At 46.5% G+C, this 117,684-nt stretch overlaps 1 protein-coding gene and 1 long non-coding RNA gene across 3 annotated transcripts; one reads left to right on the forward strand and one right to left on the reverse strand.

Moving 5' to 3' along the window:
• Nucleotides 1–5,889: 5,889 nt before the first annotated feature.
• On the reverse strand, nt 5,890–25,217 carry LOC144168176 (uncharacterized). Its single transcript, XR_013322166.1, has 5 exons — nt 24,972–25,217; nt 12,381–12,420; nt 12,103–12,157; nt 10,974–11,213; nt 5,890–6,378 (listed from the first exon to the last, which is right to left on the reverse strand). It is a non-coding gene; the product is annotated as an uncharacterized LOC144168176 (long non-coding RNA).
• Nucleotides 25,218–44,251: 19,034 nt separating this feature from the next.
• Nucleotides 44,252–105,859, forward strand: LOC144168185 (uncharacterized). 2 transcript variants are annotated; one of them, XM_077697222.1, is made up of 4 exons: nt 44,252–45,103; nt 60,884–61,101; nt 100,927–101,108; nt 103,339–105,859. In XM_077697222.1, exons 1-2 carry the CDS (start codon nt 44,815–44,817, stop codon nt 60,901–60,903), a joined length of 309 nt encoding a protein of 102 aa, XP_077553348.1. In that variant the 5' UTR covers nt 44,252–44,814; the 3' UTR covers nt 60,904–61,101; nt 100,927–101,108; nt 103,339–105,859. Both variants share the same exon structure in this region, with proteins under 2 accessions (XP_077553348.1, XP_077553356.1).
• The last annotated feature ends 11,825 nt before the right edge of the window (nt 105,860–117,684 follow it).

Raw genomic sequence — 117,684 nt, forward strand, 5'->3', positions numbered from 1 at the left:
CAGCTGCAAGCTTCGCTCGGACAGTCAGCCATGATTCGACGATACAAAGCTGCGTGAGGGCGATGTGCTAACCACTTCACGTATTTAAAAACACAGGGGCAAAGAACTTGGTTCATCGGAAGCAAAAGATCTTTCCTCCATTATTGTGCCTGAAATATACTGGCTAGTGTTGCTAGTGTGCCGAGGGCGAGCCCCAGGCGGGCGCCGGGAGCGATGTACGCGGCCGGCTGCCGCTTGGGGCGCTGCCGTGCGGGAGTGTGCGCGTTCGTCCGGCCCGAGCAGATCGCGCGGTTGTCTCCGCGCTGCGTAGCAGACGGCAGGGGCAGAACTTTCCAATCCCGCTTGCGACGAAAGCGAGCGAAAGCGACGGGAATTCTGTCGCGCGAAGAAAATTTCTCCCGACAGTTCGACAAACACGATCGTCGCGCGACAAAGCGACGAAATTCCCATCGCTTTCGCTCGCTTTCGTCGCAAGTGCGAACGGGCCTTTATGCGCAATCTCCGTCCCACATAAAATAAGCTCTTGCTTGTCGCGTGAGCATACGGTTGATATGTGACTACGTTACACTGTGCTTGCGAGTGTATTTAAACGATGTCACTAGTTTGAAACGTAAGCGCTCGGCGTGCAGCTTTGTAAACGCAAGCAGCCTCACGTACGCGCGCTATTTTGCTGCTAATAGAGAGTTTTAGTACAGCGTTTGTGCCTTTGCATACGCTAAACGCTAAATTTTTGCGTCCCGCTACGTAAACATCGCGAGGGGAGTTTTAGTAGAACGTCTCATCAGTTTTGCGTTGCGACATGCTAATGCATACGGCGCCATCTGTTAAATGTTTTCCGAAATGACTCGGCGGCTGTTCTGCTAGCGGAGTGCCGGAGTGCCTGAACATTTTACGACTATCAGAACACGGATGCGCTCGAGTGCGGCGTTGGTTTGCTCTGCGCCTTCCCGTTCATCGCCACTGATAAAGCAATCCGATCCGGCGCGTTTTGTGCACGGGTTCTGTGTCGGTTTAAAATGTCTTTTTTTCACATGCCGCTGGTAGTAGGAATTACAACCGCCGCAAAATAAGACCCGGCACCAGCGGGCCCACATCTGAGACCGCGCTTTTTGGATAAACAGTGCGCGGTGCACCAAAGGGAACGAGCGCACGATTCTCCCTGCGCTGCTGCGAGTTCGCCGCGAAAGGGCAAGGCCAGGCCGCACACATGCGGCCAGGTCTTTCGTTCACTTTTCCAGCCTTTAGAGGAGTGTCCATGGTGTCAACAAAGATGAAAAAGCCGAAAGAGCTGGCCCGTAGCAGACGGCAGTCTGTGGGAGCGCAATAGCGGATGTACGTCACCGCTGAGGAGCGAAGCATCATGGGAGGGGAGGCCAACAAAGAAGAAACAGTTGAAAGGAGGAGGAAATACGGCGCGACGATAATGCGCGGTTTTCGATTTACGATTTCTCAGCTAATACTCATCGCTTTAACAAAATTCTTGCAGGAGGAGATTGCTAATACATTGCTTTATTTGGTTACATGTACATCCATGCATCGGCGGAAGGCATTTCAGGACCCCTTTAAGTAAACGATCCCCGGTGACTGTAGTGAGATCATTTCTGTGAAATTAAACACGTTTCAGCCGTGGTTAATGAAGTTACAGAAGCGTAGTCCATCACAATTTCTGTTTTGAGGTAAATCTTAGATGGCATCCCCCAAATTTGTCTTTCGCTTGTTTACGACGCCATTTAGTCATCAACTGCCAAAGGCCAGCGCCGCAGCAATCCTGGATCGGTTGCACACACCGGCTTTGTGGGAGCATTAAGCTGAAATATACTCCTTGATACGCAAAAGTGCATGCAGGAATGAAAAAAATTGCATGAAGGAACGGACTTTCATTTCCAGCTTGACTTCCATCTTGGCTCATTGAGCATCGTCTGCTATTTGTAAATACTCAGTATGGGCGTACATCCCACACATGGCAAGCCTCGTAAAGGTCACATCCATGCTCAAGATTTACCGATTTCAAAAAGGTCCTTGTGTTTATGTACGATTTACAAGGCGCACCACAGAAAAACGACAGAAAGCCATGCACAATAACGCTGCGCTGACAGCCACCGGCATTCCACTGACGAGCGGTTCGCCACTGGCGGCGCTGTTCGCTGAAGCGACGGTGGTGCCATACAACGGCCGCCCGGTCCCTATAGGGAAATTAGGGAACGTCCAAGCTTGAGAGGCCTGGCGTCCTCTCGTCATGCGACAACCCACCAGACCTCGCCATTTGGTGGCGCTAGTGCCGAGGAACTGGTTCTCGGGTAAGGCAGAGGGGAAAAGGGTCAACGCCTCCACCCTGGCGACAACGAACGCTCCGGTCACTGGCGCCCTCCCGTATGGTTCCCGTCGCGCGAGCGAGGCGCATTGTGCAACGCCAGCCGTAATGGGAAGCTAGCCAGAAAGGGGTTCGCGTGAAAGTCGCGATCCCCCACATCCCTCCCTCCTAAATTTCTTGCGTACGCCGGCGGGAGCCGACTACACGACTAGAGGCGACGGAAAGTTCGTTCGTCGATTAAACCGTTAGTCACGGCATAGCGTTGCCTACGCCGGCTTCCGCTTGTCCAATGCCACCGCCGGTAGTGTACCAGCAGGCGCGGTCATCACCCGCTGATGTCTGCAGGCAGGTAGATCCGTGAAGAATCGCACCAGCCAGCCCAAGCAAGCGTTGCTCAGGTGGCGGTGCATCCGTGATGGCCCGTGGCCGCAAAGTGGCCAGAGACTGCAGACTCCCTCGGCCAGGCTGGCGGCGGCATGCTGCACCACGCCGCTTCCGTAGCAGTAGTCAGCAGCATAAACACGCTCCATCATGTGGTCCAAGCCTGGGTGGCTCAGCTGCACAAAGAAACTCCCCGCACCTTCAGTGTAGGGCAGAATAGCTCTCCGAACGCACCGCCTTTGCGGCGCGATCCTAATGACAACCGCCAGGTTGTCAGCATTGTCATCGCTCTGTTAATGTCAACAAAGCCGAATAAATTGTCCACACCCTACAATGTATAGGGCGGAAAACAGGACCGCGTAGCCCCGTAGGAGAAGGGCGCGTGCGCAGGTCGCTATTTATAAAGCCGGTCGTGCTCCGGCACACCGCGCACTCCGGCGCCGCTCTTATTGGCCGGCGAGTCCAATGACGTGCGTGCAATGCTTTCACTTTTTTTTTATTAATGCGGGCTCGATTCGAAGACGTTTGTTGTGTACTTTCAGCGTTGAGAGGCCGCGATATGGATTTACGCGAACTTCAGTAGTGCGAGAGTAGTCTGGAAAAACTAACCTGACCCGGGCAATGGTCGTGCTTGCGCGAGAAACGCGCAAGTGTTTGTCGCGAGTGTGTCGAACGGCGCGAGTGTTTGTCGAACATGGCCAAACTTCAAATGCAGTTCTCAGTTTCATACTTTTGGTCCTTTACGTCAGCCTTATGCATCTTTTAGGGACCTTGTTGCTTCATAAGGTTAATCTTGGTACTGTTTTTTTCAGTACAACCTGAGGTACCCGATGACATTCTTCGTTTCTATTTAGGCCGTGCATAAATAATGACTTGCAGTTATTTTGATGAGCCAATATATCGAATACTGCCATGTTTTATACTTGATATTTTTTTTGGATGCCATGACTTTAGAGAAAAACGAAGAATGTCATCGGGTACGGGAACTCTGGCTATCGATTCATGTAATAAAAAGCTACAAAATGCAATGCGAAAGTTCATTAAAGCTGCGTAAGAAATTGGATAATTTTGGTTTAGACTTTGCATGATATCTTTGAAACAAACAGCAGCAGCTCAAATATAATTGCAGATTTGAAATCTACAGAGAAAAATACATTTGTGCAAATTTTCATAAGTTTCTACCCATAAATAAAAAAGTTAGTTTTAAGACCCTCGTGCCCCCTTAAGGAACAAATTAAACAAAAAAAAGCAGTATTCTATAGCACTGGCTCAAGGTTGTATTATGTATAAACTTCGGCTGATAAATTCTGAATACACCCAACTAAATAGCAGGTGAAAATTTAAATTAACCCTAAAATTGCATCAAACTATCATAAAACTACTCAAAATGGTTTCACTTGTTCATGGCACCCGGCATTTCCTCCAGAGCTTGGCCAATAGATCAAGGTTTTATTAGCAAGTTACTTGATCTGTTATCTTCGGCTGCATTATAAAATTGAACCCGACAGATTCACCTGTATCCCTTTAAGTTATAGCACTGTTCTAGACATGAGCATCGTCCTAGTTCCTTTACGCTGAACATTTGACAAGGCCGTGGATCGAACCTGCTAACTTGCTCAGACGCCCACAAGACTTGAAGGTTCGTGCGGCGAGAAGTCCGTACCTGTCCGGTTTGACCAGGCGAGCCATGGAGGTGCTGGTCAGCCTGGAGAATACGTTGTTCTCGCGCACTTTTCGGCCAACGGGAGGCGACGAAGGCGGCGTGGCGTCGATGCCGGCATCCCCGAGGGAAATTGCAGCGAGGCAGTTAGCCGGCTCACCCATTCACAATCCAACCTTGTCCTCCTTGCGTGGGCCGGCAGAAAGGTTCACTCACTCCTCGACGTAGCTTCCCGAACCGGCTGTCTTGAACAAGTGGGTCGGAGTTGACATATCCTTCGCCAATGGTAGACACTGTTTCTCAGCACGATAAATTTGAGTCTTGTGCGCACCAGCAGAATGCTTCAAGGTACGCAAAACCACGTGTCTTGGGCAAAGAAGTGCCGATAAAAGTGGTGCTAGAAAGTTTTGAGACTACCGTAGATACTTCACTGGAGATGCGTTCATGGCTTGAAACAAGCACATCGAAATAGTGCAATACACACAATTTTGCGCAGAAATAATGACCAATACGCAATAAGGCTTACATTGAGATATACTCAAATAAGCAGCAGTTAGCGGGAAAAAAATGCTAGAAAATGTAAACCAACATGCCATTTAATTCAAATATCCATGACAACTTGACACAGGAACTAGACAAGATGAACTGCATGCACTACACAATCTTTTAAATTATTTTCTTTAATACGGATCGATCTAAAATACAAGTAAAACAAGGAAACTTGACTAGCACCAAGTAAAAGCCGGCAGTATATAATCTATGTGTATAAACAAGGTATAAAAAACAAAGGCCGACTTTTTTTGCAGAACAAAAAGACAGCCCACGAACTGCCACAACAGCCTTGGAAACCGTAAGCAGAGACTGGCACACCCAAGAAAGACATGTCAGTTTGGGACTGGGATTGGCACTGCAGCAAAAACACAGAAACGCTCCAAAATTGTTAATTAGCACCCCCTATCCTGCACAACTCCACACCGAAACACTGTTTGTTAAACATGCCTTTTAAATCAGTGGTGGATCCCAAAGAGCACCTTCCACCAAATTTTAAATGCTGATGTTTTACATTGAGGCTCTTCGAATATCAGTACAAGACTTCGCACGGACGGTCAGACTCAATCCAGTAACCCTTGTACACAAGCCTTCCTATGGCAAGGAGCATTCTTGAACTGCCCATGGACTCTCTATGGCAAGACAGATGAATAATCGAATCCCCACCTGTTCAGTTTTCTCAAAGGTCAATACGTGTGTGCCACTGTTTCAAGCATGTAATAGGTGCACACAAAAGAGCTGAAAAATGTTACTGCCCCAACTGTGCAGGCAAAGGCTATTTGCATTACTGTATTTATTCGAATCTAGGCTGGCCCCGATTCTTAGCCGACCGGTGGCGGGTGTTTCAAAATCCTCGAATCCAAGCCGACCCTGGAGTTTGATATATTAGTATGTAAAAAAAAAACTATCGGCTTATATTCGAATAAATACGGTATTCACTCCAAATAAATAAACCAAATTATGGCGTAACAAATGCATGGTACAGATATTAATATTTTACAATAACTGTGCAGCTAGCACGCATGCACAACATTTCAACGTTGTGCATCACATGGAACAACACAACATCGTCAACCCTAAAAATAGTCAACAGAAAAAATAGGCAATCGATAAAAAATGCATGGGCAAAAAAGAATGGGCAAGTCGCATTTTAAAAACACTTCCCTCGCAAAACGGGAGGTTGTCGAATAAATAAAGACAAATGTCTTCCGCAAGACGCGCGGTATTCCGCACGCCACGCACACTTGCGGCGCCATGCACAGTCATGCCAGGGGGTTGCGCAAGAGGAGAGTTCGGCCCGCAGATCACGTGTGCCGTAGGCGCCACCTACTTTCGGAGCTGGTTAGTGTTCGACATTATCCTCCTAAACAGGGGTGAGGACACAAGGGGGTGGTTGCGCTTGGCGGCGGCGGCAGGCTTGTGGCGCAGGCCCGGCGGGCGCCCCGGAGGCGGCATCAGGGAATCATCGCCCACTTCTCTGCAGTCAAAGAAGGCCGCAGGTGCCACAACAACCACGTCACGGACGCCCTCCTCCACCCCACCGTCTATTCTACGTGACACTCACTACTGCGGCACTTGGCAGACTGTCTGAAATGGGTCCATTTTCTATTTACTAAAATCCCTTCGCAAGCAAAGCAATAAGACAATTGGGAATACTTTCAGGGACACTGATGTCGCCGATTGCGAAGCCAAGCTCTAGTGCACTAGCATTTAAAGGGACACTGAAGTGATCTGTAAACACTGCAGGATTTACTATACTCGGCGTATAGTGCCTAGAATATCTCGGTGACAACTTAGAACGGCACCGGAAGTTGCCGCTGTGCCTTATCACCGTAGCCGGATGTTTCTCCGCGCGGCGCAACTAGGGCGTTACTGGGAATATTTTGAACATGGCGTGAGCCGTTCCCGTGATTTCATTAACTTAATATGCTTATAAACGACTCCAGTGACGACAAACAAACTGCGCGAGACAAGGCAGACGATATCATGCATTCATAGCAAACCCCTTTCAAAACGCGCGCGCACTGACGTCACGGGTCCGGCGCTTTGGCGGAGTGATACACTACATGAGGTGGTGCCGTTCTTGAGTTGTAACCGAGTATAGCGCAAATTGTCTTGAGTCTCTATCCCACGTTTCGACCGCTATCGCTGCGTTTACGCACTTTATTCAGTAGAAAAATCAATTCGGAAATGCTGTCCTGCTCTCTGCATCCTCCTTGCAGATTTCCAGTGACGTTTCCTATGACGTCAAAACAAGATGGCTTCGCTTGACTGCTCAACTGGCACGTCTCGCAGACAATCCAACAGAATCAGTCGGCCCAGCGTTTAGTCGGCCGGTCGCAGGCGGGTCGTCGCAATTCATTCGCTCAGTTGAAACTAAGCCACGCCACGTTGTGCCTCGAAGAATGTGCCTTTTATAGTTAGTTTGTAGACTGAATCAAGCGCCAAGTCCAAGTCACTCCACACTAGCGCACATGCGACACTTCGCTGGCTGGTACGCTAGCAGAAAAATCCAAGGCAAATTGAAGACAGAAGAGTCAGCGAAACAGCATAATACCAAGGTATGGGAAGCACTTTTTGCGCTGGGTGAACTACCGCCGCGGTCAGCAGCACTACCACACATCTGCGAACACTTTTCCGCCTAAGGAATGCAGAACGCTGGCAACACTAACGCGCTGGCGAGTTCTCGGTGTGGTGTTGGTCTGCTTGCAGGCACAGTTCAGAATCGGCCGATCCTTGGCCTGGTGCGAACACGCCTCTTACGATAAAAGCATGAGCCAGGCAATCTCCAAACGAGGGGGAAATGAGGGGGGGGGGGGAGGAGGGGGGAAAAGCGCATTGCATTTGAGCATCTGCAGTGACGCAGAGGGCGCTCATCCACTGCGTACGCCTTGGCTAGTGATTGTTTCATTTCAAAGTCTTGCTGTTTGGCTTATCCGACACATTTTACAGCCGACAACAAGGCAGAAATGCGGTATGCCAATTACTGAAATATCGAGAATGCCCCGCTAACGATAACTTCGGATGCCAAGCACGTTGTGTCCCAGAACCGAAACTGGTTTGAATTCTAATCTTGGACATCGCCCAATTGCGTAGCATCTCGTATGGGCGTCACTGCTGTAGTTGGTGCGGCTGCCGCAGGCCGCGCACGGTAGGTCTTTCGGGATTTACAAAATAAATCCCGCCTTATCGATTCGATAAACAATGAAACGCGTGTTTATTTGAGCCAGTCTTTGCAGTGCAAGCAAAAACAATAGCTTGACAAATTCACTTCAGTGTCCCTTTAAATGTCAAATTGCACTGCGATAACCTACGTTAAATTTTTAATACAAAAATTTAGCAGGTCTTTCCCAAAAGTGAACCTTTATTTCACGTTAGCTTGAGGCATCAATCGAGGAGCCGGAAGAGAATAATGCTAACAGTCTAACAGAGCAGTACAAGGCCAGACTAACTTACGAATTAAATTTTCTTCAGCACCAATTCAGTCTCGGAAAAAGCTAACGACTCGAAGGAATTTCATACACACTAAATCGGCCTGGAGCGAAAACAAGCTCTGGGAACTAACAATTAGAACCTTCAAATCAGTAAGGTGCAAACGACGAACTCCACCGTGTTGTTAAGGCCACTAGGTCAACTACACCTGTTGCTAAATTAGCAACTCCATTCTTGATTTGACCAGATTTATTTTACAAGGCTGCCCAAGCGCACAGGAACTTCAACTGGAGGCACTGCCTTAAAAGCTGCAGAATATTTCACCCAAGCGCCCATTTTTTAGAGAATGCCCTGATCTTTAAAGATCAGGGCCTGCATTTAAAACAGTAATTTTAAAGTAAACTGTGCTAAACTTGTCTGTCTTGCTGCTGTTTTCCCACTGAATTCAAATATGACATTTTTTGAGCAAGTCAATTAGTTACCAAAATAATTAGAGATAATTAGCCATTTTTCATCACAAAATTGACAAAGCAGTGTTGGACATAAAACTAATCTTTATATTATGCAAGACTATGGACCCTGGTGAGTGCAGTAAGCGAATCAGTTTTTTTGATACACCGCTTGGAACTAATTTTACAGCTCATTGAACTTGGGTGGCACTAGTGGGAATCATTTCCAATGCCCATTTGAAACACCAAAGTTTAATCACTGTACTTACCCGATTCTAACACGCCCCAGATTCTAACACGCACTTGATTTTCTTGGCAAAAAAAAAAACCTAAAAAACTTACACCTCCGATTCTAACGAACTCGGAACTTTGTGACCCAGAAAAACGAATGCGAGAGAAACGGTCGATTTATTTCCTGAAGTAATCTCTTATCTTACTTTTTGTCGCTTTCTGCTGAGTACAACATCTCGTCCTTTGTGCCGCCAAGTGCGTTCGCGATGCCACACTACTGAACGAACTTTCAACCATGGTCGATGGGATCGTGGCCCACACCTCGCACGCCCATCCCGCGAGCTTCTCCAGAGGGGCACGCCTCAGCAGACCGCTCGTTTTAAACGCACGGGAGCCGCTCGTAAGCCACTCGGGGAAGCGGCGCACCTTCGTTGCTGCTGCTGCCATTGCTGCATAAAGCGCGCAAGTGAAACAATTTGACGATTTGTGTGAACGCCGATAGAAAAGCCTAGGTTTCTTGCGTCCGAAACATGGGTGGTCCGAAAGTCGTTGCTTAAAGTGTCTAAAAGCATCTCTATGCTAAAAGCTTTGGCGCCATCTTGAGATGGCGATGACGATGTGTAGGACAAAATGTTCGCTGTTTCGGCAGTTTCGGTTTCGTATCCGATTATAACGCGCATGAGACTTTTCCGCCCATTTTTTCGGAAAAAAGTGTGCGTTAGAATCGGGGTAAGTACGGTAGCTGTAAAATTAGTTCCAAGAGGTGCACCAACAAACCTATTTTCTTATTGCACTCACCAGGGTTCATAGTATTGGAAAATATAAAGATTACAGTTTTATGGCCAACACTGTTTTGCCTATTGTTCCTCCAAAAATGGCTAATTGTCTCCAATTATCTTGGCAACTAATTGACTTAGTCAAAAAATAATGGCTTATTCGAAATCAGTGGGAAAAAAGCAGCAAGACTGACAAGTTTCACAGAGTTTGTGACAATTAAAGGAAGCTGTTTTAAGAGCCATGTCCCCCCTTAAAGGGATTGTGAAGGCAACATACAGCTTCGCTAGATTCGAAAGACTGCCGTGCAACAGTGCAACATGTACGGCTATGCTGTTCTGTGGTATGGGCTTTATTAGTCAAGCTTTCCGGAGCACACTGCAATGGTTGTCACTACTCCAAATAAGTCATGGGGCTTTTGACGGGACGTAATGGCACAGTAAGCGGGCTACTTGAAATTTACCCCTGCAAACACTTACTCCCCAGCAATGCTGGCAACGTTTCCCATCAAAACTGCAGCAAGGTACAAGCTGTACAACCTCTTGACTAAAGCAAAGTTGTACGTTATCATTCGGGCTTCTCCCAGTTAGTTTGCCAACGTAATTTGAGTACTCCAAATAAGAATAAATATGTAATCTGCTTCTGTCTACATTGCATGGCTGCAAAGTTATGCAATTTATAATGTCACTGGACCCTTTTTTCTTTTTTTTTTGACTCGTCATGGATGCAATATTTTAGTTAAATAAAGTAATTTTTTTACTTACACTGACAAGTGCTTTCTTTTCGAGCGTTTTACGGCACTAGCCAAAAGTGATAATCTCCAAAGTGTATGATATTAAGAAAACAAAGACAGGACTTATACCCTTCCACTACCTCCATTTAACTACAAAATTAGTAACTGAAATGCTAAAATTTTTGGTACCGTGTAAGCACGTGACACGGCGTGTACCTGCCAGCACTAGCGCCACATAGCCAAAAGTACCAGCACCAAAGCGAAGTGCAAAAAGCTTTCAGAGGGCAAGTAGTAATCGCCAAACCCAGGGTGAAGGTGGCGAAGCCGCTACTTGCAACGGCAAAGCCATTAGCAAGGCCCACAGCCAGAAATCAAAAGCACTGGTAAGTAGACCAGCAAGGAATTGAAGGAAACCCCATTCTGGAAAAGGAGCAAATAGAAAGAAAGACTCACTTGAGCGATCCTGGGGCACTGAGCACTCGCTAGAGGTTTCCATCCAAGCCAAGGTTAGAAACAGGCCCCTTCACGGTGTGACATTATCATGGTGTCCGGGATGTCGCCGCCAAAGACAGAGGACGCCATGTCGCGGCTGGCGTCGTCAGCAATGACCTCGGAGAGGGACGGAAGAGAGGCGTCCATGGGCGCAACGGGCGCATACAGAAGTTCGTGGGGGGTGGCCGTTTTCCGTCGGGCCTGCAAGCACAAGATGACGACAACGGGCATTTTAGACGTGCCTCAGTTTATTACCAAGACCAAGAATAGAGCTTCATGCACCCTCAACACAGCTCGCACATATTGTTTACAAGTTTTACAGATTACCAAAGAGAGAGGCAGTTACTACACGCACACTGTCTTAAAAACAAAACTGTGGTTGATTCCTCTTTCATACGAATCGGTAAACCACGAAAGTTAAATGTCCAGCGAAATCTGCAGCTGAGCATGATTTGCGGATCGGCAGCTGTCTTGTGGGTGTGCTTGGCGAGATATGTCCTGCTGGTGGGTCACTTCGGCAGAGATGTACTGGCGTTGTTTTCGTGACGTGACGGATATGACGTCAGCGAAATCTTGGTGCAATATAAAACCCGAAAACGAACCCGAACTATAACGTAATCTTAGTACTAACGGTTGATTCCCCGCAAGACCCTATGTGCAGGGGTGCACCCTTTGCAGGCGGCTTGCTCCGTTGTACTGGCGTCACTTCCGTGACGGATATGACGTCAGTGAAATCTTGGTGTATCCCGGAATAAAACACTTTCACGTTAAAAAAAATATTGACAAAATAACCGATGGCCATGCCTGCAGCCTTGTACTGAGTAGGTGAGAATGGATTGCTTGCATCTGGTCATTTTAGCCCATTTAAGAACCACGGACACTGCACAAGTTCCCCCAGATTTAACCCAATGAGTGACAACACAAGCCTTTCTAATGACTGGAAGTTCTCCCACCCTGTAGGATGCAATTCTGGGGCTTCCATGGAGCAACAGCATTCATGTCCATCGCACATTAAGTGCTAACAGTGCCCTGTACATTGCAAGCGTACAAAAAAAAACAAGCTTTGAAACAGCGTGTGACAAGCGCTCACCTTGTTCTTGGAAAAGGTCGCTGTTGTACTCTGCCACATTGCGTCAGATGTGGACCTGCAAAAGAAGAGCGTTGCTCTGATTTCACTCTCAATTCCAATTTCATTATTTACAAGAATGAGGAAAGCATGCAAAATGTTTCTTCTTACACAAATCTGCATCTTCGTACACTAGAACTTGAAAGAGCCAATTTCCTTTTGAATAAGTTATTTCAAAATATTTCTAGATTACAAAGGGCTCTCTGTTTAGAAGGGCAAAAACTATTTGAAATGACACTCACAAGTTTGTTGGTGAACTGGACCTCGAACTCTGAACACTACCTGCAAAGGAGGACAGGAAACAAGCGAATACAAGTTAACACCAGTATTAACTCGCTTTGCGATCGTACTAGGAGATATTGCACACCAGTTTGCACTCACTTTCCAATCGTATTACGGGATATTTCACACCAGTTTGCACTCACTTTCCAATTATACCACGGGATATTGCGCGCAGTGGAGACCATTTACGATGTAACCGTTTGCAGTGCAAAACCGCATATAATGCAGGTATTTTTCTTGCCATGGCAGCTGGCTCCAGGGTCACATGGTTCCAGGTTCACAAAGAAACAGACAAAACATGACGAGGAAGAATGTCACTAAGTGCAGGGGTGAGGCAGCTAGAATGACATTTATTATGTCACCTTAGGAGCCTAAAATTTTTTTCGGCCACTCGGGGGGGGGGGGGTGCACTTTTTAATTGGTTTTGAATGCATACACACTGAAACATCCTTTCAATAGTTTTTTCTACCAGAGTATCACAAGGTACGAACTGCACTACCTTTTTACAAACCACTGCTAAATTATTAGCATCTAGGCATAGAGTGGAGGGGGGGCATTGTAAATTTCGAATTGAAAAACTAAGCAACCGTAAGGCACTTTTATTATCATGTGAATGCCGAAATTATTTTTGTAGTCCCGGAATCGCCTTTACGCACAGGTGTAGACTCGCCACGGCAAGTTGCGCAAAACGAGGTGACAGTCGTCGCACCCACGGAGCAAGAGCACTCTACATGGTCGCAGCCCACAGGAGCAATAACTCGGCGTTTTATAACACCACAGTGAGTCCGAAATTTCACTTCAAGCGGGCACCGCGCCTCAGACCCAAGGCCGAAACACGGCAAATTCACAGGCATCACGTTGCTCAAATCAAATCAAGTTTTATTTTTCGACATTGGTACAGTGGACAATGTTTACAGTCACTCTGGCAAAAAGCTGTAGAGACAGCTTGACGGGGCCAGAGTGACGGTGCAGCTGCGGCAACTTTGGTAGGAAACAACACATTAAATAGAAACATTACTATACACTGAAAAATCATAGAAAATCATCTTTGGGAAATATAAAACATATTGCGGAAAACGTTACTAAGAAGAGCAAAAAAAAAGAACAAAAAGAACAAAAAACATTGTAATAAGAACATCACTACAATTTATCGTTAAAAATTAGAGACTGCAATTCTTTAAATGACGCCACCACGAAAGAAGAAGAAGAAAGCTGCATTGTCTGGCAGCCAGCTGCTCGAGCTCGTTTGCAGGGTTTCGCATACTTTGATTTCGGCCCTCGGAAGCGGAATGCCTAGGCGGTTGAAGCTCTCTGCATTTAGATGGTTGTGTTGTGATCGTATAGATGCATTACAGGACAGATAGCAATAAAATTTGTCGTTTCGGTACCCTACTGTAGAAACGTCAAATAAAGGGTTTGGCGGAAGCCCGTCTGGTCGGGATGCATTTTGATAAGAAAGACCAGGACGCCGACCACAAGTTGGTGCGAGCTTAAAAGCAAACTTACGGTCACAATGATTGTGACCAAGGCTTCCGCGCGGAAGCCTAAACGTCAATTTCCTTTTAAACTCGAACTAACTTGTGACCGGCGTCCTGGCTTTCTTCATCGAGAAACCAAAAAAAAGCTTCCGCTTACCTCGTTCAATTATTTTATAGCTACCATGCTTTCAGCTGCCTATAGACTATTCCGTCACACACCAAAACACGGAAACGCTCATCTCTCATCCTGCGAATAGGTTATTGCAGCACAAGGTAGTGCAATGGCTGCCAGGATATGCGAAGGCGTGCTTTGCCTTCCACGAGCTTTCGAGCAAAGTAGCGCGAACGTCGCGACTGAGAGTTCAGCGACGTTGCGACCCCGACACGCACTTTTTGTGGTCGCCACCGCAGCCAAAAAGTACTCGGGCAGAGCTCGCATAGCGCCATGGAGCACCGAGATTTCGCCACGGATCCCACGCATTCACGCCTGCTGTTCCCTCGCCCCTCTTTACCGCATAACGCTCGTTCATTAGCGTCCACTTTCACAGAAAAAAAAAAGAAGGTCCCAAATGAAAAGCCGCGTCTGCATGCAAGCGACTAAAAGCACCCCCGCCGCTTTTTACGCACATTGAAATCGCGAAAGATGGGAGACGGTCCTCACGATCAGGATAGCTGTTCTAACAATAACGTAATTGGCAGGGCGCGATAATTGTAATTGACAGGCGTACAGGGCGCGGGTCTTTATAGAAGCTTGCAGCACTTTCTCTCGCGATAATACGTCCTTTTTCGCCAGACAAAAACACCTCATACGTTAAGCACCTCGCTCCAGTTTTTCTACACTGGTTACTAGTAATGTACACCAAAGAGCATAAGTTGAGAACCACGAAAGCAGCAATTTTGAGTTATTTCTCTGTGGCACGGCAGCCTGGAGTACTATGTGCAGTAGTTTATTAGTTCAGTACTTACGACATCTCGCATGCATTCGACAGTTTGTCGGGCTGCTATAGGAAAAGAAATACCTAAAATTGCCATTTTCCTGGTCCGTAAACTTTTGATCGTGGCTGTACGCACAATGACCTAGCTACCCCGTGGAGAACGATGTTATTTTAGCATCTCTGAGGCGAATATGGAATTGTGACCTCCAACATATTGCCGAGAACCATGAATATGGTTTGTTTGTTTATGCTTTTGCCGAACGGCTGCGCTATCTGTGTTATCCGTGGGCCAAGTGAAGCGCGCGTTCCATTCTTTATGCCGCACGTGTTCTCTCTTTCGATAGGGAGAGTGCATCGAACTAACTTCATCTTCTCTGATCTGCAATGTTCTGGATGTAAATCGACTGTTCGACAAACACTCGCGCCGAAAGATAAAAGCCTGCAGAGCAGCCGCCGCGGTATTCGACCAACCGACGCTCGGCTACCACATCACTTTGTTGATCGCTGCTTCGCCGCCTGTGTATTCTTCGAGTTGTTAGGGGAGCACAAGTTCGCTCCAATAAGCGTGTTTTCCTTGAAGACAACGGCGTCGTCTTTGGCTTCGTGACAACATCCTCAATGCCAGGGTAGCGAAAGTACACCGTTAAGCCGTCTTTGGAGCCGCCTCCACCCCCCTCTCATGGCAGCTAGCTTACTCAGTAACTCCGCGATAGTTCCCTGGGGTTGTCGACGGCTAAAGAAAATTGTATCCTACAGCAAGCAAGACTGTAAAGCACGAGCGGGAAACTTGCTTCCAGAAGACAGTGTTTCCCCTTTTCTTTTCCTGCATAATAAACAGAACATTTCAGAACGACCTAAAACTCTCAAGTCGGAGCTCATCTCATGACACTAATACGAACACTAGAACCGAACGTCCGTGTAACCATACCCACGAGTTTCTTGCTACACAGTCAAACCCGGTTATAACGAACGCGGATGGAGCGAATTATGATATGTATCGAACAAACCCAAATCCGTTGCGAAAATGCATGTAAACATATCCCTTATAACGAAGTTGACATCTGATATATCGAACTCTGCGCGCCTACAATTGCCATCGAAACGCATGGGGTCTCGGAGCAGCGATTGAGATGGTGACACTCGCATGGAGCGACGTGATGCCCGACACCTTCCGTAACTGGTTTCCGACGCACGGGATTCACGATGGAGCCCATCCAGTCAGCCAATAGTGCTTCGATATTGAAGGACGTGGACTTGAAGTGGTGCTAACGATGCCTCCGCCAAAGAGTGAAAACGAAAACCAACGCTCTTTTGCGAAGTAGGCAGTTAAGGCGGAAAGTAGCTTTATTGCATGCAATAAATGCATTGTTTTGTGTAAGGTAATGACATACTTTATGTGTCCGTTTCTCTATGAGAGATTGGCAGCGGGGGCCCATGTATTGCGAACTCGTAACAACAACAACAACAAAAAAATCGTTATAGACGGGTTCGGCTATGTCGAACTATTGAATATTTCGAACTAATCGCGGCGCATATTAGAGTTCGCTATAACAGGGTTTGACTGAAAACACTAAGCAACTGTAGTGTAACCGACTGACGAGGGTTTACCCCACACAGTAAATGCGATTCATTGATTTGATTGTAGAGGTTCCAGCGCCGACGCAACGCAGGCGATGAGGCGCGCCGTAGTGGACGGCTCCAGATTAATTTTTGACCACCTGGGGATCTTTCACGTGCGCCGAAATCTCGTACACATGGCCGTTGCCGCTAAAGTTATCATAAATGCAGACACCCCGGCTGGGAACCGAACCCGCTTCCTCGTGCTCAGCAGCGCAACGCCCAGGCAGTGCTACTCACAAACGCCGCCCCGGAACGGGCTAACTATCTGGACCCGCAAATGCATGATCATCATCGCAAAATTAACTTCTAATTTTGTGGGTGTAATGCGCCAAAGCTAAAATGAGGTGGGCCGTAATAGGCCTCCGGATTATACGCCCAAATTTCGACCCGGCCGTTTCCGCTAAAGTTGTCCTCTATCATAAATGCAGACACCATGGCCGGAATCGAACCCGCGTCCTTGGTCTCAACAGCACAACGCCACTGGCCACCGAATGTCACATGACAGCTCGAAGTCTGCGTAACTTATAACGCCGGTAGGGTGGCTAGAATGGTAGGGTGGCCTAGCGTCACTAAATAAAGGCTTTTAGAGTATCGGCACTCTTTTCTCTCATTGTTATGTGCCGCCAGGATTTTCATTGGTCGGTTGGCACCACGTGATATTTGTTTACATATGGGCGCAGCCATTTTGTTTCTGGGCGCCTCTCCTCTCTCTCTGCTGCGCGGACGCTAGAGCAGCCGATCACACTCTGCCCGTCACAACCGGCGGCGGTTTCGTTGGGACAGATGGCAACACTGCAAGCCAGAAACAAAATGGCCCCCAGACGCTTCCGGGTGCATGAAGTGGCGGTACTCTTTAGCGTAGCTTATTTAGTGACGCTAGGGTGGCCCATTCTAGCCACCCTAACGCCGGCGGAAACTAGAGGCGACGTGGATGGTCAAAATTAAACCACCGGTAAAAGGATCGCCTTGAGTTTACCGCAGGCTGAGTCGAGAGAATGCCAGAAATTGAGGAGCCTGCAGCTCTTAAGCGCTCAGCCAGCATACATTTACACGGGCTGCCCTTGCGTAACAAGGCGCTTCGGCATCTTCGTCAGCGTTTAAATGTTTCCGCGCTCCTTTCAGTTCTTTCCTCGTAGCAAGCATTGCGAAGGCCGCTGGGGCCGTGCAATCTGGGTCGACCCCTGAGCGTCATGCAACAGCTGCGGACGCGCGGCCAGATGGACTAGTTCAGATCAGAAGTGCGCCAGATCAGAAGTGTGCACAAAGCAGACAGTGACGCAATAATTACAGCCGTCACACGAGCACCCGTCATCGAGTTGAGGATAAATTGGCCGAGGAAACAATACGCTTGTGTAGAAGAGCTTAAGTTAACTAAAATAATGATGGAAGGAATATCGCTTCTAACAATTTCTCTTGCTCGCGCAAACACCGTCTCCTCTAGCTTCTTGTTCTTTCAGTTTAAGCTGACTACACTAGCGTAAGCCAGACGTGTCTCAAGCTCTAGCCTCGCCATAGAGTTTCTCACTGTTACTAAGAAACTCTATGGGCCTCACCTTGCCGGGCATACATCGATTGTAGCGCGTGATTGGATTGGAGAAACGTTTATTGTGCCTGCAGAAAGCGCGCACGCGCGCTTAGGACGTGGCCTACGTCGTCGTCTTGGCGGGTGCTCTGCGAGGATCATCGCTCGCCGTTGCCGGCTCGCGAGGTTCCTGCCTAGCAAGCGCCTCGATGACCTGCTGGACGGCCTGGAGCTGCGTTTCTTGGTGGTCACTCCGCATTGCTTCCTCAAGCTGCGGCGGTATACGTCCTGAATTTGCTTCGCTTGGATGTTTGGAGCAGTCCCAGAGCATGTGCTCGAATGTGGCCGTCTCCCTGCGGCACACTCTGCACTTGTCGTCGGGGTGTGATTCCGGGTACATCCGATGCAGTAGCGCCGGGCTCGGAAGCGTCCTCGTTTGCAACTGCCTGAACAGCACGGCCTGTGACCTGCTCAGCCCTTTGCAGGGCGGCGGGAGAAGTCTACGGGCCAGCCGAAAGGCCTTGGTCAACTCGTTGTAGCTGGTCATTCGGTCTTTGGCGCTGAACCACAGCGGGAGGCCGTTGCCCTGGGCGCGGTCAGTTAGTCCTCGCGCTCGAGCGTGTGCCGTTTCGTTGTGGTTGGCATTCTCCGACGCTGCGCCTGCGTGCGCCGGGAACCACTTGATACGAATCCTCTTGTCGCGGTCTGCCTGTCGGCTCAAAATGTCTGCCGCCGTTGAGGCAATTCTTCCTTTCGCGTAGTTTCTTACCGCCTGTCTGGAATCGGTGAGGATCGTGTGGCATTCTTGGTCTACGATGGCCAGGGCGATGGCTATTTCTTCCGCTTCCTCGACTTGCTTGCTTGACGTGCTGGCGGATGCCCGCAAGTTGCCTTCGCAGTCGACCACAGCAATCGCGAAGCCGTTGCGGCCAGCATATTCGGCTGCGTCCACGTATCTGGCGCCGGGGTCTTTCGCGTGCACGTCCGTTAGTGTTTTGGCTCTAGCGCGTCTTCTGCCTTCGTTGAAGTCCGGGTGCATGTTCCTCGGCAAGGGGTCTACCCGTACGTTCCGCCGTACGTGGTCGGGAACAGGGCACGCTTTTACAAAGGCTGTGGCTAGCGTTCCATCCAGACGGAACGATATTCAAGTGCTAAAGTTCCGTCCAGACGGAACAGAGCGCTGCGGGTTATCCTTCCGTACAGACGGAATACAACTGAGAGCTTAGAATTCCGTCCAGATAGACGAAGCCGGCGTGAAATTTGTACAGTTCCGTCCAGACGAAAGCAAAACCGGCTGATTACGCCATTTTCGCTCTTCAGATTTGGTGTAGAGGTTGCGCCTCGCATAATGACGCCATTGTACCGGGTTCTGTTCCCCCCGGAACACTTTTTAGGGACAAAGCTCCCAAAGCCGTGGGTCTGTCCATCCCTTGTGTCTCGTGGTACGTGACCGCCTAGTTCGATGACTCACTCGCAGGTGGCGCTACGTGACCGCCTAGTTCGATGACACTCGCAGGTGGCGCTGGTGTGAGTGACGTCCTGATGACGTCACTCGCACGTGACTGACACTATAAAAGGCAATCGCTGTTGACGCGCTTCCTCTTTCGCAACGAGTCACCGGATGGAAGAGGTGGTTGTTGACAAGGCTGCGGAGCGGAGGGCGCGCAGGGCGGCGGCAGCGCGCGCTCGCCGACAGGATCCCGCCGTGCGCGAAAGAGGCCGAAGCATGAAAGTCGCGCTTAAACCGCGCGTCGGCAGCTTCGGGCTGAGCTCGCTTGATGCGTTTTGCAGCCGCCTCGCGAGCTGTCACTGCATCGGGGTTTGCCTGCCGATACGAGCGCTTGCTTGCAGCCTCACGAACCCTACAACAACAAACGAACGAACGAACAAACAAGAACAAAATAAAAGTTTATTTGTACAATGTACGCACACAGTCTTACGTCTTTCTTAATGATGTAATGGGAGAACTTTCACGGGAGAGTTACGGTTACCGATGATCTCCCCCTCCCGAGGTTCGCCCCACTTATTCATTCCGTGGATATGGCGCGATTTTTTTTTTTTTCGTGGTTGTGCCAGCGTTTTGTAACGGCTAACTTGTTGCCCACTTCACAATTGACGCGGTGAGAGCAGTCGCCCTTGATTTTGCACTCAACCGGCCGCTCCGCTACCACTCACTAGAGCTAAGTCCGAAGTATCCATCGCCAGAGTTCCGATCATCTGTAGTTCGTAATGGTGATCACTAATTAACGGTTATTCTGGCTGGTCAATGAGAGGAAGTGGTTTACACGGGCACAGTTTAGCACGGTGCGTTGCGTTTGGGTCAGAAGCGACTATTTTAACGATATTTCCTTGTGTCTACACTGCGTCTCTTGTTTTTTTATCGTGAAGTTAAAAGTGTGTTAATTTATTTTTGTTACGCTCACAACCAAGTGACCGCGGTCACCCCATTTAAAATTTCGCGTGTAACAGCCGAAACCGCAGTTTGCGATAACCGCGGTTAAACTTCACTACGGTTACTTCCGCCGAGTACTAACTTCAACAAACTAACTAACTCCGTCACGGAACTCCAAGCAGCTACCTCGACCACGCCCGCTTCACAACAAGCAGCGAAAGCAGTCTTTCTTGATATTTACCCAGCCGAACCAACCGCTTCCGCTCACTGACTAGCCAGAATCACCGTTAATTAGTGATCACTATTACGAACTACAGGTGATCGGAACTCTGGCGATGGATACGTCGGCCTTGGCTCTAGTGGGCGGTAGCGGACGGTAGTGGGCGGTAGCAAACTCAAGGCCTACTGCTCTCACCGCGTCACTTGTAAAGTGGGCGCGAAGTTATCGGTTACAAAACACTGGTGCAACCACGCAAAAAAATAAAAATAAAGCGTGTCCGTTGGAATCGAACCCGGAACAATAGTGCAATTATCCGAGGCGCAACCTCTACACCAAATCTGAAGACTGAAACATGCCGTCTAATTAGCCGGTTTTGCTTCCGTCTGGACGGAACGCTAAGCTCTCAATTGTATTCCGTCTGGACGGAAGGATAACCCGCAGCACTCCGTTCCGTCTGGACGGAACGCTAGCCACAGCCTTTTACAAAACCAGAAGGTTCTACCGTCTCGTGCGCGATTTCATCTAACGTTCATCATACTCGGATGCGCTCTCTGACTCTCAGAAAGATTTCTCTTCGTGGGATAAATTCTGAGCAAAGTGGAGGGAGTGAGAATGCTTTTAATAACAGCAGCTCTACTGGCTTTCGCGGCAACACAATTCCGTCTTCACCACTTGAGCTTACGTACACAAACTTGCGCGCCTTCCTTTCAACCAGACCGCAGATGGAAACACGTGGACACCGTGTCGGGGGACGATATGTGCATCTCACCGTAGACTAAAATACACGCAAATTAAATTCAGCTAATTTTACCCCTGCTATATTTCAGCGACAACGCAGAGGATTAAATTCCGTTCTCAATTCTTCCACGCTTACTCTTCGCTTTTTTTTTTTTTTAATCTGGCTCCTTTTAGTGGCCTCCATGGCATAGTCATTAACTTTCCATCTACCCCCGTTGGGCCTACGGGAAGGGGATAATTCTCGTAGATATGGATAGACTATCACGCTCTATCAAAATGTCTCGAATATTTGCTACAGGCCACGCATGTGTCATTGTGGGTAAACTTCCTTACGAAGCTCTCGTTCTCAATCAATCTGTTAGAGCTTCAAAAATCAATGCACTATACCTCCACATGTAAAACCTACACACGGCATTAGGATTTTTTTATGTTCCAATTTAATTCGCGGTGTCCTGCCTGTCGTAGGAAAGCGTCGAAGAAAAAATTCTTGGTGCAGCGAAAGTAGGCGCGCTGTTTCGCAAACATAGGGTTCCTCCTATCTGGCACAGCTATTATTTGTATGCGAAACCACAAAGGACCGACGCGGCGATTCCCCTGCGCGCAATCGGCGTTCACAGCACGCTCGCGCGCTCCAATTATGGGATCAATGTCAGCAGCGGCACACGCGCGCCGTGGGCAAAGCCACGAAAGAAAAGCAAAAAAAGTAAAAGCTCGAAAAATGAAGCCGACCGTCAAAATGAAGCCGGGCGGCAAAAACCTGCCCGCCGCGAGTTGCAACCAGAACTACGTCAAATGATCAAGCTCTGATGTCAGCCCCACACGAACGTCGTCTGCTCACGACGCCGCGTACAGTTCGCGTCGTCTGCAAGCACGATCAACTCCGTTATAACAGCAGGTGCCAATGGCGCCAATCCACCCCGTGAATGTGGTTGGAAAGCAAAGCTGTAAACGGCACCCATAACGATTACTCATGCGACGTCACTTAAAATCCCTCACATCGCTCTACAAATAGTAAAACCAGAGAGAAGTGAAAGGCACTTAACCACACCATTTATTACTTCAAAGAGATATTCTTGGTAAGGTTAAGTCAATGCATGCTGCATGAACGGTGTTTGGTTGAGTTGTATGGGTGTAGCACAAGAGTGGAAACTTTATAAAATCAAAGTAAGCTCCAACCCAGTGTTAGACGATCTGACTTCTCCGTCTGTGCGGCGCGGACGGAGGTGACGAGACTTGCGGCGGAAAAGGAGGAGGAAGAAATACTCTTCAGATTTCTGAACGGCCCAGAGTGCAGCCCTGGGGAGTGATTCCTTCTGTGGGGCCCATATGCAGTCCGCGCGGCCTGTGTTCTGTCCACCCGCTGAAGCTGGGTAGGTAGAGAGGGCCTGGACAGCAGCATCTCCCATTGCTCTTGTTGGGTAATTGACGGAAAGAGAGGAGGGTGCTCAGGACTAAAGTCGCACACCCCGATTACGGGGCAAAATTTACATTCAGCGGCGTAGCGATTCGGATGCATTAAGTGAAGACGCGTAGGCTGTTGGAAGGAGACCGAATTGTATGATCCGTAGGGTAGTTTGTTGTTCTCTGGAAAGGTCAGGGTAAGGCGAAGGTACGGTCTGTCTCAGAAGGCGATAATGCTGGGCTACCTCCCTGAACGTGACAAGCGGGTCACTGTCCTCGTGCAGCTCCATAGCACGGGAGTAAAAGCGCAGGCTTGTTGGGTGGGCGTATTTGTTGCCCTCCATTGAAGCGCGAGGGGCTGTCCAGATGAGCTGAATGGAACCGCTTGGGGAGTGGTTTTTTATTACGCGCAGTGCAGGTCAGGACACACAAGCCGACTGGTATTTCCAGTAGGCTTGCTGGAAATTGGTGACTACCCTCCGAACCCCTGGTTGAGTGAGAGCCAAAGTGATGTCTGCCTCTTCTGCTGCCGTCATTTATTGGGTCCTAAGCGAGGTACACGCAAGGAGGTTGGTTCTGGAGGTAGCCACGATGATGGCGTATTGCTGCTCTCAATGTTTGGAGGCGTCTGTGTAGATAACTGCATGATCCCCACTGAGGGTTAGAAAGATGGCCTTCTATCACCTCTTCCACCGTGTTGTGGAGCCCCGTGCTAAGCAGCCTCTGTGTGGATGCACTCATGAGAAGACCAATGCCCTGCTCGACCGCAGGCCATAAAGCACCTCTATGTCTTCCTTGTTGAGAATAAGACAGGGGTTTGACGTAAGTGACTCTGGAGAGGACAAACGCTTCAATTAATCGAAAGGTACCGGATTCCTTTAGGCCTCGCTTCTTGGTGGCAACTCGCCTGATCATGTGTATGATTTGATTAATGCTGCTTTTGAGGCGCTGCAACGAAACGTCACTCTTGGTGTTAGCCTCGAGATGCAACTCAAGGATCTTGATGCTGGGGCTTGGAGTGATAGCATGGCCATCAAGGAGTATTTGAATGTATTCCTTGATTTGGCGTGAGGGCGGACGACGAGGAGCTGTGATTTTTTACGTGAACACTGGAGGCCACAGGCTTTAGCACATTGGCGTACTAGAAGTGAGATGCTATGCATTGGTGTAGGCTTCTTTTAACTTTTGTAACTCTTAGCACATCAGCAAGGTGCGCAAAGAGCCGCTAGACGGGCGTGAGTTGTCGCGTTAAGCTTTCACGTGGCATTCAGCGAGAACGCAGGGGGTAAACCCGTCGATGTGCTTGGTGAGTACACCACCTGTCTTCCCCTTCTCACGTGGGCTCGTAGCTAAATCGGTAAGACAACGGGCTCTCGCATTGTATAGTTTATTAGTTCCAGGTTCGATTCCCGGCGATGCCAGTAAATTATTTTATTTGTTCGCTGGAGTTTTCTGGTGACACCAACGGTCGCGAAAGAACCCTTGGGGGGTAGAGGTAAAAAGCTTTGCTTTAAAAACTGTATGGAACGAATCTTCCCCCCGTCTTCTCCGCACATGCACGGACGCCCCCCACCACCGAAACAAAACGCCTGCGCCCGGCCGGCAGCATGCGATCAATGGTGACGGCTTTTCTTTCGCCTGGCAGCAACACAGCGCACACTATAGAGCCGTTTTGCGATTAGACCTTGTCGCTTTCAACGGCGTGGGTTGATTTCGGCAGAACACATGCCTACAAGCGCCAACCTACGCGGAAAACCGCTATATTAGAGAGTAGGCAGTTTTAGCATATCGTTGCGGTGTTTGCGTTACCGTTTACCGGAAGCCGCTGGCGACGGTGAAGCCTGTGCCGGTAAGTTACCGTTCGCGGTAACTCTCGCGCTGTGCACTCATACGGTAAACGGTAACGCAAACACGGTGCCGTTATGCTAAAACTGCCTAGTTTTAGCAGTCCGTCCGTTCCGTCACGTACGTTGCTACCGGATTTACCGGGACCCGCGTGCGCCTGCGCGCGCGGAAGGGCGAGGAGGCGCGGACATGGCGAAGGCAGGCCAGCGGAACTAATCCCCCTACCGTGACGAATGCCCGAGTGCCCAGACGGGCCCCGGTCATAGGTGGAGCTTTAACGCGTCCACGCCGAATAGTACGGGTCACGAATTATGCGCTGACCAGGTTGAGCTTGCGGGCCAGGAACACCGCGACGCACCCGCAGCACGCGAAGCCATGTGCAAACACCAGTCGTACTCACCGGACGGCCACCCGAACGCTTGTGTCGTCGCCCATTTTGACGCACGAACCCAAGCCACTGCGGTCAAGCGGCGTTGTTCGCGCAGTGCTATCTTTGCGGCATCCTTTGAAGTCCAAGGGTAAAGTGGCGCTGGGCTGGGACCGAACGAGAGCGCGAGCACTGCACGAGCAAGCAACGGCGGCTGGAGTGATGCTGCCGCTTGTCACTGTCTTCGGCGCACAAGATAACAAGCCACCAGCCACAAAGCCACGCGCAAACTGAAAACTACCGGACGCCTTGCGCCTTCCCACTTATATAGTTTTATTTGTACCGTTTGGAGCAGCAGCGACACCTGACGTTCAGGAACGGTGGATGAGCCTTACTGCGCATGCGCCAACTAGACATAAAAAAACAAAGAAAGAGACCTTTTTTTTTGCCGGATGTGACGTCATGGTTTAAAAAAAATGGCAGCTGTTGTGCGGTTATTGCCTTCCTCCATGGTTGGTTCGCTATAATTTCGCTACGCTCTTCTCGTCGTGATTTTTGCCTGCGTTGCAGCGGTGCATAGGTGTTTGGCTTGCGATTGTGATGAGGGCGCTCTCAAAGAACTTCTGGAGAGCACTTGGGGTGGTGTGCAACGTGTGATTGGGACGCTGAGTGTGCGCGACTGCCTAATTTGCAAGGTAAATACCGTATTTACCCGATTCTAACGCGCACTTTTTTCCGAAAAAATTGGCCGAAAAATCGCATGCGCGTTAGAATCGGATACAAAACGGAAACTGCCGAAACAGGAGAAATTTCGTCCCACCCATCACCATCGCCATCTCAAGATGGCGCCAAACTTTTAGCGCACGATTTTTCGGACGCAGCAAGCCTAGGCACCTAGGCTTTTCTATCGGCGTTCACACAAATCGTCAAATCGTTTCACTTGCGCGCTTGATAACAGCAATGGCAGCAGCGGCTCCCACGCGTTCAAAATGAGTGGTCGGCTGAAGCTGCACCTCTGGAGAAGCTCTCGGGATGGGCGTGCGAGGCGTGGGCCACGATCCCATAGACCATGGTTGAACGTTCGTTCAGAAGTGTGACATCGCGAACGCGCTTGAAGGCACCGAGGCCGAGATGTTGGGGTCAGCGGAGAGCGACGAGGAGTGAGATGAGTGAGATTACTTCGGGAAATAAATCGCCCGTTTCTCTCGCATTCATTCATTTGTCTGGGTCACAAAGTCCCGTGCGCGTTACAATCGGAGGTGCAAGTTTTTTCGGTTTTTTTGCCAGGAAAATCGGGTGCGCGTTAGAATCGGGGGCGCGTTAGAATCGGGTAAATACGGTATAAATGGTAGCGAAGACTCGCGCGAAAAGCGGTTCAGAACCTATTGCCAGCAACATCAGCATGGGGGCTTATGGGAGTAGCGATTGAAGCGCGACTAGGTGAGGAGGGAACAAACACTAGTAACAAAAAACCAAGTTTTATTCGACAACAAACCAACATTTATATTTTACGAACTGTATTTATTTTTGAATCACATTTATTTAGGCACAGTGTGCAAAGAACTTATGAAAATGTTGTTCATTCTTAAAAACCTTTTTTGTAGCGCCCTCTGAAGAATGGCACATGTCATTTCTCTGTGATGCAGTAATTGTAGTGTTCGGAAAGGAGCACCTAAAGTTCGTCTGCTAGGAAACGCCCCTCGCGTGTTTTGGTGGTGCGCATTTTCATTCGTTCTTCCTTGTTAATTTAGTGTGCCCTTAATTTTTGCTGTGCGTGGAGTTGCGAGGTGCGTCGTATCGTGGGTGAACACGTTTAACTACGGGACGATGCTGCCAACGGTTGGAGCGGAGCGCTTTCCTCGGTACCTACGGAAACGATGTGCTGTACAAGGTTTTAACAGCAACTCCCGTACACCTGGCGTTTCACTGCACCATTTTCCTCTCTTTTTCACAGGTAACGCGAAAATATGGTACTGTTAATACGTGCACGGGGGTTGTGTTAGGGGAAGTGGTGGTGCTTCGAAAAATAGGGGGTCTAAAGCTTTAATTGTTATGTCACAGTTACCTTTTGATTTCACCTCAGGTTGGATCGGAGCAAGTGGTGTCAATTACTCTAGGACTTCTCAGCGTATTCACACTTGAATTCAAATGATTCACTTTAATTGTCGATCTCAGTGCCTTCTTTATTGCATTACAACGCTTGGAGTGATCGTTGCTTCCCGCAAGCATTATTCCCATCGCAGTACTGTGTCGTGCTGCTCCGTGCTGCCCTGCTGCCAGATCTTTCCTGCTTTTTTTACTTATCTGTTGCGACACTTGCCTAAACAATGCAACCATGAAATTGCCGGCGTGAATCCTGGGTGAAGTTCCGAGAAACCCATGATAAGACGCCGGAACAGCTGCGGTGTGCTCGCTTCACTTTCGTGAATCCGCATTACTGTGGCCTGGTTTTCTGCGTCAAGATGCATTGCCTAGTTCTTTTCACTTGTTTCGAAGTAGTTCTGCTGTTGAGGCTTTCATTGCTCATAATGCTATGTGTTACGGGTAAAGTCAATTTTTTGGCTCGTAAAAAAAATCATAATGCATGTAGTTTCCACGAACATTTTGTACTTATTGTATACGTGCTGATTTTGTACAGTGTGTTAAAGTTGTTTTAGTTTATGCTGGAATAAAAATCATATATCTTGGTTATAGCTTGACTATGCGTTATTTCTTCTCTTAGAACTGAAGCACACAAACCGATCAAGCATTATATAACATTGATCTATACTTAAGGCACGCACGCAACCTGCGTATGTGCGACGCAAATAAACATCCCAGTAGTGGCGTTGGTAGAAATTTGTATCGGGGTGAGGAGTGGGCACATTTTTGATATGAAGGGGGGGGGGGGGGGGGTGTCGGGGAGAGTGGTTGAGTGTCATTTTGTGCTCTGCATCCCATGGCAGAAAAAAAATTCCGGTCGGGGGTGTACGTGCCCGGTTCCCGGTTTGCCACCCACTGCAATCAAAATAAACAACGGATTGCTTTTGTACAGCAGTTGAAGACATGAATACAGAATAAAGTTTCAGAGATAATGCAAGATGTTTTCAGCAACGCCGAGGTTGATCATACGACAGTATGCTTAAGTACGTTTCTGTAGTCACGAGTCTGTACTAGTTAGGCTGGCGTTGACTGGAAGCACACACGCCAACGGCTCGCCAACTTGCGTCAGATGGCAATGACATGAGCCCTGAGCGATCAGAGGCGCGCTAAAAACATTTTGAAGTCAAATTTTCGCGCTAATGCCACCAAAATGACGTCACTTTTTGACCGGATCTTGCTTCACATCCGGTTTATTTTTTGTTCCGCCGGAAGTGTTCCCTCCTCACACAGATGACGCTAAGCCCCATGAGCAGCTCGAGAGCCGCCATTTTCTGAACGTATGGGCTTCTATGGAAGCTTCGCTACCAGTTACATTTACCTTGTAATTTGCGCGTAGTACGTTGCGACGGTGACCACGGGCGCTCTGCATCAGTTCTGCCGCCTCGATTTGCGAGAGTGATGAGTGCGCTCCCGACGAACGTCTGCGCTGTGTTTTATTAGAGCGCTGTGTTGAGGCCACTGGGCGTTTCGTCGCCTACGTGCCGTGGCGAGAGGCGGCAACGCCGGTCACACGAGGGCACTGGGACTGCGCCTGACCACTCCAATTGTAACCAAGCTAGCCACTGCAAACGATTCTGCGCGCATAACTTATTTCGCACGGGACTGCTGCGTAGACCACAGGGCTGTGTTTTTATAACGGAGTTAACCTGTGCGACGTAAGGTATAATTGTGTGTTCGGAGTCTTGAGGCAGGCAGGTAATGTTCACCATTGCGAAGGTGCAGTAACTACCATGCATTGCTGAATAATCTGTCTGCTAATCACTTCGTTGGTCTGAAACCTTAAGCCAGCATGAAAATAGGACATGCAGCCCTGTGGGAGGTAGGGCTGCGCACAGGACAAAGGTTTTTTGTTGTTGTTAATTGTTACTAGCTGTAGGAACCAAGCCTTGATAATAGGACGATGCTATATGTACTACGTAGTGAAGTCCCACCGGAAATTGCTATACGCACTACCCATATAGCGCCATCTATAGGTGCTGTCAGAAACACTTTTTTTTATGTTTTTTAACGTACGTGGTCTCAAGAGTTCGGCCGGTCGACATTTCATTTCATTTCATTTCATTTTATTACCTAAAAGACCCCATTGAAGGGGTATTATATAAGGGGTGGGTACATACATGAAAACGTGAAAGCCATATTTTATTACAGTGCAAGGTAATTTGTTACGGTGTTCAAAAAGGTTGAAGGACAGGTTGTGGCGGTGATTTCATTAGAAAGGCCGTTCCAGTCCGTTGCTGCACGAAAAAAGAATGAGGACGAAAATGCGACGGTGCGCGTGTGCGGACGCGCAACTGGGTGACCGGTGCGATGGGAGATGCGTGCCGGTGGGAGAATGTATGATGGCCTGCCGAGTGAGCTGTAAAAAAAACTTGTGAAAAAGGCAAAGACTAGAAATTCGGCGACGAGATGCAAGCAATGATAGGCCAGATTCTGTTTTCAGTGCCGATATGCTGACGTCGTAAGAGTACTTGGAGTGAATAAATCGTGTGGCTCGATTTTGAAGCGACTCGAGTTGATTGATGAGATGTGCCTGATGTGGGTTCCAAATGGCGGATGCGTATTCTAATTTCGTCCTTACCAGAGATTGATAAGCTAGTAATTTGACATTGTTAGGGACGTGACGCAAATGGCGTTTTAAGAACCCGAGTGTTTTGTTAGCAGATGCAATGATGTGCGTAATGTGCGTTGCCCAAGTCAAACCGCTACAAAGGGTTACGCCAAGATATTTATAGGAAGGAACTTGTTCGAGGTTTGTGTCAGCAATTTGGTACTGGAATACAATAGGATTTCGACGGCGGTGGAAGGACACAGTTTTACATTTGTTAGGGTTTAGTTCCATTAGCCAAAGGTTACACCATTCTTGCAAGCTTCGCAAGTCAGTTTGAAGAGACGTGTTATCGGAAACGGTGTTTATTTTGCGATAAATAACGCAGTCGTCTGCAAACATGCGTATGTTAGAGGATACATGAATTGGTAGGTCATTAATGTAGATCAAGAACAGAAGTGGGCCTAGGACGGACCCTTGAGGGACACCTGAGTTTACCGGGTAGAGTTAGAGATTTCATTGTTGACGGAAACTGATTGCGAACGGTTAGTTAAGAATTCTTTAATCCATGCCAATATGGCGGCATTTAAATGTAACGCGGCAAGTTTTAGTAGTAGACGCTCATGAGGAACTTTGTCAAATGCTTTTGCGAAATCGATGAAGATGGCGTCAGTCTGGAGGTTAGAGTCGAGGTTAACATGCAGGTCGTGAACAAACATAGCTAGTTGCGTTTCATACGAAAACCCTTTCCTAAAGCCATGCTGCGCGCTGGATGAAAAAAAATGGTTCGAATCAAGGAAGTCCATGATGTGTGTGTAGATGACATGCTCAAGGATTTTGCAGGGTACGCTGGTTAATGAAATGGGACGATAGTTTAATGGGGAGTGTTTGTTACCTGATTTGTGGACCAGGTAACCTGATTGTGGACCGTGGACCTGATTTGTGGACATGGCTGCTTTTCGTCGCTTTTGACCGATCCATGGATGGATCGATCCCACCAGTCTTGTTGCGAAAAATCACGGTATAAAGCGCAAGTCTTGAGTCGTGGGCCGGGCTGATGTACACGATTCGCGCCAGGGCCGTCAAGCTGGCGTGGCAACTTTCCGATCGCGCCGTCAACACACCGCAGTGGTTCGAAGGACGGCTTGCCCAATCCGAAGGTAGGTATTTCGGGCCTCGTTGGTTTGTCCCGTAACGCTTGCTTTACTGATGTTGAAGTAGGAGACCCGCACCGACCACCGAGCTTGTGTTTCCGTCACCAGCCTTTCCAGCCGATGCGTGAGCATGCATGCGTTGTCGCGTGGTTCCTTAACAGCCGGCCCGTGCAACTGAACGGTGCGAACGCGTATTGTATGCCTTCAGCGCGTTTCCCCTCGCCTTGTTAAATGTCGTTGCATGCATTGTTACAAGCGGGATGACGCATAAGGACAATCACTTTTTTAATCAACAAGTGTGAAGCTATTAGTAATGATAGAGGGGGGGAGTCAGTGCTGATGCTTGGATCCGCTTCCTAGTGCCGCTTCTCAAGGCCAAAACATCGTTCCAACTTGTAGTGAAAGTTGTGGAACAGACCATGAAGGCACCCGTGCCCTTTTTCTTATCGTTTCTCTTTGAATCAGTCTCGTATTTATGCATTGAGAACTAATTCGGCCAGCGGCACACTTTATTGGTTCCTTATGCATGGGCGTCAGCAGGATTTTATCTTGAGGGGGCCGGCAAATCCAGTTTCACGAAGGAAGAGGCAGAGGGCATGGGGGGAGGTGCAAGTGCAGGGGTAGCTGGGGGAGGGGGGGGGCAACACGTATACGTTCCCATTCTGCAGTATGATTCTAATCTTGTACATTGCTATTTTGAATCAGAAGTGGTTTTCTTTGGGTGGCACAGGGCCGTACCCAGAGGGGGGGTTTGGGGGTTCGAACCCCTCCCGAAATCTTTTCCAGGCAGCACGTAAACAATACTTACTGTTGCTTTCAGCCAAATTACCCCCTTCCCAAAATTCATAACACCCCCCGAAAAAAATTTCTGGGTACGGCCCTGGGGTGGCAATTACTTTTTCCTAAAAAAATGTAGTTCTTACTGTAAACAGCACCAGCTATAGGCAGCAAAAAAGGATATCAGTTCTAACTGCGGAGGAAAAAGGTTTACGTCAATTTATAAGGCTGCACTCTAAGAAATCGGGGGAGTAGTTGAAGAGTCCAACAGTCATTGTACTCCTGCAAGCGTTGGCGCGCTCCCCTCGAAAGCTGCGGGGAGTTGGATGTAATGTTCGCTCCCATGAGGAGGAAGAGCAAAACTGACAGCGTACTCTTCTCGTGCGCGGCGGAGTGCAGCCCCAGTTCCGCTCCCGCACCAGTGAAGAGTAAAGCTGCACATCGTCTCCTCTCTCCAGTTCGAAGAGTAAAATTGCAATTTCATTCTTGTCAAGTGCGGGAGTAAGCATGGAGAGGCACTCCTACCATTTACGCACACCAACTCATCAGCGATGTTTTATTTGCATACGTATATATTATATAAAGCAGTTGTGTAAAAAGCGCCCGAGTACTTCCGCCGCGCATTCTAAACGTGCAAGAATATGAATTCATGTAACGATTGCTCGCAGCGTTCAGTGACATGAATGGAGCAAGCTTAACAAAACTAAAAAAACGCATGTCTCGATTTGGTTTTGTTTCTTTGTTTTGTTTTTTCCTCTGTAATGGCTTAGTTATCGACATTTAAAAAGTTGTCAGACTATGCATCATAAAAGGTGCGCACCACGGAGGAAAGAATACTGCGTGCCGATTTCAGCGATTACGCTGATTACACTGAGGGCATCCCAGCGGCGGCGGCGCGGCGGTGGACGCCGCGCCGCCGCGCGGCAGCTTCTGTATGTGGTGTGGTTCCAGTTGGGCTAACAAGTGATTTGCAAAAAAAAATTGGACACCACTTCACACTGTGTGGTCGCATACAGCTCTGCACCATCTGCCCCAATTTTCTGTGACTGGCAATAAAAACTGGCTGCTTCAAAATAATAATAAAGAAATTTCTTAGCCACATTTACATTCAGGCAAAAAGTATTGTGCAGCCATTTCATGTAATAAGAGTTGGAATAGGTTTTTCACGAAAGTTGGTTTCAAGAATTGAAATTGGGCCAGTAGAACAAAAAATAACACAAAATGAAGAAGGTCCTGGGTTTTGCCATGTATATTTTTTGCTCTTTTTCTATCATGTATAGAAGGAACACAGCCGTACTGCTAATTATATTGCACCTTTGCTTATACAGGTCACCCAGAAAGGACAACACCAACTGAAGCTGAGGATATGGTGTAATAAAAAATTACTTTATATTGTAAAACAATGGCAGTGTTGATGTCTTCTTGAAAGTGTAAGAAACAACAGCCTTTCTTGGACCTTCTGCATGGAGAATTATTTTTGGATAACCTGAAAACAATGTGAAATAGTTAACTTGTTTCTTCTTGTCTTCTTTTTCTTTTAGGGTGGAGGGGGCTTCTATTTTTTTCAGGTTGTTTTGAGTTGACTGTTTTTCACGATTGGTTCAGTTATTTAAGCATTCTGGAGTAGATTCTCATTACAACTGAGCAGACGTCGCCTGACGTTTACCACGCTAAGCGTCACACGTGCACCCTGCATGCTCACCATGAGCACGGACGAGTGGCAGTGTATGAATGAAGGTAGCACAGAATTCTTTTATCAGCATGTAACCACCTAAGAGTCACATACTGGAGCAAAATCATGGGCATCTTATGTGCATAGAAATAATAGCAGTTGCCCTGCCAGTTGGAAAACATACAATTCAAACAACGCAGATGCTAATCAGTATAATTCCGTCTGCTTAGAAATGGCCTCTTTCCTGTGCTTTCTAGTTTATAAACGTGACATGACGCTTGGCTGCAGCAGCTCTGATAAACTAGAAAGTGTCAACAATGAAGAGATGGGCATTGCTTCCACATAATTTACAGAGATAATTTTTTTTACCATTCGCGATGTGAAATTTCCTAGGCGAGTCTTTGGATCTTGGTAAGAAACTGTTACAATGCACAAAATAAAACGTGGTGAACAAATGGCACTGCTAGCAGTGACATTATGTGCGTGAAAGAATGCAAGATAAAAGTTCTATACATCTTCCTGTTTCCTTTTCCTGTGTCTGCATGTTGAAAGCGCCTTTATTTACCAAAAGAAGGCCGAGTGGGAGGAGGGGCGTGAAACGTTTAAAGGTCACATTGTAAAAGAATGTGTCCTAAGAGTTTCTTAAAGGAGCCATGAAGACAAAATACAAGTTGGATTTATTAGAAAGACTGCATAATCCCGATAACAATGATACCAATATCACCGCAATCTTCGAACAAATAACGGAGATATGAAAGAAAACGTGTGAAGCAGTCACGACCCCCTAGCCAATTTCCCGCAACTTTTCTATGGCGTCACGCAACCTTGTTTGTGCAATTGGCGGCCGCCTAACTGACCTGTCGCGACTACACATAACTGGACGTCTGTATTTGGGCCTCTAGTTCCATTTGACCGCATCACTTGAATGCTAACGTGCAGTTAACGCACTGAAAATTATGTTTTATTGTTGGCCTGTATGACGTCATTCTTGCTCATAACACGTCACTGTGGCGCAAAATTTGAAAGGTTCTAAATACTTCTAGCTTTTTTTCGTTAAAAAACATCTTTTGTGGCTGTAATTGAGCTGAGTGAGATAATGAATTCTAGTTCTTTCAGATTAAACGAAGTTGTATTTTCTCTTCATGGCTCCTTTAAACACTATGGATGAGCTGCTTTACATCAGAAGCGTTTCTTACTATCACATTTAGCCCCGGTGACTTTCTTGCACAGCTTAACCGCCATGCGGAAAAGCCAACTTTAACAGCTCGAGGCAAGGTGTACAAACACATATGAGCACAGGTGCATGTTCTCCCGTTTGTACTCAGGAGTTCCTGTAGAACATGCTTTAGTTAACTGCTGCGTAGTCAATCAAAACTGGTGGTTTGTGCGCCGCCGAAACCAGAACGCGCTAAGAGGCACGGGGCAGCGTTGTAGACACGTATCTCACTCAGGGATCTTTAGTGTTGATCGAAACATCGGGTACACGCAGTAATTTTTCGCCTTCATCGTAAATTCAACGCAGCCTTGGCTGCCGGGAATCGAACCCGAGACATTGTACCCCCTGCAGCCATGAGAGACCATGCGAGATCTGAGCAATCTGGCGCCTGATAAATCTTATTAAGGCGAATAAAGCCGCCGTGGGATATTATTTAGAGAGTTTGCAATACCCAGGAATGAACAGCTTCGGGCTACACATACTTGCTTACACAAAACTCTAAAATAAAATAAACAAAAAATGACGCGGCCGGCCCGACCCAACATACGATATGTTGATCAACACCGTATTAACCGTATGTTGTGCACTGGCTGCCCGCGTAATTTCTATTCCTGCCTCGATTAAAAGCTCAAACGCGTCGTAAACGTCCCTGTGGGCAGCCATAATCTATTTCGCGCCCATGACTGCAGCAGACTGCAGCGCAAACTTTGCCGTGACCGAAAAGGTACGTTGCCGTTCGTACGGAGGTCGCGTCAGCCCGCCACCAAGCAAGCTCGGGAGTGTTTCTTACAGCTCCTCATAGCAACTGGTAATTGTTAACCGGGAGCATAAATGCGACGGGCAGATAACGTGGCAAAGCGGCAATAGACAGTCTTGCATAGACTACGGCCTGGTCTCAGAGCACACGTACGAGCGGTTGAACCAAATGACGATAGATGAAGAAGGAGAACACGGCCTGGGCAGCGACCACAGGCGCATAATCCTGAAATTTGACAGTGGAGGGGCTAGGCAGGAAACACCGGAGGGTGGGCTCCCGAAATTGAGCGAAAAGCAGATAGCAGACATCGTCAGTAGCATCGAAAGAGAATTAGAGGCCCAGCCCACGAAGGTGTGAGAATATGACGAGGTTGTGAGTTGTATACAGAGGGAAATATACAAAGTAAGGAAACAAAACCGCTGGCGGGGTAAAAGGAAACCACGAGGCTGGTGGGACAAGGAAATTAAACTGGCTATTGAAGAGCGACAACGGGCTTCTAGATTGCACAGAAAGGCAAAACAAATGGGATATCAGGAGGAAGAGGTGCAGTTACGGTGGAGCCGGTACCGAGAAAAGAAATTTGAGGTGCAAAAACTAGTACAAGCGAAGATTAAAACTGCGAGTGAGAAATGGGTATCACGTATACGTAAGAAGGATAAAAGCGCCCCCCAAAAATTCTGGAATCATTTAAAAGCATTGGGAACGACGACTAAAGAGGTGCAGACTCAGATACAGGACGGGGACGGTAACGTTCTCCTGGGGGACAGCGCATTAAAATACCTACATGGAGTCATAGCAAATAATTTCGGCCAAACACGCGAGATATCGGCTACTCGGACACATGCGGCCAATAGAAGAGCGGCAGAAAAAAAAAATCAATATCGAATTTTTGGATTGGAAAAAGGCAGAACACAGTGTTCCCAAAAGTACGGCAACAGGACCGGATGGTATCCCAATAGAGATTATCAACCATTTGGGACCAGCGGGAAAGACGCACTTGTATAGAGCCATTGAGCGCGCTATAAAATCCGAGAGGATTCCCACGCAATGGCGCGAAAGCAGAATGAGTTTGATTTATAAAGGCAAGGGAGAGAAGGACAAGGCGAGCTCTTACAGGCCGATTACAGTCACGTCAGTGCTCTATAGATTAGCTATACAAGCCATCAAAGTCGAGTTGTTGAATTGGGTGGAAAGTAACGGTATTTTAGGGGAACTACAAAATGGATTTAGGCCTGGTCGACGCCTAGAAGACAATATTTTCGTAATAACCCAGACCATCGAAATTTCGGCAGCACAGGGAAGACCAACATGGCTACTGTTTCTGGACATAAAGGGAGCCTATGACAACGTAGATAGGGGATTGCTGTGGCATATACTGGAAGAAGAGGGGATTGGGTCAGAATTTGTGGGGCTGCTAAGGGCAATATATGAGGATAACAAGGCGCATATTACATGGGAAGGACGTACAGGCACAGAGCCCGCGTTTCGAAGAGGTTTAAAACAGGGGTGCCCCCTTTCGCCATTGCTGTTCACACTGTACATTAGAGGAATGGAAAGACGATTGGAGGAGAGTGGATTAGGCTTTGACTTGTCGTACCGAAGCAATGGAGAGTTGGTGGAGCAACGGATTCCGGGATTGATGTACGCGGACGATAGGCCTCCTGCGCTGCCCAGGGGGCGCTGCGCAAGCGGCTTCCGGGCAGTACTTCCGGGTAGTACAAAGCTGCGCGGGTCCCATAGGATCCCGTGTTGACAGAAGCAAAATGATCTCGACGCTCCCGATTATTTTGCGACGTGGTCACCAGCTCATCCCCGACGCGTCCGATCTATTTCAGCGATCAACGTGGCATTAGGGGAAAAAGCTTTGCAGCGCTAAACACGTTTACAGCGCCGACGAAAGTGCCGGGACCGTGACGGCGCCTGCTACTCGCAGGTTCACCGATCGACGGTCGTACGAAGTGAAATTTTAAGTGAAATTTCTAGTTTAAACTAGTACTCTAGGTGACAAAGGCTTCTCAAAAACAGCCGATCAAGAAATAAGAGTGACGCAATCGGCGATGATCGCGCTTTAAAAAGCCAGCGAGTCCAGCGGACCGCAGGCCCGCCTGCTGCGGTGCGCCGCTCTTTTGCGTACCTGCACACTATGCGTGCACTTTCATTAAACAGTGCTCTTTTGCGTCGCCGTTACGAATTCATGGTGCAGCGTTAGCTTGCCGTTTTGTTGTGTGTCTCAGTGACAAAATGCCGCGACCGTCAGAAGCGTGAAATATGTTTTGCGATTCCGAAATTAGTGGCCGTAAAACAAAGTGGTCGGGCGAACTAAGAGGTCGCTCGCTTTCCTTGTTTGCTCTCACTTTACTTAATTACGCTCTTGCAGCATACATTCCCAGTTCGCACTTAATAGCCTAGAATGAGGGTCAGCAACGGCCGAGTTCCATGCAGCCGACACGGCGGAGGGCTGGACGGCAAATCGGAGGGGGGGGGGGGGGGGGGGGAGGAGGAGGAGGGGGCTTTGAATGGAAAGAAAAAATTCAGCGAATTTCTAATAATATTTGACAATAATCTTGCGAAGTGTGAAGATGGGGGGGGGGGGGGGCAATTAAACTGGAGGGCGCCAATTCTGTGTTCTTGTCTCGCTGTCTAACTCCATTCGAAGTCAAAACTGGCATGTCGACGTTCAGATTCGACGACCCCTGCACTAGAAAACCAACTAGAAAACCAACTGGAGGGCGCCAATTCTGTGTTCTTGTCTCGCTGTCTAACTCCATTCGAAGTCAAAACTGGCATGTCGCCGTTCGACGACCTCTAATCACCAGCAGCGAGCAGTGGAGGGAGGCGTTGGGTAGCTCCGACCGGGCTACACAAGAAGTCCTGGTCAAAAGAGCCACCGAAGTCGCTACCAGCCTTAGGCCGGTGGCCACCGCGCTTCTCTGACCACTTGCTGGAATAAAGTTTTCTCGTCCTCCTCCTCCTCCCCTGCACTGGAAAACCAACACAGTCAGCGATGATCGTATGTAAATATTCGGGGCCCCGCGCCGTGTATGCGGCTTGGTTATGTTATGCTGTGTTATGTGATGTTATAGAAGTACACATCTCTGCAGGCAGCGGGCGTGTGATTTGGTGCATGTTTTGCGTCCTTTAATAGCGCTTAATTTGTTTATTTGGCGCTATTGCCCCACCTACTCGCTAGTATACATGTACCCTGCCATTCGTAAATCGTGCGGCGTAAAACGTTACGCAAGAATCATTTAGTTTGCGAAAATACGAAACAAAATTTCCACTCGTTTCAAAGGCGGCCAGCAGTGTCAGCTGAGTCGCTTGCGCAATTCTTGCGTTCGCTTGCATGCTCCCGCTGAAGCAACCTTTTGCAGTTACCTCAGGATATAGGATGAGCAGCGTTCCGTGTTTATGCTACTCGTGAACTTTCCTTTGTCGACCGCACGCAAGAAGAAAAAACTGTAACTGTCGTCAAACAGTTAAACCACCCGACCTGGCGATACTCAGTCCCACGCCGCGACCACCTCGACAGCTCGATCAAAAGAAAGCCGACAAATCGGCTTCTTTTAGCGGATATTATTTTGTTTAGCCTCTGCAACTACTTTAAGGGCTATTTCATACAGTATGCAGTCATTTAAACACGCCCCAAAGCGCCACAACCAACTTTCTATCTGGCTTGTAATTGAAAACACATGGACGGCGGCTGGGGTCGTCTGCTTTTGTACTACCCAGAGGCGTCGGCCGCTAGGGGCGCTGCCTGTCGCCAAAACTCCAGCGCAGGAGGCCTATATAGTGTTGCTGGCAGATAATGCGGAAGACCTTCAAAAACTGGCCGACATTTGTGGGGATGAGGCAACGTACCTAGGCCTACATTTTAACCCGCAGAAATCTGGAGTCATGGTGTTCAACGAGGAAGCTCATACAGCACCAATAAGAATTCAACAGGAAGCCATATACCATTAGTAAATAGGTACAAATACTTGGGGATCTGGCTTAATGAAGGAAAAGGCTACCTGAATGCCCATGAAGAACACCTCAAACTGAAAGGGAGACGAAATGCAGCAGTAATGAAACATAGAGCACTTTGGGGATACAATAAGTACGAGGTAGTGCGAGGCATCTGGAAAGGGGTAATGGTGCCGGCGCTCACGTTCTCTAATGCCGTATTATGCCTAAAGTCCGATATCCTGTCGGGACTGGAGGTTAACCAAAAGGCAGTCGGCAGATTAGCACTGGGAGCTCACAGTAAGACTACAAATGAGGCGGTACAAGGCGATATGGGTTGGGCTTCATTTGAGGCGAGGGAAGCGCAAAGTAAGATACGCTTTGAGGAGCGGCTTAGACATTTAGATGAGAAGAACTGGGCAGCCAGAGTGCACAGGTACATGTACCTTAAAAGTGTGGACACCCAATGGCGAAAGAGGACGCGAAAGCTGGCGACTAAATATACCTTGACCGCGGCAAATAAACAAGGGGGGGCAGTTGAAAAGCAAGTGAAGGAAACAGAGACGCTCATGTGGAAAGAGAGGATGGAAAAGAAGGGATCGCTGGGAATCTACAAAGCAAGCAAAAAAGAGATCCGGAAAGAGAACTTTTATGACAACAATAAAGGTAGTGCGTTGCTCTTTGAGGCGCGGGCTGGCTGCTTGAAAACTCGAACCTACATGAGCAAATATTCGTCCCAGGATGAGACATGTGTTGTAGGTGGCAGGGATAAAGAAACAATCGACCACATAGTAATAGGATGCGAAAAGATTCAGCCGGATAGAATTGGGGGGAAAGTCCTACTTCCTGAGGCACTGGGCTTCGCAATTGATGGAAGCATTAACTGGTCAGCAGTAGGTATTACTAAGCAGCGGCTAGAGTATTGGTGGAAAAAAAGCAGGGAAGTCGATAAAATAACATCCCAGCCAGGGGTAGCGGCAGGGCAGAATTAAAAAGAAATCCGAGTTGAGGGACTAAATTTAAATTCAAACTACTAAGATAGGCTAGATGGCGCACGCCGTCACCCCGATTCAACGGGGAGGCCTTTAATCATCATCATCATCATCGTATAGCAATTTCCGGTGGGACTTCCATACTATAACCTATAACAAAATCCTCCCTGTTCTGTGCTATAACGCTAGAACCACTGTAACCTGTTCTGTGCTGTAACTGCTCTGTAACCACGCTATTGTGCTATTGTATTGCGGCATTTGCCACTGTGGCCTGTGCTGTGGCTGCCGCTATCGTGGATGGGAGGGTCTCGTATAAACCAGAAGTGCTTCAACTTAACTGCTCCCAATCAGTGTGCCTACAATTTTTCTTCTGCGGGATGAAGGGGGCGAAGCGACATGGCAGCTTTCGTGCAGCTCCACACGTTTCCTGTGCGTATTTATAACCTTTGCGAACAGGGTGCCGTGGAAATGCCTTTTGATGATGTATACACCCCCCAGCAAGCGAATTTGTCGAAGTCTTATTTGTGACTGATTGGGCCTCAAACCCATGTAATATGTAAATAATTTGAACACTCGGTGGTAGTCTGGAGCCATTGTTTTACTTTCGTGATTTCAATTTATAGTGTGCAATCCTTAGACAAGGTATATAATCAGGCAAAATTCTGGGAATATCTTCAAGGGCCGTGATTCCAGTTTTGGCAGACAGAGAAGTGAACATGTAGGATTATGCAATAAACATCAGTTTGCCTGTAGAGGGTGGCAGCTAGACCAGAAAACGCCAGGCATATGACAACTGTTAACAACGTCATATTTCAATTACTATGCATTTCATATGCTATCTAAGCGTTCAGGATTTTAATTCTAGCCTATTTCATGGTTAATATGGGTGTTTTGTTAATTCCAACACAGGCTGTGCAGGTTGAACATCCTCACAAGCCGCTAAACTTAGCACTGTGGTCTTGCCAGTGGGTCATCATAGCTACTGTGTCAACAAGTGGGCGGGGGGGATGGTGCGGGAAAAACGGCTCATAATTGCTACTGGAAAATGTGCATACATCTGCCTAAAAACTCAGAACATAACTTGTGAAATCTGTTCTTTAATCTTTGATGACACAATGCATGCGGGCCAAGGCTTACTCTTGACACACACTCATTTACTGGGCACCCACAGCAGTTCCTCTCTTCATCATTGCATTGCTCGGATAGCACCGAATATCAAGCGTCCGCACACTCGATGTAACTGTGACTTAGATGGTACGCTCACGACGCATGTTTGACTGCAACTATTTTACTAATGGAGGAGATAATCAAGAATGCCGGTGCCGAGATTTGGGTGCACGTAACGGTCCTCAGGCAGTCAAAATCAATCTGTGGCCTTCAACTACAGTGCATCTCCATAGCCCAGGTGCAGCTTCGCCTCGTAATACCCCCAAAATTGAATACAGTAAACCTGAAAGTGAAGAATGCCTGCTTGCTCAGCGGCGTGTGCCAATTTAATGTTTCATGCAGGCTGTGGCTCTGCTGCATCACATATTGCGTGCAGTTAATGTGCAGTTTATTTGCAGACATGCTTCAGAATTCAATATTGTAAACTGCAGCAAGGGATAAGAAAATAGTTTGTTCTGAGAAAATTATATCTAATATATTCGTCACATTGTGCTTGTTTTACATAAAACAGTATGTCACGTGTGACGTACTTTGTGGCGGTGTGCTAGAATTCCTGGGCATTGTTTAGTCGTGTCATTTCAGTGTGAGGGCCGCCACCTATGTTAGCAAAGCCACAGCTGTAAATATAAGGCCCGCTGACTTTTTAGGACAAAGACATGGTCTGGTTTACTTGATGTCACTGACATTATTCTGGGAGAGGCACTAGCTACAGCTCGCATGTTTCCTGTTATACCGGTGGCTCTTGCATTAATAGATATACGTGGTCAGGTAGTAACTCAAGACTTGTGGCCATATCTATCAAAGTTTGCTTGAGTCTTTTGAGGCTTGAAAAGTGGCCTGCTACGGTACATGGGAACAAGCATGCATATTGCGCTGCTTTCAACAAGGTTTAAAAGTGGCAAGCCAACCTCAGATGTCCGAAAGTGTAACTTGTATCAGTCCAAACAGGGTTAGGAAGTAGTAACTGTATTTTTTTATATATAGTCATAGGAGGTCTGTAAAAGGGATCTTTGAGCCTCTCAGGACATGTGTTCCCAAAGGGGGTCCTGTTAATGAGCAGGTTGATTCGAATTTTACGGGAAGCCAGGGTTACTCAGAATTAGCCAAAAATTTCAAGTATTGAAAATGTCGTAATTAACACAGGAAAAGTGAGAAATATAAGATGTGCCGGCTTTTATATGCCGACAAAGAAAAGAATCTGTCGGCAGACTTTGGTTATTTTATTTGAAAGTTCTGTTCATCGATCTCTGTTCTAATGCATGAATAAGCTCAAGACGTGTCCTTCCCACTTTTTGTCCAGGGCACGCTCTTCACCAGAAACCCGTGCCACAACATCTTCCTCTGGCAAGGCAGAACAAGTAGTCAGTCGCACTGCCGTCCACATGCAAGTATCTGGCGAAGTTATGTCGTAAGGGGCCTGCACATGCTGACCCAGACACCCTTGCGTGGGTGAGCATTGCCGTGCACCTCTTGCTGTGCCCTTGCTGTGCCCTTGCTGAGCATTGCTGTGCCCAGAAACAGACATTCTTATTCCACCCCATATGCTCCTTCTGGTGGCCCAGAAATTTCCATTCAATAGCAATACAAGGCCACTGTGTTGAAATTATTCGCAGCCTGAGTAGAAAGTTGGGAAACTGAATTTAGCACTAGTAAAATTGCATAATTGCAAATGCTGTTCTAGCAGCTTCTCGTAGATTGCATCCAACATCTTGTGTAGTGGGCATGCACAGTGCATACTGTGGTGGACAGGTTGAGACCGGCACTGAGGATTGAACCGTTTATTCATTCAAAAACAGTGTATTTAAACACAGTGGAAGGAAAAAGGAGAACATGTCCGAACAATGAAAAAACGGAAAAGTCAACAAGGGAGAGCCCACTGGAGCTTGGTTGGTAACGATGCACGCCTGGCTTAGGCATCGATTTCAACTATTTACATCACATCTATATGGGGCACTGTGCAGCTGCTGTAAAAACATTTTTAAGATGATGTTGAAAGGAAATTCAAAGAAAATGACGGATGAAATTGAAAAAGATGAGAGCTCATTGTTACAGCTGCAGGTTGCGACATCACTTGTAAGCCTCGGAAGAAAGGTTGAAGTGTGCATATGGTTAAATGCCTGCGCAAATTGCATTCAAATGAAATTTCGAATGCAGTGTTTTTAAACAACTTTAGAAAAATTGCACCAAGAAAAGGAACTTCAAAATACATCTCGATCTGTATTTGCACTTTCACAAGTCGCACAACTCTTTTTTTTTCTTAAGTTCGGATGCATAGGAGGCATTCAAATGGGTCTGCAGCCCTACTCACAGGTGAATGGGTTAAAGGGGAGGGCTATCAGTACTTGAAAAAACCTCACCTTGTTGCCGGGCGCCATATGCCAACCACTGCCAGGGTGGAGGATCCAATTTGCAAGCATACTATGCCCTTAATTAATTGATTAATTGTAGGGTTTAACGTGCCGACACAACGCAGGCGATGAGGCGCGCCGTAGTGGAGGGCTCCGGATTAATTTTGACCACCTGGGGATCTTTAACGTGTGCCGAAATCTCGTACACACGGGCGTTTTTGCTTTTCGCCTCCATCAGAAAAGCGGCCGCCGCGGCCGGGAATCGAACCTGCGACCTCGTGCTCAGCAGCGCAACGCCTTAGCCACTGAGCCACCGCGGCGGGTATACTATGCCCTTGCTGCTTTTGCTGCCTCCCCTTCGAACACTGCCCGCACACCTCAACCTTAAGCCTTTAACTGCAATGAAATGTGGGGAAGGCAGATATTTTTACCACAGGGTTTGATTTCCCCTGGCTGCCAAGCAACTGGCTTGTTATCTGGTATCTGTAGATGTTGTTGGAAGTACGGGGTAGCTAATACTGTGCAGCATCTGCCCTTTTATATGCAGTGATGCAGGCCTAAAGATGGTTACATCTTTGCTTTTGGGTGAATGCGAGGTTATGTCGGCATATGTAACGGGAGGCTGTATTATGTGTGACCCGTTGGTTTAAAAGGAAGTGTTTAGATACATTACCTTTTTTACAAGTTCTTTACAATATTCCTCGGCGTATAGGCACCAATGTGCTCTACTATGATGTGATGGCTCTTGTAGACCTGGCAGAAGCCTTCCTCCCCTGGTGGTGGACATGCACGTGGGCATCACAGCCCTGCAGAGCAAGCAGTGGATGCTGCACTGCGGCCAGCTGCAGCTCTTTGGGGCGACCTGGCAGGCCCTCCGTGCAATCGCTGTGGTGAAGGAGGCGACTTGGCAGTCGCGGCTGCACTATGCCACATCCTCCGTCACTGCTTGCTTGGTGGACGCGGGGATCATGCTGGACCTGCTGCTGGAGTTGCAGCCCACCCCAGCACAGTGTGCCCTGCTAAGCGACTTCTGGATGGCACTGCTGTAGTTGCTGAAGGGGTACCTGCACTCTCTCCTGGTGCAGGAGAAAGCAGCATGGCTGGCCAACGCGGCCGCCCAGCTTCGCCTGCAGTGAGTGCCTGCTCACATCGGCCTCGGGGGCAATGGGCAGGCAGACCTGCGGGCTGCAGAGGCGCACCCTGCCCCTGGGCACCACAGCTGCTCATGCAGCCGTGGAAAATGCCCATCTGCTGATCTGGCGGCACGTGGCTGGCGGCCAGCCCCGGCTGCCTGCACTACGGAGCAGGCCCTGCCGCAACCCTGCCAGGCCCCATCGTGCCTGGTCTACAGTGCCCCAAGTTTGCGGCGGGGAAGATGCAGCTGGCAGCACCACTAGGGGCGTTCACCTTTTGGGCCAGCTGCTGTGGCATGCAGGGAAAGCAAGAGAGCGAGGTGAGGTCCTGGGCTCGCTTGCTCAAAGCCCATTAAGACAGTCTTATTCGCAGTCTAATCTTATTGGCAGTCTTATTCGGGGTCTTATGTTCCCTAGGCTATAAGACGCTTTCCAGAAACTTATAAGACAGCGAATAAGACTCTAAATAAGAACGAAATAATACTGTGAATAAGCCTGCTCCGAGCAGTCTTATTCACAGTCTTATGCTGACGTGGTCGATCATTTCATCATAAAGATCGTCCTCCCTATACCGTGAAAAAGGAGTTAAGAAGCTGTAGAAGGGGGCGAACGATGTGGAGCGGCAGCCGTTTGACTGTCTGCTTCGAACAAATAAATGCCTGTTCCACGGAGATCGGCACCGTTTGAAGCACCATCGGGAGAGAACGTGGAAAGGGCCAGTCAATGCCGGCGACGGAAGCCACAAGGCCTACCTACTTTGATGTAGCAGCGACGGCTGCAGCCAACCACTTCTGCTGTGCGCTATGGGCGTGTGCTTGTTTTTCCCAGGTAGCGTGGCTTTTTTGCTCCCTCATGTCAAACAAAAATGGACAGAAATGATCGTCTGCGGCCCGATATTTGTCCGAGCAGACATCGGGCGGCCGAGCGCTTGGTGTGAATGTGTGATCGTCTGCTTTGTCGGCTGTCACTGCAGTAGCTACGAAAAGGCGGCACGGAAATGACAGAACAAAGATATTGTTTTATAAAATCATTGCCATTAATTCAGAAACAACAAACGGGCGTCCACAATGGAACTGCAATGAGGCAACAAAATTATACACAACAGCAAAACGCTAGCAGCTTGCCCATAGAGTTAATACTACTCCTTTGCCCCGATAGCGTTAAATAAAATCGTGTTTTCAAGGAGAAGCTGCGCAGACTTCGAATCGCGTCTTTCCATCAGTCCCTTCGTAAGTGGTGGATATGAAGCTTAATTGTTTGGGTTTGTACTTTGATTGCGTATTCTGCTTGAGCAATTGGGATATTTTGCGCGTAAAAGCAGCATGCATGATATCAGCATTCGGCTATATCCTACAGTGCGATTGTTTACAGCTGCAGCCCTCGCTAAGCGTGCTGCCGGCTAGGCAGCAGGTTGTTGCGATCGTGTTGCCGTTCCAGGCGGCGTGAGCCACTGGAGTGCCCGTTGCATCCAAGTCTACGATGATGAACCCGAAGCCAATTCGCAACTTTTCAATTCATGGTGAGATGAAAAGCACGATTCGTGTTGCGACAACGCGAGACGACGTCGCTGCTTTTTGCGTCAGCCCAGTGGGTTTCTTGGGCCCACGCTTCGAGCAGACGATCTTTGTTTATGACTTCGTTTACGCGACCGGGCGACCGAGGCCCGGCCGCGTGAGTTGACCTACCAAGGATGGCAGATCATTGCAACGTATTTGTGAAAAGGCCCAAATTCACCGCCTGATAGTCAGCATTTGTTGAATTTATCCAATCATGGTTCGAAATAAACGCTTGCCCAACACCGGCGACGGCAACAAGCAGTTTTGCAGCGTATTCCCGCTTTTCCCTAGGGGCCTCTCTCGTGCTCATCTAGGTACCCGCTGTCCCTATAGTCTTCAATAAGACTGCTCTGTAGCCTGGCCTGAGTGCTTTCGAGCAAGCGCACTAGTCCGAATCTTATTCGCGGACTTATTGGAGTCTGTGAATAAGACTAGACTGTGAATAAGACTGCCAATAAGCACATGTGTTCGTGCAAGTGGGCCCTGGAAGCCCTGGCCACCTTCCTCGACACTTTGGGACCCTCAGAATCCAAGCTTCCAACGTTAGTGACTGCTTTTTCCTGTACTCTGCTCCTCTTGCTTCCCATCCATATGTTTTGTGCAGTGTACAGTTAAACCTCGTTATAATGAGCGGGCTATAATGAAATAATAGGTATGACAAGCAATTCGTAATTCCCCTTGAAAGTCCCCATAGAAACCAGCGTAATTAGAACATTTTTTTTAAAACATTGTTTTAACTGGATAACATTTGCCTGTTATGGGATATAATGAACAAATTTTGTAGGAAAATAAAATTTTAAGCCAATTTCAGGCCAGTGTGCAATGCAAATTTGAGGCTGTGCGCAACGTGACAGCTGTATTTAGCAGTTCAAAACTCCCGCCATGCATCCTTCAGCAACGCACGCTAAGCTGGATGGCGTGCTTGCATCCGCTGTGCCCACGAAGCCAGTCCCACCTTCCTCTCACTGCACATGGCATGTAGCCACTGCACGCGGCACGCATGGCTGCTGCGTGCTCACCTGCAGCTGTTGTTATGCGCCGCTGTGCGCTGCGGGAGCCACGTTGTTGAGTTGTGTATTGCTTTCTTTTATTTTCAATGATTCAGCTTTATTTATCATGCTGCGTACTTGATTCGAGCCGCCTGAATGTGCCAGGCGGGAAGCGAAAGCGAAAGAAGGCAGGACCAGAAGGCAGGACCTATATAAGGAGCTATAATAAAAGTCGTGACATCCTGCATGAAGCTCTCCGAGCAACCGTTCGCATCAGAAAGATGCATGAACGTCCAATTACGGACTTCTTTTTAGTGAAGTCTGTTTGGAGTAAGAGTTATTTATTTTGAACCGTAACAAAGTAGTTGCGTGTCTTTTCCTTTTGATCTCTGAAATGCGGTTATTTTGTTGTGTGCCGCCATTCGGTAAGGTCCAATTTCATCTGCTATTTATTCAGGGTAAGTACAGTGCATAATATTTGCAGTAAACACCTGCTACGGCTATAAGGAAATACAGTAGAATCTTGTTCATTCGACCCCCTTTAACTCTTTCGCTACCGCGCCTATCAAAATCGATCAATTTGATCGATACTTTTGGGAGCGTCTTTTCATAGCGTTCCAGGCGTTTCTCGAACAAGTAAAGCTGTTCAGAGTTAGATCAGAAAATGGCCTTTCAAAATCAGTTTTGTTTTTATTTTTGCAACGGAAACGTGATTTTTGACACCCTTTTGAATCACCTGGGTGTGGAAAAGGGGCGTGGTCATCGCTCGTCACGGCTACCAACGAAGAATGCGTGCAACTCGTAATTACTCTGCACCAGCGCTTGTTTTTTGCTATCAGGGCGTGAATGGGGAACTAGCAAACGATTTTCAATCGTCAGGTTCGCGCTCTGACAGTAATAATCCCAGAAATCGGCTAAAAATGTCAAGCAGTGCCTGGTTGCAAAGCTACTTTATGATTTTAGGCAGTTTTATTGCCTTTGCGCAAGTTGTTCTAAGTACTGTGGTAGGTCTACTTACCCCAGGACCATTCGCAAACAGTTTACAACAGTTTCGGTTTCGTTTCTGCATCGCGAAATTCATATTTATCGCTACTACGCAGTTACCCAACTTCGAGGCTACCTGCCATGGCGCCTGAAGCGTCCGCGACTGATCCTCGAACAAAGCACGGCGCTTCTGATTTCCCCCCACACTAACCCGATTTCTTCGATAAGAACTTCAGATGCAAGTCAAAAGGTCACACCCAGTCGCCAGATATCTGTTCCGCCGAGGACAGCGCTTCAAACCGGCCTTACACTGCCAGCTGTTCGCCTTCCAGTTTCGTTTCCATGCGAGGGTATATCCGGGTGTCTAATGTTGCTGCTTAGTTGAACTGTCTATTCGGACGGAGTCTCTGATAAGCTTTTGTACTGTTTCATTTGAAAAATGTTAGTTGGCGCTGCACTAGAGGAGGCTCGTTGTGCTGATATTTTTCAGCGCACAACTGCTACTCGGCCAAAGATCGCAGGGCACGATTCTAGCTCATTATACCTCATTTTTGCGAGCAAGGCTACAATTGCGAGTAAGAAGATGATAATAAAGCTCAGCTTTATGTTTTGAGAGATAACTGACCGTGAACGACAACAAGCATCAGCCGCGGCGTTCCGTTTTCAACTTCATGCATGTTTTTTTTCCGCATCGCGTGCTTGTCCGAAATATTGTGCTAGCTCTAAATGCAAAGTCAGTCATTGACAAGATGTTTTTACATTATGTGGGGGCAAGTTGGTGCCTCAAATAATGTCAAACCGCCAGATTTATTCCAGGGAACCACCCGAAATTGCACATTTTGAATTAGAGGTTGGGCTTCACCGCATGACATGCGCACCGTGCGTGCTAACATTTTTTTTTTATACCTGAAAAACTGTTCCGCGCAAGTCGACATTTTTTTATGGTGTGTTTTTGAAATGTTTCCCTACAAAATGTATATTCTAATTTTTTTCTGCTACCGGTGGTTTGATATACACAACTTCTTTTTTATCATTTTTTTTCAACAACTTGACAAAAATTTTGATTTTGATATTTTTTTTCACAACTATGATATATGAAAACTTTAAAAAAACTGTTGTTATTGGAAAGGCCGTTAAATAATCTGCATTTTGTGCTCCTGCAATTAGTGCCTAACCAATTTTTTAGTAGGAAAAAAAATGTTTTCTTGGACCCCTAAAAATTGGTCAATTTTCTGCGGTAGCGAAAGAGTCAATTCCGAAATTCGGCTAATTCGTCATTCCCACACCCTCCCTTCAAAAATGTACACAGCCCTATGGCAACAAACATTCGCTAATTCGACGCAAAATTACACGTGCACCAGTTAATTTGGACTGGAGGCAAGTCAAGGACGGCGCAATTGAAACGAGTTTTCAGAGCACGCATTGTTACCATCTCAACCACCTCCACACAATTTTAGAGCGACAGCCACCAGCGACTGGTTCTGCCGTCGCAGAGGGCCATCTGTGGACAGCAGCGGTGTACTGTGGAAGTTGATCACGAAGGGCAAGAAAAAATGCTTCATAGTGGTGAAACAGCGCGCAAAAAACCAGGACAGAAAGAAGAGGACAACAACACGAGCGCTGACTAACAACTGAAGTGTTTATTACACAAGGGAAATGTAATTAACACTTCAGTTGTTAGTCAGCGCTTGTGTTGTTGTCCTCTTCTTTCTGTCCTGGTTTTTCGCGCACTGTTTCACCGCTATGAATCTGTACCAACTGGCCCAGTTCGCGACACTTTTGAACTTTATTACTTGTTCTTCGGGCTCTTTTTTGTGTCATAATTTAAATCTAACTAATCCAGCAGTCTTGACGTCTCTCATTGCGGTGTGCATCTGTCGAGCAAGGTCGGCTTCGTGGCATGCCAGACAGTCAACCTGCCCCAAGGAACTTCAAGCATTGTGTGGATGGTTGCTTCCTTCCGCCAGCCACTCACGACGTCTTTGTCGCCTTCTTCGGTCGGAGTGGTATCACCAGGCAAGTGTCTTCAGGTTCTACCTGAAGGTGCAATGTGGTGAACGACGGGATAGAGGCGAAAGCTTCGCGTACTGGTGCAAAACGGCGGATACTACAACGGAGTGGCTCTGGAACTTTCTGCGGCCAACCCTTCCGATAAGGAAAAAGGTCAGCGCCCGTGAAAGAGAAGTTTTGGTGCTCGGCGACTGTCAAGTTCTTGGGTCCCATCTTTGTCTACTGCGGCTTGGTCCGAAGTTCTGCATGGAGTCAGCCCTGAAGCCAGTGGAGAAGCTTGCCATGGCCAGGTCTGTCACACAAAGGGTACTACCAGATCAGAGCTCTCTTTGTCTTAAAGAGTGTGTCGTGGCGGTGTCCAGGGATAACTCGAGGTTTGTAAATGGGCGCCCGTTGAACTCCTTGGTTGATTACTTTGTCGCTAATGACTTAAGGTTGTTAACGGCAGACAAAGAAGGGTTCTTTGTTGTCCTTCCTGGCGATACATTTGGTGTTAAGGCGCTTGCTGCTATTAATAAGAATTTCAAACAGTCCCCACTAAAACCGTCCAGTGTGAAGAAACAATGCGTTGCGCTGCTAAATGAATTGAATTTAGATACCCTCAGCACTTGTGTTAGCGGGGCAAAGAAAGACACTCTGGATGCTTTCTTTTCGGCCAAGACCCATAAACAAGATGTTCCCTTCAGGGTGATAATTACGGAGCGGGGTACTTGGCATAGCGCTGTTTCTACGTTCCTTCAAAAGCAACTGCGTGTTTTGGCGATTGAAGATCCTTTTCTTGTGACTGGCTCTGAGCAGGTAGTGGATTATTTGTCTGCCCAAAAACCTAGCGAATGCTCTGCTTTTAGTATTTATGTGGTAGACCTCTTTTACTCTATTCCCCCATGGCAGTTTGCTCACTTGGGTTAAACAGTGTATTACGGACAACAATGACGAACAGAAGTTATTGAAAGTTGTGGTATGTCTCTTGGAGCTTTCTGGAACTGTTGAACTTTTATTTGAAATCCACCTTAGTTTCTTGGGGGGAGAAGGTTTACACTCAAAAGTCTGGTGTGTGCATTGGGTCGCGTGTGGCTCCGGTACTTAGCAATATTTTTTTGAGCAGCCTGGACTCTGTCTTGGAGAAGCATCTGGAGGGCCTAGTTTTCAAGGCTTTCAGATATGTCGATGACTATCTCTTGCTCGTACAGACGTGCAGTTTTCAGCAACATGTCAATAAGGTCTTGAAGGTGTTTGAGGATAACAGTCATGGTCTGGCGTTTACAAGTGAGGTTCCCCAAGATGGCGTCATCCAGTTTTTGGACTTGAAGCTCATATTCCAGGATAAGCGCGTCTGCTGCATGTATGAACCAAGGTCTAAAAAGCCCCTGTTGAGTTATTCGTCTTGCCACTCTAAAGTGGTAAAAACAAGGATTGCTGTCAACAGCCTGAACTCGTCTCTCACTAAGTCCTGCGTCCACACCATGGCTACTAGTTTTGCGCATCAGATAGATAGATTGAAAAACGCTGGCTTTTTAGATCATACCCTTGTGTTTGCTGCAAAAAAGGTGTTAACAAAGTTAAGGCAGCACGGAAGATATGCTATTGAAAAAGAATCGCGGAAGCGGTGTGCTGTTATACCCTATCTTCATGCAATTTCGCATGGAATGAAAAAGAGAGCAGGCCGGTTTGATGCTGACGTGGTATTCTCGGCGAAGAATAAATTGGAGAGGCTTATACCCAGAATCGACAATAAGCTATCCAGGAAAGGTGTTTCCCAAAGGAAGGGGTGTGGTGTTAAGCACAAGGCTCAGTTTGTTGAATGCCGATCCATTGTCGTGTACTGCATTCCTTTGAAATGCAAAAGGAAGTACATCGGTCAAACGGGGCGATGCCTCAATGAGCGCTTGCGCGAACATCGAAACACCCTTAAGGGCACGCCTACGTCACATTTATCATCTCACTGCAGAAGTTGCGGCTGCTATCCTTTGCTTAATAAAACTACAGTCTTGATGAATCACAAAGATAGGAGAACAAGGGAGATAGCGGAAGCCTTTTATATAAAAAAGAATTCAAAAGATTGTGTTAGTTGCCCGTCCATATCACTACTGGACTGCGAAGTAGACTTTCTGGACAGATGTGGTATGACTGGTTAATCTGTGCACTTGTAAGATAATGTCAAGATTGTTTTGGTCATACATGTTCTTATATATTTTTCCCTTGTGTAATAAACACTTCAGTTGTTAGTCAGTGCTCGTGTTGTTGTCCTCTTCTTTCTGTCCTGGTTTTTTGCGCGCTGTTTCACCACTATGAATCTGTACCAACTGGCCCAGTTCGCGACACTTTTGAAAAAATGCTTTTCTTTCGAAAGCGTACAAATAGGTGATGCTACTGTAATCAAGGCATCACCTCCTCTTCAAGCAGCTGCACCATGAGTTGTGGTATGTCATCGAGAGATGGCGCCAGCTAGTTTCTCATCTAGCTGGTGCTCAGGGCTATGCCCAGTGCGTAGTACCGCAACAGCAGCCGCAGATGCTCTCATCGTTCGAGAGGAGTTTTGCTGTGATGTTCCAGGCAATACGCTTGCGCTAGAGGAATTGTTGCATGTGCGCAAACTAGTCCTTTCCACTTGTCTGTCTGCAGAAAAAACAAACAAGCATCACGGACTTCCCAAAGTAAAGGTATAGAATAAAAGAATTGAAAAAAATTTACACCATCTTCCCGCGAGGGGAACCATGGGGTAGATGCGGCGCATCGGGGGTTGCCGTTGCATTTCTGTTATGCTAGCGTGTGGATTGCTGTTGTTGTGTGTCCTATTTACGCTGCATGTTCACCCCCGATGCGTCGCATCTACCCCATAGTTCCCCTCCCGGAAAGATGGTGTAAATTTTATGGTTGCACCGACCATCGCGATACCAGGCCTGTTAGTCTCCATTTCAAATCATCGGCGGTCACCGGAGGATGTCATCGGAGGAGCGCCGGTGGAACGACTGAGCGGAGCGGCGCAGTTACCGCGTTTATATGTACGGTGAGGGGAATGAGAGAGAGCAGCGCAGAGCAGCGCATGCGCATGTGTTAACCCGCACCCACGCACAGCGGGCACGGCGACAGAGTTAGCGCAGCCGAGCGCTAACACACAGATGGCGCTGCGGTGAGAGCGGCGCTAGCGCGCAGCTGGCGCGGCGAGGAGAATGGGGGAGGGATGTGGACTACGCCGGAGGGACAAGGTGGGTGAAAGAGTTGTTTTTTGTTATTCGTTCGGTAATTCGACATTCGGATAATTCGTACATTTTTTTACTCCCTTGAGATCCGAACTAACAAGGTTTTACTGTATTGGTTATGATGAGCGAATCGCGCCTCCCCTTTAATTTCATTAGAACGAGGTTTAACTGTATATGTCCTATTCAAGTTCCTGTGCATTTTGTTCACTTTCTTTTGTTTTTTTACTTGCTTTCTATGCTCTTTCCGTTTCCTTTTCTTATATTTATTGGTATTTCTCCTCACTGCTTGTTTAGGTTTGCTTTCTCCTTGACTGGATGAATGTTGCCGAAGGGCATCGCACACAGACCATCTTGACTGGTCACTTGAGGCAAGTTAAAAGAACAATGGAGGTTTGGCACAGCTCTTTTTTACAGTGATAGCCACAGCTGAGGAAAGGGAAGGTATTAGCAGTGACTCAATATTCCTTCCCTAGTACAGTGTTCAGGGCTACAGTTTCTAGAGTTCTGGGCGCTACCTTTTCCAAGTGCTGCGTCTGAGCATTGGTAGGAAATCCTGGAGACATTTCCATTTCAAATTGGTGGGCATCAGGTTGGTTAACAACATGCATGGAGTCTTGCTTTTATGGTGCAAGGTGAGGGCATCCTATTTCTTCACCCAAGCAGGCCTGCAGAACTGGTCTTTTGCCATGGAGCTTAGCTGGACTGAGGGGCCAGAAACAGGCACTGAATTGCCTGAGGTCTCACAGGCTGCTCTGTTCGTGTTGTCCTGTGCACAGTGTGTGATGTTTTCGGCACTGGAATTCTAGATGTCCAGAACATTGATGTGATGGGCCTTGTGGTAAATCGCAGTCTCCTGGAAGGTACAGGTACATGGTCGTAAGTCATCAGCATGAATGCACCGCTTTTCTACTGTAAACTACATTATGGGCTTGGACAGATGCATACTGTTTCCTCGACCCGCTTGGAATCACCAGACTGGAAGCTTAATTTTCACCAAAATACGGGAGCTCTCGTGGAATTCTGTGTAGACCTCGTTAAATTCTGAAATTTGTATAAGGCACACCATGTGGAGGGCTCTGGATTAATTTTTACCAGCTGGGGATTTTTAACGCGCACTGAAATCTCAAAGCACAGGCGCTTTTGCTTTTCGCGTCCATCTGAAAAGCAGCCACTGCATTTGGGATCGAAGCCACGTCTTTGGGCTCAGCAGCATGCCTTAGCCACTGAGCCACTGCGGTGGGTATGTTAATGTATTTTTTGATGACGTAATAATCAAATCACTAGGTAGTGATTCGATTATTAGTTAATCAAAAAGTACATTAACTAACTATTAAGCATATAATATAGCACAATATCGAAGACATAAAAGCGGCCTTCACATTTCCATTTAAGAAGTCAACTATGAACGGTAACAGCTTTTTAAAAATAATTTGGGCAAAAGAACTGCAGACTGGTGCTATGTCGCACATCTGTTGTCAGCATGCTATGTAGGACCTATAGCATACAAATGATTGTGCATCACGTAAGTACTGCATGTGCTGATGTGATCTCCATTGAGGAGTGCTGCAAAATCATTTTAGAGATGGCTTTTTGTGTGTTGGTGCTTTTTTATAGTACAGATGAGCATTGACTTGCAGTGATGATAGGGTGCACATTTTGGTGGTTGTCTGTGCAGCTATACGATATGACCTGAGCCAGTGTTTGCTTCCAGAGGCTATCTGTTTGCAGTAATTGGTGCACTGGTAAGTAGCAAATGTGGGAGCTGCTGTTCTAAAATGCAGTAACCTTGCCCTCAAACTGTTTTTTCTCTCAGTATTTGCATGGTAGCATAGTACTAGGTTTGCGTTACTTGTGCAACTGTTCCTGGTGCTGCCAAAGTGTGGTTGAGGCATTTTTCTCTCGGCCTGATTGGCAGAACAGCTATGTACTTCCCGAAGTTTATTCCCAGGTGGTCACAATTAATCTGGAGCTTTCTACTGCACCAAGCCTCATAGCCCAGGTGTAGCTTCGGTACGTTAAACCCTACAATAAACTTCCCAAAGTTTTGTAAACACGGCTTTTTGTGTCATTGCTCTAGGCCTGAAAAAATTTTTTTGCTTTAGTCGGGAGTTTGACTGGTTAACCAAAAGTGAGTGAACAAGCTAAAGTATCCAAGCTAACCTTTAATTTTCTAAATGCACTCACATTTCTAACGTCCAGTTTCTCTTTCGCATTTTTTGTGCTTTTTAGGCTGTTGTGGAAACAAAAATGCTCCTTCCTTGCTTGCTTGAATGTGGTGAATATGCTCAGGTTTGAAATCCATCCGCTTTCTTCAGAAGGTGGACATTATCTTCTGGTGGTTGCAACCTAATTTACTACAATGCCATTAAAGGGACTCTGAAGTGAATTTGTCAAGCTCCCGTTTTTGCTTGCACTGCGTACACTAGCTCAAATTAAAACACTTTTCATCGTTTATCCGGTTGACAAGTCGGTAATTATTTTATAAAGCTCAAAAGAAGAAAAACTACCATGCGCGGTCTGCGGCGGCCGCACCAACTATACGCTGGGGTGACGGGAGGAGGTGCACCATGATTGGACGATGCCCACGATTAGCATTCAAACAAGCTTCAGTTTCAGTTGTAAAACAACATGCTTGACATCTGACGTTATCGTTGGATGGGCATTCTCGATATCTCAGTAATCGTCATACCGCACAAAATGCTCCTTGTCGGCTGTAAAATGCCCAAGGTAAGCCTCCCAGGGCGGCTTGGAATCGTAGCAATCACTAGCCGAGGCCTACAGAGCGGATGGACACCCTCCGCGTCACCGCAGACGCTCAAATGCCATGCGCTTTTCCCGCATATTCGGAGCCTGCCTCACTCATGCCTGTATCGTAAATAGCGTGTTCGCACCAGGCCAAGGGTGTGCTGATTCTGGCCTGTGCCCACTGACCGCAAGCAGTCCGTGCTTGTGGCAACAGTACGCCAACGAAAACTCGCTAGCGCGTCAGTGCGAACTCGCGAACTCGCTCGTGGAGCAGTGAACGTTACGGCCCAAAAATGGTGAACTCAGGTTAGAAAACATCGGCCGCAAACAAAAAAATCAACTTACAAAAAAAAAAGCATGCACCCTCGAGGATTCGAACTTGCGACGTGCAAAACGAAAATGCTAGCGCTTCAGACCACTCGGCCACGGCCCATCATCACCAAGTGGGATATACAAGATATATATGTACAATCAGTTTACACTTTTATTTAGTTTCAGCATTTTAAGTACTTTAGGTGGTATAGCGACCAAACAAACTGTGGTAACTGGAGTTCACATTGACGTCGCTCGAGTCGCTAACGTGGTATGACATCACAAACTTTGTTAAGCTGGCAATTAACTGACGTCATGGTTACTGGCGCTACCGATGGGTCCCGATCTCCAGAAGAGCTTTTAGGTACTTTTCAGAAGCGAATTAAAATATATATTAAGCGCTTGCTGTATCCAGTACTTCGTGTTGAGAGTCCTTGCCTACAGAGAGAGCCTACAGCAGGCTTTTTACAGACTTGAAATTTGGTGGCACAACCCCTTTAAGCAGCTTAGGTGACTACCGTATTTATTTGAATCTAGGCCGACCCCCGAAAGTCCGAAGCCAGGAAAAAAAAAAAAAATACTTACCTCGAATGTAGGCCAAACAAATAGGCGAGGTAAGCGTACACAAAAATAAAACACGTTTATTGAACATGAAGATGCGGTGCTGGAACTCAATCAGTTTCTCTTCAAAATCACCGGGCAACTTCTGGGCGATTGAGGTTCGATGACGGAAGCTAAAGCCGAAGCGCTTCATAAGTTTCTGTAGCCAGCCCCGACTGGCTTTGAAGTGTGCCCGCGATAAGCCTCATTCTCTTGAAAGCTCCCTTGCTTTTGCCTGGAACACTTCCGTCGTTACTGGAAGGGCAGCTGCTCGCTGCGTCCGAACGAAGTCACTAATGCCATCTCCATTTCGTGGTGATGGCCTTCTCATGGTCCGGTGAATGCCATCCTCATTGCGGCGCACGCAAATATCCTCTCCTGTTGTGTCCTCCAACGGCGGACATTTTTTTTTCATCCACGCCGAAGTCCCGCCCGGCTTGAACGTTCGACGACAACTCCGCGGCTAAAACAACTTTTCTTTTAGAAGCGGCAATATAATGGCACAGCATGTTTGGGTGCCATTGCGTCAAAAACAACGTTACTATACTCGGTGACAACTTAAGAACGGCACCGGAAGTTGCCGCTGTGCCTTATCACCGTAGTCGGATGTTTCTCCACGCGGCGCAAGTAGGGCGTTAGTGGAAATATTTTGAACATGGCGTGAGCCGTTCCCATGATTATTCGGACTTAATATGCTTATAAACGACTCCAGTGACGACAAACAAACTGCGTGAGACAAGGCAGACGATATCACGCATTCATAGCAAACCTCTCTCAAAACGCGCGCGCACTAACGTCACGGGTCCGGCGCTTTGGCGGAGTGATGCACTACATGAGGTGGTGCCGTTCTTGAGTTGTAACCGAGTATAGAGTAACGTTGCTCAAAACCAAACGCCACACCGCACGCCGGCCACTATCCGCACAGTTCAAAATGGCGGCATCGCTATGGCCCCTTAAGTGGCTACTGGCTCATCTAGTAATGCCTACAATACTTTCTTTTCTGGGTGGCGCTAGCTGCACGTCACTTCCCTCAATTTCACTTGGAAATTTGCGCGTGTTTCAAAATCCTCGAATCCAAGCCGACCCTGGAGTTTGATATATCAGTATTTCAAAAAAACTATATCGGCTTAGATTCGAATAAATACGGTATTTGTTGTATAGCGCTTGTGCAGTAAGCGTCCCCCAAATTTCCACAATATCTCACGCCTAGCAATTGCATTTCTGAGACGGAAAAGCATTCGCAGATGCGTAGTCGTGCTGCTGATCACTGTGCTTGTTCACCCAGTGCAAAAAAGTGCTTCCTGCTCCCTAGTTTTATGCTGTACGGTAAAAGCTTCAGTTGATTTTATTTCCTTAGTACCTATATTGGCTTCGCTGACTTCTCCCGCCTTCAAGTGGCCTTAGATTTTCCTACTAGTGTACCAGCCAGCGAACCATCGCATGTGCGCTTGTGCAGCGCTTGTGTGAAGCGACCTGGACGGGGAGCTTGATACAGTGTACAAACTGACAAACTAAAGAAACGCACATTCTTCCATTCACAAACGTGTCGTGGCTTATAGTTACTGAGCGAACGAATTACGACGACCCGGTGGCGGCTGGCGGACTAAATGCTGTACCATAAACGCTAGGCCGACTGACTCTGTCGGGAGGTCGGCGAGCCATGCAGTAGCGCAGTCAAGCCAAGTCATTTCCTCGTGCCGCCACACGAAAATGCCACAGAAAATGGGGGAGGATGCAGAAAGGAGGACAGCATTTTCGAATTGATTTTTCTACTAAATAAAGTCGCTTAAACGCACTCGGAGTGGTCGAAACATGGCCTGTGAACTCCGGACTACAATTTGCGCTAGTAATCTCGCAATGTTTACAAATAACTTCAGTGTCTCTTTAACTCTTTCGCTACCGCCGGAAAATTGACCAATTTTAGGGTTCCAAGAAAACATTTTTTCCTGCTAAAAAATTGGTTAGACACTAATTACAGGAACACAAAATGCAGATTATTTAACGGCCTTTCCAATAACACCAGTTTTTTTAATTTTCTCATATATCATAGTTGTAAAAAAAAATATCAATATCAAAATTTTTGTCAAGTTGTCGAAAAAAATGATAAAAAAGTTGTGTATATCAAACCACCGGTAGTAGAAAAAAAATTAGAATATACATTTTGTAGGGAAACATTTCAAAAACACACCCTAGAAGAAATGTCTACTTGCGCGGAACAGTTTGTCACATATAAAAAAAATGTTAGTACGCACGGTGCTCGTGTCATGCGGTGAAGCCCAACCTCCAATTCAAAATGTGCAATTTCTGGTGGTTCCCTGGAATAAATCTGGCGGTTTGACATTATTAGAGGCACCAGTTTGCCCCCACATAATGTAAAAACATCTTGTCAATGACTGACTTTGCATTTACAGCTAGCACAATATTTGGGACAAGCACGCGATGCGGAAAAAAAAACATGCATGAAGTTGAAAACGGAACGCTGTGGTTGATGCTTGTTGACGTTCACGGTCAGTTATCTCTCAAAACATAAAGCTGAGCTTTATTATCATCTTCTTACTCACAATTGTAGCCTTGCTCGCAAAAATGAGGTACGATGCACTAGAATCGTGCCCTGCAATCTTTGGCCGAGTAGCAATTGCGCGATACAAAAGATCAGCACAACGAGCCTCCTAAGGTCCCTCTTAGAGCCTCCTCCATTGCAGTGCCACCTAACATTTTTCAAATGAAACAGTACAAAAACTTATCGGAGACTCCGTCCGAATAGACAGTTCAACTAAGCAGCAACATTAGACACCTGGATATACCCTCGCATGAAAACAAAACTGGAAGGCGAACAGCATAGAGTTTCTGACTATGGCGAACAGCTGGCAGTGTAAGGCCGGTTTGAAGCGCTGTCCTTGGCGGAACAGATATCTGGCGACTGGGTGTGATCTTTTGACTTGCATCTGAAGTTCTTATCGCAGAAATCGGGTTGGGGGGGGGAATCAGGAGTGGCGTGCTTTGTTCGAGGATCAGTCGCGGACGCTCCAGGCGCCATGGCAGGTAGTTGAAGTTGGGTAACTGCGTTGTAGCTCTAAATATGAATTTCGCGATGCAGAAACGAAACCGAAACTGTTGTAAACTGTTCGCGAATGGTCCTGGGGTAAATTGAACTACCACAGAACTTAAATCAATGTGCGCAAAAGCAATACAACTGCTTAAAATCATAAAGATGCTTTGCAACCAGGCCTTGACATTTTCAGCCAATTTCTGGGATTATTACTGTCAGAGCGCGAACCTGACGATTGAAAATCGTTTGCTGGTTCACCATTCACGCCCTGATAGCAACAAACAACCGCTGGTGCAGAGTAATTATGAGTGGCACACATTCTTCGTTGGTAGCAGTGACGCACGATGACCACGACCCTTTCCACACCCAGGTCAAAGCATGTCAAAAGCATGTCAAAAATCATGTTTCTGTTGCAAAAATGAAAACAAAACTGATTTTGAAAGGCCATTACCTGATCTTACTCCGAACAGCTTTACTTGTTCGAGCAACGCCTGGAATGCTATGAAAAGGCACTCCCAAAGTATCGATCAAATTGATCAATGTTGAATAGGCGCGGTAGCGAAAGAGTTAATTGACCTTCAATCCTTGTGCAAACTGGATCAGCTAATGTGTCGTCCAGGTTTCTGTCTGCAATGCCTCTGCCTCTGTCATGCAGGGCCTGCTGAAACTATGTGAGCAGGACCAGGAGGCTGGCAGCTACTGCTCGTGCACTGCTAGCCAGTGTTAGCAACTGTGACGGAGAGGGCACCCGGGATGGCCGCTGTCACATCTGCTCTACCTCCGCACGAGTGGAGGCCCTGTCATCATGCGGGTGCACTCGTGAGAGCAGCTGCGACATGCCGTGGGACTGCACCCATGTGTCGGGTCCTTCAGGTGGGTGAATTCAGTTCTCTGCATGTGTCCGTACCATTAGCGCACCCAGGATTTTTGCCTGGGGGGGGGGGTTGAAATTTTCACAACAAATATAAAATATGATAACATATAAATGTAAAAAAGTAAAAGAACAAATATAATGACAAATGTAAGTAATACAAAAAAAATCAAAATAAACAACCACAAAGAATAAAATATATAAAACTATAAAGAGCAGCCGAGATTTATTATTTTTTGCGCGAAAAACTTACGCATGAAATTAGCCACCATAACCTATACAATTCGCCTGCAGAAGGAATATAATAATGGATGCACCTTCACATAAAAAAAGAAGGTACGCGAAGCCTTTTGCCATTCCCCGAAGCCCCGGACCCAAGTTTGGAAGTAGAATTGGAAGGAAGGGATGACGGGAGATGAGGTTGCAGAGGAAATACAATTAATGCCTTCTTCACTGGTGAAGTCAAGCCAAGAGTAAAGCACGAAATCTGTTCGTATAGGCTGGTACAATTTGCACTGAACAGTCAAATTAACACATATTTCTGAAAGCCTATTCAACAAAACATCATTGTTATCTGTGATCACAGGTTTTCGTAACTGCGCACGAAGCGTTGCTGTTTTCCTCACTATAATGTTAAAAACTAAGGCGATATATATGAAGGAAAACCAAACCTTTTTTATTCAACGGGAGAGGGAGGGCTCGCGCAGTGCTTAGTATTGAAGGAAAAACAGTTGTTTAAACTTTCATCAGTTGAAATAAAACAACTTCGATCTGATCTTGTTAGATTTGATTTGAGGCCAGAAGGCAAGCTAGACAATACTGAGTCCGAACCTATGGGAAATTTCAGCGTCTTTTTTTTTCTAGAAGGTGACAAATGGTTCAAATCTCGTGATGGCCTCCGCACAGAAGTTCAGAAAGGGGTATAATCTGGCCCTACAAAAATTGTGCGACTATTTGTGGTTTAGCATGGGCTATGAGGCGTGCCGTAGGGGGAAGGGGGGCTATGGAATCATTTAAAACCCCCAGGGATTTTTAAGCATTCGGAAATTTCCTGTCCAGAGACACTTTTCGTGTCACTAAAATTTTTTCTCATTCTTTTTTTCAAACTACTTCAAGTTGTACGCAAGTTGTCCGCACTGTCCTAAAAGCCCAATCCTAAAAGCTAGTTTTATTTTTTAATGCTGGTCATACAATATTCTTCTTCGAGATTTAACTGCGAATGTCCAATAATAAAAGCTTCCGAGACTACACACTGCGCTTGGTGAACTTCGGTTTCGGTTCGGTGGGAGAGGCATGTGGAGGGGGTTGGGTCGGCAGACATCTGGAGGGGGGTTACAACCCCTGAAACACCCCCCGTGGGTGCGCCACTGGTCCGTACTCCTTGTGTTGGCACCCTGAGGGAACCAAAGGTGCTGCTCCCTCATGTGACCTAGCTCAATGTTGGACCTGCATTGCAGGTGAAAAGAATGGTTGGTTGGGCAAGTTGCTAGTGGCTCATTATCGGCAGGGAATGCAGAAACAGTGAACTATGAGGAAGGAAGCACACAGCTAGGACACACGCACTAACAGCTGGAAATTTTTTACATGGGTGTGGAAAGCATGTAAACATACTTAAAAAAAAAAAAGAGTAACAGCAAGGAGCATAAATTATTAGGAGGGGTGTGCGAATGCCGAATAGTAACTTTCGAATCAAATATCGAATCGAATTTGAAAAAAAAAGCCGAATATCGAATCGAATATCGAATATCAACTTTTTTTTTGTTACTGGCCTGGATTTTTTAGAGGTTTTTGTGCAAAAGCTGAAGCTACTTCGCATGTTTGGGAGACATGACATTCTTTTTCAACCTGGAGAACGCACTTTTCAACTCGCATTGGCGGTACTCCAGGAATCCAGAGCGGGCACGATACGCATTAGAGAAAACCAAAAAAAAAAACCCGACTTGCACTGGAGTTGCTGTACTGCAATCATAGGAAACGACTATTCAGAGCCTTGTAACTAAGAAGCGAGCGCTTTGCAGGCATGAACAATAGGACGCTAAAGCAATCATGGACCACGATAAGGCTTTTCCTCGGAAGCACATAAGCTGCGTGAAGCGTGAATAATATGTAGCGGTAGGAAAGCTCGTGCTACAGTCGCCGTGGACAAGCGTGCGCTATCCACTGTGGTCTAAAAAACAAGTAAACACGCAGTAACCATACACCAACTGCATTAAAAACAGCCAGAACCACTTTTCATTTTAAATTAACGGAAGCGCTGTCAAAACGGCAGCGGTCTTTATCGGAAGCTGCCCTAACATGTAAACATCCGGTCGCACGATTCAAAATGGCAGCCAGAGTCGACGGCGACGGCTCAAAAAAAAAAAAAAAAAAAAGATCTTATCAACGCAATCACAGATTACTCTGTGCAGCAGGATAAAATTTACGGCCTCTGCAAGGCACGCTCGTTGAAAGCCCGATTAAGATGAAACTTGCCGAGTAGACGGTGTAGCAGCAGTGCGTTATCGTGCGCCGACATCTCTTGCTTTTGCAAAGCCAGGGAACGTTTAGAAACTCCACTCGACTATTCGTAAAATCGAATAGAAGATATTCGATTGGCAAATTGAATTATTCGCGGAGGTACTATTTGATTCGTATTCAAATATTCGAGAATTTGAACACCCCTAATATTTAGGCATAGCAACAAGTAAATGGAAAGAGAGAGAGGATACAAATCATGGGGTTGATTACAGTAGACTCGATTGCAATAATTCAAATTCAGTTAGGGGAGAGCACGGTGTAAGATATATTATTAGGTGAGGACACAGCTTACAAAACGAACGTGTGCTCTTCGTTTTGATAAATAAGCCAAACTCGCACTGCTGAGACCGTTGATTGCAGCACCCTTCAGCGGCAGAGAAAAGAAGCTGCCCGAGCGCCGCCCACTCAGAGGTGTTCGGATCCCTTCGGCTTCTTGTCTGGCCTTCTCGGCAGCTTCCGTAACCGGTCGTCTGCTCGATTTCTGCTCGCCGCAGCTTGGATGGTTCTGCCGGCCGGGGGTGCAGACGATAATTTGAAGAAAGTCGTGCGAAAGCCTTTGCGCTCGCCCCAGTGTTTCAACGAGTTCTAAGCATGTGTTTTGAGTCGGTAACAATCAAAAGAAGGTATAAAACACTAAACCGAAGGGAATGTGTGCCGCGGTAGCCGTTGAGCGCTCACACAAATGAGATTTTATGCTGCGCTTTTTATGCTTACGCAAAGAAAAAATGGGGTGTAAATGTTTTATTGAGTATGTACTGCAACGGATAGCAAGAAAATGTGACAGTAATTAGCGTTACCTGCAATCCTAAACGAATGAATGCGTGCTCTCCAGCCATCCCCAGCAGAAAATGATGCTACTTGCGGTCAGCATTTTTCTGAGTGCAGTTGCGCGAAAGGGTTCTTTTTGGTGCTTTGAGGGGGTGTACTACTGAATGTCGAAGAGGTGCGCGCTCGCAAAAGATGCAGTGCCGTCGACTTTACCATTGGCTACAGCCCCTTAAGCTACTCCGTACAAGCAGCGGCAAAAGAAAGCTTCCGCTGCTGGAACAACGACCCGACATACAAGGAAAGTAGGCAGTTTGTGAAATGGATTACACTAGCGGCAAGTACACTGATAATTCTTTGTCGTAAATGACGTTGCACAACTGGGGTAAGTCCATGCTTGAAGCAGCGGAGACGAATCGATGTTGTCAAACTCACTGCCGGTGTCCAATGTTCTGAGGAGTGTCGTGTGTGTCTTAATGAACTTAGGACGCCCGAAATCTCGCAGCTGTTTAAGCAATGTAATAAATTATGTGTTAAAGGCCAACTGCACCCAAATTTTCGACAACGTAAAAATAATGTCACCTAACAGTTCATATAAAAAGGGTGCGAAATGCAAAATACTGCGCTTCAAACATCAACGCGCGCGACGCAAACGGCTCGCGACATTCGCGTTTTCGGAACCGAAACTGAATAGAAAAGGCGGCCATAGCGGCGGCCGGACGTGACGTACGTGAGGGAACGGAAGCGACCGCGCCAGAGCCGGCGGCCGTTCAGAGCCGCCTTCAAATGCGCGTGGTAGCGCCGCGTTTCGCTTTTTTATTTCCACAGAAGAACTTCCACTAAGGTTTGCCCATGATAATGGAGTTGAGCGCAATTCCGGCATCCCGTTGCAATCAATCTAGATGAAGTAGACCACCCGACAGTAATTTTTTCCATCATAATAACTGCTGGAATAGCAATTTTTGGCATTGCAAGTAAAAAACGGACCCTGATTTACAAAGCTATTTGCTCGTATACGATATCGAAAAGCAGCTTTTATTATAGCCGACCCCTCGGCTACCACGTCGCCCTCTCTGAAGGGAACAAATCGCACGTGGGCGGAGATAAATCACTATTTCTACTATACATTACATGCAAACAGCTTCGTGAATATCGGCCCAGTATTTTTCCCCTGTGTGCACATCGAGAATCGAATTATTAAAGGGATCTGAAACTATAAGCCCGCCTCCAGAGCTAAATGACGCACGAAAACACGAAAACACTTCCTATCTAGCGCTGTTTTCTACTTTAACCAGAGACAGGTACTGTTGAAAACGTTTTAATTTCAAATAAACTAAATCTAACGCTCAAAGTAAATACTTCACTTGGGAACCAAACAGAAATATAATCTATTGTTTAGGAGAGGAGCAGTTTAGTTTTCGCACTTCTCAAATACGACGGCCAATATTTGTGCGGGTGTATTTGTTACTACGAGAAAGGCTGATTTTGGTTCACTTAGCTAGGGAGACAAAAGTCGCACAAATGTTAATAGCCGCGTGTACAAGAACTCTATTTGGGTCGTAAAACTTTTGGAAATGTCTAAAGGATAGAGGTGGCGTTGGGCCAGCCCAAATGAGGCCAATATTGGACGCGGAATTGCAAGTGGTCAATAATTTATAATATATCTTTTTTTTCTGTGGTAAATGCAATAGGAATGACAAATGTAAGGCAAGTGCTCCTTTCGAGCTATTTTTTTCTTTGAGTAAAAGTATTATTTTCAAGTAAAAATGGTTTTGCTAACTCCAACACGTTCGCAAGTGCCTGAATAGGTTTAGGCTTCTAATCATTTTTTTTTTGCATTGAGAAAAATGGGGATATTACTGCCTATGCGGTTAGTTTAAACAATATTTGATGGCGACGCCGGTACAGCGCGCTGGTGTAACAGAGAAACCCCGGGCGAACGCATCCCTGCGCCCGGCGGAGCGCCCTGCAAGTCGCCGGAGAAGCGCGAGCTTCACGGGACAGGTTCCCCAACCTCCGTCACAGGCCGCTCGGAACTTGTTACGGCGACTCTCCGCCAGGTGCAAACGTCGTCTGCTCGGAGGTACTTTGAACGGCGGTACCTAGCGCTCTATGTGATTACGAAGCTAAGGATTTCGCCATGGTGATTTTAAGAGCATAGACTACTTATTTGGACAAAAAAAAATTTGAGTGCAGTTGGCCTTTAAGATCGCGTTGTGTGAGCTTGTGAGCTCAAACAATGTTCAAACACGGTGAGCTCAAACAATGTTCTTTTACACGCATGCCACTGGTGCCTGCGAACTACCTGGCTTCGGACAGTCGTTGTTCAAGCTACTTGAAGCCTCGGTCGCTTCGAAGCTTAGTTAAGAATTCTGCCACCAGATGTCCTTCCAATCAAAGGTCCACGCGCGGTGCCACGGCGCCACCAACTCTATTTGACAGATTTTTGGGCTGCTGTGTCCACACGTAAAAGTATATCTTACACCATAGGGGAGAGTCAGGAATGGGACACCTTTCATAAAAGTATTTTTAGTTTTTTTTTTTTTTAGACACAGAAGCATGCTTGATGGATTATTGTACAAGTTGAAACAGGCTGCACAAATTCGTTTAAGCACTGGTTTCTGTCACTCCTAATGTCGCTGCTAAAGAATTATTTGTAATTGCTTAACTGTCCCATTCCACTCGTTCCTTTGGTTGGAGTGGGACATCAGTTAGGAGGTGTGGGATGTCCGTAAAGTATTGCTCCCAATGTTTTCAGCGGACATTTTAAGCCGACAGTTAAACACAAACTTGAAGCAAGATTGCAGACACTTTGTTCCCCCGTTAGGTGTTGGCGCTGGCAGCTTCATAACAATGTCCGTCATTGGCACAGTCCCTATATCTTTCTGAGGAGGAAAGTAAAACTTTGGTCTTTCTTCTTTCGTACGCAGGAACTGGCCAGTGACATCAACGTTGTCACTGCTTTCAACGTTCCCTGTGTAGTAGACGTCAGAAGTTTTTTTGCCAAACCTGACAAGAAAAGTCACCATTTGATACTTGAAAAGCTTCGTTTGGGCAATGTGCCTCAGAAATGTCATACCTCTCATCGAAACTTGACATGTCACTGTCTGAGTCATCGAATGCTACAGCAACAGTCTCTTCTTCACTTGAATAACTGTGGAATCCTTCTGCAGTAGCCATTTCTTTTTTGGGTGGGAAGTGGCAACAGTCTTAGCTGTGTTAAGAGCTCCTTTTTTCAGACTGTTTTGTGCAAACCTCTCTGTGGCTTCTTGTTCAATCGTAAGCTTCTCTGGTGTATCTGTAAAGACTTTGGTCCTATATTTCTTCTTTCTCTTTACCCTGTCTTACGCAGTGCTGACTTGGGGTATGGTCTAAGGTCACTTGGAACAATTCGGCTTGGAGATGCAGTCAGCACCGAGGCTGCTTTGTTGACAGTGGGCATGACGATATCTTCAGATACGTTTCGAGCTCCATCAATGTTTTCTCAGGGTTCCAATCATTTTCCAGATGTCTTGAGCTTTCTGTTGCACGGAGAATGGTGGCTGTCTGCAGTGGCACCTCTCCGCTTGGGGACGTTACGGGTCTGTCAGTGACTGATCACATCATGCAGTCTTCTAAAGTGAAGGGCTCGCTTTGAAAGGCCAAATTCCTGTTTTCTGAAAGCCTGAAAATATGTTCTTTTTTGTCACTGTTAATGTGCTGTGTTTATGCCGAGACGCAAGGGAAACCCGAGCCGACGGCGTGCGGCCGGCGGCTCGGCCCGCCCGACGAAGGAAATACGAGGGCGCGACCCGGGGAGGGAAAACGAAAAATAAAGGCACTCTCAGACTGAACGCCAGACGTGTCGGTTGTACGTTTCTCGCGCTCCGCGAACACTACATGGTGGCAGCGTACGTTCGAACCTGCTACGAAGGCACCGATGGAGGGGTCGCAAGCCCAGGAAGGGAAAATGGCCATGTCCAGTTTTCAATGCAAGCCTCCGGAGGAATTTACTTTCGCAAGCCCAAGTGAGTGGCCGCAATGGAAGCAGCGTTTTGAACGTTTTCGCATTGTGAGTGGCCTCGCCTCGAAATGCGCGGTGGAACAAGTCCACGCATTGGTCTACTTTATGGGCGACAAGGCAGAAGACGTCCTTGCCTCATTCAAGTTGACAGAGGAACAGAAGAACAGCTACAACGATGTTTTGCGGGCGTTCGAGAACCACTTCGTAGTTCGAAGAAATGTCGTGTACGAAAGAGCGACATTCTTCAGAAGAGAACAGCGGGAAGGAGAAGGTGTCGAAGAGTTCGTCACTGAGCTACACTGACTGGCCAAGTTGTGCAGTTTCGGAGAACTGCATGACGAGATGATCCGGGACCGGATAGTAGTGGGCATCAGGGACCGCAAGCTGTCTGAACGAATGCAGCTGGATGCGGAGCTGACCCTCGAAAAGGCCACCAACATGGCGCGACAGTCTGAAGTCGTAAAAGAACAAGCTGCTACGCTCCACCGAGACAAGGAAGGAAACGTGGACAGAGTCGGCCAGAAAAGGAGGAGCATCAGTCCGCGAGATCGTCGGTAGCAACGATACATTTCTCGGAGCCGTCTCATCCAGCTGCAATGACAAGTGGATGGCTACTGTGGACATCAATGGGTCGTCCGTCACCTTCAAAGTGGACACTGGAGCTGATGTGACTGTGATTCCTGTGAAAACGTACCGGAGATATTTCAGAGATCTTCATCTCCAGAAGCCAGACAAGGTTTTGAAGGGACCCAATGAGCGACAACTTCCTGTTTCCGGCATGATAACGGCAGACATGTCATACTGCGACACGTCGATGAAAGGAAGCATCTACGTTGTGGATGGTCTTCAGATGCCTCTCCTGTCAAGGAAAGCTAGCGAAGAACTAGGCATTGTAAAACGTCTTGATCATGTCATCATTCAGAAAAGCGAAGCTGTCAACCCACAGGGTGAGTTTCCCAAGCTGTTCTCCGGTCTTGGTAAAATTAAGCTCGCATACAAGATCAAGCTTAAAGAAGATGCTGTACCGTTAGCGTTGACCACTCGTCGAAAAGTTGCCATACCATTAATGTCGAAGGCCAAAGCAAAACTTCAAGAGATGGTTCAGCTTGATGTTATCGAGCCAGTTGAGGAGCCAACAGAATGGTGTTCTGGAATGGTCATTGTTCAGAAACCTGGCGGAGATGTACGCATATGCGTAGACCTGACTGAGCTAAACAAGTTTGTAGAGCGAGAAGTTCACCCTCGGCCTGTCAGTGAACATGTCCTTGCGCAACTTGCCGGAGCCCAGTACTTCTCCAAAGTCGACGCCAATTCAGGATTTTGGCAGTTTGAGCTTGCGGAAGAGTCTCGAAGCATGACCACGTTCATAACGCCATTTGGCAGGTACCGGTTCAAGAGACTATCGTTCGGAATCAGTTCAGCGCCTGAATTCTTCCAAAGGAAGATGTCACAGTTTTTGGATAACCTGGAAGGCGTCGTGTGTAACATGGATGATATCCTGATCTACGGCAGGACACAAGCAGAGCATAACGCCCGTCTCAGAGCGGTTCTGGAAAGGTTACAGAAACATGGCGTCACGTTGAACCGTGAAAAGTGCGAGTTTAATGTTCAAAGGGTAAAGTTCTTGGGACACATCGTTGATAACCAAGGAATTCATGCCGACCCGTCAAAAGTGCAGGCTATTATTGACATGAGACCACCATCAAACACTCAGGAGCTAAGAAGGTTTCTCGGAATGGCAAACTACCTGATGAAGTTTGTCCCGAACATGTCAGAAATAGCTCACTCCATGAACGCTCTTCTAAATGCGAAAAGCGAGTGGGTATGGACCTCAGCCCAACAGAAAAGGAAAAGTTACAGCCGTTCCACTCTACGTGAAAACTGTTGGAAATGCAGAGCACTGATTCGCCATAATGGGCTGTAGCGCCGTTATCCGCTCACTGCTACCACCCGACGCATTTCAAATTTCCCGCCTTCGCAGTGCTCTCGCGCCCCCTGCCTGAAACTGCGCCAGCAGGAGTTCTGTTCTTTTTGTGCTTGTTTTCCCTCCCGCATCGCCGTCCGACGTTCACGAATGGCTGCGGCTTCTCGCTGGCGAAGTTGGGCGTCGGCGGCTCGCTTGCGGCGCTTGCGCTCAGCATCCGCAGCATGCCGCCGCGCCGCCTTCTCTTCCCACGTAGACATTGTCGATGAAGTCGATGGTGAAACGTGCCGTGAACCCCCTGCCGCGGCTATGACGCAACGTGGAGCGGCTATGACGCAACGTGGCGCGGCTATGACGCAACACAATCCAACACAATCCACTTTAATCCAATCCAATCCAAGCCAATCCAATCCAAGCCAAGCCAATCCAATCCAATCGAATCCAATCCAATGCCAGACAGACGGGGAGCGATGCGGACTACGGACGCCAACACGGGTCCCATCGTGAGTTACTGAAATGCTCTGCATTTAAAAGCTTCGAACTGCTGAAGAAAAAACTGTCTGAAAGTCCAGTTCTATCAGTATTCGACCCAGAGAACATGACTGTAGTTTCAGCAGATGCCTCATCGTTCGGGTTAGGTGCAGTTCTGAGACAGAAGCAGAAAGATGGAGTCTATCGACCTGTAGCATACGCATCCCGTAGCCTGTCAGAGACAGAAAGGAGGTACGCTCAGATTGAGAAAGAAGGCCTTGCTGTGACCTGGGCATGTGAGAAGTTTCAGGAGTATGTCACTGGCTTACAGTTTACCATTGAAACTGACCATAAGCCGTTAGTTCCGATTTTCATGTCGAAACATTTGTCGGATATCACTCCCAGACTACAAAGGCTAAAAATGCGCATGATGCGTTTTTCCTATAAAATGACACATGTGCCGGGCAAGGACCTTGTTGCTGCTGACGCTCTGTCTCGACAGCCGCTACCTGACCGAGATAGCACTGAGCTTGAAGAAGAAGTTGCACGCTACGTTAGAAGCGTAATTGCCAATCTTCCGTCAACTGACAAGACACTTGCGGAAATTCGACGAGAGCAAGCGGCAGATCCAATTTGCAGCACGTTGAGCAGCTACTGCAATGATGGATGGCCAGACCGCAAAGAGCTCCCTTTTGAATGTAAAGATTATTGGCAGCACAGGTCAGACATAGCTGTTCAAGATGGCCTTCTCATGAAAGGATCAAGGATTATAATTCCTGGGCCCATGCACTAAGAAATACTCGCGAAGATACACCAGGGACATCAAGGAATTGTTAAGTGTCGAGCAAGAGCCCGAGAGTCGGTATGGTGGCCGGGTGTATCGACAGAAATCGAAGAGCTTGTTCGCCGATGTACACAGTGCGTTAAAGAACAGGGATACAGACATGAGCCGTTGATGCCATCTGATTTTCCCGATCGACCATGGCAGAAAGTTGCCATGGACATGTTTCACTGTGGAGGGAAGAACTACTTGCTTATGACCGATTATTATTCAAGGTATCCCGAGATCGCCCTGCTTCCAAGTATGACAGCGCAAGAAGTCATCAAGCACGTAAAGTCTATTTTCGCAAGGCATGGCACGCCTGAGACAGTTTTCAGCGACAATGGACCTCAGTTCAAAAAACTTGATGGCTCTGCTTTCCACCAGTTCGCGGAAGAATGGGGCTTCGAGCACGTAACGTCAAGCCCCAGGTTTCCGCAAAGCAATGGCTTCGTTGAGGCAGCCGTGCGGATCATAAAGAAGAGCCTACAGAAAACGGGGGACAGTTATGTTGCTCTTCAGGCGTACAGAGCAACGCCACTTGCAAATGGCTTTAGCCCTGCGGATTTGTAATGGGACGGCGTCTGAGAACGTCTGTTCCGGCAGTGTCTAGTTCGCTAGATCCCGCTGTGGTCAACAATACAGCGCTCCGGGCGTGGGAACTGCGCCGAGCAGCCCAGCAGAAGAGAAACCACGACAGAAGGCACGGGGCTCGGATCCTCCGTGATTTAGAGCCGGGAGAAACTGTGTGGATAAAGAACCAGAACAAGACTGGAACGGTGCTTTCATCGGCGGGGTCTCCGAGGTCTTACATCGTGGAGACAGACACAGACCAACTGAGAAGGAACCGAATCCACTTAGCCCCAGTCCCTGAAGTTGAGGTTCCAGACTCATCGAATGAATCAACGCCTGGGAGAAACCCGCCAGCTTCGCAAGATGCAAGAAGACGTGAGGTGGGAGAAGCACCGGTTTACGACGACCAAAAGCCGCCAGAAACAAATGAACCCAGGAGAGCTCATCCGCCCCCACAAGGCTACAAGACACAAAGTGGACGCGTAGTCAAGCCTGTCCAACGCTTGTAAAAGGGAAGGCTGAGAGGGGAAGATGTGCTGTGTTTATGCCGGGACGCAAGGGAAACCCGAGCCGACAGCGTGCAGCCGGCGGCTCGGCCCATTCGACGAAGAAAATACGAGGGCGCGACCCGGGGAGGGGAAACGAAAAATAAAGGCACTCTCAGACTGAACGCCAGACGTGTCGGTTGTACGTTTCTCGCGCTCCGCGAACACTACAGTTAACACGAAGGCTGATCCAACTAGTTTTACAATATTGTGGATGGAGATGGCTTTCCCGGGATTAATAATGAGCCAATCATTGCAAGCAGCATTGTATCAAGATTTAAATGGTCCGTACACATACGCATCAAGTGGCTGCAGGTGGAGGCTACAGTGTGGGGGAAAGGTCAGCAGGTGACACTGCTCTCATTGGCCTTAATTGTTAATGGTGCTTATGCTGATGTGGCTTTCATGATCGTCAAGAATTAGAAGAATGGGTTCTTCCTTCGAGCACTTTGTATGCCTCACAGTGGGCTCTAATTCCAACAAAAACAGTCCACTGGACATCCATCCAAACCTGTTGGCCAAACCAAGACTTCCGGCTGGGGTACCTTTCAGAAAGAAATCCTTAAATCTCACGCTTGGAAGAATAAACACTGGTGGCAGAGCATTACCTATGGCATTGACACTGCACAGTACGGGCACCAATTCACCGCAGTCTGAGGTCACTTGACCAATTTGCTTCTGACCGCATACTGCTACAATCTTTGGTTTGTGTGCAGTTGTGAAGCCTGTTTCATCACAATTGTAGATGCGGTCTGGAGTTGGCTTTTGACTGTCGTAAACACCTTTCAGGTTTGAAAGGAAAGCATCGACGGTGTTTTTGTTGAAGCTTGTTGCCCAACTAAGACTGGTCGCCTCCGGCAATTGAAGCAAAAGGTCTGGATGGCGGTCCATGAAGCTCGTAAACCAGTCTCTTCCAGCTACCTTATTGAGCTCCCATGACGCCGAGCACTTTCGATTTAATGCTGTTACAAGCTGGTATGCCAGTGAAAGGACCTGTATTCTCGTAAGGCCATAGGGCATCTTGCTTGTTTTTATCAAATATTCTTTCAAGAGTACGTCATCTGCTCCTGTGAAGACCATATACCACAGACCAAATTGGACTTGGAACAAGGTGCTGTTTTTGTCACTGCATTCCTTGTAATTCTCGACTGCTCAACCAAGCAATAATTTTGATATTTTAAGAGCTTGTGCTACGTTGCTTATGCTTTTCTGTTCATCACACACCATTGTCACAGTATCCAGCATCGAACTGTTCGACGGCACCTTGAGTAATCTTGGTGACGGTGAGTGGCGACACTGCGTACCCCGAGCCCCCCATACTTAAAAGCTGTTACCTACCGTGGCGAGAAGTTGAAAGGTGAAGGGTTAGAAACCGTGAACGGTGGCCGTCGGAGCCCTGGTCAAGCTCCGGCCGATGGGCTCCCTGTCTGTCTATCAGGCTGGGAGCTCCAGGACCTCTTTGACCATCAGGGTAACGTCAAAGAAGAAAGTACCCCAGTTCCCTGCTTTATACTATGTCGCATGGTATTTTCGAAACCCTCTCTTCCAAATGATCGGGCCCCAAAAAGGGCCCGCAGTGATGTAATATTCAAACCTCTGCCCAACATGAAGTTCAACACCCCGGACAACTTTCCTCGTTTCTTGGTGATACAATCCAAGAACAAGGACTCCCCAGTTACCTGCAAGTCGGTCTTCTTAATTGCCAAGTTCATTGAGAGTGTAGTTGGTGCGAACTACAAGGCAAAGAAGCTGACATCAGGGGATGTGCTTGTTGAACTGTCTACTAAAAAACAATCTGACAGTCTCTTGAACCAGACTGACTTACTTGACCTTGAAATAACTGTGACGCCACATTGGAGCATTAACAGCTAGCAGGGCGTGAATTCAGAGATGGACCTGCTCAATGAAAGTGAGTCTGACCTCCTCGAGGGCATGCGTGACCAGGGCGTTACTGCGGTAAGAAGACTATTGATCAGATGCGATGGCAAAGAAGTAAAAACGAAACATGTGATCCTAACTTTTGACCGAAGTGTCCTACCGGAGTCTGTCACTGCAGGCTTCTTTCATTGCAACATTTGACCTTACTACCACCTGCCGTGGAAAACTGACATGCGCCAAGTGCGCAGGACATCATGACCCTTCAGAGAACTGTGCTTCTAACGTAATGAAATGTGCCAACTGTGAACAACCCCATGCTGCATACTCCCGGTCATGTAGTAAGTTCAAAGCAGAGAAAGAAATCATAAACATGAAGGTCACCCAGAACATTACCTATCAAGAAGCACGACAAAAACATTTGATGTTTTCACAAAGGTATGCCGACGCAGCTCACGGGGGGGCGGGGGCGCGGAGCGGCGTCTTGTCACAGCGGCCACCCAGTACTGCGAAGCAGACTTGGTGCCATCCCAGCCCCCCCGGGTGCTGCCCAAAGCAGCCCAACCAGCCGACACAACACCTGCGGTGCCCACAGGTGTTGTGCCGCCTGCGAACGTCAGGAGTGACTGCTCTGCCTTTGGTCCTCTTCCGGCTGCTGGACTTCAGGCGGCCATAGACGTAGATCTGGCGTGTCTCACGACCACTTCTGCGTCCGACAAACAACAGTCGGTGACAGCAGGGACTCCTGCCTCCACCTCAAACATATCTTGAGGTGGAGCCCGCAAGGACTCCACCTTGTCACTGTCACAGCACTCAGACAATGACATGGAGGTAACACCGTCTCGGCCAGTGCCAAAGGCGGCAAGAGAACAGTGCACCATGGCGGGGCGGGGCAAAAAGCCACCAGCTGCCTGTGTCAAAGGCCCAAGTCAGAACTGAGAGATAGTATATATACATCCAGCCCTAGTCCTCATCTACACCAGCCAAAATCTTCTCCCTAAACATTTATGGTAGCACAAATAATTACACAGTGGAACTTCCGGGGTCTTATTAAAAACCTAGATGATATACATGAAATCCTACACAAAACACAATCAGCCATCCTATGTTTACAGGAGACACACTTGAACCCTAAGTACACCAATTTCCTGAACCAATACTCAGTATTTAGGAGAGATAGAGATAGCTGCACGCACTGCTCTGGTGGCGTAGCTATAGTTATTAAAAATACAGTTAAAGCGCACATAAAAATATTATGTGCGCTTTAACATGCTTCACATGGAGCACGCCACATACCGTTATGATCCTTCCACTAGCCAAGTCGTCCAAGTCTGCAAAAAATCAGCCTCCCCCTAAATGACACCCCGTGAACCACACGCGCAGCTCCAAAAAAGTAGAACCAGTTTCCTTGCTTCTAGCAAACTTCCGCAGTATTTTTCCCAAGCTTGATGCCCTCAAAGCTATTATTCACACTTGTTCAGCCGATATCATTATCGGCACAGAAACTTGGCTTTCTGATGAAATAGCGAATAAGGATCTTACGCTTCCATCGACCTTTGTACTTTTCCGCAAGGACAGGTGCTGCTCTCGTGGAGGCGGCGTACTGATCGCAGTTAAAGAAGAATATCGTCCATCGCTAATTGACGTTGATACACCTTTAGAGATGGTCTGGGTCAGTGCTCACATTGACCATACACCCTGTGTTCTGTGCGCCTGTTACCGTCCTCCTGACAGTCGCGCAGATTTTGTGGACTTTTTAAATGAAGCAATAAGCGTAATCATAAACAAATTTCCAAGTAGTGTACTAATCATAGGAGGCGATTTCAACTACCCGGGCATAGATTGGACAACATATTTCGTCACTACGCAAAATAATCGCCTCAAATGCCTCAGTTTCCTTCACTGTATGGACTACCATCACCTTACCCAAATAGTACGTGAACCCACGAGCAGGGTGTCGAACCGGAACCGGAACCGAACCGAAAACCGGAACTGAACCCGAATTTTTGCCCGGAACCGGAACTGAACCGGAACCGTATTTTTTCCGCCATTTTGGAACTGAACCCGAACCGGAACGAATCGAAGGAACCGTTCCGAACCGGTTCCGGGGCCTCAAAAATGTAATTTCTAGTTTTCCATTTCGGTACCCTACCTTGCGTCTGAAGATATTTTGCCACTCGCCAGACAGAACCATGAAATATTTTGCGTAGTCTGCAGTTCCCAAGGCCCATCATGTTCTCTTCTAATTGCCCTCGATTTAATGTAAAGTTGTCCGTTTATACTATCATTTTGCGTTAGGTACTGCCCATCTCTCCCAATTATCTTTTACATTTAGCCTAACTTAAGTTATAACGCATATTACGAGGCGACATATCATGGAATATTATTCATGGTTTCTATCTACATGGGGTTTAAAATCGTGTAAAGTTTTCAATGTGCTGTTAATTCGCATGCATACCTGTCCGCTTGTGAAGGCCTTCAGGGACACCATCCACAATAGATTCATATCTTCCACTTATTCTAGTTTGAATGGCCAGTTCACCAACACTCGCAGTTCTCAAAAGTAACGTCACTTTTTCTTGTATACAGTGCCGTTGTGTCCTTTGGTTACTGCTCTAAGAGAACATCAGATATAAAAAATTGGGGAATCCCAATCTCCACTTTTAAAGTATATTTGATAGCATTTTCATGTTATCTTGAATCTGCTCAACCTTAAACTTAAGAGGTGGATGGATTGAAGTCGATTAGTGCGGGTTAGCGGGCATACTGGGGTGAATTAGTTAGGTGAGTGAATGAGCTAATGTGAATTAGTGGAACTGGTATGTTGATTAATTTGGATTAAAGGAATTAGCGGGTCAGTTAAGGCGGATTCGACGGTCGGACCAAACATGATACCTTTGGGGTCCTTGGCATTTGGAAATTTTGCAGCGTTCTCCTTCTCGACCAATCAGGAAATTTTGTCACGCACAAAAAAGCCGCAAAGTTATGTGATGACCACCTGAATGCTATAAAAGGTCTTTCTTTATACCCGTATTGCGCTATTATGTTGTTGCTTTATTAACATTGACATCTCGGACTAAATTTAATAACTAATTGCCTAATGCATATTTTATATTCATCAAAGGGTTTTCAAAACGTGTGTATATATGAGGGGAGACAGTTGGAAAGAAACTGAACTGCAAGAAAAAAAGGGAGGGACGATCAACTGGTTTGATGCAAAGACGCCCGATAGCATTCTTCAATACATTCTCTTTGTGTTACCGTTCTGGAGCCTCCCACACGTGTAGCATCTCAACCCCCGAACACAGCCCCCTCTAAGCTGAGGAAGCGGCGATAGCACGTGCGCTTAGCCAAAGCGGCGCCAAAACTCTCATAACAGACTCTTAGCAGGAGTGGCCCACCTTTCCCCATGGTCGATTGCATGTTACAACACTTCCGATGATCAATCAGAGACCACCAACGAGACCAGTCACGATTGTGTGGGCACCAGCTGATACTGCCATCGCCGGCAAACAAGGTCACCAACCTCGTTGCTCGAGATTTGACTCGCTTAGCCAGCGCTGATGAAGCCCGGCCCGAGTGCATGCATCCTGCAGTCACAGACCAGGAAGTTACTCAGCACTATGGCCTCTTGCATAGAACGTATTCCTCCCCGCACAAATTGCTACCGATTAACCAGGAAAGATTACTCCGCACTCTGTGGGCATACACCTTCCCACACACCAGACTTCACCTCTTTGGCGGGACACAACTCTCTACATTTCCTTGCTTCTGTGGAGAGCCTGGGAACATCATACACATAGTAGGCGGCTGCGACAAGTGTGCCGTAGATCCACCCAACCTCCACGTTTCCATAGAGAATTGAGAGACAGCCATGGCCAGCTCCGGCCTGGAAGATCAGTTGCTCTTGATGGAAACGGCTGTCGATTCAGCCCCCTCGAATGAGGTCGCCTTTCTGAAACTTTGCCTCGATTGAATTAAACTTCATTTTCTCTCTCTCTCTCTCTCTCTCTCTCTCTCTCTCTCTCTCTCTCTCTCTCTCTCTCTCTCTCTATTTCTCTCTACAAGTGATCATTACTGCTGCTTGTGACTTCTCTTGGCTATCATCTTTCCTAGAGCCCAGTTGCAGTCACCAGTCGCTGAAGGGCCATTAGCAAGTTCCTATCTCCGGTGGTTCCCTATCCAATGTCGTCCTATACACGCCGCCCAATGAGTCTTTGTATCCATTCTTTCTTTCTAACAGCTCTGTTAGCAGATAAAAGATGAGCAGAAGGAAATTTCTCTAAATGCCACCTGCCACGCTTGGCAGCCGGCGCCACATACTCGTCACACTACCATAGAAAACATTTTGCAGGTACAGTTAAAGGAGCTCTTCAACACTTTAGATAAACTCGCCGCGGTGGCTCAGTGGCTAAGGCGTTGCGCTGCTGAGCACACAGACGCGATTTAGATTCCCGGCCGCGGTGGCCACTTTTCTGACGGAAGCGAAAAGGGAAAACATTCGTGTGTCCGAAATTTCGGCGCACGTAAAGATTCCCAGGTGGTCAAAATTATTCCGGAGCCCTCCACTATGGCGCGCCTCGTCGTCGGTGTTGCGTGGGCGCGTTAAACCCGTAAATAAATAAATAAATAAATAAATAAATAAATAAATAAATAAATAAATAAATAAATAAATAAACAAAAAGCAGTAAATAAATAAATCAACACTTTCGATAAACGCTTTCACTCTTCTTCGCATCTGGAAGGACTGCGAAAACTATAGCTATTGCGAGCACAGAGCAACAGTGCGTGATTTGCTCGTCGCTGCGGATACACCTTCCGTTTCTGCTTCGATTTTGTGGCTTTTTTTTAAGTGGCAATCAAATGCGTTTTATTCTGCAACTTAAGGAAAGCCGGCAAAAAGCCGTTACACCGCTGTAATGACGTCATTCAGCGGTCGAAGAACGCGCAGACCGGGAGGAGAGAAAAATATTTTGAGCAAGTTTTTATGTTATTGTGACGAGGAGAGAGCAGTAATTTTTGGCTGAGGCACATTGCGACCCCATAATCTAATGTGTTGGTTGACTACTTTCTGCAAGCACTCAAGATTTAGAAAAAAGTTGAAAAAAGGGTTGCAGGGTCGCATTAGTTTGGCGAAGACGAAATATTTGGACAAAGAAACATTCATTATGACTTTGTTTTTATGCCGAATTGATAAGGAAACGAAAAACGAGCACAAGAAATTAACAGAAAAAAACACGCCTGCTTTTTTTCTTCGAACCCGTTTGAACCCGTTTGAACCGGTTCGAACCGGTTCGAACCGGAACGGTATGGTGCTCTGGAACTGAACCCGAACCGAACCCGAAAGGCTTGAACCCGAACCCGAACCGAACCCGAAAAAATTCCGGTTCGACACCCTGCCCACGAGGGGCAATCACCTATTGGATCTCATCCTAACAAATCAACCCGACATTACCAACGCGCACGTTATGGATGAAATAAGTGACCATAAGGCCATTCACTGCGCGGTATCAATGCCGCGTGTTATCAAAACAGAAACACAAAAACAAATCTTCAACTACCCTCGAGCGGACCTAGAAAGAATGAACCATATGCTACTATCTTTAACCGTCGAACTTGAGACTAACTTTCAAGAGCGTACGATGAATGAAAACTGGTGTATCTTTCGTGACAAGTTAAAGATGATAGAGGCCGCTTGCGTGCCCAAAATAGTGATAAGCTCTAGGACGAATGACCCATGGTTTACTCGTGATGTTAAACGCCTTTTAAACAGGAAAAAAAGACTGTACAGAAAGGCAACTCGATCCAATGATTGTGAAGATTGGCGGAACTATAAGACTGCTTATACTTCAACTGAACAAGCAATTCGCGAGGCAAAACATAAGTATTTTAATGTTACGCTCCCAAGTATTATGAAAACTGACCCCCAAAAATTCTGGAATATTGTAAACCCGAAGGACAAAAACTCGGTACCGGTCCTAAAAATGGCCACGGGGGATACCTTATCACCAGAAGATTGCGCTGAAGAATTTAGCCATGCCTTTGCCCAGGTTTACACCGTTGAACTGCCTCTCAGTGACTCTTTGACGCCGTCGCAGTCCAACATAGTCAACAGTTTTACACCCATTGTAATTACAGCCCATGGCGTGGCATGTGCGATTGACCGACTAGCTTCTAAGACTAGTCCAGGGCCTGACAGCATAACAGCAAAGCTACTCAAAATAACGAGCCCTCACTCAGCTTACCTGCTTTCATTATTATTCCAACAATCACTGAACACAGGATGCTTGCCGGACGACTGGAAATTCGCTCACACCCTACCTTTTTTTAAATCCGGCGACAGGTCTGCTCCCATAAACTATAGACCTATTTCACTTACCTCAATCAGCTGCAAGTTACTTGAACATATCCTTTTCACGCATATGGTCACCCACCTTGACCGGAATAACTTCTTCATCAGCAATCAACATGGGTTTAGGAAAAATCATTCATGTCAAACGCAACTTTTTGAGCTGGTTACAGATCTCCACGTTTCACAGCATAAGACCCTCTCCACCGAAGCAATTTTTATTGATTTGTCGAAGGCTTTCGATCGAGTACCCCATAAGCGCCTAATGATTAAAATTCGGAACCTTAATCTTGATGAAACAACAACTTGGATCGAAAACTTTTTAATAAACAGATGGCAATCTGTAAAATTAAATGAGCATGTTTCTAATCCTGTCGGCGTTTCTTCTGGAGTCCCTCAGGGGTCGGTGTTAGGTCCTCTCCTATTTTTAATTTATGTCAATGACATAGTAACTAATATTTCTTCGTCGATTCACCTATTTGCTGATGACTGTGTGATCTACAGGGAAATATTAACAACAAATGATGTTAGTGCACTTCAGCTTGACTTATTAACATTAACTAACTGGTGCCAAAAATGGCAAATGCAAATAAACGTAGAAAAAACTAAACACGTCCGATTTTCTTCCGTAGCTAGATCAGATAGTTATAATTATCTAATAAATGACTCCGAAATTCAGACGGTTTCATCCTTTAAATACCTGGGCGTAACATTGACCTCCGACTTAAACTGGGGTCCCCACATAGAAAAAATCACTTCGAAGGCATTTAAAAAGCTTGGATTGCTTAAACGTCGCCTTCATCTGGCTAATTCTGACACGAAGCTTCAGGCGTATAATACCCTGATTCGCCCTTCTCTCGAATACGCGCAAATAATATGGCATCCTCACCAAGTTGGACTTATTAACACAATTGAATCAGTGCAAAACAAAGCCGCTCAATTTATTATGTCTTCATACTCGCGATACTAAAGCGTTTCTGCCTTAAAAGAGCAACTAAATCTTCCCCCTCCTACCCTGCGCAGGCAATTTTCAAGGTTATCTTTTTTCCATGCACTGTACCATAACCCATCGGCCTTCGCTCGCAAATTTATCGTTCCGGCACCATATACTTCGGCACACGTAGATCATGCTTACAAAGTTAATCCTATTTTTTGCCCGCACAAAAAAATATCAGAATTCTCCTCTTGTATTGGCCATAAACGAATGGAATTGTTTACCTGCAAACGTAGCCACACTAACAGACGCTTCTTCTTTTCAAACAGAACTTCTCTCCTTTTTAACGACTGAAAGCAATATCTAAATTTAATTTTATTGTGTCGGTTATGTTGTAAACATATTGGTTCTTGCCTGTACGACATCATATCGCTTGTTATTGTCTGTTTCATAGTTTTGTTTAGCGTTGTACTGTGCGATTTCTGAGTGCAATTATTGTATTATTACTATTTTTCTTGCTATTCTGTTCACTCGATGTATTAGTGTGTAATACCTCAATCCCCCTCTATGTAATGCCCACCCGGGCCCTTAGGGTACTTCAATAAATAAATAAATAAATAAATAAAGTTACGCAAAAATCTATCCCTTGCCAATCTTTTCAATTGCGTACCGCCCTAAAAGCGGTTGCAGTCCGGGCAATTATTTTCAACAGGTTAACAACAATTCGCTCACTATACATTCCCCCTGAATATCGTTTATCTAGCTCTGAATTTGAGTCTCTCATAGATGAGCTGCCGGAACCGTTTCTACTCGTAGGGGACCTGAATGCACACAGCCCACTATGGGGATCTAAACGCACAGATTCCTCTTCTCATTCCTCTTCTCATCCGGATTCCTCTTCTCATCCGGAGCTTGCCTCTTTAACAAAAAAGAGCCGACATACTACAACACTACACACAATACATACTCGCACATAGATCTGGCAATCGGCTCTTCTGTCCTCTTTCCGTCTGTTGAATGGGGAGTGGTTGACAACCTTTACGGGAGTGACCACTTCCCAGTCATCTTGAAAGGCATTGACAAAGGCCCTAGCTGTTCCATCTGTCATAAAAAGTTTAAGGAATCTGGTGCAGATTGGTTAAAATTTACACAATTACCACAACTACCGTACACATCTTTAAGACATTTGGGCATTGACAAAGCCTGTGAACTGGTGACTGCACATATCCTTCTTGCTGCCGAGGGCTCAATTCCGCAAACATCTGGTGCCACACCTAAAAATAGGAGGCCGTGGTGTAATCAAGAGTGTAGGCATGCATGGCAGGCTCAAAATAAGGCGTGGGGTGTCCTTCGCAGGTACCCCACTACACAAAACCTGATTTCCTTCAAACGTGCAAAAGCACAAGGAAGGCGGATTCGCCAGCACGTGAAAAGGGAGAGCTGGCGCTCTTTTGTAACCTCTATTAATTCATACACAGATACAGGCAAAGTATGGAACAGAATTAAAAAGCTTAATGGACGGAAAACACACAACCTACCCTTGGTCAGCCGTACAGGCGACACCCTGGCGGACCAGGCAAACACATTGGCAAAACACTTCTCTTATGTATAAAGTTCTGCCCATTACACGAATGCTTTCTTGCGACACAAAACATCTATGGAGAAGAAACCGATTCGTGATAACAAAAGATCTGACGAATTATACAACACCGAATTTTCCATAACAGAGCCTTTGGTCGCCTTGGGAACATGTAAGGCTTCAGCGCCTGGGGCATATCGTACACAATGATTCAACATCTGCACCCAGAAACTCTCCGAACTCTCTTGCACTTATTTAACAAAGTATGGGCGGCAGGATACTTTCCGAGCACTTGGAGAGAAGCAGTTGTAGTTGCCGTATTACAGTTGAACCCCTTTATAAGAGACGTACCGGGGAGCAGTTTTTGTCTCTTCTTATACGAGATGTCTCTTATAAGCAAGGAACCATGTTTTCTATCGAAAAAAAAAAAAGCTACTAATCAGACTCTAGTTCAATGTGGGCACCGTATGACTGAAATAAGCGCAAAAGAACGCTACAGCATGTTGCAACAAAAGATTCATTCTAATTTATGTTTGGCCCCCATAATTTATGAAACAGTTCTGAATCTTTGTTTGCTTCATGACTGTATTTGCACTGTTTTTTACAACCAATTCTACAAGCTTTCTTTCCTTTCACTGTTTGTGGAAAATGAATCGTAGATTTTGAGTTCGCAAGCCTGATGAATAGCCGGAGCACAGAGCTTCTTCCGCTTTGTGCTCAGACTATTTATTACGCTTGCAGGACTCAACATCTGCGATGCTTCTTTATTGGGAGCTACGCGAGTGGGAGAGCCGGCATGTGCAGTCGCGCTCCAATGGATGGCACTAAGCTTCAACCACTTCTGTAAGTTGCATTTCCACTGGCAGGGCTTCTTTTCATCGTCATTTCATAGCTGACTGAAACACTGTGTGTTTGCTGGAGTTATAATAAATGGCGACTTCAGGTGTCTGTCGTCCACCTGTGTTTCCACAATGGAAGCAACTGTAATTAGTGACTGGTAGCACTGCATCTGAAGTTAAAATGTGTGTTACAAGCGAGATTGTTGATTAAAGTTCAAGGATGACTTGTCCCTTATTACCAACTCTCTTCTGCATCTGATGTCTGTTATAAAAGAGGTCAATTTAATGGGAAAGATAGGGCAGCCAACCATGTGGGTGAATAGTGTTTCTTATACCCATTTGTCTCTTACATCCGTGTCTCTTATAACGAGTTTCAACTGTAAAACAGGGGAAAGATGCCTCACTACCAGCCAACTACTGACCAATAGCTCTGACAAGTTGCCTAGGAAAGGTTTTTGAAGAAATGGTAAATAAGAGGCTAATGCATTTTCTTGAATATAACGGCATCCTGGACAGTTGTCAGGCTGGTTTCCGATCAGGTCGAAGCACAACTGACCAGCTAGTTGCCTTTGAGTCGTACCTCAAAGATGCTTTTATCCACAAACAGCACTGTCTTTCTGTTTCCTTTGACTTAGAAAAAGCATACGACACAACTTGGCGTTACTGCATACTGCTTGATCTCAAGACATTCGGTATGTCTGGACATATGCTAAACACTATTGAAAGTTATTTGTCGGAGTGAACATTTAGGGTAAGAGCAGGGACAGTGGTATCAAGAACATACATACAAGAAAATGGTGTTCCCCAGGGTGGAGTATTAAGCTGTACTCTGTTTGTAATTAAAATGAACTCACTTGGGAAATCGTTGCCACCCTCAATCTCCTACTCAATGTAGGTTGACGACGTCCAGATTAGCTTTAGGTCATGCAATCAGTCCATATGTGAAAGGCAGATACAGTTAGGCGTGAACAGGCTTGCAAAATGGACGGAAGAAAATGGTTTTAAATTGAATCCTCACAAAAGTACATGTGTTTTATTCACAAGACAGCGTGGAAACATAGAAGCGCCAGTGTGTACTGTGGGCACCATGCTTGTTATAGCTGCACAGCAGTCCCCCGCTTTGGGGTTGTCTCGCACGACACTGGCCAGTCGGCATAAGTGACATAGTCTTACATGACCCTGTTGGTCAAGCATACCCTGTGTTTCACAACCTGATTACTATCAAACGTAACAAATATACAAGCCGGGTGCAGTTCTGATCAAGCGAGTGTGGACAGCGGGCCTGAGCAGTATTGTGGCGCCATCTAGAGGACGGAGGGTAAACGAAGCAATGCAAGATGCTTAGTCGTCCAGTGCAGGCCCTATAGTCAACATAATTAACATTCGTTTCAAATAACTGCCGTGGTTACGGCATCGCTGACGTCAGGAAACTCATTTAGTGGGAGAATTGAAATTTCGGCTTAAATTGTGTGATTTCTCAGTGAATAAACCATTCTTTGATGCCTGGGGGCACTATAAAACACCTAATCTTTCGCATAAAATAAACTTGACGTTTGTCTCCATGGCCTCTTAAAAAAAATTAGCAGTGGCTTAGCTCGGCTATGCCAGGATATACATAGCGTGAGCTAAGGTTCAGCTGGTTATTCTTAGGTTTCCTGGTTGTCTAGGATTAGCTGATTATCATGCTTACTGCTGCTAAAATGATTTCCAATCTAAACCAATCCAATCCAGTCCAGTCCAGTCCAGTCCAGTCCAGTCCAGTCCAGTCCAGTCCAGTCCAGTCCAGTCCAGTCCAGTCACTAGCTGCTCGCGCATGTTCAGCACGGCTCTCCAGGAGCCACGCGAAACGGCTATCAAGCGGCTCCGGTGAGCGTCAGACTTCGCTACTCCGCAACGGAAGCGCACAGCTGGACACGCAACTTCTTGTTTTGCTTTTTGTTTGGCTAACTTAGGCAGTGAAAGTACCTAAGTACTAATTCAGTAAATGTTATTGCACTTTACGCTAAACAAGCAACTTTCTTTTCAGATTTAATATCAATTCCATTTCATATTACAGTATTTGCACAGTTTGCTTGTGGACAAGTCATGTTCAGGCAGCTGACCATGGTAAGGCGTCACAGCTAACAAAGCAATACAATTATATAAAGCGAGCATTGTCATGGCAGACAAACGTTTTGTACATACTACTATGTAAAATTGCATATTGTAAATTAACTACAGGATTTTCATTCAGTGACTCATTCTAAAGTCACTAAGATGTTTTAAATGCATAATTCTTGGTAAAAATTTGCTGCAACTGTCAGTGTTTTCATTTTCCAGTGCTAGCAATACAATGGATTTTCAGCTGATCATTGAACTCTGTTAAGGCAATCACTTATGCACGCTGTTTTGTAAGGCTCCCGGGAAAGCTAGTAGGTATATTTCCAGATATTTACACTTTATGTGCAGTCAAGGAAGGATGAGTGAGCACAGAAGCTGGCTTATGCAGCACCGCATCATATTAAAAGCCATCAGCTCAGGTACAAGCTTCCCTGCCCCCTCTTCATTTTCCCTCAAGTGTTGATCGCATGAACCCAGAGTAGGCGCCTCTGCTGCCACGTCGCAAGCAAATTTCCTGTTCCGTTTCAGCTGTCTACGAGGCCTTTGCAGCACGTGTGTCAACATTTTTTCCTACCTGAAATGCATTTAGGTAGTGGCCCTTGGAATTAGCTTAAAATCGCTAGCCAATGAAATGCACAAGCCTAATATTGCTGCCTTATGTGCATCAAGAAACTCACTCAAAAGATATTTCCTCTCTCTAGGTAAGCTTAGAAGATTGGGCATTGGTTGCACTCTTGAGGCACGTCACACAAGCCATATTATCGCTATTGCTGGGTTGCTGTCAGTAGCAATTACATTTGAAACTCGTTATAAGAGGCATTAATGTAAGATACAATCAGGCATAAGAGACACTATTTATCCACATAAATGACCTCCCTATCTTTCCCATTAAATTGATCTTTTTTATTACAGACATCGGATATAGAAGATAGTTGGTTTTAAAGGACAAGTTATCCTTGAATTTTGCTCAACTACCTTGCTTGAAAGCGACATTTTAACTTTAGATGCGGTGTCATGAGTCACTAACTGCACTTGCATCAGTTGTGGAATCACAGGGGATGAAAGCTAGATGACCGCCGTTGCTATTATTATAATTTCAACAAACACACAGTGGTTCAGTCAGCTATAAAATGACAATAAGAAGCCCTGCCAATGAAAATGCAACGTGCATAAGTGGTTAAAGATTACTTCCAAGCGTACGAGCGCGTCCGTGCATGCGGGCGACTGCGCAAGCCAAGAATACCAAAACTGTGCAGGGGTCTCTCCCAGTTGCGTAGCTCCAATTAAGAGGCATTGCAGACGTTGAGTCCTGCAAGCGTGATGAATAGCCAGAACACATAGGGGAAGGTGTGTGCTATAACTATTCATTAGGCTTGTGAACTCGAGATCTACGATTCATCTTCAACAGTGAAAGAAGAGGAAGCTTGTACAAGCTGTTCTAAAAAAACAGTGCAAATGCAACCATGAAGCAAAAACAAAGATTCAGCACCACTTCATAAGTTCTGGGGGCAAAACATGAGTTATAATAAACGTTTTGCAACATGCTGCAGCATCCTTTTGAGCTTATTTTAGTAGTATGGCGCCCGCTTTGAACTAGGGGTTGATCAGAGAGTGAAAACATGGTCCCCTGCTTATGTATAAGAGACAGAAACTGCTCCCCGGTATGTGTCTCTTATGACGGGGTTCAACTGTAATGCATTTGAAAGAAGTTAAAAAAATCTCAACAACAGCAAACCAAGGTCTGCAAGGGTGTCATGTGAATCACACAGTGCCATTCTGGGCTGATGGTTACTATAGGTCCCAGTACTTTGAAACCAAAAAAACGGAGTGAAAGGGTTCATTAGTATTGCTGCAGGGCTCTCGACCCTTAAAAATTTCATTTTCATCCTCTCTCAGAATAACAACAGAAGAAAATAATGTGGTGAACTTAAGTTGCTCTAGCAAAGCTATGACAGGTTTTAAGCCAATGTAATAAAAACAAACGGGGCTAAAAGCTATAAAAAAACCTTTGAAGTAAATTTAGATTAGAAAACTCTTGTGCCGGAGAATAGCAGTTGAGTGAAATAAACAAATACATATAGAGGCACCATAAATGAGCATAAAATGAACAAAACAAGTGAAATTCTATGAGTTGGGCACAAAAGCTTGCCACAAAGAAGCAGCCCCATTTCAGGAAAAATAAAAATAAATTATGCACACTATTCCCACTGCAAATCAGTCATATTTCAGTTGTTTTAGACAAGGTGCAACCAAAGCAGTCAAATCAATTCTTGTTAAAAAAAAGAAAACACTGATGACACTTTAGGAACTAAATTGAAGAGCACAGGGCACATTTTGGGCCATAAGGCATCAGGTGCTATGCACACCTTGCACTTGGCAAAAAAAAAAAAAAACCCTGCAGGATCACACGATCACTAATCCTCATGAATAGACAGTTATTTCTGATGGGCTAAAGAAGCAGATTGAAATCACACACTGGTGATGTAGGGATGTTACCAGTGCGCAGCATCCTTCGTTTGACAATTTTCTCTTGCCTGGAAAAAGATATGTACTGTAAAAGTAGTTCTAGTCTACCATGGGAAGCCTCGCTGGGTAACAGAGTCTGGATCCTGGACCAATATTTAAATATCCTTTTTGTTTGCGTCCATATGCTATGTGTTAAACCATGACAGGTTCTTTTTTGTGCGCCTTGGCTCTCTATGTGTAGCTTTTGCACATAGCTCCTCGCTTGTTCGTTGCTGACTTGCATATTCCTTCTGTATGCAACCTCTTTCTCTTTCTTCATTTGCTATCCACGTTTTCCTCCCCAGTGTGGAGTAGCAGGTTCATATCTTGTGGGAACTTCTCCTTTGAATAAACTTTTCTCTCTCTCCCTCCCCCCACCAAGTTTAAGGGGGGACGCGGCTTTCAACTTCGCAAAAATGACCAAAACATCGTTTTTTTTAAACCCACATATTCGGCTTCTATGTTTCCTATTCTGTGCGTCTGCAAAGTTTTTACGCTGAAAAGCGTCGCAAAGTGGCATAAAAAAATACTTTTGTCAGGCGCGGTGACAAACTATCTGCGCAAAAGGGCGAAAAAACGGCAATTTTCGGAGCGCTCTATCTCCGCAACGGTGCCACCGGGCGCGGCCATTTTGATATGGTTAGATCGGCCGAGCGATCGTCTTTCCCGTTCCGCTCGTCTCTTTTATCTTCGTTCATTCACAAACGCACAAACGGCAGAAAAGAAACGACGCACAAACGAAGCTAGAAATAGATGCTGAAGCGCTATTGGTCCTCCGGTCGGGGCACAGAACAGCGACCCTCCTGATTGGATGTCGCGGGCGCAACGCAAGATGGCGGCCGCCTGAGCTGCGTAGCGAGCGGATTGAGTTCATTTTCGCCGCTTCGCTCGGCCGAGTTTCTGTTCAATCTGTGGTATTCAACACGGACGTTATCGCGATGGGAATGCCAGAGATAACGAGCCAGATTACGGGAAGTTGTGGGGCTCGAAAGGCGGAGGTCATCGAACGTTTCGTGGTGCGCGTGACTCTACCGTCGCCAGACCCCGGAGGGTGACGCGGTGTGCGCGCTTGCGATAGCGGTTCGTGAAGTGAACTTTTAGTCGGATTTGCGATGTTTACACGCTTAGTTATTGCTGTGTTTTGACTGTGGGCTCGCTAGCCTTGAGAAAGAAACGGTCGACGCGTCAAACGCTGCGGCGCGCACGGCATAGCCGACGCGCATTGGAGCATCACATGACTGGGCAACCGGTTACGATTGAACGCCAGTAGTTGTAATTAATGCCTGCGACGATAGTTTTAATCTTAAAAGCGACCTGACCAGCCATATCAGGTATAATCAAAGCTCGATATGTCGCGGTAAGCGTGCGCTGCGATGCGCGCGAGCCATATCGCCTTTCTTGCGCAACGTTTCCCGTGCACTTGTAATTTTCATGCAAACAGGTTTTGAGTTAGTAATATAGGAATAAAAATATGCTCTCTGCGTTAAAAATGTACGTTACTGTGGCAGCATTTAACAGTGATTTTTTTAGGGAAATTATTGATACCATTGCTCAGGGCATACTAGCTGTGCTGCGAGAAATATTGGATGCCTTGAATGTAAAAAGTAGTAAAAAAAATATGCTCTTGCATTGAAGTTGGGAGTTATGCAGAATACTCTACCAAGCTTCAAAGTAGCTCATTTTCAACCTTGTGGTATGCAAACTTTTGGCAATGAACACCTGCACTATGAGTACTAAGTTGCTGTGCCAGGCAAGAAAAACATGAAAAAAAAGCCAAAAATGTTCAAATTTAAGTTAAAAAAATGCTTAACTTGTTGCCATGGTGACAACACTGCAAAAGGAGGTTGTCCAGTGCGATACAGCCAACCAACTAACCTACTTTGCATTGAAAGCCCATTGAAACCCATCTCCCCTCCGTTTGGTTTGCAAAGGGGGGTATGTACTCTTCACGGAGGAGCTGAAAATGATGTTTTCTGGAAAGAGAAAGGCTGAAAAGGCACTCCAATTTCAAGGCAAGGCCTTCCAGAAGCCCCATGTTCAAAAGGACATGAAAGGCTACAACCGTGACGACTTTTGATATGTGAAACCTATGTTGCAACTTCGGAAGCCGTTTTCTCAAAACAGTTTTTTTTGCCACCTGTGTCGCTTGTCCCAGGGATTTCTTCGTGACCGCTGGGTCTATTTTGATTCCGTTTCTTGCATTACATTCCTTGATGAACTGTTCAGGTCGTGACACTTTTAGTTTTCCAGATTTGTTTTTTGTGATTTTTTTATTCAAATAATCGTTCACAGTTGACATGCCTGTTGCACATTAACCTCTAAAAAAATGAAAACTAAAAAACATTGTGTTGTAAAAAAAAAATCCTAAAACTGTCACGACCTCGTCCATTCATTTGGGAATGCAAAGCACTTCGAACAAGTTTTCTATCGTGTTTTATAAGCCGCTCAAGCTCGGTACAAGCGGAACAGAAAGAAAATTTCATACATAAAAAAGTTATCAAAATATTAACTTCAAATTTTTATGGTGTTATCACAGAAGCATTTCCAGTTGCTGTGCCAATTTTCATCAAAATCCACAAAGAAATAAAAAAGTTGATTTTGAAAGCCACGTCCCCCCTTAACATAATTACGAGAATTGCTTAACCTTTCATGATTTCTCATGTGTTTATGGGTGCAGTGTGACTGGAGGTCTCCATGTTACGTAGGATATTTTACTAGTGGATACACATGTGGGCAGACAAATACATATTTCAGCCACTTATAACAGAGCAACAGTCATCTGTGTATTGCTTATAAACAGTGTTCGTAATAGTGTGAAGACTTCCATGTATCCAATGTATACAAGGTCACTCTAATTCCTAAAGGAGCAGTTAAGTGTAAACAGTTGGCCTACATTGGTAGATTGTAATGACAAGAATTTAAGTGTACTACTTCTGGTAGCAGCAGTTTATTAATGCAGAAGAGCCAAAAGTGGGACAAGCAGGCATTGCAAGCACAAAAATTTTGGGCTTTGCTCAAAAAAAAAAAAAAAAAAACACAGTGAGGTAAGGATGTGTAAGCACAAAGTAAACATATATGGCAACTTTTCTGAAAGTCATGCTTGTAAAAAGATAACGAATGCAGCTATGATGATGATGATGATGAAAAAACTTTATTATAGTCGTCTCTGCTAAGACGGAGTCACTGCTTCGGAGTGGCAGTGTCCTCGTCCCTTCAGACGGCGGTCAGGAACCCATGGGCCCTGGCGGCGTCTTCCGCCAGCTGGACGACTGCTGTTTGGACGTCGGGTTGGGAGCTAAGCAGCGCGGCCTCCCATTGCTCGTGCCTCGTAATGCGTACATGTGGTGTCTCCGGTTTACTAGGACACGCCCAAACCATGTGTTGGAGCGTGGCGGCTGCGGCACCGCACCACTTGCACTTATCTGTGTATATTTCTGGAAAGTTTCGGTGGCACAGGGCGGGGTGTGGGAAGGTGTTCGATTGTACCCTGCGCCATGCAACCGATTGCCTTCTGCAGCTATGAAATTAAGTGTTACCGCTGACTCGCTACAGCATTGTTCAAATTTTAATTGTGTCAAATGTTTTGTGGTAAAAGGGCTATACAGTTAAAACCTGGATGTAACAAACCTCTATATAACGAAATCCTGGATCTAATGAAGTTTTTCAGTTCCCCATTGCCAGCCCCTTTGAAGCCCATGTGTTTGAGACCTGCATGTAACAAAGGTGTTGCTACGGGTAACCTTGATATAACGAACCTGCTGAGCTAATCAATCATTGTTTTCTGCACTTTTTTTTAAAAGATGGCTGGAAGAATGCACTAATTTAGATAATTTCTCCCGCACCACAAACTACCGTACATTTCCACATGTGAGCGCGATGTTCAACATCGCGCTCACATCGCGCCCTAGCATCTAATCGTGTATATGATTAGGTGCTAGGGCTGCCTGTCCGCGTGTAGTCAGGCGTCTCCACTGCTATCTGTGGTGTCCCTTCATCGATGATGAGTTCTGCTGCCAGAAACTGAAAAGTTGTACCTTTTCTAGACAAGCTCGTAATTTTAAATGCCGTCTCCGCCGACGAGAAAGAAGAACATCACCACCCAGTACAGTATCTCAGCTAGCACCCTCTCAACAATTTTGAGTGCAGAATAGAGCATCAAGTTCATCAAATTCATGAAAATTAAGGCGCCCTTTCAGCACAAGTTCAGTCCTTGAAACGCATTACGTTCAAGTTCAAGTTCAAGTTTTATTATTTCCAAAAATAAGTTGTTGCAAAATCTAGGATATACAGACGAGGGTCCCAGAGCCAAAGACTTTAGTGGGACCCTCGGTTCGTCAATACAAAATGACGGTAAAATTTATACAGAGCAACTGAAAATTCTTACAAAATACGGACATGAAAATACACTTTTACATCAGAAATCAAGCCAAAAACACGCAACATGGTATAAAAGGAATCAAAGAACAAACAAGTCAAACACGTAAACGATCACAAGTATGGTTATTCGAGAAAATGTTTTTTGACAGACTTTTTGAACACCGACAGACTTTTTGAAGGCACCGAAAAGTGTTAAAAGGCAACATTGATACTTACGCTACGCTTGCGAATACAGGAATAAGTGACCGTGATTCTTTGGAGTAACCTCACTATATGTGTGTATGTATATATCAGGGTTCTCCCCACGGTGGGCACCCGCCGTGGTGGCTCAGTGGCTAAGGTGTTGCGCTGCTGAGCACGAGGTCGTGGGTTCGATTCCCGGCCGCGGCGGCCGCTTTTCTGATGGAGGCGAAAAGCAAAAATGCCCGTGTGTACGAGATTTCGGCACACGTTAAAGATCCCCAAGTGGTCAAATTTAATTCGGAGCCCTCCACTACGGCGTGCCTCATCACTTGCGTTGCATCGGCGCGTTAAACCCTACAATCAATCAATCAATCCCCACGATGGGCAGCGGTGGAATTGCCATCCATTGCTCAGGTGAGCCCACTTCCTTTGGTAGGCTGTCCACCGCTCCCACTGACCCACCCATTTGAAATGTGGGCCTGAGTAGATAAAGATGGCCACGGTGCAAAAGCAATGCCAGTGGCAACGGGCCACACCTCCCATTCGTGGCTACGGGAAAATTGTCTGAGCAAGTGGCTTTGAAGTCTCATATCTTGAAGTGTTGTATCTTGAACATAGAAAACAATTTGTTGATGTAGGGGGTCACGTTTCAGATCTTGGATCAGTTAACTCTGGGGTGCCTCAAGGAAGTGTCCTAGGGCCTTTATTATTTCTGGTATATATAACTTCTTGCGTCCACGAAAGCGTTGGTATTCGTTTATTTGCAGACGATTGTCTTTTGTACAGAGCTGTTGAATCAACTGATGACCAAATTACCCTCAACGACAGTCTGAATTCAATATCTAATTGGTGCTACATTTGGAGAATGAACCTTAGCCAAACCAAAACAATGTACATGCGCATAACTAATAAAAAATGCCCCCTTATGTTCAATTACTCAGTAAAGGGAAGCGAAATTTCTCACACCAATAGCTTTAAATATCTCGGTATAAAGTCTACAAATAATCTGACGTGGTCAATGCATATCGACAAAATCTGTGCATCAACACGGCATAAACTCCTCCTCTTACGACACAAACTGAAAAAATCCCCCTCCCATATTAAACTTCTTGCATTTAACACGCTAATCAGGCCTCTTCTAGAATACTTGTGTATCATTTGGGACCCGTACACTAAAAATGACATTAACAAACTTGAACGAATTTGGACGCTGGCCGTACGGTTCATATATAATCGTTACTGCTGACATGACTCACAAACCACTTTAATGCAAACAAACAACATCATGACGTTACAGAGCCGCCAAAAAATACCAAGACTAAAATTTCTTATCAGGTCTGGAACCATAAACTTGCACTCGACCCCGCACCTTATCTGCACCTTTTGCCCCACAGACCCACCAGGAACTTTCACCCTCTTAATAAATTTAACTCTATTTTTGCATGCACAAACAAATTCAAACATTCCTTCTTCCCGCGCACCATAAGAGATTGGAATGCCTTGCCGGCCGAAACCTTCTTAGCAAATAATGTTCCTGAATTGTTTAACCAGCTCGTAGAATAAAATGTAACACTGCCAAGATCCCGTGATTGGTTTTCCATATCTAGTTGTGCAAAATTTGTGTTACTGTGTATGATCATTGCGTCTTTGCGTCGCTTTTTTTTTTTTTTATGCTGCGTCGTTCCCTACCTCCTTATGAGATATATATATGAAATATGGACTGGTACGCCCGTTCTTGTTCTCTTGTGTTTTCTTCTATTGTTCATTGCTTAGTTATTCTTGCTTTCAATTTTAATTTCTTTTTTCCTTCCTCTTCTTTCTTTTTCTTGTTTACAACTGGTTTACCTCATTGATGTATAAATAAACCACTCCTGCTTGGGCTGCCCAAGGCCTGCAGTATTGTATAAATAAATAAAATAAATGATTGCCAGCTGCGTGCAAATCTCGGAGTCAATGCTGGCGTTTGTCACATTTCTTATTTTGTTTAATAGCTTCCACTTTTCACCACACTGCGGCACCACATTATTGGGTATTTGAACAGAGGTGTTCAATTTTCATGGTAAAAAGTTGAAAGTCTTAATTTCTGTGCCCCCCCCCCCTCTTTCTACCGAATATATCCACCTCTCGAAAATTCCTGGGGAGAACCCCAGTATAAATGTATACATATGTACAGGTCCGCGCAAAAGTAAATGGAGCACGGGAGCGGTGGCCGCCGAATTGCATCGCTGTGCCGCGTAGAGGTGCCTATGGGAACCAAGGAGAGGAGTTCTGCGGGTACATTTGCACTGCCCCACTGCCTATCTGATATGTTTAATCGCCACTGTGCGTGCCAGGCTGGGTGTAACAGTTTCCAATGGTGGCGCTGGGCTATCGGGGGCTCTGGTTACGTTGCCGCTTGCAGCCGGCAGCGGTGACCACATGCGCCGCTGTTGGGTTTAAGAAAACTATGCACGCTGGGAACATGCCTTGTTGCGCTCTGTAAAATGCTGTTGCGGAAGTCCTGTTTACCAGTGGCATAGTATTGGCTGCCTGTCCGGTTTCTTGCGGCATGCCTATGGAATGAAAGACCGTATAACTCCTGGTGTGCTTTCTATATTCTTGAGGCATATTTTGCTGCCGCATTAAATTGTCTTGTATCGCGTACACACACCGCGACAAACCGAAAAGACAGGCAATACCATGCTGCTCGTGAGCAGTCCTTTCATAATTGCACTTTACGGAGCGCAACAAGGCATGTTCCCAAGCGTGCATGGTTTTCTCAAACCCAACACCACTGCTGGCTGCGAGCGGCAACGTAACCAGAGCCCCTGTATAGCCCAGCGCTGCCCTTGGAAACTGTTACACCTGGCCTGACACACCAGCAGAGCGGAGATTAAACATATCAGATAGGGTGGCGGAGGCAGGGCGAACGCACCCGCAGAACTCTGCTCCTTGGTTCTCATTGGCGCTCCTACGCGGTGCAGTGATGCAGCGGTGGCTAAGGCGTTGCGCTGCTGAGCACGAGGTCGTGGGTTCGATTCCCGGCCGTGGTGGCCACTTTTCTGATGGAGGCGAAAAGCAAAAACGCCCGTGTGTACGAGATTTCGGCGCACGTTAAAGATTCCCAGGTAGTCAAAATTAATCCGGAGCCCTCCACTACGGCGCGCCTCATCGCCTGCGTTGCGTCGGCGCGTTAAACCCTAAAATCAATCAATTCGGCCACCGCTCCCATGCTCCATTTACTTCTGTGTGAACCTGTACATATTTACATGCACACACGCACTAAGCAACCACATATGGATGTCTATTGCACATCCAGAAAACAGCCGCACATCCAACGGCAAAGTTGAACGATCACTGTATGTCCTTGTTTGAGATAAAAATTTGTGGACGTACGGCGCACATCTGCTCTGGACGTACTAAATCCGTGCCTAGCTTCAAGCAATGATGTAAATTGAATATGAAAGCAACAGGAAAAATGTTGCTCCTCTTTTTAATTACCATATTTATTCGAATATAGGTCGACCTTTTTTCCCGAAAATGTGCTTAAAAATTGAGGGTCGATCTATAATCGTGACCGAAGAACCTTGACTTATAATCGTGATCAAAAATGGCGAGCACACCGAGCGATCCGTTCCTCCGTCACGCCCGGTGCTCCTCAATTTGAGGCGGCAGCGCGGAGCATGTAGAACAAAGACAGGCAAGAAAATAAAAGGAAAAGTAACAAAACAATCAGACTAAGAAAACCAGCCACAGTCATTGCCGGCTATCGCGCATTACCTGCGGCCGGACCGGACACGAGCGAGCTGGCGTGCTGGCTAGAGGACCAGATTGGCTAGGCTTGGTGTCTTCGGAGTTGTGGCAGCGGCTAGCGCAAGGTGGTGGGAACTTTTGACACCTAGCGTAGCCACCTCGTGAACGAAATGGCGTTGGCAGCTTCGCTCGCTGTCTCTACCATAGAGTTGTCTCTACTATCTCCCATTCTCCGTTTCTTGCACTTTCTTTGTGATTTCCGTACATGACGTTTTGCACGTGCACATTTCACGATGTCACGTCGCATGAGCTATACTGCCGACATTAACTCTTTCGTTACAGCGGAAAAACGGCCGATTTTAAGGGCTTCCACAAAACGTTTTTTTTCTCTTGAGCTACTGGACACATGTAGCCTTGCTATGCATGAAATTGTAGCTTATAGATTGCTCTTCCAAACACAAAGCAGCAGTTTTGATAAAGGTACAATTACTTACAGTTTATTCGTCAAGTAATCCGAAAAAAGCCCCCAAGAAAAGTATACGAAAAACACAAATCCGCACTTTTACCGTGACAAAAAATTATTTCAGGTATTTTAAAATATACAAATTGTTCCTACGTTCCTTGGCTATGATTCAATATATAAATCAACAGTGTACACCAAGTTTTGGATTTTTGAGGGCCCGTCAACCTAGCGCAACTGACGGCTGTGCCATGCCGCGAGGGCACTCAAGTGTGAGTGAGTCCCTGTAAAATGTGCATCCAAGTACCATACTTACCCGATTCTAACGCGCACTTTTTTTCCGGAAAAATAGGTCGAAAAATCACCTGCGCGTTAGAATCGGATACGAAACCGAAACAGCAAAAATTTCGTCCCACCCATCGCCATCGCCGAGTCAAGATGGCGCTAAAGCTTTAACAACGATTTTTCGCACGCTGGAAGCATCGGCGTTCACACAAATTGTCAAATTGTTCCACTTGCGCGCTTGATAACAGCAATGGCAGCAGCGGCTCTCACGCGTTCAAAACAAGCGGTCGGCTGAAGCGTGCGCCTCAGGAGAAGCTCGCGGGATGGGCGTGTGAGGCGTGGGCCACGATTCCATCGACCATGGTTGAACGTTAGTTCAGAAGTGTGGCATCGCGAACGTGCTTGACGGCACCGAGGACGAGATGTTGTGGTCAGCGGAGAGCGACGAGGAGTGAGATGAGTGAGATTACTTTGGGAAATAAATCACCCGTTTCTCTCGCATTCGTTTTTCTTGCTCACACAGTTTTGTGCGTGTTACAATTGGAGGTGCAAGTTTTTTCGGTTTTTTGTCAGGAAAATTGGGTGCGCGTTAGAATCGGGTAATTACGGTATACTCTTTTGTGTCCTCGCACAATATCCTAATCAGTTCGGTGGTAAAAAACAAGAAAAAAAATCGAGCGCTCTCGACAAGCGTTGCACCTGAACCCTGCAGCGCTAATCTGACACGAGCGCAAGGTTATCTTGAAGGTGATAGCGTGATACATCGCGGTGCATTTGGCAAAATATCCCGGCCGTACGTTCTCGAGACCCTAAATACAAAATCAAAACCGCAGTCGTCAGATAAGAAGCACGTTTTGTTTATAAATACAGCGCGGAGTCGCAACGAAATTACCTGCCAGCGCTTGTTGAAGTGCGAGGCACCTGAACCGGAGCTTCGTCGTCCTAACTGAAATCTGAAGATCCCACATCATTGCTTGACCCCTCACTGCTGCTGGAATCAGAAAAATCGACAGCAGGAGCTGCCGAAGTGCTTGCTACAGCAGTCCGACTGTGCGGAGCGCGGCGTGAACCCGACGCCGTTTTTCCTGCTCCTCCCCTCCCCCTTCGGTTCAAATTTCTCTTGCTACGCCGCCACCACACGAGACACATAAACAAACGAAACCAAAATTGAAAGAGAAGTTGTCGATGAACACACCAGATGGCGATAGTTGTCTGTAGAGCGCGGGTTTCAGATTTTGCGGGAGATTTAAAATCATCGGACGCCGGCTTCCGATTGCCTATGGTGCCGTCGTGAAAGAGTTAAGCGGCGGGTGATCCTGTCTGCTGAGAACTTGAACAACTGCGCTGGTCAGCGAGAGTTAGGCACTAATGAAAAGCTGATCAGGGGATGGCGAAAACAGCGGGATGAACTTTTTGCTTGTAGGGGACTGCGTCATGCGTTTCGTGGCCCTACAGTTGGGAGGCACGATGCTCTCGAGAAAAAACTCCGGCTGCACGTGGAAGAGGAGCGTGCAAAAGGACTCCAAGTGTCCTGCGAACATATTCAGACCAAAGCTCGGCAGTTAGTGCTACGAGGGGGATTGGCCGTTCAGCCTTCAAAGCCAGTCGGGGGCGGGGGTGGGTCCAGAAATTCATACGGCGCAATGGACTGCGGCGCATGCGGCGCAAGTTCTGACGACGACGCAGTGTGTGGTTACGACCAGTGATGTCACTGCGTTGTAAATAAATATGAGTTTTAAAAAGTTTCCTCAAGCTTTCTCTTAAAAGTATGGGTCAACCTATAATCGAATATATTATTTTTTTTTCGACGACTTTAATTTTTAGGGGGTCGACCTATATTTGTGCTCGACCTATTTTCGAATACATACGGTAAAAATATTTTGTAGGTCAGCACACTGCATTGCATACTGTAAGATTTCTCGATTGCTAAAATTAGCTTTAATTTTATTACATTTTTCAAGCAGCTTACCGACCCTAGCGATGATCCCTTTGGGGAAGAGTATAAAAACAATGAAAACCGATTATACTTCGAGTAGAGTAAGTTTACCCCTCTCAATACGTGTGTTGATGCGCTTGCCTACTTGGTTGTGCAGTGCAATATTTGGTGTAGGAGCATATGCCTCTCATATTGTACATGATTATACTGTTCTGCAATATAATGTACACATTTTGTATAACATGTAAGGCTAACCCCACCAGAATTTTATGTTGTGCCGTTACGTAACCAAAGTAAGCATGCTAATTTAACCCTTGTGAAATATGCCTAGCATCAGATATAAAGCATTCATGATGCTGTGAAATAATAGTGAACATCCAAAATAGAGCTACAGAATTGTATAATTTTGGGTGTCCGATTTGATGTAACATACCAAAGTGTTACAACCGGTTGTGAAATGACGCGAGAAGGAGACAAGGGCCGGGTGTTCTCTAATATCGCCACACCTACTTCTTCCTCTTTTTTCTCTACTAATCGGAAGCCATTACTTAGCGGCCTCTTCTTTCTCAACACCAGTCATTGACTCTGAAGCAGACATCCAGTGGATGTTTGCGTAGAGCCTGATTTGAGGCGGGCTAGAGCCGGAACGGGCGTACATTGGATGCATGCTTACACGCACAAAAGACGGTGATAAAAGTGCAAGATTATTTGGTACAGCCACTAGAAACCAAGGCAACCATCAGCTTAGCTGTTCACTGTGCTAGCTAAATTTCACAGTGCACCCTCTCTATTGCGGCACTGCTCTCCTGAAAATGGTAGGAAATGCCAGCTGTAATTATTAATTTATGTAGTCGTTAGACAAATGCTAAAAGTGTGCTTCAGGCAAAATTTTTATTTATCTTTTTGTGTCTCTTTAATCAGTTAGTTGCGGTTGAGATTGATGGTTCTAGTAACTAGAAATTTGGCTCATTCTGTGTGTGTATGTGTGTACACTGAAACATGTCAGCTGGCTGCCAACAGCCACGATGTGAAACCCCTTTATCATTTTAATGCAGATGCAAACACATCAGCTGGAAATATCATGGATAGTCGGCGTCCCTCAGGACCCAGCCTCATCGCCATGGTTCCTGGAGACTGTGCACTCGCCGCACCACCCTACACCGTAACGGAATTTGACTGGAAACTGCACTTTATAATGCCGACTGATGTAGGGACCCCATATGCCCAGGATTGCTTCGTAAGTGGGCCGTCTGGCGGCCAGCAAGTGCCATGGGAAATTTTTATCATTTTATTGCAGCTTAGTTACAGAAATTATATGGTGAAAATGAGCATTTTTCTAGCTCACATGCTCATGTAGCCTTTGTGAGGCTTGTTTGGACAAGAGATTCTTTTTGTGGGCACACTTTCTGGGGACATGAAGCCTGACCCGAGGGTTCTCCACTGAGGAGCCCAGAATGACATTCTCAATGGTCAGAAAAAGATTCTGGAGATGTTAGAGGGTTTAGAAGCAAAATGGAAGATTTGGGGATCTACACTGTTGTTCTGAAAGAATTCCACGCGAAATTCACTTCTCTCGAATTTGGAAAAAAGGCATTCGAAAAACAGCTAATCAACCTGTTTTTCCAAGATAAAAAAATTACTAGCAAGACAAATTTATTCCATGATAACTTAGATGTTAAGGTGTTCTATCAGAAAATTGCACAGAAAAGAATGCAAAAATCTTACCTGGCTGTGCCCGGGTGTAATGAATTTCATGGGTCACTGCAAAAAATTAACCTTAGCGAAAAACTGCGCTCAACTAAAAAGGAGAAAAATTACCGCATCAAACGATTCTTTTGGCCATTACCAGACAAATAAAAAAGCAGAATTTGGTGTTTGTCGCAGATTCTGGAAAAGCAGGCCAAGGTGAAGTTTATTTATAAAATCAAAATTTATGGTTACATCGCAGCCATAAAAAAAACCCTTCAATCCTAATCGGAATTTCTAACTCGTCTGCCAGTTGTGTATAGGCACTTATTGACTCCGAATTAAAACCAAGTACATTTCCTACTTTACGTCAACCCGTTACACTCCCAATTGGTGCTGCCAATTTATAGGCTTTCAATCTGTCTCTTTGCACTCAATTTGGATGCCAACAGATTGCAATAAGCAGGCCACAACCGTGCACTGCAGTGCCTTTTCGGTTAAATGTTAAGAATTGCGAGAAAGTTTTGTGCGCATGTAGCACTTTATTTTCTTTCATTTAACATTTCACTTGGTCAACTTTCCAAACTTTTCAGTATCTCTTCAGGTTTCACTTTCACTTGGGACCACCCTTGTTCCACCAGGTTCGCTCTGCCTGTGCAGGAGGAAGATAGCCAAAAATGGTTTATTGAAGAATTTTTGACAACCAATCATGAAAAAAGCTATTTTCTGCCTCACTAGACATTATTTCAAATGCGTTAGCTTCTTGTGGCTGTAAACTGTGGCCCTGGAAAACATGCTTGCCCGCTGCTTGGTGTAAATGCATTCACACTAAACAAAGACCAAGCGTGCCACTCAAAGTGTCACCAAAACGCCAAGTGTTTCCTACGTCATTGTGCCCCTCTTCTGTTTTGTATGTGCGACATATGGGAAAGTGTACTGTAATTATTGCTGTTATTGACAGATGCGAATTATCATCGCCCATCAAAAAAATGTAGTTCAGAGGATTTACAAGCTGGTAGCCAGCATGGACAGCCAGAACTGTCTTATTTTCTCACAATTTATCGCAATGACTACCTCTGTCAGCATACAGTTTTGCCACTTTTTACTGTGGAGTTGTTACAGGCTATGTTCCAACCAATACATTGTGCATCAACAGGGTGTGTAGAACAAAGTTGTATCGATGAAATTGAATCTTGCGGCAAGGTCTTGAAAAAAAAATCACACTGAAATTGGCCACTAGGATGACTCTATTGTTGCGAAGGAGGCCAAGATTGTGGACCCATCAAGATGAAATGGGCGTTTATTTTTGGCTACGTCCTCCCTAACAAGGCCCCAGGCCTTTCGTCGTCCGGACGATCATTCCGTGGACAGCCACTGTCTACCTCCTCCTACGGTATCTCTCTTCTCCAAAGGGACACGTGTGTGCGCCGTTGAATTCGGGGGGACAACAGCGAGTCGGGGCTTCAGCTGAGACCGAAGGCTGGCTTCTCAGAACCGCGCTGCCGTGGCAGTGCATGCGACTTGAGCCCTCTGGAGAAGAGAGAAACCAGGGAATCGTCGTGGGACAGTGGTAGAGACCGGCTGTCCACAGAATGCTCATCCAGACAACGAAAGGCCTGGGGCCTTGTTAGGGAGGACATAGCCAAAAAAAAACTCCCATTTCATCGTCACCGTTCTGCAGTCTGGCCTCCTTCGCAACCAACTGGTTGGCAGCAGCGGGATAAGCCAAGGCGGACGAAAATCTTTAGGTGGAAGAACCACCTGATCCAGGATCTGTGCAGATTCCTCATCGTGGCCACTGGGAGGCACGAGCGACGAAGAAAGTACGTGACAAGTGATGAGCGCTCGGAAGACTCCAGGAAGAAGACAACAAGGTCTGACATGTGAAGAAGGTGCGGCAACGGCGATCCGGGATCGACCGACGCAATGTGGCTACGGGAGACACAAGCACTGCATGCTGGTAAGTGCTTGAGCAACTACGCTTTGCCAGACGATTGTGAGCATGGTTCAATTCAGGCACTAAATTGACTGCCACCAGGTGTGTACTTAATTTGTGTTTGTAGGCAAAAAGCTCTCGCCAAGCATGAATATAACAAAGTGCACGAAGGATGAGTTGTGGCTACTAGCAGCGGAGTTGGGGTTACAAGTGAGTGGAAGAATGAGGAAACCTTAAATTCGCAGCGCTATTGAGGCGGTGGATTTTGGGGAGGACGAAATTTCAAATGAATAAGCCAAAATTTGTCGAGTGGAAAAGGAAAAGGAAGAGGAGCAAAAAAGGCAGGATGAGGAACATAAGAGGCAGGGCGAGACAGATGCTAGAGATGCCCATATTAAGCTTGAGGAAATAAAGCTTCAGCAAGCTAAGCTGGCAATTGAGGGTTCGTCAGTCGTCCATGGAGGTGCTGTGAAAATTACAAATTTGCTGCAGCCATTTAAGACAGAAGATGATGTTGATCTCTACCTAGTAAATTTTGAAAGATTGTGTGAGAGGCAATCAGCCGCAATTGGCGGTGAGAATGTTTGAGTGGCGCCCCCTGGGACTCGCGCCGCTGTCGTCTGCTACACTCCGCTTGTGAGGGGCAGCAGTGCCTGCGCAGTAATCGCCCTCTTTGATGGTTTAGGGCATCAAAAAGCGTGTTTCTAGTAATTCAGTTATTTTTGCCAGCTTCTGACACATCTGAATAACTTCAGTCTGATCCCCCACAAGTTCGCAACACTTGAAGAGAGAGAGAACAACCTTCTTGAGAGCCTCGGTCATTAGATCGTTTATAACTCGTCCTTCTTTGCTTATTCGCGGGGTTCAGCGCTCAGTGCTCCTCGATTAGTATTCGAAATGCATAGGCTTCCCTGAATTGTTTTTGAGATACTCTTATGAAGACTCAACAGTATAATGCTACACGCCAAGCTGCGGGTCCCTCCATATACACGTGCATCGCACAGCAGGAAATAAAACGGCCGTCTTCTATTTCTTTCATTGTTGTTGACTAGTATCAGATGAATGTTTATTTTTTTCTGTTCCCAACGCATTAGTTTTTCTGCACCATCACAAATGTCTTATTAGTAGGTTTAAGAATGTTTGGCAGGCTCACAAAGATAGTGTGTATATTTTCTTAAGGCTGCATGGCATACATTCCCTTTTTCACAAATTGGCTTTCCTTATTAATGCGTGCAAGAAAATGCATATCCGCGGTGTGCGTTGCCTATTCACATGCAAATACAAAGAGAAGGTTTGTGCTACGTCACCGCGACCGCGCCCCAGGAAACGTTGTCGAGAGTACTCGAAGGCAGCTTTTGTGCTCCGAATTTCTCTCGTAACCATCGTTATCATAACGAACTGACTCTCAACCCGTCCAATTATGACATGATTATGGTGTTGAAGGCTTGATATACAGTTGAACCCCTTTATAAGAGACACGTACTGGGGAGCAGTTTCTGTCTTTTATACGAGATGTCTCTTATAAGCAGGGAACCATGTTTTCACTTACTAATCAGACCCTAGTTCAACGTGGGCACCGTAAGACTAAAATAAGCTCAAAAGAATGCTGCAGCATGTTGCAAAAGGCTCATTCTAATTTATGTTCGGCACCTAGAATTTATGAGACAGTTCTGAATCTTTGTTTGCTTCATGACTGTATTTACACTGTTTTTTACAACCGGTTCTACAAGCTTTTTTTCCTTTCACAGTTTGTGGAAGATGAATCGTAGATGTTGAGTTCACAAGCATGATGAATAGCCAAAGCGTGCAGCTTCTTCCGCTGTGTGCTCAGGCTATTCATTACGCTTGCACGACTCAACATCTGCAATGCTTCTTGATTGGGAGCTATGTGAGTGGGTGAGCCCGCATGTGAGGTCGCGCTCCAATGGATATCAGTAAGCTTCAACCACTTCTGTAAGTTGCATTTCCGCTGGCAGGGCTTCTTTTCATCATCATTTCATAGCTGACTGAACCACTGTGTGTTTGCCGAAGTTATAATAAATAGCGACTGCAGACGTCTGTCGTCCACCTGTGTTTCCAGAATGGAAGCAACTGCAATTAGTGACTGGTGGCACTGCATCTGAAGTTAAAATGTCTGTTACAAGCAAGATTGTGGATTAAAGTTCAAGGATGACTTGTCCCTTATAACCAACTGTCTTCTACATCCGATGTCTGTTATAAAAGAGGTCAATTTAATGAGAAAGATAGGGCAGCCAGCCGTGTGGGTGAATAGTGTCTCTTATACCCATTTGTCTCTTACATCCATGTCTCTTATAACGAGGTTCAACTGTACACGCTAACAAACACACACCCCTCCTCCCCCTCCTCTTCCACACCTCTTGAGTGCAGTTTTCCTATAACGCATATCTGAATATTGGGAAGATATGGCTGCAGGAAATGTACAAAAATAGCCCCCCCCCCCCCCCCCAGGTCTGAACAAGCATAGTGTCACTGTAACTTTACCGTAGACGTGACATGTTTTGATCAATACACCTCCATATTGGTTGGAAACCTGGTATAAAGCCAGCACGCGCCTGTACTTACAAAAGGTTATTTGGAACTCAATTTACATTTTTTGCGTGCCATATAGCGCATGTTGGCATACTTTTATGCCATGACAACGTAAAGTGATGTGATGCAACACTTTCGAGCGTTCGGCAAGGTTGCAAAAACTGTTCTACCTTACATATGATTACCGGGACTCGTAATGCCTTCTGCCAAAGCCGACAGCCCCAAAGGCCTGGAATTTGTTTTAGTCTTGTATTTTCGTTGTTGTCGGTTACTAGTACCTGGCTGTTTTCTTTGTTAGAAAGATTGCTCAATACAGAAGCTGACGCCTAGCTCCGACTCTTCGCGCTCCACACAGGACCGGCTTCGCAAGGAATGGGGTGACGCCGGCAATGTTTCTTCCGTAGCGGTATCCAAAAGTATACTTAAACTCACGCCCTGAGGTAGTTTATGTGATTTAAATCTATTGTTATGATAAAAAGTTACGCACTCGCAAAATCTGGTGCGCACAAGCATCAGACGTCAACTGAGCGCAAAGAAATAGTGGGGAGAGCGAGCCCGAGTGAAGCAGACGACATATGCAAGAATCCCTAAGCTGAAGTCACGGAGGCGCGCTTCGCAGTGCCGCCCATGGTCGAGCTCACCGCCAATACCTGGCCACAGCGGCGGTTGTCGTTGCTTCCGGGGGAAGCACCGCAGGTTCCCAAGTAGCACCAAAACATTAGAAGAACGTGTTTTTTTTTTGTTTGCTGTTATTGTTAGAGCAATGTTCTTAAAGGAGTACTGACACCAAATTTTGACGCCTAAAAAATGATATAATTGGCTTCATTAGTTTGTACAGATGCTGCACAGAAATTTTTGCAGCGATCCGAGGCTGGAATCACATCTAAAATCGATTTTGATTGTCCCGGCCGCGAGCTTCCACAAATTGGCAGCACTAGCGAAATCGCTTTTGGCGTGACGAAACATCGGCCGGCGTGTCTGGCCGGTTCAGGGTGACATCATATGGTCGTTTTCGGAACCGGAAACGATATCCTGCGCTGCTGTTGTCGGTAATATTCGTTTGGGCAGGAGACGTACGGGTGTAGCTGTGTGAGCAATGCTTGTAAACTTTGCGCACTTTGCGTGTTCGACGTCTTTGCTCTTCAGTTCGTGGCCGGCGCATGATGTTCCCTTGCACTGGTGCCGAAAACTGCGCGGTGCCGGCACCACGCGATGCGCGATGTCAACGTGCACCACGGTGACGCAGCGGTGCGCATCGCCGAGCTCGCCCAAGTTGTGCTATGGCAAGCTCGTGGAATGCGAAGTACTGCTTATGGAAGCCTGTCCGAGCAAATCGACGACGACGCCAAGATGCATTATTTTCCACGCGACGACATGCAGCGCTAAACGTGGACTGAGTTCGCACGCGGTGGTGGCCGCAAGAACCGTCAACCAAGCCAGCGGGCTTGGCGTTGCTTGGGTCAGCTTACTAGGTGTTGGGAACTTCAGGCTTAGTATCGTGGCGAATATTTGATCGCCGGTATCTGTACAACTGCGAATGAGCATCCCTTACACAACTTTTCACCACACTATCATCCCCTTTTTCGCATACTGAGCTTTATTTTGACGATAATTGCTGTTTCAGCGATCGGTGACCAAGACATCTGCCGTGGCCTGTTTTGATCACGACCGGCTATATTGTTTTGATTCTAGCGTGCAGGTGGCGCCATCTGTCGGCCGCTCACCGCACCACGGTGCCGGCAGTGCTGGGTGGGAGCGCCGAACCTCCGCTGTCAGTCAGTGTAGGCTTACCATCGCGGCAAATATCTGAATGCCGCTTTTAAATTCAGCGCTGATAACAACCCCTAGCACAATTTTTCACCACACTAACATCTACTTTCTCGCATGTGGAGCTTCTTTTTCAAATCAGATTGATTATTAGAGTGGCGACAAGTTGTTGCTATCACGGTCTGCGCCGGTTCGAGCCGCAGTGATATTAAAAAATGGACGGTGATGACATGGCCGGCCTAATCGCCTGCCAAATAAAGTTGCTCTGTCTGTCAGGTGGCAGCAACTCATCCAAGTCTGACGATTCAGACGACATGTCGACTGCTCGGGCAAGTGCGAAGCATGTGCAATCGTAGCAGACAATGCGGCGAACGTCCCTGACATCACGGGTGAGACCGTGACGTCAGACTGGCCCGCTTGCAGGCTGGCCTTCAAACAGCCATTTTCCCGCGCGGCGACCGAATTTGAAACTGGTTGCAATAAACGTGCTATAATTAATTCTGTGTTGGCGGCTGACGGCTTTCGGTTCGACTTTCGTAATTTCTGGGCCAATAGGTATTCTTTACAGCATAAAAACTGAAAGCGAGAAATTTAGTCTCAGTACTCCTTTAACGTCATTTTTTAAAATGTGTAACTAATAACAAAAACGTTACAATAATGTTTCGGCAAACATTATTTAAACGTCCACAAAACATTTTTACAACATATCATTAATGTTTGTGTTACATTTCCCTAACGTTGCAGCGAACAAGCTAATAACGTTGAAAAAATGTTTAAAAACAATGGGAAACGTTACATCACATTTCGCCAAACGTCATGCGAATAGTAAGGAAGCATTTCTACAAAACATAAATTGGAGTTACATTTACCTAGTGTTGCAAGAACACGCTAGAAAAACATTTTAAGAACAACTAAAAACGTTGCAGTAACGTTTCTTCAAACATTTTTGAAATTGCGAGGAAGGATTTCGACAACATATTAATTATGTTAGATTTACATTTACCTAATGTTGCAGAAAACATGCCTGAAACGATCTTTTAACGTTTCAAAACCTTTTCAGAATGTGGACCAAGAACGTTACAGTGACATTTTGCCAAACGTGTGGAATGTATATCGTGGAGCATTGTTTCTGTTATCCCCGTATACCGGTTACGATATATTGTAAAGCATTTTCAAAATAACAAGGAAAACTGAACATTCAATTAAAATTTTATTTCATTTGGCATGGTTACATATATTTTTTTTATTTACACTCCATTGCTGCTGCTGTGCAGGAGAGGCTATGGATAGAAGAGGCTCCATCCAGGGGCTGGCTGCGTCTGTGTGGTGGAAAAAGCAAATGATTCCTACTTCAGTACGCTGCGGCAGTAGCCTAGGCTGTTTTTGCGCGAAAAAGTAGTTGCCGCCAAGGATTTGTTTGGTTAATGAGTGCACACACGCACACACTAAATGAAGAGCAAACGAACAAGCAGCTACGCAGCAACTCGTGCTAATCATATGACCTGAAGAAAGCAAGCGCGCAAAATTTTGAGTCACTTGACTCCCAACTTGAATCTCCCGAGTCAGTACCCTATGGGCCTTGTGCACTGCAGTTTCAAAGAAACATGTGGCGCCACCTGGGAGCGGCGGCGGAATTTTTTCTGAAGAACAAAATAAACATATACAGCAGTTCAATTTAAACAACAACCGTAAAATAAGTATACAACAATTACCGCGTTTTTTTAAATTACAATTGTTTTATTAATAGAAATATTACGCTGACGAGTTGTGCGGGAATACAAGCTGAAATAACTAAAGCGCCCCTTCTCCAGTAAAAGCAGACGACAGTACACGGATCAGCTGCCTGCGACGCCGACGTTCACGAAGCAGTAGATCCCGAAAAGAAATAAAAAGAACAGATCCATAGGTGCATTTGCGTATGTGCACGCTACTTGGCGTAAGACCGCTGCAAAAAAAATGCCGTGTATCCAGTGCATATTTTTGTAGCGCCTCAAATAGCCTTTGGTGTCGTATAATCTATGCACGCATCAGAAAATACATGGAACAACCCACGGATATGCATGCTTGAATTGTACGTAGTCATACCAGCAAAATATGAAGCTTTAAAATGAAAACAGAAACGTAAATGTTTACGCTACACAGCGACACAACAGTAAACAGATGGACACACACCAGCCACAATTCGGAGACTCGCATCTACACTTTTATTGAAAGGACTTTCAAATATCTCAAACATATGTTCCTGTACAACTTGTAGTTTGCGTTTCTGCGTCAGTCGGTGAAAAACGAGTTCAAGTGGGGCTTGTTGCGCAAAATATTTTTGCTGACAAAGGTAACTTGCACCAGCACAACTATTCACGCTGGCATGTAGTCATGCCAGCGTAGTCACACAAACATCACGTACAACTCTGCCAGCTTTTAAACAATCTCCATTATTCAAAATGGTCTTATTTTATCAAGGGCACTCCGAATGCGAGAGGAATCATTCGTACACAATTAAAGCTTCTGTTGTGCGATCTACCATATCTGTGCCCGTGTCTATGTCGAGCGATAAACAGGGTAAATAAACGTTCAGAGGCTTTCATGAAAGCCTCATCTCGCGCATCTACGTCCAAAATTATTCGCATATTAAGTACGCATTTATAAACCTATGAAAGCACTTCAAAAAGCATTGCGATATTTTTATGAGCCCATCCAACGAACTCATCGTAGTTTCAGCAGTTTGAGGTTGAGTTTACTCAAGCAGTTGGCATTTTCAAATACCTGCCTCTACAAACCTGAACCTTCGGGCTCTTGAAGCCGCTTATCCTTGGTGTTGCAATATACACACAAATCTTTCGCCGCGATTTCGCACACACAACGCATCAAACCACTTCCTGACATGTACAAAGCACAGTGGAGTGTATACACGGGAGAAATTCACTTCTGCAAGCACCATGAAGCCGCGTAGTCGGTCTTCTCCTCACAATAGGCTGTCCGCCAACTGCTTGGTTATGCCAGCAGTTCTAACCCAGCCGTTCTGATCCAAAGCTCAATAAATCAAATTTACCAAAGCGACCACACCAACCAAGGCGTTGCTGGCGTCGTTGGGAGTCCGTTATGCCGTTATTTCATGCTCTTCGGGGGCCGGCGGCCCCACAAAAAATTTTCCACTGGTGGAGCGATCACACCTTCTCTCACACATACATTACCGCTTCCGGGAGGCGGTGCACACACAGACGCACACTCCTGCACTCCTCTCGTTCTCTTGGTAGCATCGCGGTCTTCCGTCTTTTTATTTTTATCTTTTATTTGGGCGGCGCTACTGGTGTTCAGTGGAAGCCGTTGCGAAATGACAGCGTGACCGCGCGCTGCGCGGAGGCAATCCCGCGCTTGTATAAAACTGGTTTTTGTGTGATGAATCACTTTACTGTCACCTTTGCGAACCATATTCTATTTAATAAAGTACCGTTTGGCTGTTCGTATCGCATGGCAACAGAATAGCGGTCATTTCTTCTTTCTCTTCTAATAATCGTACTGCGCGGAATACTATGCTCCGGACGTCGTTTGCTGACGGACTTCAGAAGTTATGCCTCCGTTGTCCGCAAGATGGCGCTGATCCCAGCACATCAGTGGCGCCACCATACAAATGCACGAGGCCCATAGACGTTAGTGACTGTTTGTCAAAGTTGCTCATTAGCGGATTGTTATGTCTTCTGCATGGTTCGTGTATTTTTATTAGGCAGAGATTAGGATGAAAATCATTTAAATATAAATGCACTAGTATTAAATTTTGAGAATATTAGTTTATTGCTTACCTTGTGGGTTCCTGTAAGCCCAATATTTGCAAAGTGGAGCCAGTCACCAAAGATGTGGCCCGCTATCGACTGTGGCATGGGTCACACCTGCAGCAGCTGGAAGCACAGGGCGCAACTAGTTATGGGCTGCATAGAAGTTTATAAATTGAACTACTAAAACAAATCAAAATACGCTCTCAGAAATTTTCTACACTCACCAAATACTACTCGGGAACGGACTCTAAGCCTCTCCGGACTTTTTACTCGGCGCCGTTCCGGGGCTCCTCCTCCCCACTGCTGACACCTCTTTCACAGCTATTTTCCCTCTCGCCTCCACCGATGACCCTGTGGCAAGTTGCGCAGGCGGCAGCTAACGGCGATATGTGGCTATCAGATGATTGCGAAAAATAAACTGAAGCACGGATGGGCGTAAGAAATGCACTGCCGATTACTACAAATTGTGTGCAGCAGGAGCTGCAGTCTTCTCGGTCACGGCGCATTTCTACTGCATCTAAGGAAGTATTCGCGTGATCAGCGAACGTACGACGGCATGCGCTACTCCGCTGCTACCTTGCAGTGCACCGCCGCCGCCGGCCAGCGTGTTGCAAATCATGTTTGAATCTCCCGCGCAAATTTCCCGTGGTTCGGATTAGCCCCGCGCAAGGGAGCAGCGAGAATGTTGTTGCATATCGTGTTTGAACCTCCCGTGAAAACGTCAAGAAGTTTGGATTAGCGGAGAAAGGAACAGTGTCTGGGGAAAGTGTAGGGGGAGGGCACTCCTTGGTGGCGACACATGAAACATGTATGAAAGAAAGGCAGTGAGAGTGATGACACGGTAGCCGCACGTGTCGTACTCCACTTCACCCTTCGCTAGACGCTCCTCTCCGTTTTCTTTCTTTCGTCGCTGCTGCGTTTGCTCACTCGGTTACACAGACATAAACAGACGCCGCTCCCGTGAAGCCCAGGTAACGGCTACCAAAGGGCTGCCCCCTAAAACGACTGAAACCCTCCGTCGCGGCGTATGTCACTTCTAAGCACGCGTACATGACCAATTCCCAGTTTATGCGTGCGCAGTTTTGTAGTGAAAAATAGTGGTAGGGAGGAGGGGAGGCATGCACACGCAGCTATGGGTTTCATGCCCGTGCTGATGGATGGTATGTCTGTTGTGCTGGTACGAGATTTAAACGCGGACGTTAAACGGTCCAGTGGGACCTGTCCGGAGTCCTTAGTGGTAGAGCGGATTGGGTTTGTGTGTTAAGCTAGATTCAGATTACTGACGCAAAACCCATATCGGGATCTATGGACATAAAAAAATGCCATGTCACGCAGTTCGGTTAGCTGAGACATGAAATAACATCATTCTTTAGGTCATTGCGAGAGTTGCGGCAACAGTCTGAACCCGGCCTTACACAAACAGTAAGATGCTTACGGCGCGGGAGGAACACAGGCAGTTCCATGTTTATCTGTAAGAACAAAGCTTGGATCCGTCAGAGGGTCATTCAGCTAATGGCCTAGGAAATATGCTCCATCGCAAATTACGACAAATGTGTTTTGTTTCGTGCGCTCCGTGGACTGCGTCCAGCTTTGCAGGTCATCCTTCTTCACAGAGTGGAAAGGCACTAATTTTTTCTTCTTTTCTTCCTGTCCAACTGTATATAGATGACAGCTACCTCAATCGAAACAACCCATCTGAAAATTCACTTGGTTGTAGAAGCGATGTTTGCTCCTCCAGTCCGGCAGATCTTTCACCTAAAAAAGAGCACAAAGTACAAAGGTATTACAGATGGGTCACACAAAAGAACGCACCCATGAAACACGAATGTGTTTAATGGTCCAAGTTTACTTACATAATAAAGGGAACCAAAGTGGGAACTCATAAACGAACAACTTCGATCCCAGTCTTTCTCAGCACTGAAAAGAGTTGTTTTACATGTTTTAATACATGCTTGGAACAGGCTAGTGGAAAGAAAGGAGGAAGGATTTGACCATTTTACAACAGCCTGGGCATTTTTTTATTATTTTGCACGAATGCAGGAAGGTTCAGTTTTTCAGTCAAAGCCATGCACGTCACTGCAGCCACTAAATTTGTTGCGTTCACTTTAACCACGGTTTTTCTTTTTTCTTTGTTACCTCGTCATATGAAACGTACCCTGTTATTCATCACTGCTGAGCATTAAAAGGCTTTGCCAAAGTTGGGAAGTGCGCTTGGAACCACAGAGGTAAAAGCCTTTGATTCAAGCTGTTCGAAACCGCACCACCGATGGACAGTACTACAGTTAAACCTCGATTAACGAAGTCGTACTTGGCGCCGCAAATTTATTTAAATCGAGAATTTCGTAAAATCAAGGTTTCGATTTTACAGTTCATTTAACCAGTTATTGAGGTTTCAAAACCTTGCCTATCGTCAGGATACAACTGCTATGTAGTTACCTCTCCACTTAAAGCAAAATTTGTACTAAAACTGGCTGCGAAAATTGTGTGAATTAAGAGTTTCACCACTTAGGCAATGGAATTTGGAAAGCCAACGGTAGTTCATGTGTCGTCGTAAAACTAGTGCTTTTTCCGCAACGCCTCATTAAATATGATAGCAGACTAGGTTTCCACTTTTTCCTTTTTTCATTTTGGTCACTACTAAATGCCGCTGTTAGTCAATTGAATCCGCGTTCATGTCCCGTGAACTTCACCCTGGCGAGCTGCTCGTTTGAAGTTACGTCTCTTTTCGTCCGTTCAATGGTAGGCTTAGGCTCGGCGTTGAGGGGTGCTGCGGGAAAAAAGCGAAAGGCTGCTATGAAACTTTCGAAAGACTTTTTTCATGTACAAAGGCTCCGCAGTATGGGCGCGTGATGCAACCCCGACACTCGATATAAAGCCATGATTGTGAGTTGAGCGGAGTACACGCGGACTGCTTCACTGTGTGGAACAGCGCTTACATGCTCCCGCTAAAGCGGAAAGCTTACATTAAATATCTTCCGGCCAAATTCTATAAAGGAATTCCTTTTACGCCCACTGAGCCCTAAAGAAACTGATTCCTCCGCATCACAGCTGTCTAAAGAACGCGGGTGAAACGAAGATGACCACGTTCAAAGAGAGCAATTTATAATTTCCACCAGCACTCAATGTTCAAGCCACAGTGAAGAAGTCCGTAAGCAGTGCTTGGCGTTTCTTGACCGAGGTGGGCATAATGTGACGTTTGTGTGCTGACAGCGCTAGCAAGGCTTGCTCTCAAACATTCGCGTGCGCCTGCGTGCCTCCGCAGAACGTCGATGGCATCCATCACTTCGGTGGCCGTCGGTTTCACCGACACTTCCTCAGGCTCTTGTTCGGAACACTTTTCTTTCCCATGGAGTGCTCATGCTGCTTACAAGACTCGCCTAATGATGCACGAACAAAATATTAATGTGGTTATTAGTGAGCACAACCTATATAGCAGCAGCACCGTGAGCATGGACGCATAGAAAAAAAAGCTCGAAGTAGGCTTCGGCAGCCTAAGCTAAACATAGAGGGCGCTGGCGTGGGCAGCGATGGAGATGTCAAAGTGGTGACCGCACTATTAAACCGTCCATGACTTCTAGCGGTTTGAGCAGCTTCTTTCATCGCTTTTAATTGTTGTCAACCACAGATTTCACCGCTTTTCTTTCATTTTAGCCTTTTAAGAGTCAATGTGAGTACTGAATGTTTTCAATGTAGGCTCTGAGAGGCAAAATAAAACGTGCCTCGACCGGAATTTCGTTCTTCCTTTCTTGCCGTGACTTTGTTAAATCGGAAGCGCCGCACGAAATTACTTCGTAAAATCGAGATAAAAATACATGCATTTATCAAAATTTTGATAGAAAACTTTAAAAAATTTGTTATATCGTGAATTTCATTAAATCGAGGTTTGTTATATCGAGGTTAAACTGTAGAACTAGCATTTTTGCTCGAAGCATGTCGGTTTTATTTCGGCGAACGACGGCTGTGCATGATCAATATGGCCCCAATGAAAGCAATGAAAGCAGTGAAACTGCAGAAGAGACGGCCATAGCCTTAGCCATAATATGGAATCCCACCCCCCAGACAATCATTTCTGATTCCAAGACTGCTATTCAAAATTTTGCCACTGGCTGATTATCATGAGTGGCTCTCCAAATTCTGGAAAAATGTCCACCCATATCTTCAGGCCAGACTATTCACTCGACCTGGGCACCCGCACACTCTGGCCTCAAGGGAAACGAGACGGCCCACGAACACGCCCGAGGGCTCGCAATCTGGGCAGTGCCTAATTTCTATCCCTATCACGGGGCGCGGTCTGTGAGCGATCGCCTGGTCACATTTAATGATATTACCACACAATACCGCCTCTCCCGCCGGATCTACCCACTGGCGGACCACCAATTAGATAACAGCAAAGCTCACATTTGGCGTTTGCTACAAAGAACACCTTCCCCAACCCAGTCCGTTTTACCCACGTACACCCAAGTCTCTACTCAACTGCAGCCTGCCACCTCTGCGGTGAACACGCCACCCTATCTCACATAATATGGTCATGCCCCAGGATCCATTCCCACTAATCACCACTGAGGAGCACTGGGAGGCCGCGCTCTACGCTCCGATCTGGACCTTCAGGTCCAGCTAACCGACAGGGCTGAGGAGGTAGCTGGTGAGTGGATGCCACTGGCTGCAAGCACGACCTCAATGGCATTAAGCAAAATAAAGTTTTTCTGTCTGTCTGTCTGTCTGTAGGCAATCTGTACAACGGCTTTGGAGGTGGGTGAGGGAATCTGGTGGGTCTTTTCCCCTCGCAAAAATTCTGATACAAATTCTAATACACGTATATGCTTATTGCCACTAATAGACCTATCAGTCTGTATTTGTCTATTAGGTTTATCAGTCTGTATTAGTCTATTAGGTCTATCTGTGTGTATTAGTCTGGTCGTTCTATCATAGTGTATTGGTCTGATAGGTCTACCAAAGTGTATTAGTTCTATCAGAACCAGTGGCAAGTTCGAACAAAGCAATGAAACATGGCAGCACATGTTATTATCAGGGTACACAGGCAAATTTATCTGGCTGAATAATTTAACGATGCATAAGTTCGTAACTTGATTAAGAACAAACAAATAAATTGCAATGCAAATCCACAAAATAGCTCAAGAAGTCATAAGACTGTAACGGGTCTCTTGGCCTGGGCACTTGTTTTGTGCAGACGTCCCGTGGCCACTGAGCTGCGATCATGTCTCCATGTGACGGTGCCCCACTGCCCTGGTGATCTTGGTGAATTATGCCATTTCAATCTGCTGTGCTGTTTAATGTCACTCTATAGGTGGTATTCATTGAAAAGTTTAGCTGTCAATTTCTTCACTTGGCAACACTGGAAATGGCCACAGACAGGGCCGATGCGCCACGGACATGGCGCGGCTTGTGCCGCTACGCCCGCCTGACGAAGGAAAAAAAACACCAGCGTGCGTCGTCTGCTCCATTTCAACCCAATTCTCAACGGTGGTGTCAACAGAGGTGTTATTAATCGCACTCACATTGGAGTTGAGGCATTACTTTGCGTTCGGTGGGGTAGAGTTTGGAACGTCCAACACACATCATGTGCTTAGCACCAACACCCGCCGCGGTGGCTCAGTGGCTAAGGCGTTGCGCTACTGAGCACGAGGTTGCGGGTTCGATGCCCGGCCGCCGCGGCCGTTTTTCTGATGGAGGCAAAAAGCAAAAACGCCCCTGTGTTCGAGGTTTCGGCGCACGTTAAAGATCCGCAGGTGGCCAAAATTAATCCGGAGCCCTCCACTACGGCGCGCCTCATTGCCTGCGTTGTGTCGGCACGTTACGCCCTACAATCAATCAATCTTAGCACCGACAAGTACCGCCTTCCCATGGAGCCCGACGTAACCAGTGATGTACACTCACGTGGTTGCCTGCATGCATGCCTCGCCAGTGAATACAAGCTATAAATTTTATTGTTTCATCTACGAATAGTCTATATGCGGTGTTGTGCATGCCACATCTTGATTGCACATGTCATAAACGCTGCCCATGATGTTAACCCTGTCACCTCATGTCTCATTTATATGTCTCTGTGATCAATGCACCTGCTGCAATCAGTGCTCGCGCGGTAT

This window comes from Haemaphysalis longicornis, unplaced genomic scaffold (genome assembly GCF_048455015.1).
Source record: "Haemaphysalis longicornis isolate Haplotype H1 unplaced genomic scaffold, Haemaphysalis longicornis Haplotype H1 scaffold_1, whole genome shotgun sequence".
Taxonomy (NCBI): domain Eukaryota; kingdom Metazoa; phylum Arthropoda; class Arachnida; order Ixodida; family Ixodidae; genus Haemaphysalis; species Haemaphysalis longicornis.

Bases quoted from the DNA above. Each gene is read 5' to 3' on its own strand.
- LOC144168185 (XM_077697222.1), top strand. From the start codon at position 44,815: ATGGGCAGGCAGACCTGCGGGCTGCAGAGGCGCACCCTGCCCCTGGGC. The intron at 45,104-60,883 runs GTGAGGTCCTGG...TCTGTCATGCAG, and splicing joins AGGGAAAGCAAGAGAGCGAG to GGCCTGCTGAAACTATGTGA.